The sequence below is a fragment of the Mercenaria mercenaria genome, chromosome 19, assembly GCF_021730395.1.
Source record: "Mercenaria mercenaria strain notata chromosome 19, MADL_Memer_1, whole genome shotgun sequence".
NCBI classification, from domain to species: domain Eukaryota; kingdom Metazoa; phylum Mollusca; class Bivalvia; order Venerida; family Veneridae; genus Mercenaria; species Mercenaria mercenaria.
Genome location: NC_069379.1, coordinates 20473096 through 20617274, shown reverse-complemented (window position 1 = coordinate 20617274; position 144179 = coordinate 20473096). Strand labels below are relative to the sequence as shown.

The 144179-nt window shown below is 35.8% G+C and overlaps 4 protein-coding genes across 8 annotated transcripts; 2 read left to right on the top strand and 2 right to left on the bottom strand.

The window, feature by feature from the left end:
* Positions 1 to 1689: 1689 nt before the first annotated feature.
* Positions 1690 to 13807, bottom strand: LOC128551228 (carotenoid isomerooxygenase-like). Of its 2 annotated transcripts, none has more exons than XM_053531916.1 (13): positions 13729 to 13807; positions 13324 to 13506; positions 12709 to 12856; positions 11620 to 11713; positions 10649 to 10772; positions 6136 to 6328; positions 5751 to 5956; positions 5289 to 5431; positions 4773 to 4877; positions 4169 to 4369; positions 3091 to 3238; positions 2165 to 2252; positions 1690 to 1821 (listed from the first exon to the last, which is right to left on the bottom strand). In XM_053531916.1, the coding sequence occupies exons 2-13, from the start codon at positions 13493 to 13495 to the stop codon at positions 1761 to 1763; spliced, it is 1683 nt and encodes a 560-aa protein (XP_053387891.1). In that variant the 5' UTR covers positions 13496 to 13506; positions 13729 to 13807; the 3' UTR covers positions 1690 to 1760. The 2 variants fall into 2 exon arrangements, with proteins under 2 accessions (XP_053387891.1, XP_053387890.1); XM_053531915.1 differs by having other exon boundaries at positions 13699 to 13775.
* Positions 13808 to 20341: 6534 nt separating this feature from the next.
* Positions 20342 to 37722, bottom strand: LOC128551105 (neurotrophin receptor-interacting factor homolog). The gene is made up of 5 exons (XM_053531497.1): positions 37611 to 37722; positions 35127 to 35280; positions 34663 to 34819; positions 32528 to 33154; positions 20342 to 30706 (listed from the first exon to the last, which is right to left on the bottom strand). The coding sequence occupies exons 2-5, from the start codon at positions 35208 to 35210 to the stop codon at positions 30144 to 30146; spliced, it is 1431 nt and encodes a 476-aa protein (XP_053387472.1). The 5' UTR covers positions 35211 to 35280; positions 37611 to 37722; the 3' UTR covers positions 20342 to 30143.
* A 7790-nt stretch (positions 37723 to 45512) lies between these two features.
* Positions 45513 to 122703, top strand: LOC128551282 (adenomatous polyposis coli protein-like). Of its 4 annotated transcripts, none has more exons than XM_053532057.1 (13): positions 45513 to 45538; positions 58594 to 58646; positions 62392 to 62844; positions 66118 to 66227; positions 87418 to 87592; positions 89236 to 89344; positions 100738 to 100920; positions 101905 to 102115; positions 102848 to 103080; positions 103492 to 103609; positions 105191 to 105442; positions 105967 to 106068; positions 108968 to 122703. In XM_053532057.1, the coding sequence occupies exons 3-13, from the start codon at positions 62429 to 62431 to the stop codon at positions 119107 to 119109; spliced, it is 12051 nt and encodes a 4016-aa protein (XP_053388032.1). In that variant the 5' UTR covers positions 45513 to 45538; positions 58594 to 58646; positions 62392 to 62428; the 3' UTR covers positions 119110 to 122703. The 4 variants fall into 4 exon arrangements, with proteins under 4 accessions (XP_053388032.1, XP_053388033.1, XP_053388035.1 ...); XM_053532058.1 differs by lacking the exon at positions 45513 to 45538 and adding an exon at positions 45588 to 45676; XM_053532060.1 differs by lacking the exons at positions 45513 to 45538; positions 58594 to 58646; positions 62392 to 62844; positions 66118 to 66227 and adding an exon at positions 78846 to 78968.
* Positions 122704 to 131347: 8644 nt separating this feature from the next.
* LOC128551137 (zinc finger protein 816-like) lies at positions 131348 to 136840 on the top strand. Its single transcript, XM_053531592.1, has 2 exons — positions 131348 to 131550; positions 132688 to 136840. Exon 2 carries the CDS (start codon positions 133539 to 133541, stop codon positions 134550 to 134552), a length of 1014 nt encoding a protein of 337 aa, XP_053387567.1. The 5' UTR covers positions 131348 to 131550; positions 132688 to 133538; the 3' UTR covers positions 134553 to 136840.
* The last annotated feature ends 7339 nt before the right edge of the window (positions 136841 to 144179 follow it).

The following is a 144179-nucleotide window of genomic DNA, read 5'->3' as shown; positions in this document are numbered from 1 at the left end:
ATTGAAGATTTATCCGTGAAGTTAATATTCTGATCTACAATTTGAGGGGTTTCAGCGCCGATTCGGTTCATTGGTTCGGACATGGTGACGATATCAATTTGCGTAAAAATATTTGGGGGTAAATTGTAACAGCATATGACCCGAATGACGTATTGAGCTTAAAATGTAGTACAGTGCAATGTACAATAGTTAACGTTGTTAGAATCGAAACAATAAATATTTTTCAATAAGTTTTTTTAGTTAATAAAATATGGGCAGTTTAATGGTTGCAAATAATTAAGTCAATCACTATTGATTTCAAGATTAAGCATCCTAGCTCCCGCACATTTTTATAAACTGATAAAATATATAACAGATTTATCATTTATTAATTCAACTTAGCTATTCTATATACAACCTAACTTTATTCAACTCTCGCTAAAACGTTTTTTAATCGAGAACGGTACTAAAAAAACAAAGCTTTGATACAAAAATATTTAAATTCTAAACCGTTTCAAGAATATCCTGAAAAAGTTCTACGTAACCCTTTAATGCCTATATGCATATCTATTGGTAGAACATCTTACATAATGTACCCAACTAAAAAAAATCAACGGTCGTTACGAAAGAAAGACAAAATCCATTAAACTCCTTACCTGTTTCAATTCTTTTCCTGAATTAGACCAACGATAAATTGCATGTTAAGTTCAATATGCAATATATAATAACATTTTTATTTTTGAAACTTTGCAACTAGAAATTATGAAATAAATAACACAATTAATATGGAGGTACATTCCGTGCAAATACTTTCAACACAACTTTTATGTTGTGTTATTGGTTTAGTTTAGTTTCTCAGCATGAACATTTCGGACTGGGTGGTTACAATTCTCCGCTTTCTTAGCTTTGGGTATTCTATAATCACCCCTTGGATATGGTCCCTGTTTTTTAAATTTTTTTAAACAAACCGGCATCCCTTTCAAAAAAATGAAACTAATTTTCACAGAGTTGTTTCTAAAACTTGATCGTTCACTTGACGTTGTGTTTTGATTTTTAAATGAGCGTAAGGCGATTTGCTCGACGTTAACCCGGACGTTTTCTAATTAGTAGAGTTAATTTGATATGATAGATTTTCTCCAAAAATTATAATTTTATGGCAAAATTTAGAAATTTCAGAATCAGAAGTGGTAACGGCAACCTACTCATATACTGATACATGAAATGTCAGCCTCACGTAATACAGAATTTTCAAAACAAAATTCAAAGGTTTACGCCCTCTAGCCACGAGTCGAGCAGAACTTGATATTTGCACGTGTAAAACAATTTAAAGACATCCACAGATATGTTCGTACGGCAGGGCACGTGCAATTTCATGAACAACGACGAATGAACCTCCTTTAAAATAATTCATTTTACTTATCTTGATTAAGCTAGAAACATAACAAGAAACAGAACTAAACAAACTAGAACAAAGAAGGGGGTCCGAGTCTATGAAGCCTATATATATATGATAAACTGTCCAAAGACAAAGTTAAAAAACAGACAAGTGTGATTAAACTATATCCAACACAAAGCGAGAGACTTGGAACCACTTTTTTCTAGCAATAGTTCAACCTGAACATCAATAGCTCTATCAGGACGCCAAGGTCTATGAATGATTAACACTACAAACTCACCCTGCACCTAGACTGTAATATATTAACATAAAGCTTTCTATTTCATCTTTGCTATTTATTTTTTCAAAACATCAGTCTAACGTACATATACAACTGCTTCACATGTTATCCCACAATACCCCCAGGTGTATCGACGGTCGTCCTACCAACCTTCATGGGAAAGAACCTGAAAATTTACAGAATGTTATACGCACAGAGTGACATTATATATATGAATGATCTAGCCATGTAAAATTCATATTTCGTCGTTTCGGTGATCTTCTGTGCTGAATTTATCGCTTTTCCAGACACTAATTGCATAGCTATGTTTCCGTTCAACGCTCACGATTTACCTTTCTTCAAAGGACTTGTTTACTTTGAAAATTCTAGCTTTAATTTGAATGTATTTAAATGAGACTTTGGCACCAATTTATACCTCAATATTACTTGACAACCGTTTCTTCTACTCCTATTCCTGATCCCCTGAACCATTACAGTCGAAAGTATAATAAACATGATACTACAGTTACCTATTGTGTAAACCAAAAAGTGCTATATCTGGGGCTGTCACGTAACCAATCAACATCATTGTCCCTGCATCGACAATGACCATAAATGCTGTGAACATAATTACAACATGAGCTACTCTCAACTATTCAAAAGCGTTGTCGCATAAAAAGTAAAAATAATGAAAACATAGACAAGGCAGTTTCCCATTTACGACGCTTAATGAGATAACAAGTAACACCAACACTGTTGCTCAGTTGTTAAAGTGGCATAACTTTGTGAAAAAGCAAAATGTGTTATGGGACCTGTGCGTTGCGTGCCAGATCATCACAGTGAACAAGTGTGTGCAGTTTCAATCCATTCCCATAATACCAGCTAACATACAAAACTTATCTAAATCTTGCTTAGTCCAAAAAGGAGCATAACTTTGTAAATTGCAACATAGAATTATGGAACCTGTGCAGTGCATGTCAAACACGATGGCGTATGGGAGAGTGCATTAGCTCTACATATTATTCTTCGTAGAATCGATCTAACAATCAACTTCTGATTGACATTGTGCATGATACCACTAATCCAAATGAAGGAAACATATGTTAGTGAAAATAAAAAATTGGATCTTAAGAATATATGTCAGAGACTGAAATTTACTTTTGAATTGGTGTTTAGGTATTTTCTATACATAAGTAAAACCTACTGTAGCGGGCATATAATTCTAACTCTCTAAAGTTTCCTGCTTCAGTTTGAATTTACCAGAGGTAAAATTTTCATTGAGTACAATTTAACCAAATCAAATGTAGATACTATGAAAGCTAGGAATGTTGCCGCAACAAAGCAAAATAATAGCAGATACAGATTTATTTGCAACACCCATTCTGATTGAAAGTAGCCAAATTGAAATGCTTAAAATTATGTCCAGATTTCCGCGAGCGTGGAATTAAAGGATGACCTTTATGCTTCCGGCCATCCACACCTTGAGCCAATATGACACCATCGTCTTCAAACACTGCACCTGGTCTCGCTACAAACTGCGGCTCCTGTACGAACATACCCTCAGGCAGCACAAACTCTATCTCCACACCCGTGTCTACGTTCAACTGAATTTATGCCGTACGTAAAAGTATGTTAATATATACATGTAATTACAATATATTTATATTATCATTTTGCCCAATTTATCACTTGGAAAATGAAGGATTTAGAATCAAAAGTCTGCTAAATTTTCCGACAGTACCTGACAGAATAAGCCTTCAGGTGGTTTTAGAGTATCATCCTGTATAAGATGTTTACTTAGAGGCTGGTGTGCCTAAAGGCTAAAGGCATTATTGGCATACTAGAGAGGGCTAATGCCGGTCTAGTATGCCAGTATCGCCTTTAGGCACACCAGCCCTGTTCAGTAACTTTTTTATTTCATATCTTCCACTCCACAGTAAAGTGAAATGTATACGAGATCAAAATGATTTAATGTTAGACAGCGTCATTAAATTTTCATGTAATGCGTGGAAACGTCAACGTTGTCTGATGACGCTGACGTCATTTCTTTTCAACCATTTGTTATAAAGTCATACATTCTATGACCGTAGTTTTCTGTGTTAAGCTTATCCGACCGCGATAGAAGAGAAAGCTAGCGAAACCATGTTAATATACCATGCATTCTTTTGCAAAGTAGATATTAATTTGTACATAGTTGACATTACATCAGTGGAGGTAAAACTCTGGATGTTTTGCGCAGCCGAAAGTGTGCCTGATATCGCTGGGAGTGTGTCTAATATCGATATCGAACACTAATAGCGTCCACACACTACTTATATAGACGTTTAAATTGAGTGAAAATGTATATCTATATTTATTAACATAATTATGTAATATCTTTCCTTGAATGCCAATGCCGCCTTACGGCACACCATCCCTGTGTAAAAACCCTCTAATTATTATTTCATGACATGAATATAATGTATTTTACTGCATTAAAATACCATGCACTCTACCTTGACTTATGAAATGACATTAAAATAATAAGTACTTACTTTTGTAATGGCATTTTGATCTCTTCTGTCAAAGTTCTTTGCCAAGTACGCATATGTGTACTTCTTTCCGTAGTAGTCGTAGTTAATATTCGGCATCTCAAAAGCGGTCGGTGGTTTTCCGTTTGCACGTAGACTACGCATGCGCGCTGACATGCCAGACAAGCTAATTGTAATGCGTGAGATATCTGTTGTGTATTGATTCTAAGAACAAATAATAAAGTTCGCGTATCTATATACTATAAAGTGTTCTTTTTCCATTCCATATGAGAAACATAACGACATTCATCAAAGAAAAGGAAAACCTTTCGCAATATTAATGTTAACAAAATACGAAAAATGATCATTAATTCAAAAGAATATCACTAATATACCAGTACAGTTTTCATAATTTATTCAATGGTATCACAGTTAAGTTAGTACGCCCGAATAAAACATAATTAGGTCTGGAAGTAAGGTCTTGACAAAATATTTAAAATATATCAATGTCTGGATAAAATACATATTTGTCTGATTAAAATATAATTAGAAATAAGACAAGGACTAAATTCTTCATCTGACTGCTCTTTTGAGGAATCTTACAGATATTAGAAATGCAACTGTTTACCTCACTCAGCAGATTGTCTAAGAACATATGCCTGTCGTAAATACCGGAGTCATTGTATGTCAACATGTCCATGTGTATGAGGTTACCATCTTCATACGCACCAAGCTGCAAGTATATGGACTTGTACATGTATAGTGTACTTACAAGGACATTGTCAATAGTAACATTGTTACGATCGGAAAATGATTATTTCAAACACTTTCGTTTTTGTTAATCTGTATGTGAAGAGATAATACAAATTAAACAATCAGGTAGAGATAATGAATGCAATGGTACACTAACAAATACATTTTAACAAGATTTAATGGAAGTAAACATGGAACATCCGATCAAACACAAAGTATTCATAGCTTATCTTTTATCGAAGATAGCGTAAAAAAATGCTACGTGGACACTAAAATTGCGGTTCGTAAAGTCGCTTGACACTATTTAGAATGTGTTTCATATTTTGAAAATAAATAACATATTTTAAAGGACTATATCAAATTATAAATTTTATTGATGACTTAAGAGCACCTGGTGTGTAGCAAAGAATGGAGGCATGGTGATGTTGGCAATAAATACTCCGTCTGACTTTCTCATGACCAGAAGTCGTGAGTAACCGTTTGGTTCATATCGAAACCCTTGTGGAAAGAATGGTTTGTACTGGTCATACCGGGCTGAAAACAAAACAAATTTCAAACGAGTTAATCTATTCATATAGGAACCATATTTTTATGAATAAATGGTGTCAATTTCAGAGCTCTTACTGAGAACTATCATTAATAGCTTTCTCTAGTGTAAAGAAAACCAAGCAACTCGATGTAACGTTAGCCATTGCAAAAAAAAGGATGCTCAAGATGAAATAAGTGTGGTGTTCATAACAACCAGATTATATTACTTACAAACTTTGTGTTTCATACTAACAAAAATATACTTTTAAAGCAGCGAAATTAACTGAACATATATATGTAATTAATTTCTTTGAGTAAAACTTACTAAATACACACGGATCATCCATAAATGCTGTTTCGGGTAAAACGATGTAGTTCTTTGTCATTGCAAAAGAATGAAGGTATCCGAATCTAGCCCCAAAATCTGGGTAGGAGTTATCGCCCTTGCATCTCGTGATGTCCGAGTCCTCGTAGTGATATGTACCGACGACGTGACGCACTGTGTCGGCACCGATTTTGTAAACGATTCGCCTGAAGTGTAACGCATTATTCTTTTACTTTAGTCGCTATAAATGTGTTCTTGAAGACATTTGTTTACCGCTAAATGGTTTAACTATTGTGCTGTCTGAAAAAAACAAACTTTTTTTTCTATTATATAAAGCTAAGTTGCCATCTTTCATGTAATACAGCCTCCTAAATACACGACATACCGGATTTTGAGGTGAGAAGGGGTCTCAAACTTCACCACACTGACTGTACTCCAGAGTGTGCCGTCTGGCTCTGTTTGCTCGTGGGCTGGATTGTTGCTGAACAGGTACTGCTGTGTGTCCGGGACTCCAAGGTTGTCATCGTCGTATTGCATATACCCCTTCTGCACAACGTCATGTGGATCAATTATTACACCTTCGTATAAATAATTCATGTTCATGGCAAGAATGAGAGATTCGCAACCCTATATGAACAATTACAGTTATTTATGTTACATATTGTTTTGCAACATTATGTAATTTTCTGAGTTTAAATGTATTGGATAAAAAGTATTTAAGGTTAAGAAGCAGTGTACCTCTTAAGCAAAGAAATATTTAGTGAACGAACAGTTTTACCAAAACAAAAGTTTTACCGTATTTTTGCCAACGACTTGATATTTACGATATTCTCAAAAAGTTGTTACATTTAAAATGAGTTGCATTTGTAAGGAAATAAATTTAACAAGAGGGTCATGATGACCCCGAATCGCTCACCTGAGTAATATGAGCTGCATGTTTAAAATGGCAAACTGATGCTAAAATATTAGGAAGTAGGTCAGTAGATCACATTATTGTTCACTGTAAGTTAGTTTTAAGATCGTTGTGCATAACTCATGATACATGTTATCCACATTTCAAGGATGTATCTTAAACAAGAAAGTAGGTCAGTAGGTCAAGGTCACAGTCAAATGAACCCTAATCGCTTGGGGTCATCAGGTAATCATAAATAAACAGTCTAGGATATATGATCTGATAATTAAACTATTTTCCTATATAGCTCCTATGACAAGTGAACCCCAAAGCGGGGACTCTTTTCACCCCAGTGTCATAATTTGAACAATCTTGTTAGAGATCCACTAGGCAATAATACATACCAAATATCAAAGGCCAAGGCCTTTAACTTTCAGTCAAGAAGATTTTTTTTTCCTGTATAAGTCTATGTTAAATTTTGGACCCCAGGGCAGGGTCTCTTTTCACCCCAGGGGCATAATTTGAACAATTTAAGTAGAGAACCACAAGGCAATGCAACGTACCAAATATCAAAAACCTAGGCCTTGCAGTTTCAGGCAAAATGATTTTTAAACATTGTGTCCTACATAAGTCTATTATAAAACTTGAGACCCCGGGACAGGGCAGATTTTCACCCCAGGGTTATAATTTGAAAAATTTTGGTGGAGGACCACAAGACAATGCTATACACCAAATATCAAAGTCTTAGGTCTTGTCGTTTTAGATAAGAATTTTTTAAAGTTTTTTTCCTATATAAGTCTTTGTAAAACTTACGACCCCCGGGGCGAGGCCTCTTTTAACCCCATTGGGCATAATTGGAACATTCTTCATAGAAGACCACTAGATGATGTCACAAGCCAAATATCAAGGTTCTACGCCTTGTTGGTTTAGACAAGAAGATTTGTAAAGCTTTTCATTCCTGTTGAAACCAGAGTTCTGCATGGAATTCAATTCTTTGAATAACTTTGAAAGGAGACCACGCAAGGGTCATTCCTTGGTGTAATTTTGCCTTGTTGTTTTCAAGATTTTTTTAAGAAAATGTTGACGGACGGACGACGCACGACGGACGACGCGCGACGGACGACGGACATTGAGCGGTCACAAAAGGTCACCATGAGCCTTTGGCTTAGGCGAGCTAAAAACAATTGCGAAAAATGAAACCATGTTAAATCTAGTTATGTCCCGTTTCAGCACTGGGACGTTACTGCAATTGCATCAAAACAAGGATATGTAATAGTTCCTTGAAAATGGTGAGTTGGACTGTCCAAAAGTATGGTGCGTTTTGTACGAAAGACCCATGGTGACATTTCAACTTCACTATTTCATGATTTCTGCTTCATGATTTCACGATTTCCACTTCATGAATTCACGGTTTCGCGATTTCTGCTTCCTGATTTCACGATTTCCATTTCACGAATTCATGATTTCACGAAAAAACTTCACGATTTCACGATTTCACGATTCCACTTCACGAATTCACGATTTCACGATTTCCACTTCACGAATTCACGATTTCACCATTAAACTTCACGATATCATGATTTCTTGATTTCACTGTTTCCATTTGGTCAATCCATTCCGTTACTCTCCATTCAATGAAGTGTAAACGTAATTAATGGTCTGGGTTACCGAGGATGAGTTTATACTCCTGCATACGTCTGTGTGGAGGTCGGGGAGGGATATCGGTGCCTGTAACAACACAGTATTGGGTACTTTCAACACTAAAACATGTATGAACAAAATAAGATTCCCAAGTAGCTTTACTGTTTTAGACAATTCCAAAATATACAAGTATGTTTATTATGTCCCCGTCATTTATGGCGACGGAGCATTAAGCCCTGCAGTTGTCCGTCCGTCATTCCGATATTTTGGAATCCGTCTTTCCGTCCGTAGACACATTGGTTTCCGTTCATTTAAAAGAAAATGCTTGCATGGATTGAATTTATATTTTGCATGTATATCCTTTCAACGCCTGTAATGTAGTAAACCGTCTAAGTCGTTTTTTTACGTTTTAAACGTCCTTCGTGGTTAAGCCATTCTCTTGATCAACTCAGTTTGCATACCATTTACACAGCAGGTGGCAATAGTTTACATATGAATAATATGCATCGCTTTTCATTTAGTAGAAGAAAGATGGGAAGCTTACTAAAAACGAAAAAAGGGACTGGAAAATTTCACATCTAAAGCAATAATGCATTCTAAAAGTATTGTTTGTAAGTCTATTTCCTCATCAGTTGAGGCATTTTCGGCCAGTTTCCACTTTCAGTACCTAAACCTGGTTGTACAAATATATAACACTCCATCTTACATGTAGCGAATATCACCCGCGGTTTTCTACGTCATGCAAATCGTTAAATCAAGAAATCGTGAAGTTTAATGGTGAAATCGTTAATTCGTGAAGTGGAAATTGTGAAATCGTGAAATTGTAAAATCGTGAATTCGTGAAGTTGAAATCGTGAAATCGCGAAATCATGAAATCGTGAAGTTTTATCATGAAATCGTGAATTCATGATGTGGAAATCGTCATACAAATCGTTAAATCAAGAAATCGTGAAGTTTAATGGTGAAATCGTTAATTCGTGAAGTGGAAATTGTGAAATCGTGAAATTGTAAAATCGTGAATTCGTGAAGTTGAAATCGTGAAATCGTGAAGTTTTATCATGAAATCGTGAAGTTTTTTCGTGAAATCGTGAATTCGTGAATTCATGATGTGGAAATCGTGAAATCAGGAAGCAGAAATCGTGAATTGGTGAACTCATGAAGTGGAAATCGTGAAGTCATAAAGCAGAAAGCGTGAAATAATGAAGTTGAAATGTCACCACGGGTCTTTCGTAGTTTTGGCAGCACTTTTCCTAATTCAGTGCATATATTTGCATTTTGTAGAGTTAAAACATGTTTTGTAAGCTGCTTAATTTCTTATGCGAAACAACTCTTTCTATAATCTGAGTTTGCTTGATTATCTTTATTTCCAAAATAAATAGCTAGATATCATATGTTACGGAAGCACCCGCCACGTATAAGTCCGCCGTGGTCATGTGCACTGTTGAACAATCGGCGTTATTGCATTTTATTCATGGCATGAAATATGTTCAAGCTATTTCATAAAATTATATGTCATGCACATTAATAAATATCATTTTTTCTCAGTTTATAGTCTCGAATAATGTATTAAACATTGCTCATCTGCTTAAACCAACTCAGAACTGAATTGTCTTCCATGATACTTGTGATTTATCTCTTTTGTTAATGTAAAAAAGAGTTATTTGTAAGTAAACATGCAATGGTTACTTTATATCTACTAGTAGCATTCCTTTGTTTGGCTGATTTTGTCTAAATGCTTTCGATTTCGATTGAGGTGTTACATTAAGATATAAACATCCGGATTGTCCATCATTTTCGACAACTGTTCTAGGCTATTCCAATGGATATATAGAGTATGGGCCTATATGTACCTTACATTCGATGTATGTAAACACGTTCCGCTGTTCATACATATTTAAGGAAAAACCTAAACTATATGTAACCTCACTGAGTCAAAGTACGCGAAGAAAATGTTACGCCAGCCAAACAGAACATTAAAAAAAATCTGTGAAAAGATCCCATTGGAGGCAAATTGCACAACCAAGCTAAATAGTAACAAAATCGGTTTGATGCAATCTAGTTATTAGTATTAAAGAACTGTGCAACAACTTTCACTTCTCCATGAACGCACACAACTATGTTTTTGATATTTTGTTTGTTTGAAACTCCATCCCTCTACCTCCACATCCCATTAAACTGTCGGCTATGCATAATTTTTTATGTTGTTAAACAAGATGTTTATATACTGTTCAACAAGATGTTTTACATGCATATACCTAGAGATTTTGCAATAAACTGTTCATAATGCATACTTTTATCTTTTTCAACGAGATGTTTATAATGTATACCTTTTTATGTTGTTCAATAAGATGCTTGTCATGCATACCTATAGGCTGTTCCGTCATGGCAATGGCCTGGTTATCGACCAGCCACCAACTAACGTTCGGTATCTCACTCACTTTGCTATGCGACGACATGTTGCCATTCCACTTGTCAATCTGTTTTGCATTCTGAAAATAGATCATGTTATTGAATGTTAAAGTCAAAAATATCATAACTATTCGTGGGAGATTACTTTTCGTGCGTTTTGTGGTTAAGCTACGTCAAATCACGTGACTAAATCCATCACGGACAAATAAAACTAGTGTTATTTTGATCTTCAAATGTTGAAATCCCCATGGAACAGCCGTTTTGGTCAAAACCATGAAATTTGATGCACACGAATTTAGATGATTTAACAGTATGTAAGATTGAGAAAATCGAGCTATACAACGTAGTTCGAGGGCCTCTGTTCTACCAGAGTAAACACATTCCCGGAATAAAATGTAAATTTGTCATGCTTTGTTTGCTTTTAAGATTTATTTCAGTAAATTTACATTCGCCTTTTTCTTTTCAGTTGAAACTTTTGACGTTAATTTAGTATGAACAGCAAAAGGAAAGGCGCAAAAATTACGTTATCGCTACTTAGAGATAACCGGTCGTTGTTTCGACTACGTCCCCGTATAGTCAAGAAGAACGTTCCTTAGATGACGTCGCAGTTGTTCCGTCTGGCGAACAGAGTGGTCGTAAAGCTGATTTTAATGCTAAATGCTTCATGTTACGTGCAATTCATAATATTATATAGTTTACAAATGGAAAGGAAATATAATGTAAATATAAGAAATGAAATGATTTTTTTTTTATTGATGTTCATGCGAAATGAACGCCAGAATAGGATCGGCAAATTAAACATGAATCGCTATTGCGATTCATGGATTTGCCTATCCGATTCTGGCGTTCATTTCGCATGAACACCGAAAAAATCATTTTATTTCTTAAAAATTTTGTAGAGATGGCGTAATGATGTTAAATACTTACTACTTTCGAGAACACAGAGTGTACAAACATAGAAGACGCATTCATCTCACGACCATAAGAATTGTAAATGTCTTCAACAGTTGTATCATACCATCTGAAATATAAATGTTCTACAATGTTTGCAACCATTTTATCAAGTATAAATAAGTATGACACAATGGACTTCTAGGCCAACCATACCATTTGAAATACTAATACTCTACGTCATTTACAAAAAAATACATCATCTCCTGAAATTGGCATGGTGCACAAACCATGTAGTCTTTTTAAAATATTGAAATAAAGAACGTGTGAACATTTAGATAACTTAAGAGCTGTTGTATGGTCTGAAGAGGCATAATATGTGGTATCCAAAGATGTTCAATATGTTTTAACTATTTGTGACTGAATTTGTATGAGACTGACTGCAATGGTAGCAATGCCCTTATTGTTGTCTATTTAATAAGATAGTATACAGCTGTAATCTCGTGCATACCAGCCACTTGATACTTTGGACTAAACTTGTCTCCAGAAACAATGTTGCTGCCATACATTTCACTAGACGAGTCCATACATTTAGAATGTTACTGTTGGTGCATCTGTTTGTACATTTGTCTTCTATAACTCATGTAAAAGGTAGTGCTCTGGGTTTACAAGCGGAAAGCCGTGGTATCTAACCTCTTTACTGCACTTATTTCTTACTGTCTATATGTAAATGTCACCTGGCAATTTTTTAACTGTATTCACTTCCAATAAGCGGCCACCTACCTGTCTGTTAATGCCACCTGACCAAATTTGTACTGTATTTATTTTAGTTGTAGACCTACCGGTTTGTAAATGTCTATTGGCCACTTTTATACTACACTTACCTGTTTGTAACTGTCACCTGACCACTTTTGTACTGTACTATACTTCAATTGTCGACCTGCCTGTTTGTAAATGTCACCTGGCCAATGTCTGTACTAAACTATACTTCTATTATCGACCTACCTGTTTGTAAATGTCACCTGACCACTTTTGTACTGTACTGTACTTCAGTTGTCGACCTACCTGTTTGTAAATGTCACCTGACCACTTTTGTACTGTACTGTACTTCAGTTGTCGACCTACCTGTTTGTAAATGTCACCTGACCATTGTCTATACTGTACTTGCTTCCCATTACGAAACAGTCAAACAAATGTTCAATGTAGTTCGGTAAATCTTTGTTTCTATGACTTGTCTCACCAAACACACCACATGCATGTCTAATAAAGTTTCCTGAAATCATTTTATGTATAAGTTTGTTTTTGTCCTGAACAACATTTAAGCTTTGTTATCTAACATTCTTGGAAATACACACTCTAGAACAATAAGGCTTCATTACATGATTTTCAGTGAATTATCGAAATATTATAGAGAGAAATAGCTTGTTCAACGTGTTAGATAAAAATATCTTTCACTCATGAACACCATATCTTACATTTTCACTCGTGGCTATATCACTCGTAAAATATTGCATCTTGTGTTCAATCGTAAAAGATATTTCAATCTTATACTGTATATAAAAGTTACGATATGTTTATATTATCATAGAATATCGTAAATGATGTATAAGACTCAAACGCTGAGCGTATTATTTGACACCAACCATAGTTTCAGTAACTTTTACGAGAATCAACATTTTCTAAATACTAGTAATTGAGTTAAAATTCTAAACGATTAAAATATTTTGAATATGTAAAAACCTGAGAGCCATACTGGAATGGATCCTTTTTCTAACGTTACAACACCGTTAATTGTCTCCTTAACGACGTTACCCAGTCCATCCTTCAGCATCTCAGTCAATTCATTGCCGCTAAACGCATGCGCAGTGGAAAGTATCGCGATACTAAGAAGTACCAGCAAAATGTGCATCATATTGACTGCAACTAAGCAAACATTCATAGCATTATTTTTTGCATGAGGTGAGAGACGATCAAGTATCTTTAACCTACTGCTACTTACCACCTATAACGCCATTAACATCCCATTCTTTCTTGCTCAAAAATGTATGATGTTAAAATGCTTACAATAATTTATAATGATAGATATATAAATAAAATATTAACAAAAAAACTAACCGGTGCGAAAATGTTTTCTTTAAGTCTGACCTGGTTTATTCCAAATGATCCTGGATGTCACAGGGTCTTGAAATTCCGTCAACTATTTAAACCACAGTGCACAGATAAAGAGATACCGACCATTTCACTTTTTCTGTACACTCTAACGTGTATGTAACGACCACTGAATGGACTGTCTGAGAGTGAGCTACATAGACAGGTGACCAGTATATATCCAGGTTCTCGTTGCATGGCATCAAATATGTTTAAAACTTTACAATTTTATGTACATTAGACTTTTTGTTTCCAATAGTGTACGCAGTTTTATAGTGTTGCAAATAAAAACCTTAATAAACAGGAAAAATCAACAACAATACGTGCCTTTGTTCATAGGTTATTATCAACTTCCAACGTTTCGGAACTGAAAGATTCTTTTTTAATTATTCAGTTTACAATTTCTGAAATAATTATTGTTCATGGATATGTGTTGTCTCGTACAATTTCATGCTAGTAGTCAACTATCGTTTAATTTTGAACGATGGTTCTAATGCCGTCTATAGAGGGGAAAATATTTCGATTTTTTCTCTTTATGGGTAAATCAAACTTTAACATATATATTAGATAATCACATTACACATTTTTAGTCTTTTAGACTACTTTTATCACTTGGAGTCGTTACATTGGTACAGCAGGGAAACGCAGTCTGTGGATTTTATCACATAAAGTTTATAGTAACCGTTATTGCGCATTTTGATGAATTTTTGGCTGGCCGCTGACCGCTTTAGACAGAGAAACACTATATAAAGGTTAAAATGGAAATAGATTTCTGTTTAATGTGCTTTGTTGGCAAACAAAATCGTTTTATCGTGCAGATTCGTTGTAGTTAATCACTCAGGCCTTCGGTTTTCCTGATTAGATTACTACGCATCTGAACTCAAAACCGTTCCTTTTTCCCCAACAAAGTACGTAAAACTAAAATTCATTGCCAACAAAGTATGCAGAACTAAAATCTATTTCCCAACCAAACATTAGCTTTAAATGGGGATAAGCTTATCGGTCATTTATTGCTACGAAAAAGGGGTATTTCATCATCAAACTTAAAAAAAAAAGACGTAACAATGACAAGTTAATCTGACTAAAGTACTTGATCTTCTAAACGAAGATCTGAGAACGACCCATTCACATTCGTCTTCTGTATATTTTGGATTTCCAGTATTGCTATTTTTATTTCATCCAATCAGACGACATGTTCGAATGTCAAAGAGTAAGAAAAATGTGCAGTTATTCCAGGGCTCGAACCCAGGACCCCTCGCTTACAAAGCAAGTGGCCTACCGACTGAGCTAACCGGCTATCTGATACATTATGACATAAGAATTGTAAATATCAAAAGTCAAGGTTACAGGTAGATTTGCAAGATGTTGTAAGTTAGGCTCTGATTGGCTAGCGAAAGGGTCGTCAGAACGAGGCAATGAATAGGTCGTTCTCAGATCCTATGCGTAGCGTAATAGGATATGTACTTTAGTCAGATTGAATGACAAGTGATATTTACTACGAAAACTTGCTTCTGCCAGACAGTGTAATGAAAACTGGCAGAAGCAATCCTCATAAAATTTAGAGCAATATTGTCGAGAGAATGGCATCTGCATAGTATTCCATATTTCATTCTCGAACTTATTACTGTTACATTGTTTCGATAAATGGCATTTGCACCAAGATAAAAAAACAAGAAGGCCATGAAGGGCCTGTATCGCTCACCTGACCTATTTACCTAAAGATCATCAAGATTAACATTCTGACCAAGTTTCATTAAGATATGGCCATAAATGTGGCATCTACAGTGTTAACTAGCTTTTCTTTTGATTTGACCCGGCGACCTAGTTTTTGATCCCATACGACCCAGATTCCAACTTGACCTACAGATCATCAAGATTAACATTCAGATTAAGTTTCATGAAGATACAGTCATAAATGTGGCCTCTACAGTGTTAACAAGCTTTTCCTTTGGTTTGACATAGTGACCTAGTTTTTGAACCCACCTAACCCAGATTTGTATTTGACCTATAGAACATCAAGATTAACATTCTGACAAAGTTTCATTAAGATATGGCCTTAAATGTGGCCTCTACAGTGTTAACTAGCTTTTCCTTTGATTTGACCTGGTGACCTAGTTTTTAATTCTACATGACCTAGATTCACACTGAACCTTGAGACCATAAAGATTAACATTCTGACCAAGATTCATGAAGATAAGTCATAAATGTGGCCTCTACAGTGTTAACAAGCTTTTCCATTAATTTGACTTCGTGACCTAGATAATCCAATATCAAATTTGTCCAAGATTTTATTGAGGGTAACATTCAAGTTTCAAGACCAAGTTTCATTAAGATTGGGCCAAAATTGAGACCTCTAGAGTGTTAACAAGCTTTTCCTTTGATTTGACCTGGTAACCTAGTTTTTGAACCTAGATGATCCACTATCAATGTCGTCCAAGATTTTATTAAGAGTAACATTCTGACCAAGTTTCATTAAGATGGGGTCAAGATGACACAATATCAAACTCGTACAAGATTTTATTGAGGGTAACATTCTAACCAAGCTTCATTAAGATTGGGCAAAAAATTATGACCTCTAGAGTGTTAACAGTCAAACTGTTGACGACGGGCGACGGACGGACGACTGACGGACGACGGAGGACGACGGACACAGGCCGATCACAAAAGCTCACCTTTGAGCACTTTGTGCTCAGGTGAGCTAAAAAACACACACACACACATGTTATATATTTTAGTTTCGAACTTAACTGTATTTTTTGTATTTAAATGGCACTTGTATATTTAAGTCCTGAACTGGTTAACGTACCACTGCTACATGTGTATTTGCGCTTGGAGGAAAATTTACACATTCTGGCCTCGGACTGAATAAAGCAATATCGTAAGTAATGGTATATACAAATTAGACTGTTTAGTGAAGACAATTTGGTGGTATAAACAGGATTCCGAATGTTCTATTTTATCCTTACCTTCTGAAGTTCCTTTTAGGACTTCGGTGCACCTTTGAGATAAGATAGAAATAGATCAGTGATTCACGGGGACTTGTATTCAGACTTTATCTTTATTAAATGGGGGTTATTTCGTTCACAGGAAGGAGGGCCCTAGAAAATGTTGGAAAAGATTTTGTTCCAACCTCTTTTCATATATTTTTGAATGCTTATAAAAGTTGATGTATGCATAAGTGTATAAATACAATAAAATATCATTAAACTAAACTAAACAAAATATAGGAAATGTAAGTTTGACAAAAGTAGTTTTTGTGATAACATATTTTTACTGTCAATCCAGAGGTTCGGGGCTTGCAGGCACTGGAAATTTCTGATATGCTCTTGAATGTCTCCCACTCGGCTTAGAATCAAAGCAACAGCACTGTGCAAGATGAATGAAAAACGGTTAAAAAGCAAGAGGACCCTGAAGATCCTGAATCACTCACCTGAAGTAGTTCATTTCAAAGAAAACCTACTACTAGTATCTAATTTAGCCTATATTCCATAGACAGTTTGAGCACTGCCCAGCAATGCCTAGCTATGATCTGACCTAAAATATTCTTTTTTTATAAAGATCAAGTAGAAAATGTGGCCTCTAGGAGTGTTAATAAGGTATTTCCATGATCTGACCTAGTGACCTAATTTCTATTCACATGTATCCCCATTTTGAACTTAATCTAAACTTGACAAACAATCTGGGAAAGTAAAACTGTGGCTTCTATAGTATTAACAAGGTTTTACTATCACCTAACCTAGTGACCTACTTTATGACTTAATCCAGTTTTGATCTTGACCTAGATTTAATAGAGACAAGCATCCTGACAAAGCTTTATCACATTAAATGGAAAATGTTGCCGCAGGAGGGTTAACAAGGTTTTCCGGTTGACCCAGTGACCTATTACTTAGATTTGAACTTATTAGAGATCTCACAGAGACAAATGTTCTAACAAAGTTTCATGAAGATTAAGCAGAGTGATAATAAGGTTTTCTATGACTTGGCCTAGTGACCTAAAACTAGTCAACCAATCAGTCTTTCAAAATATTTGCCTGACGATGCAAACATGGTAACAGTATTCTCAGGTAATACAAGGATGGGATCAAAAGTAATGCCACTGGCTATTGATAACGCTATTTTAGCGCGAGTACAATTAAGCCTTGCAGTGTTTCCCCGCTTGTAAAAGCTTCATCGAGTATAAACTATCAGTAAGACACATATCTCAAATTCACATTTGCAAACCTACTCGTAGGCGTTAGCAAAATGGTTGTAAAAGTGTAAAAAGTCAAAAAAACGCGAACGAAATTAGGTCTTAATTAAGACTTGCGCTTCACTCAGAAAAGGTTCAAAGGACATTTATGACATAAATATGTGCTGTTTATGGTAGTAATGAAATGTCCTTTCCCACAGTTTGCAGATTGGTTAGGAAATTTTGTGCAGGCGTGGAGTCTGTCAAAAATGCCGACTTAAGTCTGCAAATAGTCCAAGGATTGTTGAAAAAATCCAACAAATAGTACTTTCTGATGCAAGACTTACTTCTCATTAGATTGCGGACATGGTTGGCATTTCAAAAGCATCTGTGTTGCGCATTCTGCGAGATATTTTGAAATTGAAGAAGAAAAGTGCTAGGTGGGTCACGTATTTGCTCACTGATGAGTAAAAACGCACGCGCGTTCAGATGGCGCTCAAGCTTTTGAAAAAGGTTTCCAAGATACGATCAAAAAAACATTTATGAATGTAGTAACAGGTGATGAGTCTTGGATACATTTCTTCGAACCGCATCGAAAAATTAGTAACCGAGTATGGCTCACCAAAAATGCCAGAAGGCCTTGCATTGCCTAAAGGATTGCAAGTGTGAAAAAGGTTATGTATGCCATATTTTTCACTACTAAAGGTCTCACCATCCAGGTTCCTGTACCTAAAGGCAAGTCAATGAATGCCAAGTTTTATAAGAAAAAAGTTCTTAAAAAGCTTCTCAAGTATTTCCAGAAACGTCGACCAAAGACGGGTATCCGAGGCATCCATTTGTTACATGACAACGTCTCGAGTCGCAAGGCTGGGATTGTGACGTCGTTTTTGAACACCCACCCTACTTTCCGGATCAAGCCCCCTGTGACATTTTCCTTTTCCCTCGTCTCAAGAAAAAGCTTGCAGGCAGAAAATATACATCCCGCAAAAATTGGGGGTCACCATATTTAACCTCCTTAGTGATATACCTGAAAAAGACTATCAGAAAGCTTGTAAGGATTGGATTAAAAGATTGAGACATTGTGTATCTGTCAAAGGAGATTGCTTTGCAGGTTTGAAATAAAGATTTTCTAAATCCATCCTTTAGTTGTCATTTAACACCATTGGTTGCATTACTTTTGATCCCATCCTCGTATTGTGAGTACAGTATAGCGTGATATAGACGACTATTCCGTGCAAGTAATTATATTTAAGGATAAATACCACCAAATAAACAAGGGGGCCAAAATGGCCCTAGGTCGCTCACCTGAGAAACACACCATAACAGTGTAAACATGTTTGACCTAGTGATTTCATGGAAACAAATAATCTGGCCAATATTCATTAGGATTGGACCAAAAATGTGGTCTCTTGAGTTTACACAAGTATTTTCTTTGATATAACTTAGTGACCTACCTTTTGACCCATATTCAAACTTGACCTAGATTTCATCAAGGCAATTATTCTGACCAAATTTTATGAAGATCAAATGAAAAATACAGCCTCCATTGCATACACAAGGTTTTTTCTTTGATTTGACCTGGTGACCTACTTTTTCATCCTAGATCACCCATATTCAAACTCAACCTAGATTTCATCAAGGCAATGATTCTGACCAAATTTTATGAAGGTCAATTGAAAAATACAGCCTCTATCGCATACACATTTTTTTTCTTTTACTTGACCTAAGGACCTACTTTTTGACCCAGATGACCCATTTTCAAAATCAATCTAGACTCCATCAAGGCAATCATTCGGACTTAATTTCAGGAAGGTCAATTGAAAAATACAGCCTCTATAGCATACACAAGGTTTTTCTTTGATTTGACCTAGTGACCTTTTTTTTTACCCTAGATGACCCATATTCGAACTTGATATAGATTTTATCAATGCAATCATTCTGACCAAATTTCATGAAGATCAATTCAAAAATTCATCCTCTATTGCATACACAATGTTTTTCTTTGATTTGACCTAGTGACCTACTTTTTAACCCCAGATGACTCGTATTTGAACTCGACCTAGATTTTATCAAGGCAATCATTCTGACTAAATTTCATGAAGATCAGACAGACGGATGCCGCACAACCAGCGATCACAATAACTCACCTGAGCATTGGTGAGCTAAAAAAGAAAAATGAGCTGTGCCATGAGAAAACCAAATTAGTGTGTTTGCTACAAGCATGGATCCAGACCAGCCTGTGCATCCACAGAGTCTGGTCAGGATCCATCCTGTTCACTTTCAAAGCCTACTGCAATTAGAGAAACTGTTAGTGAACAGCATGGATCCTGACTAGACTGTGCAGATGCGCAGGCTGGTCTGGATCCATGCTGGTGGCAAATGCACTGGTTTTCTCATGGTACGACTCAAATTAACAATTTAAAGAAAAAAAAAAGACAAGTACACATTTAAACACAATTTTATTCATATAAACTACACATTACTGTTTTATTGCTATTGGAATTTTTTAACAATACAAGAAAACATATTTTGATTTTAATCACAGGACAGAAAGTCCCTAATGACTGATTCACATCATTTTGTTCAATATCACTAACATCAATACTGTTTGGTCCACCTTGTCCATAACAAGTTTTTCTTCCTTTGTTTCTCTTGAAATGCAAGTCCACACTATTCATATTATACATCATCTTTATAAACTCCGAGGTGGTCAAAGGAAATTTGAACTGCAAAGACACTAAAACTTTTCTTAAAATTTAATTTTGACTATTTTGTATTAATTTGATTAATGGATGGCTATGAAACTTTCTAAATACTGGATAAAAGTCACATTTTTAGGTAAAATTTAAAAGAAATAATATTTCAAGTTTTGTCTTTGGCCAGAATTTTACACAGGGAACAACACATCTTTTGTTCTTTAAAAAGATCTAAAAAATTCAACATCACACTACCACATTTCTGGCCATGAAATTTATGTCCATAAAGATATCTCCAGAGGTCTGACGTATGATGTTTATAATATATCTTGATCTTTCAAAGCCTCGAGCCAACAAAAGAAAACCTGTTATGGATTTGGCAGAACAGACAAGAAGTTCAATATCACCCTATCTAACACAACAAATACTAGACTTTACATGTCAAAAAAAAAGTTTTCAATATGGTCTACTTTGATCACTTACCACAGATCTTTTTGAAAATCTAAATTTCTGTAAAGTTTCAAAAGAGCTTAAGTTAAAGCATTTTGAATCATATGCCCGATATTTTGTTTTGGGGATGTTATTTTTGTTTTTGTTGTGACTAACATCACACTGAAAAATTAAAGGTCAAACGGCAATTTTCCAGCATTTGGTGGTGGAGAAAGACCCGAAGTGCCTCTCCTGGCATTAGGTTCGGGTGGTCTGAACAATCAGAGAATGTTTACAGAAAAACTGTATAAAGCATTCCATTGCACTTTTCAGATCATAACATCCTAACCTGGCATACAAAGGAAGTTAGCAAAATAATTCAAGCACATGTTCTTAGAAAGAAATATTTCCTTTGTGTCTTATTTATACAAAGCAGAAAAAAAAAATTCTATAATAATTAAAAGGCTTTGTCTCCCTTTTAACGCACTGTAAGGTTGGTGGTCCATATGTAACAAATAACAGCCAATTGTTAATTTACAAACAAATGAAACTTATTTTAGTCACACAATAATATCTAAGTTCATCTAATCTCTAATGTTTAGAGTGTGAAATAGACTCAAAAAGTGTGTGAAATATGCTGAAAAAGTGTGAGAAATATGCTGTAAAAACATGAAATATGCCATCAATGTGAAATATGTTGTAAAAGAGTGTGAATATCTTGTAAACAAGAGCTGTCCGTAAGACAGCCAAGCTCGACTATTCGAAATATTGTCACAGAAGCAGGAAATTATTACCCAAAATGTGAAATATCAAAAGAGTTTTAAGTTAGAAAGGGGACATAATTTGACCAAAATACATATCAGAGTTATGGGACTTGATGTTATCAACTAGTTTTATAACCCTGAAGAAACATGTTAAGTTTCAATTCAATATCTGCATTAGTTTTGGGGATAGTAACTTGCATGTAAAACTTTAACCAGAATTTTCCAAGTCCAAAAGGGGGCATAATTTGCTCAAAATACATGTTAGAGTTATGGAACTTGATCCAGTGAGGTTGGTAATTGACCTAGAAAAAGAATAAATAGGTTTCAAAGCTATATGCCTTTTGGTAATAGCTGTATGTACTTGCACGCAAAACTTTAACCAGGATTTTCTAAGTCCAAAAGGGGGCATAATTTGCCCAAAATACATGTCAGAGTTATGGGACTTGGTACTATTAACTAGTTTTATAACCCCAAGACACATGTGAAGTTTCAATATAATTTCTGTAGTAGTTTTGGAGATAGTTACTTGCATGTAAAACTTTAACCAGGATTTTCTAAGTCCAAAAGGGGGCATAATTTGCCCAAAATACATGTCAGAGTTATGGGACTTGACCCAGTGAGGTAGGTAATTGATCTAGAAAAAGAAAAAGTAAGTTTCAAATCTATATGCCTTTTAGTAATAGCTGTATGTACTTGCACGCAAAACTTTAACCAGAATTTTCTAAGTCCAAAAGGGGACATAATTTGGCCAAAATACATGTCAGAGTTATGGGACTTGACCCAGTGAGGTAGGTAATTGATCTAGAAAAAGAAAAAATAAGTTTCAAATCTATATGCCTTTTAGTAATAGCTGTATGTACTTGCACGCAAAACTTTAACCAGAATTTTCTAAGTCCAAAAGGGGACATAATTTGGCCAAAATACATGTCAGAGTTATGGGACTTGACCCAGTGAGGTAGGTAATTGATCTAGAAAAAGAAATAATAAGTTTCAAATCTATATGCCTTTTAGTAATAGCTGTATGTACTTGCACGCAAAACTTTAACCAGAATTTTCTAAGTCCAAAAGGGGACATAATTTGGCCAAAATACATGTCAGAGTTATGGGACTTGACCCAGTGAGGTAGGTAATTGATCTAGAAAAAGAAAAAATAAGTTTCAAATCTATATGCCTTTTAGTAATAGCTGTATGTACTTGCACGCAAAACTTTAACCAGAATTTTCTAAGTCCAAAAGGGGACATAATTTGGCCAAAATACATGTCAGAGTTATGGGACTTGCTGCTATCAACTAGTTTTATAACCCCGAAGGCACATGTGAAGTTTCAATTCAATATCTACATTAGTTTTGGAGATAGTAACTTGCATGTAAAACTTTAACCAGAATTTTCTAAGTCCAAAAGGGGGCATAATTTGCTCAAAATACATGTTAGAGTTATGGAACTTGACCCAGTGAGGTTGGTAATTGACCTAGAAAAAGAATAAATAAGTTTCAAAGCTATATGCCTTTAAATGATAGCTGTATGTACTTGCTTGCAAAAACTTAACCAAGGTGTGACACTGACGCCGACGCCGATGCCAGGGTGAGTAGAATAGCTAGACTATTCTTCGAATAGTCGAGCTAAAAAACCAAAATCTACATAAATCTATGTGTAAATTACATTTTTTTCTTCAACAAACACTAAAGCAAATGCTTTTCTTTGGTTTCAATTTGAAATGCTTACATTTCATTGCACTTTACAAGCAATAATAAATATCTACACGGTGAATTTTGCAGCTTTCACTTAAGATTATTTTTATGAGCCGTGCTATGGGAAAACCAACATAGTGGCTTTGCGACCAGCATGGATCCAGACCAGACTGCGCATCCACACAGTCTGGTCAGGATCCATGCTGTTCGCTAACGGTTTCTCTAATTGCTATAGGCTTTGAAAGCGAACAGCATGGATCCTGACAAGACTGCGCATCCGACTGCGCGGATGCGCAGGCTGGTCTGGATCCATGCTGGTCATCCACGCAGTCTGGTCAGGATCCATGCTGGTCGCAAAGCCACTATGTTGGTTTTCCCATGGCACCGCTCAAATTTCAGTGTAAGCACAAAGACAGACCACCCTATAGGAACAGATGATTAAAATAATGGCCCTGTTACCACTCTTTGCGAGGTGTCACACATGTACCACTGAAATACTGTGATCTTGTTTGATGTAATACTTCAGTTTAAATCCAAAGCTGACTAGAACTCGGAGATTCTCATTTTTTTCTCAAATTTCAAAAAAAAATAACAGAACTTATTTATAGATTAAGCTGCTGCATTATTTTATAGAACTATGTCAAGAAAAATGTGTAAACAATACTAAAGTTAGAAACAAAACACTTAAAAAACCATTATGTATGGTATCAAAACTTTTAAAACACACAAACAGTTTAAGTTTCCATATTAACTAAACTCTATGTAATAAATCTAAATCTTTCGGTGAAAATTAATGTCCAATCATTGTCAATTTCAATCAGGAGCAAAAATTCTAAGGCTAATGCTGAAGCTGTCGTTTTCTGGCTAAAGTTGAGAAAGTTTAAAGCTAAAGTTTTTGCTTTAAAGCTAAAGATGAATGTTTAAAGCTTTACTTGAAGCTGGAGATTAAAGGTATCAGGGTAAAGTCAAAGTCCAACATTTAATTTGAAGCAAGTTAAAGCAAGCTGAAGACTGAATTTATCTGCTGAAAGCTTAAGTTATAGATTGAAAGCCCAGATAGCCAGTTTACAGTGAAAATTGTAAGCTGAAAGCTAAAGTTGGATACTTTATCTTAAGCTACCATCTTAAAAATTTTCTAGCTTAAACTCTATGTAGATGGTTCAAAGCTAAAGTAATCAGGATGTAGAAAAAAACATGTCCTCTGCATAAAAATACACACATTAAAGCAACAAAATGGTTATTATGTCATAACATATTCTAAATCATTATTATAAAATCGTATAAAACAACAAAACAAATATGTCTTGAATGTTAATTGTGCAAAACATTGAAAGTTAATCACACAAAAGCAGATCTTAATTGTAAAACAAAATCATTTACATTAAGTGCAAGCTTAGATCATGACATGTATCATCAAAAGCTACAAAACATCTCAAAACTATCAAAAACCAAAGATGTTCAGACCCTTAAACTATCACAAATTGGCATTTACTGGAATGTAATACAAAAAATACAGATTTTTCATATTTTTAAGTTGGTTGGTATATAAACTGGAATGTGAACATTTTCTACATAACATCAAATTAAATCATGCTGTTTTATAAGAACAGAACTAAAACAAACTTTAAAGACCACAAAATTAATTATATATATGAGCCGTGCCATGAGAAAACCAACATAGTGGGTTTGCGATCAGCATGGATCCAGACCAGCCTGCGCATCCGCGCAGTCTGGTCAGGATCCATGCTGTTCGCTAACAGTTTCTCCAATTCCAGTAGGCTTTAAAAGCGAACAGCATGGAGCCTGACCAGACTGCGTGGATGCGCAGGCTGGTCTGGATCCATGCTGGTCGCAAACCCACTATCTTGGTTTTCTCATGGCACGGCTCATATACACTAATAATAACATATTTCACTGTTTCACAGGTTTCGGTGGAATATCTAATATCACATTGTACAGTGCACTGATTTGATCAACTGTTTCTTAAAGGGGCATGATCAACTGTTTCTTAAAGGGGCATTTCTACCGAATGATCATGCCATGGAAGTATTTAAATTACTAAACAAATAACAATGTATATATATCAAATATCAAAATCATTAATCCATATACCGGTATTTTAAGATAATATCTATATGATGTTAAGAAATGCTAAATTCCTTGGATCTTATGTCAGATTTCCAATGCAAGTCTAGCATTTCTAAAGTTTTTTCTGCATAATTTACACACTACAGAATACTTTTATTTAAATAACACAAGCTTACATAAACTTGGAAACCATTAAATTTCAAGGGAATACCAAACTTCATGTTTTTGTTCATAGTAGCTACTTCATGGGAATAAGAATTCATGGATTTTGACCTTTGAACATAAAAAGAAAGAGAATATGTACATGTACATTGTGATTCAAATTTATGAACTAACACAAATAAGAAATCTGCAAAAGTAAGTCCCCTATGGATATTAGTAATTTTACAGTATTTTAGCCTTTCATTTTGAATGTTATGAATTTTGAAGAATTTGAAATAAATCTGACGACATGCCCTATTCAACATTTCAACCAATTTTTTCATTAAACTATCAATAACTCCATTTACTAATAATGATTAGGGTTCACATCCGATCTGTAAGGTTACATTTTTTAACTTAACATTTTTCAGTTCTACTAGTAAAGTTTAACATTCTAACTGAGACTCACCATGAGAAAACCAACATAGTACATTTGCGACCAGCATGGATCCAGACCAGCCTGCACATCTGCACAGTCTAGTCAGGATCCATACTGTTCTCTAACGGTTTCTCTAATTGCAATATGGTTTGGAAGTGAACAGTATGGATCCTAACCAGACTGCATGGATGTACAAGCTGGTCTGGATCCATGCTGGTCACAAAGCACTATGTTAGTTTTCTCATGGTGTGGCTCATTTCTTATCTATACTTATGCTGAATGTAAGCTTTAGCAATTTTCACGGCAGATCTTGCACATTTTATAAACAAGCTAAAACATATAGAAAAATAAATATTTGAACACTTACACAGTCTTAAAACAAATACAAAATATATTTTGGAATGTTAATGGCATTATCAAATATTCTGTTGTTAAATTTCAGTCAATATTACAAACAACAATCTACAAGACACAAAATACATAAAGTTTGTACATCAGCAGATGACCTAAAAAATTAAATTATAAGCAAAGTCAACAATATAGCTGTTTGTCATATAACATTTATATTTTAGATGAATAAAAAATTGATTCTAAAACAATTCCTAACACTACAGACTTGTATGTAAAATCATTGCTGTATCTATTTTCACTTTTCTGTGTTCAAAGTATAGTAATAACAATACAAGAGTAAAGTGTTCATCTTGTTTATAATACTATGATCAACTCGAGTTTCATTCAAACTTGACTGTAAGTTGAAGAGAATATAAACATACATATTTAACTTTTATTGGGGAGGAAGTTCTTACAATTCATGTGAACTAGGCTTGGTGATTTCTTTCTGTGTTTCTAGGTTGTATTTTTTTTTAATCCAAACTATCAATCATTTGCTATGACCATAACCAGCACTTGAACCCTAGTATACATTGTATAAGACAGTTACTATTTTTGGTAACACAGTTATAAGTTAGATCTATATACATGTATTTCAAGTATTACCTGAAGGTAAAAAATGTCGACTTCTGAATGAAAATTTACAAAATATGCACTAATTCACAACATTCCGATACTACAGTTCTATTTAAAGCTCTAACCATTGTACATAAATAAACATGTAAGCCTATACAGATACACTACTCTAAAATGTACACACATGTCAAACAAAACATTATTTTTGAAAAGTGTAAATGCAAAACAGCTTGTATCAAAATGTCAACAACAAAATACAACATTGAAACAACCTTAAGGTTTGTATCACACTAGTAGAAACAGATCTAAAGAGTTTGTAAATAAATGTATGTGAGCCCTATCAAAGTAAGTTCTGTTTATATTGGTAACAATGCACAGTTGGTGATTCTTCAAATGAAAAAAAAATCTTGAAAATTTTCTTTTTCATTTTCATGTTTTTGAAATAATGGTGCTGTTAATATTAATCACTAAGCGTAATGTATTGCTACCATAAATAAAGATTTAGTTGGCTACAGTGTTTGCTAACATAACCACATAGCACAATCTAAACTTCAAAGAAATTGTTTTGCTTTTGGATACAAAACTAGAATACACCTAAAGTACAGTGGACAATAAATATTTAATAATTTCATAAATTAATAATTGCTCAGCCTGGTTCAAGTACCACTAGTGTAGCAATCACCATCAGAACTTTTCTTACAGGCTTGAGGGTAAGTTAAACTACAGCTATCATTGAAGGTGATTAATACCCCAGCCTTGACCTCTGACCTTGTTGCCAGAGAGGTGCAAATCTTTAGGAAAACAATTGATGCTTGTTTTGCTCCAAAATAACCTACATATGGGTAAACTTTGTATCTGGGGATATAATAAGCTTAAAGTTTTCTTCACAATACGACTAAAATAACTGAACTAAACTCGACGCCATTTTGTTCACCAAAATTTACAAATACTACTTAGCACAGCAAAAATTATCTACAGTCCAGCAAAACAATTAGTAACAGCATACAGGTATATACAACGCAAAGACAAAACAATAAGAAAACCAATCTAGACAGCATTTACATGTGGGTACCGGTATATAAAAACAAATGTTAAACAACTTCAGACCTTAACAGTATAAGTAAATAATTCTAAGTCAACAAGGCTTTATATCAACAACTAATCTACTACTAAAATTTACACACCTTAAAAATATTATACACTGCTTGAGCAGGAACAACTATGCTGATATTTTATTACATAATTTATGTTTGAATGTACTAAGGTTATTATAATAGTAGCTAGATCTGGAATGCTGTTATTCCACTCCAGTGACTTTTTCAAGATCGGATCTCAGGAGCTACGCAAGCAAAATCCACCTGAGCCGAATACAAAATCCCAGATCTACATGTAGCTACTATTGTAATGACCCTTTTATTATATATCTCCATCTTTTTGTTTGTTGTTTTGTTATCAAACGAAATCTTCAATGTTTGTCCATGTTCAAATAGAAATGAGTGACGTTTTTGTGTGCGCTATTTATAAAACTGCGTCAGGTCATGCATATTAAATGAAAGTAGTCCGGCAGCATACATACAAAAGGGACAATAAGGAGTTATTTGTTTTCTGCCTGTTCACTTTTACTTGTGAAATACAAGCCATATTTTTGACAGAATTTATATAGGTATACATTGTGTAATAAAAAAAAAATATAAATATATAAAACAACTTCAGATCTTTACAACAGTGTAAGCACATTGGCCTATATTTTATTTGCAATATGATTGAGAATAGGTAAATTTTCATAAGAAAATTTTTCTGTGTGCTAAAATATCATTAAGAGGGCAAACTAGGAAATTTGACCAAGATTGTAATATTCAAACCCAACAAAAAATTAAGCATACTACCTCTTATATATATCATACCACATGTTTTTTTATTTGCTGAATCTTACGAAATTCTACATTTTAGAGCAATTTTTGTTTCAAACATGTAGAACTTTTTGATAACGTGTTAAAGAAGCATTGTTAAAAAAGCATGAGCCAGATAGATGCGTCTTTTCATACAACTGTCAGTTTAAAGTTGAGAAAAGTTTGTTCATCGCAATTTGTATAGCACATATTCAAATTTTATACTGAAAAATTATGATGACAGAATGTGAACGATGACACTGATGATTTGGAAACTTATGAACATAAGACGTTGAAATATACACACAGGTTCTGAATTTCATACTGGCCATTTTTAATATTTGTATGTTATATCTGGAAAGAAGTGCATACATACTTCTAAATACTTGCAAGAGCTTTAATTTTAGCAAATGAATATACAAATCTAAATACCTTAGAGACAAACAATCTAGAGCACAAATATGGTGACAAAAAGAAAAACATGAGACAAAAATGGTGGTCTTTAAAAGGGTGGGCCTTTCATTACAGGTAGTTCCAATGCATAGAATTTTTCAGCAGTTCATAACAAAAATATTAATACAAAAACAATCAATTATACGAGAATATTTTTCTAAATAAAACTGTATAATGATCTCATTAGTTAGATCAGTAATGCCTTTCATGGAAAAAATGTCTATAATGTATATCATAATTTCTTACAGCAAACCAATTTCACACAATCATTTATAAATGTCAAAATGTCACACAAGCAAATATATCAGATCTCCCACTAAATCATGATCTTTGTAGAAAAGTGTCATTCTTTGCAAACTCAACAGATCTTTCCTTCATTTTGTTATCAATGAGCTTCTCAAACACACAGATCTATCCTATAATGCAACACAGCATCCTGAATGACTTGCAAAAATACTTCATTTTGTTATCAATAAGCTTCTCAAACACACAGACCTATCCCAATATGCAACATGACACCCTGAATGACTTGCAGAAAATATATCATTCAAATTATAAGTAAATAAAAATATACATGTATATAAATCACAGAATCTATTCCATAATGCTACTACATTTTGTAAAAATAATAAACACAGATATGTACTGAATAATGCTGCTCAAATGACATATAAATTTACTTACACATATTTCAAATTTGAATATTATCACCTCCCAATGCTTTACACATATGATTCTGTAAGAGAGATATTTTCCTGAAAACCTGGCCACAGAACTCACAAGACATATCCTTGAGGTGTAACTTTTTATGTGTGTTGAGTGAACTCGACTGTGTAAACCCTTTATTGCATATACTGCATACATATGGTCTGTGTCCACTGTGTGTTCTCAGATGATAAACAAGATGGTGGCGCTCCTTGAACCGCTTTGGACATAAGTTACAAGGATACGGTCTGTCCGTGTTTTCAAGATTCAAGTAATTTTCCAGTTCAGCTTTTCGTTCTTTCAAACTCTTTTGCATGTCAGACACCTTGTTTTGATTGAACAGTTTCAATTTAGGTTTTCTAGATGCAGAGCCTTTCCTAGATACAGAGTCTTTCCTCAGAGATGTTACACTCTGAACATGTACCATTCCAATGTCACTCTCCATCTCTTCTTCTGCAAATGTCTGCTCATTCTCAGACTGACCTTGACCTTGTTCTGTCTGACCTTCACTTGTCCCTTCCAGGTATTCAGCAAGGGCTTCCTCATCAGCTGTTTATTGTTTTAAAATCATTTAAACTCATTAAGTTCTTACTTTTTCTTAATCTCTTGCTTTACTAAATTCTTTTCTTTTTTTCTTATTTTTTTTCTCCTATTCATTTGGTTTAAATATTACACATAAATTATGAACTATGAACTGAACATTTTGTTTTACTAAACTTTTTCAGGGAAGGGCCTTCAATAATGTTGGTAAAACTTTTGGTCCAACCCATTTGCTTCAAACAAATTCCATACCGGTATTTATTCTATTGTGTACTTATTATATGTTTTAACAAGAGTGCCAGAATGTCACAATATACGCCCGTCACAGCAAATTTCTTTTCTCTAGCACCTGTATTTGCAAATGGAATTTTAATTTTGTGGTTGTTTAGTAATCATTGTAAGTCATTTGTTTTTCTAAGTCCACAAAAAAAACTCCTTACCAGGTAGAGATACATTAAAATACACCTAAAATTTGAAAGTAACATCTATGTTGTACCACAGAAAAGTGGTCTTGTTTTTTCCCTACGGTCAATTATAAAAAAGTTACAATATAAGTTATTTATAGTAACAACTAAGGGAAGATAATCTTTAAAAAAAAAAAAAAAAAAAAAAAAAAAAAATCCAAAAAAAATTTGTAAGTCCACACAAAAATCTTTACCAGGTAGAGATTGGTCAAAATACACCTCATAATTGGATGTAGCATGCATGTTGTACTACAGAAAAGTGGTCTCCATTTTTCCCTACGACTAGTAATGAAAAAGTTACAATATAAGCTATTTATAGTAACAACAAAGGGAAGTAATTCTAAAGAAGGGAACTGCGCATGACATTTCATCTCGTGATGGTGTATAATTGTGCCAAGTTACATCAAAATCCCTTCATGCATGAAGAAGAAATGCTTCGGACAAAGTCATTCTTGTATCTGACCTTTGGCCTCTAAGTGTGACCTTGACCTTTGACCTAGGGACCTGGTTCTTGCGCATGACACTCCGCCTCGTGGTGGTGAACATTTGTGCAAAGTTATATCAAAATCCCTCTATGCATGAAGAAGAAATGCTCCGGACAAGGTTTTCATTCTTGTATCCGTTGACCTCTAAGTGTGACCTTGACCTTAGACCTAGGGACCTGGTTCTTGCGCATGACACTCCGCCTCATGGTGGTGAACATTTGTGCCAAGTTATATCAAAATCCCTCCATGCATGAAGAAGATATGCTCCGGACAAAGTTTTCTTTCTTGTATCCTTTGAACTCGTAAGTGTGACCTTGACCTTAGACCTAGGGACCTGGTTCTTGCGCATGACACTCCGTCTCATGATGATGAACAATTGTGCCAACTTTCATCAAAATCCCTCCATGCATGAAGAAGATATGCTCCGGACAAAGTCATTCTTGAATTTGACCTTTGACCTCTAAGTGTGACCTTGACCTTAAACCTAGGGACCTGGTTTTTGCGCATGACACTCCGTCTCATGATGGTGAACAACTGTGCCAAGTTTCATCAAAATCCCTTCATGCATGTAGAAGATATGCTCCGGACAAAGTCTGTGGACGCCGCCCGCCCGCCATCCCGCCCGCCCGCCAGGGGCGTTCCCATAATACGTCCCGTTTTTCAAACGGGCATATAAAAAGCAATAAAATATGATTAAATCAATCAGCTGTTTATAAAATGCAGCACTTACGTTATTTGAACAGTACTATTTAAGTAGATGAAAAGTTAAAAAAAAAAAAATAGTAAACTACATACATGTATTTAATTAAATAAATGTCTTAACTGAAATACAGACATATCCATCTAATGTGTACATTCCACTTCTTCATTCAAAATCTTACCTGAGATCTGCTCAAGTCCATTTTGTTTGAGATCTTCTGTCCCATCAACTTGCCCTGCCACTATCTCCTCTGTAATATCTGCCAGCTCTTCAGTGGCAACATCTGAAGTATCAGTCTCGCCACATACACCATCTGTAATGCTACTTTGTGTACTTTGATTTTCATTGTTATTCAACGAGTCGAAAGAATCCTCATTGTAAAGGGATCCAGCGCTGTCTTTTTTTACCATCAGATTGTTCACATAAACTGGTTCATTTTTTAAAGGTGGAACAGGTAAAACTTGAGATGGACTTTGATTTTCAGACACATGACCCTGACCTTGGGAGGGAAATGATGTCACCTGAAGATTGGTGGGTAAGTTGTTTGTTATGATATAATCTTCACTGGCTGATGTAGGATATGGGACTGTTGCCTCTGTTTTAACTGTCTTATTCTGTTTTCGGCGACAACGATCTGTTCCAGCTACTTTCTGTTTGGCTGACCTTGACATAGCTGTTGTCATGGAGACAGGATACGGTTGTGATCTCCTAGCAACAGTGGGAAGGGTCACCTGGGGTCTCCGGGCTGACCAACTCTTTCTTGGTTTTGATTCTTGAAACTCTTTCGTCTGTTTCTGGATCTGATTTCCTAAAACATATAGTAACAATCATAGATTACAATGTCACCTGGATATGATCTGACACAGTCCATGTACAAGCCGTTCAGACCATTTCACATTAACCTGCTTTTTTACTTTGGGTTAAATGCAGTATTTCAGTTACGTCAGATAAATCAACTAGACTTCCTGGATTTTTAGCAGTAATTAACTGTTCTGTGCGAATAACTGACAACTTCCTCATATGAATCTGGAGACGAAGGAATAATTGATTTCAAACTTATTATGCTATGTCACAACAAGACAGAAATTGTCCTATGTCACAGCATAACAGAGAACAAATGCCTCATCCAAGGACCTGTCCTATGTCACAGCGTAACAGAGAACAAATGCCTCATCCAAGGATCTGTCCTATGTCTCATCCAAGGATCTGTCCTATGTCACAGCATAACAGAGAACAAATGCCTCATCCAAGGATCTGTCCTATGTCACAGCATAACAGAGAACAAATGCCTCATCCAAGGATCTGTCCTATGTCACAGCATAACAGAGAACAAATGCCTCATCCAAGGACCTGTCCTATGTCACAGCATTACACAGAAAAAATGCCTCATCCAAGGATCTGTCCTATATCACAGCATAACAGAGAACAAATGCTTCATCCAAGGACCTGTCCTATGTCACAGCATTACACAGAACAAATGCTTCATCCAAGGACCTGTCCTATGTCACTACATAACAGAGAACAAATGCCTCATCCAAGGATCTGTCCTATGTCACAGCATAACAGAGAAACAAATGTCTCATCCAAGGATCTGTCCTGTGTCCTTGCATAACAGAGGACTAATGCCTCATCCAAGGATCTGTCCTATGTCACAGCATAACAGAGAACAAATGTCTCATCCAAGGATCTGTCCTGTGTCCTTGCATAACAGAGGACTAATGCCTCATCCAAGGATCTGTCCTATGTCACAGCATAACAGAGAACAAATGCCTCATCCAAGGATCTGTCCTATGTCACAGCATAACAGAGAACAAATGCCTCATCCAAGGATCTGTCCTATGTCACAGAATAACACAGAACAAATGCCTCATCCAAGGATCTGTCCTATGTCACTGCATAACAGAGAACTAATGCCTCATCCAAGGATCTGTCCTATGTCACTGCATAACAGAGAACAAATGCCTCATCCAAAGATCTGTCCTAAGTCACAGCATAACAGAGAACAAATGCCTCATCTAAGGTGCTGTCCTATGTCACTGCATAATTGAGAACAAACATATCTGAGGATCTGTGCTACTTCACAGTATGACAGAAAAGACACCTCTTCCTCGGATCTGTCCTATGTCACAGCATCACAGAGGGTATTCGCCTCATCCATGGATCAAACTTGCGACCTCTATTCATGCTCTTGTGTTCTTCTTACTGAGCTAACTGAGCAGGCCAATTCAAAGCCTTAGAAGCACACATGATAGAACCATCTAATTTTGAACACACAAAATAACACACACTCTTGATATATATATAAGCAAATATTACTTTTGAGACAAAATCCCAGGAACTGTGACTTGATTTCATCATGACCTTCGAGAAATGTCTTGCCAAATTCAGACCCAAGTTGAGACAAAGTCCCTTCTTCCAGTGAGGCTGTGATCAACACAGATTCCTCTCCTGTCTGCTGGGCTAACTGCAGCACCTGGTCAAATAAACAGTGTAAAATATAGAACATTTCATGATGGTGGAGTCAGACAAAATTCTATAATGGTTAATCATTTCAAAGTAAGACTAATCTATGAATAATAATAATTAAAATCAAATGAATCATCAATAGTTAAGGTAGTTCTGCACATTCGGGTCAAAATTTATACTACAATGTAGAATATTAATAATTAAACCCATTTTTTCTGTACTTAAAAATGCATTAAGAAGCTTGGCAAAAAAGATAGTATTGTGTGCATTATTTTTTTGCTAATATCTAAAGAACATTTGCATTAGATATATACCAGTGACTGGATCTGATTTTTGAGCACCGCCTTTAAAATGGCCTTGTATCCAGGAATCTGTTTAAACACCTCAAGATCCTGCATGGCCAAACCTCAGAATCTGGCAACTGTGTGTGTAAAACTGTTCCAACCAACTTCTTCCAGGAAACTGTCACTGTAAATAAATCAAAGTATGTATTTCTTTAGGTGTAATTAACCAAACTAAAGTCATACATGAAAGCCAAATTTGTTTTGTTCTGTTTTATGAGCAGAAAAAGACTTTGACAGTTCAACAGGTATTCATAATTTTAACATGTCCAAACATTGCGGAATGATACTTATTTCACTTATTGGGTAATGATAACATTTTTCTCGGACTTTATCATAGACTCCCTGTGTAAAATCACCAAACTTTTAACTAAAATAAATGTACTAAATCGATATAATATTTCAATGAAACTTCGAAGATTTGTAGTTTGTAGCATCATTTGGGGCATGTGCAGTAAAAAGTCCATTTGATATCTAAAATATAGTGAAATTTATTTCTTAAGTCACTGCATTTTCATTGTAACATTACATCATTTTACCCAAATGGAAACTGGCAGGTACTTGAAAATGCAGCTCTCTGATTGGTCAGTTAGAACCCCTGGCAATCTGACTAAAGTACATGTACATCTCCTATTACGCTACACATAGGATCTGGAGGCGAGCTATCGATAGCCTCGTTCTGACGACCCTTCCGCTAGCCAATCAGAGCCTTAATTACATCATTTTGTAAACCAGTATTTAGCCTGGGTTTTTCATATTTACAATTCTTATGATGAACACATCGCAACTATGCCCTAATGTTTTGAGAGATATCGTATGTCATGGTACGGACTTGGTCATGTAAAGTATCAGACAGAGGGTTAGCTCAGTTGGTAGGGCACTTGCCCTGTAAGCGAGGGGTCCTGGGTTCAAGCCCGGATTGATTGCACATTTTTCTTACTCTTTGACATTCGACGCTATTTTGATGGTTCAGCCAAATGCTTGTTGAAACAAGTCGTCTGATTGGTTCAAATAAAAACAGATTTGCAGAAATAAAATAGCAATATATAGGAAATCCAAAATATACAGAAGACGTATGTGAATAGGTCGTTCTCAGATCTTGGTTTAGAAGATCAAGTACTTAAGTCAGATTGAAACCCCTGATGTCGTGATAAAGATATGAATACATGAAAACCAAATTTGTTTTGTTCTGTTTTACTTTGACAGTTAAACAGGTTAAACCCATAAACAGTTACCAGTCAAGCTATGTGTACGGCCAAAAAAATTAATGTTTAGTTTCTGAGGCCACCTTTTGCAAAATTTAATGAGGCAGTGCGGATTTTTTTTTTGATTTTTATTTTCTTTATTAACGACATTGCCCGTTTTATATGGAATCCAGTGATGTACATGTATCCATATTTAACACACTTAAAGCCATCGATGAACAAAGAAACCATTCTTGACGATTCATTCATACGTACTCACATATTTTCCTTCTTTTGTCCGTATTTTTTTGTTAGATTTTCTCCTTTCGCAAATTTCGTCAATTTTCTTTGATAAAAATTATAGATGCGACGGGGCCTGAGAAACTAAACATTAATTTTTTTTGCCTAAGTAACATGTACATGTCCAGAAACTAGACCCCGATCTAGTCTCCTGGTCTAGTGGTCCAGGTTACCGGACCCCAAGCCACTGCCCTTAGCAGGTCCCAGAAAAGTCATAAATTAGCTATATAGCTAAATCTAGCTATATATAGCTAGAGGTAGCTATTAAACCAATACCAATAATGCAAAATATGTCAAAATAAGATGCAAAATGGTCATAATCACATCCAAAAGGTTTATAAGATGAAAGACAATAACACAAAACCAAGATCTTTGTAGTCACATTTTCAATTACTGCGGCAGTACTTTGCGGTAAATCATCACTGAATTTTTCACTTGTGATAATCATCATAGTATAAGACAAATTTATAAATAACTAATCGCAGAATTTCGCAACATGTATTGAAACGGTTGAAACTGAAACTGCATAGATCTCCATTTTTAGTGTTTGTCTTTTGTCTCATAAACCATTTGAATAGGATAATAACTATTTTATATTTGATATTCACATATTTTGAGCAATTGTTGTTGCATTTTTAGCTATTTCTAGCTATATATAGCTAGATTTAGCTATATAGCTAATTTGTGACTTTTCTGGGACCTGTTTAGGATTAGGATTGAAGCCAGTTGAAGCTCTTAATCCAACTTCAGGATTAAACTAAAATGACAGAATACTGAATTTTAAACATAAAATGACAACATTTTCTTGTCGAATTATTTGGACTAGCTGTTGCTGGTATGCAAACCTCATGAGTCGCAGGACAATGCAGGAGAAGCAAAATACGGCTAAAAATCAAAACATATTTTCGGACAGATTGTCTAGTGACCATTTCAAAGAACGTGTCAACTGATGCAGTTGATGGTTAACAATTACCTGGAGTCAAAGTGCCCCTGCGGAAGTTATCCCACCAACAGAAATACAAAGAAAACCAGACAAAAACAAGAATTTACTTGTTTTTAGTTCTTTACAATGAATCTTCTTTTTGAAGAGTACAGCAGTTAAGGGAGACAAGTCTAAATCTTAGGTTATAAACCACTAAACAATTTTTGTGTACACCCTTGGTTGAACACCACTAAGAAGGGGCTTGATCGAAGGGACAGTAAATTTGAAAAATCCACCAATCTGCGCTGATACCGGTGCGAAAAAAAAAATCATAAAAGAATCGATTTTTGAGAAATGTCAGTTATTATGCTTGATTGCTTTGTGATGCATGGAAATTTTCCTGTCTTGACTTGCTTTTTACCTAATCTTAAACACATGAAAGTGCTAGTTACTGAAAATTTATTCTTACAAAATTATTATTAATTTTTTTGATAAAGAAAAAGAAATAGAATCCTGAAGAAATAGAATTGCTTTGGATTCTGGCCCCAGGCCCTACTAAATTCCCATGTGGAGTCTGCCAACGACCAGTTGCAAAGATCCACGAGCTCTGTATTGTGAAGCTTATTTCAACTGGCAACACATCAAATGTGCAAATATAACACCAGCCATGTTTATATCACTGGGTGAAAGCGACGAACCGTGGATTTGCCAAAGTTGCAATTCTCCATTTATATTTACTGACTCCTTTTTCGAGGACGAACCCTCAATTGATTCCAATTATAGTATACAAGACTGTGATATTTCTTCAAGATCAGTTTTCTCATAACTTTATGATATTAGAAACAAACATATGAACAAATTTATTGTTGCACATCTCAACATAAACAGTTTGAATGCCAAATTCGACGAAATTCGTGATCTATTATGTGATAAAATCGTTGACCTTTTCTTCATTTCAGAGACTAAAATTGATTCATCCTTCCTTGATACTATTTTTACTGTGCCCGGGTATAAGCTGGAAAGGCGCTACAGAAATAAATATGGTGGAGGCGTTGCCTCATACATACGTTGTGACATTCCGACCAAAAGTCACAGGCATCTAGAAAATAATAAATTAGAAAATATAATATATATGAGGTAACTCTTAACAAAGTTAAATGGTGCTTTATTTGTGTTTATAGGCCACCCAGTTTGTCGGACAGCGAGTTGAGTTATCATTTTAGCAAAACTTTGGATAAATATATCGCCCATTTTGATTTTTATATCCCCATTGATGACCTAAACTATGATCTATTGACACAATCTAAAAGTAGAACACTGACTGATATTGTGGAATTATTTGATCTTACAAATATTGCAAAAAATGCAACTTGTTTTATGAAAAAATGCTAGCCTTGATGTTATTTTAACAAACTCAAAGAATGTATGTATGAAAACTTTTAATTTTGGTACTGGAGTAAGTGACTGTCACAACATCATAGACACAATCATAAACAGTAATACTACTAAGGATGAAAGGATAACAAGGGGGCCATGATGACCCTATATTTCTCACCTGAAAACCACTGCTCTTTATTACCATTGCTCTTTATGATAAGACCAAGTTTTGACATAGATTACATAGGCATACACATTAAATATCATCAAGATAAATATTTTCTTGTAACAGTCCCTTTTGACCTATGGGTCACGTACTAGTCAGGACCAATCTCCATACCAAGTTTGGGGGTCCTAGGCTAAAATGATGCATTTTTTATTTTTTTTACTAGCATGACTATTCCTTATCCTGGAAGACATAAATAACATTTAAAACCAATCTATTAAATGCTGCTGAGGTATATTCCTTTACATAAAATAAAGGGAGGTAATTTGTCATAAATTCAGTCAAACGTTATCTACCCTGATTGTCCGAGTCCATCTCATGGCGAGATACCCCCATTTTAATTTGAAACAAAGGGAGGTAATTTGACATAAAATCTGTCTATAATTAGCTATCCTGATTATCTCAGTCCAACTTCTGACAATAATGAAATTTCAAATGAGTCCTATAAATACTTACTGAGACAAATCATTTTTTTTTATCAAAATCAGGGGAGGTAATCATGTATTGGTATATGCATGTAGAGGTCATAATGCAGTAATTCGGTCAAAAATGTGCTTCCGTGGTGTAGTCGAAAGAAGTCCCTAATAAATAGATCCTAATTTTTCCATTTTTCGCTCATTTGCGCGTAAATCGGGGGCCAAATGGGCATTATTTCGCTCGTGGAATGAATTTTACATAAAATAGGACACTTTTCATGCTAATATTCGCGTGCTTTCGAGTTGTTTACTTGAAAACGAAAGTAGGGTGTTTATTCTGCGGACCGCTTTCTGAAATGCGGCAATATGAGGGTACCTGACTTCAGTTGACTTGCATTTCACTGCATACTATTCAACACCCCTTTTTCTTTTCGTTTTCTTGAAGCAAATGTATGGATATCTTGTGGAAAATAGGTCTACGACGGAGTGAAAATCTAGAAACTGTAACAAAATTGTTCTGTAGTAGCACCAAGTTTCATAAAGATAGGGTTATAAATGTGCAAGAGCGTTAACAAGCTTTTCCTTTGATTTGACTGGGTGATCTAATTTTTTACCCCATACGACCAAGTTTCGAATCTGGCATTGAAAGCATAAAGATAAACATTCTGACCAATTTTCTAGAAGATAGGTTCATAAATGTGGCCTCTGAGTTGTTAACAAGCTTTTCCTTTGATTTGACCTGATGACCTAGTTTTTGACAGATTTTGGCCTAATCAAAGCCTTGAGGTGACTGGTGGTTGCGGGTTTTTGCTTAGATCTAGATTTATTTTCATTTTAAATGCCAATTTCTAAATATACATGTATAAGAAACAAAAACTAATATGCCTCATATCTAAGATAAACTCTGCCTGACCTTACATGAACAGCTTGAAGTCAGTGATGTAACCATGGGCTGGCATACCTAATCATTGACAGGTCTTATATAATCTAAATGGCCAGTGCAGGATAGAGGATGAATAAGAAGTGCTTGATCACTGATAATTCATCCGCATTGTTCATGAATGGGAGTACTTTGGATGTGATTTGGAATCAAATAAAGATGCTACATGATTGTCAGAAATACACTTAACCTTGGTACCGGGATAAACCCGCAACCAAAAATCAGCAAGATAATCATTCTGTGCAAGTTTGTATCAAATCAAAGCAAAAATGAAACCTCTGTATGGCTGAAAGGGCCAAACTAGAAAGAGATATTATGTCAATACAAGTTGTGTGCAAGTTTGATTAAAATTAATTGCAAAATGTGGTCTCTATCGTGTTCACAAGCCAAAAATAGCAAAGTTTGGCCCTTTAAGGGGCCATAACTCTGGAACCTATAATGAGATCTGGCCAGTTTTCGAAAGCAATTGAGATATTATGCCAATACAAGTTGTGTGCAAGTTTGATTAAAATTGATTTCAAAATGTGGTCTCTATCGTGTTCAAATGTCAAAAATAGCAAAGTTTGGCCCTTTAAGGGAGACCATCAGGATTACCTTCGTAGTAGAGTCTCACAATCCCAGTTCGTCCCGGGGCGATGCCTACTATTGTAAAGCATTGTGTCTGAACATAGTTATCTTCGAAATTGGAACGGGGATGAGATATTTATACTGCCAATATAAACAAAATTTTGTGTCTAGTTTATCGTTTAAATTTTGTTGGATCAAAATGTGGTCTCTATCGTGTTCACAATAAATTGTGAACGGACGACGGGCAGGCGGACGAACGACGGACAAAATACGAGCACAAGACTTAACCTGTCACTACTGTCACTACGAGCTAAAAAAACATTAGAAACGTTTTAGAAATTCTAACTCAGAAATTTTTAATGAGAAACTATCCGATATAAATCTACAAATACCAGACAACTCAGACAGCATGAATGCTGAAAATATAGACTTGCTGTATGACGGCTGTGAATCAAACGTAAAAGAAATTATTGACAATGAAATTCCAACAAAGGTGGGCCGGTAGTCTAGTGGTAACACGCTTGACTGTCAATCCAGAGGTCCGGGGTTCGAATCCCAGTCCAAGCACTGGAAATTTCTGAGATGCTCTTGAGTGTCTCCCACTTAATTAAGAGGCCTGTACTGGTTCTTCGCAGGAAAGATGGCTTCGCAATTATCGGTGCTATACACCAGGCACGTTAAAGAACTAGACTGTCTATTCGCAAAGAGCTCGGCAAAGTTAGTCGGACAGGCCTGTATCTAAAACGGATTTCTCTCTATCTGTTCTATGGGCTTTATCTCACTCTGTCCCTCTGGTCAGCTCGCTCTGTATATGTACTAGTAGAGGATGAATTTCGCGCCCTGTGTGGCTGTGTTTGCACTATGTAAAGCGCCTTTGAATGTATTTACCGTGAAAAGGGCGCTGGTATAATAATAATAACTATACAGAAGTATTTGAAAAAGGCGCAAGTGCCATATATGAATAGGGATCGGCTAAAATCTATTTATAAAAAGAAAATGAACCAGAGAAAATATTTTAAAAAATTGCTAAATCATGGGAAGCATATAGAAAAAGTAGAAACTATGTTAATAAACTAAAAAAGATTTCAATAAATAAATACTTCCAAGAACGCTGTATTGGCGAATGTAAAAATACTGGCTTCTGGAAAACTATTTAAAACAATCTGTAAAAGCCTAAGCCCGATTTGTCAAACATGTCTAGTATCACAGACTCTAAAATTATACTTAGTGAAAATGATCAAATTGTCTCGACCGCAGGAATCATCATAAATAATTGAATATAAAGGCCTTTGAAATACATCTACTATTTAATATAAAAAACGAACCCAGGCCACAATATAAAACTGTCCCCTGCCACTTTTAGATTTTTCAATTTATGAACAAAAGCGGGTTTCACTGGTTCTGAACTATTATATATATATTTCTCAAATTAAACCAGATAAAATGGTTTTCAAAAGCATGAAAAGAAGTCTGTATGTGAGCGTCTAAGCTTGCCCATCCCTCACGCAAAAAAAGAAAAAAATGAGGCAAAATTTGCAATTTGCCACTACGAGACAAAGAATGTAAAATACATCCTAGACTCTCCCACGCGTTTATACTATATATTAACTGTATTTGCTAAGACATATCAGTGTAACAGACTAAAATGCATCCGTTTTCATATTTTTTGGTATAAGTTAACGTAGGAATGATATAAGGGCAATTCAGCATCATTTTGTGAAGATAAAATACCCCACCCCCTATTTGCCGATTTCAAGAGTTCCTCACCCTCCAAACATCACCTAGATTGACGAAATGCATGATGTTGATGCATATTCTAGTATGGGTCTGACCAATGTCTTGTATGACGGGGCCTTAATGTCTCCTGGGCAACAAGGCACCTAGTCAGATTCCCTCTGAGGAAGGTTAGGCTGTTGTTTGCTTTCTTCGCTGTTATATCAGCATGTGGCTTCCGTAAGAGATCATCACCCAAGTTTCTGTCAGACTTGACATATATTAGGTTTGGCCATGGATGGTGTAACTGGACTGTAAGGTAATTCTTTTGCAGGAGATATGTAGTACCTCGCACTTGGAAGGGTTTAACTCCATCTTGTGATCCCATTTTGTAGCTTTCTCAGTTCCTCAGTCGGCTATGATCTTTATTCTTCTATAGAGAAAACTGTCATCTGCGTCAGTTTTGTCCATGAGGAAAAGTAGGGAACCTAACACAGTACCTTGAGGGACACCTGATGTGAGTGGTGCCGACGAAGAATAGTGGTCTTGAACAATGACTTGTGGGCTTCTTGATCCAGGATAACGTGTTATCTCCGATTTCGTTATGGTCCAGCTTAATGGACTGATGGACAAACTCTCATGTTGAACCATGTCAAATGCCTTGCTGAAGTCAAGGAGGACAACATCAATCTGTTCACCATCATCCTGGCTGGCAGCGACAGGATGAATTGACTTTCGCATGATCTTCTCCTTTCTGAAACCATGCTGTTTGTCTCCAAGGCTATCGTTGGCATGAAGATGTTTCATAATCTGGCTATGGGTGATGTGTTCCAATAACCTTGCTGCAGATAGAAGTAAGGCAGATTGACCAATAGCTGACTCGTCTGCTGCGATCTTGCTGCAAAGACGTCTGGAATTAGAGTGCAAGCATGGGTGCTATTTCACTGGCAGACTCTTTAGGGAACTGTGTAGGAATGTCATCTTTGTGGTTTCAGATATCTAAGAAGCTTCTGGATACATTTCTTTCCAATGTTCAGTGACTGTATAACAGGATATGGGTCACCATCCATGGTTTGGAGGGGCACTCTATCACCCTGAGAGAAGACACTACAACACTGTTGATTAAGGATCGTAGCATTAATCTTTGTGTCGCTGTATGTGATCCTTTCTGGCCACGTGCTCACAAAACATTTTCAGTATCAGCTGGGTTTCATAATGAAAATTTATTTGTCATTTACATCTAAATAGCATCTTAAAGCTTGTAAGTTTTCTTTCTAGGTTCACAAGGGACAAGTTTGAGAAAAACATCTAGGCTTAAGAACACATAATAAGTGATAAGGACAAATAATCCACAAAAGAAGCCACACATTGATGTTGAAGTTATAAGTAAAAAATTCAACCTCCCTACTTGCCGAAAAAACTTCTTTCCACAGACACATATGGTACTGTTGTCTAGTTAGCTCAGTAGTTGATGCACTGTACTGCCGGTCCAAAGGTCACGGGTTTGATCCGGTTAGCGAAGAAATTCCTTCCATGGCCATTTGCAATCTACCTCAGTTCATACGAATGTAGAGCTGTCAGTTACTTATGAAAGTGTACTGGTAAGTCACTTAGGTTGCTAAGCTTGCCAGGGAGAGAGAACATTTGTTACCATTAGTGACTGTCAGTCATATATGGTAATAAGATTGTTGGAAATAGTGTTGAACCCAGGTGAACAACATCAAGAACTGGTACTTGGTCTTTTAAAAGTCAAACTAGCATTTAGCACATTTCATGGCTGTACTACGTACAAAGTTTGAAAAAAGCATATTGTTTGTTATGTGCTATTTGTGAGCATGGTGAATTCAGTTATGTAATTTTAAACAAAGACATTTTCATTCAAAAAAAAAAAACGAAAAGAATTTCATCAGCATGGGGGTAATAGAGACAGCAGAGTTGGACTTATTCATTTTCGTAACATATTGCTTCAATGGACATGGCTAAATGATATCAACGTCCCTGGCTAAATGTTGTGGATTCGATCACCTGTCAAGATACACAAAAAGTAGTTGAAAATGGTAAATGTATCAGCAACTGGTCCTGGCATTCAGCTCAAATGTGGAAAATGTATTTCCACACACCTGCGTGGCAATGGTTACAGTCCAGAGTGAGTATTATGCCCAGTGTTCTATAAATGGGTCTTGGCAAACAGTGCAGATTGAACACCGCAAAACAGATCATGTGATCAGGGTCTCCGCTGTTTCCATAAATGAATTTTAGTCACCACAATGAAAAAAAAAAAGAATAATTATACCAAACACCCTTTTCATTTGAAATGGTTCGGGGTAGTAGAGTCATGTGTAGACATAAGAGGATTAATATAAGTTGTATCTTGCTTCTGAAATAATTTAAAGTATAAATTAACAAAAAATAGAAATTTCTAGTCTGTTAAACATTATGGGCTGAACATTTATTCCAAGTGTTACTTGATACATATATAGGTAACGTTCTCCATCATTTTCAGATAAAGCGTTCAGACTACAATTGTTACTCGTGTCACTCAGGTGAACTCGGATGATCTAGCCAGAGTTACACGGGTTTGTATGCCGAATGCGCCCTGAGTAATACAGAATGATGGATGCGAGGTGTGCGTACCCGGCGTCTTCCGTGCGGATAGCTCATTTTCAAGTTAACAACCAATGAAATTTGACGATTTGTAATTACGTCACGTTATGCAAATGGCGGACATCACAAACAAAAGGTATTTGTATTGAATTAAATATTGTTGTCATTTGAAATTGAATGACTTAAAGAAAGAACTATCTTTACAGAATAAAACAGATTTATCGAAACGAACTTTGGAATATTGTTTAGTGTTTGATCATCAATGATACTAAAGGTAACTTACAGAAAACTTGCCTGCCTTTGTTTCAGTGAAGTGGGTGGAGTATACTATCAGTTTGCATATTTTTATTTGTAACTGCAGTAGGTTATTTGAGAAGAGTACTACAGCCAAAGTTCAGCTCTTCTCAGCTTATATAAGCAAGGAATCATTATGATGATGGACAAAACTCGAGTACAATTTGACAAAGAGTCCAAGAAAATTTATTTTCAGCAGTGCTAGAAAATTTGTAATTGCACAAGATACCACTTCATAGGATGAAACCGTTGATTAGTATATGATTAGTCAAACAGACCTGAAATGCTCAATGTTTTAACCTTTTAGTTTGCTTTATGACAAGAAGTCCAACTAATATGACGCCATCCTAGGAAATATTGAGACAGTTTTTTTCATAACGGCAGTATCCTCACTCGCGTCAAACACTCAAAAGACCAAAATAGTTGAAGCAATTTGTCAACGCTTTACATACTATAGATTTAACAGGGCTTCCCAGTGTTAGACACTGACTAGTAACTTCTAGTCTGACATTTGTAAGCTTGGAGTCCAGCTGAAATTCAATGAGTCCAAAATAATATAACAACTATTTTCGTAAATTCCGTCCACATGGGCATTTCTTAATAGCTTACATAAACGGTCAAAGATTGATTTATTTAGCTGCAACAGAGAAAGACCAGCAACTGACTCCTGTAATTTGGTATGCTTCTTGACCTGTTCTCTTTTTACATTATCTAAGTGCCCCTGGGAGGTGTTGTGCCTTTTGATTGCCTTAACTCTAAGATTGGAGCAGCCAGTGACAAAACTTCCAAATTTATCGTTCTTGGTACACACATTGCATTTCATTTCTTGTTTATTATTGTCAAATGTCAACCATGTATAATTTTTCTCCCATGATGACTGAAATGTCCGTTCCCTCTTACTTTCATACTCTTTTTGCTTTTCCTTTTCAGTGATTTTCTGCTTTTTTGGCTGGGGTGGCGTGTACCCGGTTAAAAAACACTCCATGGCTTGTAAAATGTAGTATTTGACAGCGTTATATTTATTGACACTTTGACCTCTGTTTACATTTGCAAGTTGTACGACGCGTACTATTTTACAATTACACCGGTAATGTGGACTGGTTATTTTTAGAATTGTTGGTTTTTAATAAGCGTCTGGGCGATTTCAAGTAGAAACTGTACGACAGTCATCTGTAAGTTTATTTGACCATCACTGAGGGAGATGCGCTCGACGATTACCATATAGATCGATATACATTTGACTATCTGTAGACACGCCTTCCACCGTTCACAGGGTGTCAAATAATACTTACCCGGGAGATGCGCGCGACAATTACCATATCGATCGATCTGTAGACACGCCTTCCACCGTTCGCGGAGTGTCAAATAATACTTATTTTATATCAGGAAACAATGTTTTTGGAATATATATTTTTGGCTACTCATAATTTTAAGGAGTCCGTCGGACTGCCAGATCTCAAAATCTTGGAGTCCGAGGCAGATTTAAGGAGTCTCGGACTCCCGTTAGTGTCGAACGCTGCTTCCATTAACCGACGTCCCGGCGTAAAATACGTCAGCAATTATGATCCGCACGCCAATACACAATGTCAGAGGTGTACATTTAGGACTTCCAGTATTTACAAAGGACAACAAAATCAATACACCGTGACGTAAGTTCAATGGAATGACATGATTAGCTCTGCCCCATAACTAATCAAAGTGATTTAACTCTTGATTGACAGCCTCGTAAAAACTGCCGGCATTGTTTGAAGTGTAAGACTAGTGTGAAAGCATCGTGTTTGATAGAGACCGTCTGTAAATGTAAACCGTTATCCAGATCAGTTGATTATGTTTAGAAGGTGCTAATTGCCAACAATAAAACATTACATGCATTTGGCTCGGATTAAGTTGATGAAACAAGCTCACAAGTAGGATGAATTTCGAAAGCAAAAGTAAGTTAAAAATGTCCGTTCACGGGTATAATTACACCCGATGTCATATGCATATTTCCAAAATTACTTAAAAAACTGACTTTCAGTGCAGTTTTTAATGATAGGTAGCATCATTATTTGAGGAACTATCACTGATTTTGCTTAGTTTGCCAAGTAAACTGAGCAAAAACTACTTTCCGATGACATTCTGAAAGTGTACCAGTATCCGGATAGTACATTTTGGATACATTTTTATAGAGTGTTATAGCACTGTTCTGTTACTAAAAATGAAATGAAATATTGAAGAAAAACTTAATCAAAATAACATGAATTTTAATAAATATTAGTTTACAATATGAGACTATATGACCTGAAACTGACATTTTTTTATGCTGTAACATGATCTTGGGTTTATTGTTTTAATTCTTAGGCAAAGGTCTACGTATTACTGAATAAAAAAAAAAGTCAATTATGTGTTGGGACAGGACTCCTGTATTTTGGAAAAGGACCCTTCAAAATTTGGGCCCAAGCCTTGAAGGGTTCTGGCAGGGGTTCCATTTGACCCGGGAGATTTTCAAAAGACGCTCTAAGGACCCGGCATGATAATTGCCTGTGCGTCACTCAGGACCTGGAGGCATTTTCCTTTGATAATCCTTCCTCTTATCATTCATTTCCTACAGTAAAGCTATGTCCACGATAAACACGTGTATTCAAAATAAACACTCGCCGTCATGCCCTCCAGCCTTTGATCTTCTGCTAATTCCCGCCCTTTATCCTGTGGACATGCCTGGCTGATATTTCTTTATCAGCAAGTTACGTCACGGCGAGTGCACATAGGTAATGAGAATCAATGAAGTGTTAAGATTAATTGATAAAGCGTATTGATTGTGTACTGTCAAAAAGGCGCCAATTATTAAATCATCTGTATTAAAGCGACCAGCTGATTACCGAGCATGTGAAAAGTGCCCTGCAAGATTTCTCCATGCAAACTTTTAATTAGACCATTGTTTAGTGATCGTACCTTAATTTCAACAAGAAAATCCACAAATTTTAATGAATTTTGAAAGCAAAAATAAGTTTAGAATGTCCGTTCACGATTCTAATTGCTTCCGATGACATACTGCAATTTTTCCAAAATTCACTAAAAAAACTGACTTTCAATGCAATTTTTAATGAAAAGTAGCATCATTATTTGAGTAACTATCTCTGGTTTACCGTAGTGGACCAAGTTAACTGAGCAAAATCAACATTTGAGACGACATTCCGAAAGTGTACCAGTATCCGGATAGTACGTTTTGGATACATTTTTACAGTGTTTTAGCACTTTTCTATTAAGAAATAAAAAATATTGAAAAAAAAAACTCATAAAATTAATACGAATTTTGATAAATATTAATTTACAATATGAGGTTATATGACCTGAAACAGACACTTATTATGCTGTAACATGTTCTTGGTTTTAGCTATTAATTACCTAGTATTACTATATAAGAAAATATAGTCAATTGTATTGAAGTATTGGGACAGGACTCTTGTATTTTGAAAAAGGACCCTTCAAAATTTGGACCCAAGGGTCCTGGGACTCTTGGGTTTTCAGGTCTAGTGGAACCCCTGGTTCTGGGACTCTTGGGTTTTTGGGTCTAGTGGAACCCCTGGATAATTAATTTACCAATGAATAATTAAAATTGCTTTCGCATACAAAATGGCAGATGGAGAACGCGTCACTTCCGGTAAACAAGATCTCATTCAGTTGTCATTTTTTTGGCGAGATTTGCTCCATAATTATGCCGTTCAAGTTGCCGATTTATTTATTTTTATAGCTCTTTATTTAAACCTATGAATGTACTGTACACGTTTAACGTTTACCTTGTATACACGACAATATGCGCAAGGAATAAAAGCAATAACTTTACGTGACTGTGTACAGTGATTCATCCTCCATTATTTTGCTCTTTCAAAGTTTTGATGTTTAGATTGCCAGTCACAAATATAAAACAAACTGAACGTCCAATTATTTTGACTATACGACAAGCTGTCATATTTTAACTACTGTTGCTTTCCGGGATGAGAATTTTCCGTGACTGGATTTCCGTGGTTTTTACGAGGCCCAGGACCATTTCTGAGATCAGTGTAAATCAGAGAAGAAAATTTGAGGGGGGTATCATTGGCCGCTGTGCGATAGCGAAGGGAAACAACTTGTCTGCGTTTCAACAATGTTTAATGTTATTTCTAGAGCTCAAAAAGGGCAGGGTGCTATCCGAAAGTGGCAGAGTGCTTTTTTAGACATTAAAGTTACTGTAGCAGTAGTTGCATTTCTAGATGTCTTTCGTTATGTATTCAATTTGTCTTTATTGTACACTAAAAATAAATGTCCCAGAATAAAGTGGTAAATAATATCTTCCCAAAACCAGTAACAGAGTTATCAAAGGGTTTTTACTAACGTACTTTATATTGTTGATTAAACCATTCAAACCTTTCTCTTAAAAAATGTCACCAAGAATGTCAACTTATTCATATGAATATGAAATAGTTGAGGGCCTTAGGTTAAGGCCCTTAATATAAGCTTAAGCTTGAAACCAAAATCATATTGAAAACAACATTGTAAAAAAGATCGGTTTCAGGTCACATTGTAAACTAATAATTATCAAAAGCCATGTTTTATTGATGAGGTCTTCATTAACAGAAAAGTGCTAGATCTATAACAGTCTGTAAAAAACATACATATCCAAAATATACTATCCTGATATCCTGAAAGTAGTTTTTACTCAGTTTACTTGACCCACTAGGGAAAACCAGAGACATTTCCTCAAATTTTGATCATGTTTCTTATCATAAAAAAGTTCACTGACAGTCAGATTTTTGAAGGAATTATGGAAATATTGCATACGACATTGTTTGTAATGATTAAGACTCATGAACGGACATTCTAAACTTACTTTTGCTTTCGATATTCATTAAAATTTGTGCATTTTCTAGTTGAAATTACAGAAGTATCAAACTGCATTGATATTATACTTATTATTATACTAATCAATGCTCTAATTAAAATTTTGCACATAGAAATCTTACAATGCACTTTTCACCTGCTCGGTAATCAGCTGGTTGCTTTTGAACGCCTTTTTGACATTACGCAGGATCTATTCCCTTGATCAGTTAGTGTTAACATTTCATTGATTCTCATTACCTGTGTGCACTTGCCGTGACGTAATTTGCTGATTAAAAAATCGGTGATGCATGTCAACAGGGAAAATGGCGGGATTTAGCAGAAGATCAAATGCATGAGGGCGCATTTTAAAGGCAGCGCAGCAGCAGTAAAAAAGGGCAGGATGGGGTCCCCCGTTGCATCTGTCTAGAAATAACAGTAATGTTGCAAACCAGTTAAACATTTTACAGAAGTGAAAATTACCACCATTTAATAGAATTCTGTATGTGGAGAAAAATAAATAAACAATCTGCCAAAATGTCGTACAAAACATTGATAAAGTGTGATGAAGTATGTTTGCGAGAATGGAAGCAAAGTTTGGCCTTCCAAATGCTTCAATTTCTTCTTCAGTATCATTTTGACACTTCGCGAAAATGGGTGATTTTTGCCTGGTAATCATTAACACCAGACGGTCTAAGGAGATAAAAGCGAAATTCAAGCGCCCAATAAACGTGATATGATCGGCAAATCCACATTGCAGCGAAAAGTCGCAATTCCGGCAAAAGATCCACAACAGCGTAGATGCAATTTTTAATCGCATTTGAGCAAAACTTAATAAGCTTTGCATAATATGCGATTTTCTCCAAAAACACACGAGAATATCGCAAAATCGCGACCAAGAGTGATCCCTGAAACGGTCAGTAAAACCTTCACTTGTGTACAGTGTTTTATCATGGGTATGATATGAGGATGTGTTTAATTTGTAATCAGCATTTGCTGATCTTACCCAATCCTGAGAGGTTATGGTGGTTGTCTGTTTCTCAGCACTTGTTTTATTGACAAAGCCGAAGCTAGACGCAGCTTTTGGTTGTCAGCAGCATACTTTTCAGTGAATTTCTTTGGATAATATTTACTTATAATCGCTTGGTATATTTTCATTTCTGGTGAAAATTGGCGAGCTTGATTAAATGAGATCTTGTACAGGCGCGGTTATTCAATTAACGCAGGAACAGCACTAACTCGATTAAATATAAGGAATAAGAATCAAAACGGAAACTTTTCGAGCTAGTATTGGAAACCTGAAAATTGAGACTACCACAAAGTTGTATTTTTTGTCAGATTTTTTAGGAAATTTAAACCTCAGAATTGGGAAAATAAGCAATTTGGGATAAGGCCCAAAGGGGTAAGTTCACTAACCGTACTATTTTGCCCTGTAATTCCAAATATTAAATACTTAAAAAATATCATTTAAGTCTTTTTTCAAATAGACTAACCTTAGAGCTTCTCAAAAACATCAATAGATCAGTTCTATCCTCAGTATGTGAATATTTACATCGCCTCAGTCCAACCCTAGTTTCGCAAAAAAACCTGAATTTTCGCTATTTTTCATTGTTCAGGCGAATAATTCAGTATCAGCACATCCGTGTACCAAAAAAATATTTGTATCCGTGAAAGGTTACTTAAATACCAACAAAATGGTGTATGTATAAGTTTGGTACACAAATGCACTGATGCTGACATTTGATAAAATACGTTTCCAGGTGGAGCAGAAAAATGAAATGTTCGTTTACCGGTGAAACAATCGTCATCACATGCCTGTTAGTGTAATATAACGTAAACATCCTTTCTTCTTAAAAGTTGAACACATAAATATAATATTAAGAACTCAAATGAAAAATATTGTAAGAGCCTGTCACGGACGTAGATCTACATACACGATATAAATATAAGCTTTTAAGCATGCATTGTCGTTTGGTTTTAGAGCATTTTGCTTACAATAACATGAAAGTTTTAACACAGTAATGTTTCTGGTGACGCGAAAATATAACGTTAATACTTAATTTTCTATAAGCACGTGGTCATTACCGAAGGAGCATCATTGAAGGCACATGCAGTTTTCCCGCCAAAATACAAAGAAGAAACGTCTGCTTCCAGTTCTATCAAGAAGGCCCGATATTTACGCATATTCATTCTTTTATTATTCACGTTTCCATCTTAACGTTCACATATATATGTAGATGTGTTCATCCAAACATTAGGAAAATCTTCCGAACAATGTACGAAAATGTATATATCGATCTAGCAGTTTCTACTGAAATATGGTTTCGGAAGAATCATGTCGAGTTATAAAACATACAGGTATCATGCCCCGACGCCGATAAGGCTTGTCATTTCTTTGGACATGATTTATGGAAATTTTGTCAACCGGTTTTAGAATAATGATTTCACACAGAACATGTTTTAGTAAACTTGTTTTAAAGGCACTGACCTCCAGATCGTATGACAACAAAAAAGAAAAAAATAGATATCAGAAAACTATTGCTATATTTCTTAAGGTTTTAAAACTTAGATACAACAGAATATGTTATAAAAAACACCTAAGAATTAGTTGATTTTGCGATTTTTTCCCGTTCAAAATATCGGTACACTGTAGGTAAACTGCCTTTATATTTATTTAACAACCGTTACGCGCATATTTCTCAGTGGTGTATTGATCAGGGACCACAGGAAAATTTTTATTGCCGCGGCGGCCCGGGTTTGATTCCCAACTCGAACATGTTTTTTTTTTCTCTCTCTCTCTCTCTTGATTTGCATTTTAAGACAGATTAGAAACAAATCTGGTGTACTAATGTTCAAAATATGACCAAACGTTAAGCGAAAATCTGGAGGTCAGTGCCTTTAAATGGCTAAACGCTCACACATCTGGAAACCTTGAAGGCTTGAGGTTTGCAAAATATTTTGAACCTTTCATATTTAACAGTAAGGTGAGAAATGAATTACATTACAGTCATTAGTTGGTATGGATTAGCTTAACCTTTAGCATGATGGCGGCACTGTTGGCTATTCAGTCAGTATCTTTTAGGTAAACACCCTTTTTAACAGTAACTGTTACTGGTACTGTCCAAGTTGAAAGATGGACAAGTTCATTATATAGAAATTTAGCAAATTATCAGCTGTAAATTTCTGAAGACATTTAAACTAACTCATTATGCGTGTTCCTCGGTTTGGGCATAATTATGTTCTCCGTGACTATTTGATAAATGACATTGAGTCTGAAATCATTAGTCCTCCACCTCTGATTCATGTGGGGAAGTTGACAGTCACTTGCGGAGAACAGGTTTGTACTGGTACAGAATCCAGGAACACTGGTTAGGTTAACTGCCTGCCGTTACATGACTGAAATACTGTTGAAAAATGGCGTTAAACCCAAAACAAACAAACAAACATTATGAGTGTCTTAATATACAAAATGACTGTTTTTTAGCAGGTAATATATTTTGTTCTTAACAACTCGGGGTTGAAATCTTTACATATGATCCCCGATTATGCATCCACTGAACCCCTAAAATTGAAGAGAGATGTAAAACTTTGACGTATAGATTCCATTTTAGTACATGTACCTTGGATATGCTACCTAGTTAAACCAAAACGGTATATACATACAATCATGTTGTACATCCCTTGCGAAAATGCAGTTGAAAATCCATGGAATTCTTTGAAAATTCATTGGAAATCATTGCAGTAAAGTTCAAGGAATTTCTAAGAATTCTTTGCAAAAGTTTGGAAAGGTCTGATGGAAAAACATTGGAAAACATTGCTGGTATTGGCACAAAATTCCAATGAATTCCTATGAATTCCAATGAAATTTGTTATGAAAATCCAAACAATTTCAAAGAATTGCAACCTAGAAAAAGATTGGAAATCTTTGGAATTTCAATAAGGCCTGGCACTGAGGAAAAGATTGCAATTCATTGAAATTTTTACTATTGATAATATTTACTATGGAAAACTTTAGAATACCTTGAAATTCTAAAGAAATTCCAAGAAATCCAAAGAAAAAAAAAGAAATAATATCGTTACAAAATTATTTTAATATAATATTGAGACAGATCTTGGCTTCACAAAACACAAAAAGCATAAAATTCAAAGGGGGAATAACACATATGTCAGCGGCTTTAACATCTGTGGTTAAGAATGATAAAAATTCACTTCGCTTAAACTTAAAAATTAAACTTAAAGATATATCAAATAAAAAAGTTATTTGATAGAAAGTTATGAATACAACACAATCATTTTTGGAGTATTGTAGGCCCAATATAAGGTGGCATCAGAATGTCTCTTTGCTTTTCCAAAACCATCACCAGGGTCAGGACCTTCATTCCAGCCATTTCTGAAAATGATATAACATAAACAAATTACATTAATAATTGCAATTCAAAGATAATATTAGACAATACAATATAACCTGGTATAGTAGTATGTGAAATGAAAACTCTAAAGCCAGTTTAATTTGTAGTTACCATTTAAACATTCTACATGTATCAAAACCATTTAATTAATTTATTTATTGGACACTGAAATGAAAATATTGAGAGCACCGCCTGTGGGTACTATCCCTCATCTGTGTAAGTGCTTGACCAGACAATATGCAAGTTTTTTTTAATCAAACACGCTTAAAATGAAATCTTAGAATTTAGTACTGACAAAAAATTAATGTCATAAAATGTTGGTGTAATGATCAACCTGTCAGTGTGATGTTAACCCCAACAAAATAAATAAATTATCAACCTTTGTAATTTGTATAGTATAAGTGTTTGCAAATTTTAACTTACAATTTAGTTGAAATATTCTGTAATATATGTTTGATGGGATTTCTGTCTGTGATCTCATATCATCCTGTAGCATAGTCACTGAAGCCATCTGATTTCTCTGACTACATCAGTTCATACATACATGTATGTGTTGAAGGCATTACTTCTAATAACTAAATATGTACACTCTTTCATCTGAAAATGTTTAGACTCTGTTGTAAGTCAGAGGTTCAAAGTGATTTTACTATCATTTTAGTACTTATTACAAGAAATAAATAATTGAAAACTGTAATAATAAAGTATTAAATAAACTGTTGCTTCAGAAGCATAATTATCTATCATTCACATATACCTGAAAAAGTTACCTGTAACCAGGTGAAATTTCAATCTACTGAGATGAACTAAGTTCCTGTTTCAGTCTATTTATTCTAGACAACATGTGATTAGCTTTAAAACTTACATTTTACATTAGAAAGTTTGATGTTCAAAATTGTTCTTACCTGATATATCCCTCTAAAAACATTTTAGAGTTTCAAGTTAGCTTTATTCCATTTGCCTCCAACAACATGAACAAAGAACTTCCTGTTTACATTCAAATTTTTGTATTCATGAGCGATTTTCTTTGGTACAATATAGTTATTGAAGGGAATATCTAGAATGTTCTTAAAATATATATGTATATAGTTCATGGGAGTATGTATCCATTTATTTGCTCACAGAATTTGCAAAGATCACAGAAAAAAAAAACAAGCAGAAATATTGGGATTATTTTTTGGGGTACAGGTGTAAAACGGCTTCAGAAGTCTGTATTTTCATTGGTCCTTATTTTGAACAGAATGTCCAGGTGTTATCAGCTATCTCTGTGTGTTAACACATCAGTATACATTGAACAGCAGCATATAAATGACTGTAAAAGCTAGATAATTAATCATTGCCAATCATCAAAGGAATAGACTTATTCAGTTATGATGATGTAACATTATAAGCATGATTTCATTAACAATTTGTTGGACTCATGAAATTCATAACTTTAACATGTCCAAAACATTGTGGAATGATACTTATTTCACTTGGGTATTGATTACATTTTACTCGGACTTTATCATAGACTCCCTGGATAAAATCTCGAAGTTTTAACTAAAATAAAGGTATCAAATCGAAATAATATTTCAATGAAACTTCAATGTTTTGTTGTTTGTAGCATCATTTGGAGCATGTGCAGTGAAAAATCTTGATTTGATTTCTTCAATTGTGTGATATTTATTTCTAAAGTCACTATATGTTCATTGTAAAAATACCTTGTTATACCCAAGTGGAAACTGGCAGGTACTCTAAAATGCAGCTCTCTGATTGGTCAGCTAGAACCCCTAATGTTCTGTGATGTCATGATAAAGTTATGAATAGACTTTTAATGCCTATTATCTGATGCTATTGTTTGAGGTGTTCAACAACCAAGAAACAAATAGCTTATATAATGGGACATAATTTTATTATTTTCAATGATATATCTTATACTGTTACATCAATTAATAAAATGATAGAATTCTAATTTACATCTTTTTAATACACAAAATGAAAACATTGACTTAAATCTTAATTAGTTAGATTGCTTGTTTCATTTCAATTAATTTGGATACCTATATGACCATTAAACTAAGAAAAGTAATTACAGTTGGAAATAAAACTTAAAATTGCTTGTGAAATAATTGCAAAAGTGTGGACTTTCCCTTTTTGAAAGAATTTATTAGCTAAAACTAAAGTCCAAGCTATTCCAATATTTTCCAAATGCTAGAAACTCAGAACACAAAAGTCCAAGGATTTCCAAAGACATTGAAATCTGATTTGAAGGAGCAAAATATAAGTCCAAAGTAATCCATAGTTTTCTGATTTGGAAAACTTTGGATTTGTTTGGATTATTTTTTTCAAAGTTTTCCATAGTATTCCAAAAGTATAATCCAAACAAATCTTAAGATTTTCAATGAATTCTTTGCTGCAATTTAAATTAAAAAATCTTACTAGGAAAACTTTGCATTATCTTAAGAAATCTAAGAAATTCTTTGGAATGAGAAAAACATTAGAATTGGTTTTGCAGGGGATGTGTAAAAAGAACCTTATATTATGCTGTTACTGGCCCCCAAATTTTGCGTTGATGCATACAATGCTGAAGTATTTTTTCTCTCAGCAGGCAGTTTGTAATAGTTCTTTCCCCTAATACAGTGTTAGCTTTTAATACAAAACTCAGTTGTATATGAAATGAAAATGGAGCAGAGAAAAAAGTGAGTAATATTGAGAGAAACATTGATTTTTCCATTTAATAGTAATTAAGAGTTGGTGTCCTTGACGATTTAGATCAATATAGAGGTATATGAGTCATCGGTGACATTACCTTAACGCTGCTAGCTACCATAGCTCTATTACTGGAGCAAGTCTTTGAGTGGTTTCCAATAATATTCTCCTAGCAAAGAAACCATAGAAGGACAGTATATTGCCATAGGGGAAACAAATAAAAAGAAAATGTGAGAGTTAAAATTAATGATTTGCTTGCAGAATTTGCTCAGAGGTCTATATAATACTTAATAGAGATTGAGTTATTCCCAGAAGCGCTCAATGTTTAAGCCATAAGCTAAAATTTTATTTTGTTTTCTCGGATCTTAAAGGTCCGATTGGTTACATTCAGTGAGTTCTACATGTTGGTTTGAGCCCTGGAAGCCATACAGCTGTCTTGCAGAAGGTTGGGATTGGTGGTTCTACCCAGGTTTGTGCTGGAAATATTGCACAGATGGGCATTTTGGGCTTTCAGCCAACATTTTACCTAGAGTCACCATGACCTGAACTTCGGAAGTTTGACATTAAACTCAGCAAAACAAACCTCAACATTTTTTTTTGGTCTAAAAATTCATGCTATGCAAGTAATAAGAATTCATTGGTTTGTCATCATTTACGGTAACCAAACATTAGTTCTGTCTATCAGGATCATTTCCTCACCCCTCCATGTATATATTTGAGAAGAAGTTGTTTTATAGGTACATACATGTATTTAGGAGGTAGATTTCCTATTTATGTAGAAATGCTTAATGTAGCGAATAAAAACCAAACATGCAGTCAATTTACTAATATTCCTTTTTTTGCTACAGTCATTGTATATGTCTGTCTAAGGGAATAATTATTTTGTAAAATGCTTGGGATTTTAACGTTTCGTAAAGAAAATTCTACATTCAAACACTGTCAGTAAATTTTTCGCCTGTCTTTTCAGGTGATGTAGTATTGAAGAACATTAACTGAGATTGCGGAGACATTTTGATACAGGTAAGAGTACACAATTATTTGTTGATACTGGTAAAGGAACACCAAATTATTGATACTGGTTAGGGAACACCAAATTATGTATGGTAGGCAACTGTACACCTCAGAATTTTGGCACACGTAAGCTCCTAACTGTTGATGCTAGTTAGGGAACATGATATTGCATATTGTTGATACTGGCAGGGGAACACCAAATAGTGCATGGCAGGCAGGCAAACATCAAATTGTTAACACAGGTGAGAACAAAAACAAACAAATATATTGCATTGGTAAGAGGTCATTAAATTGTAGAGAAGAGTATGAGCACACCAAATAGATGATGGTGGTACATGTAAAGGCATATTAAAATAAGCGCTTCAGGCAACCACACATCAAATTGTAGATTGGATTTAATAATGACACCTCAGATTGCTAATTCTGGTAACTTTGGTAACGGAACATTCAATTGTTGACTCTTCTCACAACACCTCTCATTGCTAATATTTGTAACTTTGGTAAGCCATATGAAGGGAATATCACATTGTTGACATGAGTGAGAACACATCAGATTGCTAATACTGGTACATTTTGTATTAACTTTGATGACGTAACGTCAAATTGTTGACTCGGCTCGGAACACGTTTTATTGCTAAATATTTGGAACTTTGGTAAGCCTTAAGGGAACATCAAATAGTTGACATAGGTGAGAACACTTCAGATTGCTAATACTGGTAACTTTGATAAGGTAACATCCCATTGAGCATATACATGAACTTGTAAATGATTAATACTGTTGTTAAAGTAATGTCAGTCAGGTGACTAATTGTATCATGGTTGTCACTGGCTGTACTATGTGCATGATAAAATTTGAAGTAAAATAAAATGACATAATAAAATTACAATCAAAGTAACAAAAAAAATATTTTTATAGAAAGAGGACATAGCGGATTTTGACAATATTATTGCATATGTGACAAACATTTTCTCTTGGGTTCTGCTGTTGGAAGAGCTTGCAGATATTGGATTATTCCCAGTACTGTGTGAGAGAGAAGACAATCTATGGAATGACTCATCAGTGCCTTTTCTTCCAATAAAGGTTTAGCGGAAGATCTACTGACTGCTTTTAGTAAAATGGCATTATAATCTGTCATTTGACAGACCACAGCCTTTTTACCTTCCCTGACAACATCTAGTGTTTAGTTGACTTTCAGATCTAAAATTTGAACATTAAATCCCAAAATGATGAGAAATAGGCCAGCATTATTTCTGTAATAGTGTTATGTAATTCTAAAAAATAAACAAATCAACTTTGCCACTGTAGTTAAAAATCCCTCTCTTGGAGTGTAGAATCCTTTCATGAAAAGAAGCCATTAAGCTGGCTAGAGGAAGGTCAAAGGTCAATGGTTCTGCCAAGGTACCCAGAAGCTTTGAATAAGTTTCTGCTTGAATTGGAAGGGCACTTGGGATCTTCCTCAGCCACTATATAAGAACTAAAACATGAACATAATTATTTATTATTATTATTATTACAGAGTTATGTCAGAATGATGTTTGTTCCAACAGGGAAAAAACAACATCAGCATATTTTACACAGTCAATTTGTGTCAACTAAAAAGTTTAAAGGTGAAGTTGATTTCAGTCATTGTCAGAAATATTACCTTTTCTTCCAAATTTTTTTAACTATAATCCAGATGAAGACCAGTTGTTATATAGATCACGTCATGAACAGCTGCATTGGAAGTATATTTTTGATTTTTTTAAATGAGCCGCGCCATGAGAAAACCAACATAGTGCATTTGCAACCAGCATGGATCCAGACCAGCCTGCGCATCTATGCAGTCTGGTCAGGATCCATGCTGTTCGCTTTCAAAGCCTATTGCAATTAGAGAAACTGTTAGCGAATAGCATCTATCCTGACCTGACTGTGCAGATGCGCAGGCTGGTCTGGATCCATGCTGGTCGCAAGTGCACTATGTTGGTTTTCTCATGGCATGGCTCAAATTATTCTTATGTTAGTCATTAACTAAGATTACTGTTACAGTAAGAGTTCGGATGGGTAATGAAGTTACAAAATAGATCATATGAGAAATGAGCTTTGTCCTGTTTGTGCAGCACTTCCGCAATATATTAGATGTCAAATCATGTTTCCTTTAATAATATGTACTATATTCAGCAGTAATCTTCAAGTACTTGGTAGTTATAATAGAATATTTCTGAGGTATTATAGTCTCAATTTGTGATGTTTGTTCTTAAGTATAACATTGTCATTATTTGACTCGTGCATAAACCAGATTTTAGATTTTGCACGTGAAATCCTTGCTGTAGTGTATGAAGCAACTTTTGGAACTTGGTTTTCAAACAACTGCCTTTGTTTCATTGAGATATCTACATTGTATGAAACACTGGAGAAAACAAAACTTTGAATGTAAGACATCAATTGTGGTTGAGTAATTTTCACATGGGAATGAAATGCATTGATTGCTTGAAAGCATTGTTAACACTTAAGATATTCTATGTTTCATTTGTGAATTGCCCTTGTACCTGCATTCTTTTCTTTGTTTGAATCTTTTATATTCAAGACCTGTTTCACTTATTAAATATTAATGAACGCCATTGTTATACCTGTCTTTGAGTGTGTTAATTTTCATGGATTTGAAGAAAAATACAGCCATGTTATTGGAATTGATCTGTAACACTGCCATTGATTATGAGTGTGTTTGCTTTTGTTTACCGGCTGCCAGTTCTCGGAGTGTTTCCAATTACTTGGATTAAATTTTAACGACTGTAGGTATATTCTTTACTGTAATGAAATTGTTTTGACGGATTGAAACTTAATTTTTATTTTGATTGAATTAATTACGTACCTATTAAAGAGGGGGTAGGTATGTTTTAATGAAAAATTGATGAAGGTTTGATAGTGTTCCAATTACCTTGAGGGGACTTACGAAATTTGTTGGCAGTTTAGTGAGTCGTTCAGTACGAGCTTTCTGTAGTGTCTGATTAACAAACTTTGTCAGGGGACATGGGAAGTGGTGGTGAGGGGGGTGCGTTAAATGGTGTGTTTGGGTGGGGAGCAATAAATCATATTAGTTGCAAGAGAGAATTATTTAATACAGTAAAAAGACAGTTTCAGTGACTTTATTACCTTATTTTCTAAAATAAATGCTGTTTTCATTCCATTGTCCCAATGAAAATCATAAAATTATTGGTGCCGAAAGTAACCTTTTATTATTGCTGCAGCAGATGATACTCGGGAGTATGCTTATGGCATTTTATGTCCTCATCTGCGGTACTAGAAATATAATATTTTGTTGTGTCTGTTTATATTGCAATTTTGTGGAAAACACATTTTTACTTTGTGTAGGAATTCTCTTTTCATAGCTTGTTATACTTCTGAAGATAATTTTATGCTGCTAATTAATCCTAATTATTACATGACTCATTTCTGGTCTATAATAATATTGTGCTTTATGACCAGTCTACATCCAAAACCATGTTTGCTGCCTTGAAAAATAAATCTGTGAAAATTTATTTCTGATGTCATGTTATAAAAGCACTTACTGAATGGATTATTGGTCTACAATACTAGTGCTTTCTAATTTGTTGTGCTTATTAATATAAATCAAACATTTTGAGTATTATGCAATCTACATTAAGCAAAAACCTTGACTTAAATGTTGAAATTGTTCTCACCTAATTTTTGTAACAAGAAATTTGAAGTAAAGCAGCTGCACTTTTAAAAAAATCATGGTGTTCACTCATTTTCCAGGATGCGATTGTGGTGGTTTCCATGGTAACTGGAAGACATGTCCTCGTATGATGACCTTCTTAGACAGGTAGAATCACTGCGCCAGGTCAACTCGAGTCTTCAGCGTGAAATCCAGGACAACAATGCCCAGTTGTCCAGACTGCAGGAAAACTCCGCCCACTTAGCCCAGTATGCTAGTGGCCCCACCTCTCAGATTCCACGATCTCAGGCAAATGCTGTCACAGTGAATAGACCAACAAATATCCACTCACCAAAAGTTTCACGAGCACAGCCAGGCTTGCCACTCTCAGACAGACAGATAGGAAGTCCACCGTTGCCACGCCCACAGCAAAGCTCCGCCCACAGTGTTCCAATACAATCAGATAGCAACTCCTTTCCAGCGAGACTTCAGGACAATGCTGTCAATCATTTATCAAGACTTCAAGACACTACCTCAGCCACCTGTAGTACAAGGTATACTTTTTGTCTCTTTTTAACCCTTAGCCTGCTGGTGGCAAGTGATTCTGCCTTTGCGACCAGTGCAGACCAAGATCAGCCTGCACATCGGTGCAGTCTGATCATGGTCAGCACTGTTCGCCATTCAGTCAGTATCGTTTTGGTATGCATCCCTTTTAACAGTTAATGGTACGATTCAATTTGAAAAATGGACAAGCTCATTATAGAAATTTAGCAGGGTAAGGGTTAATTATTTACACTAAACAGGTCTTAATGTGGGAGTTGTAATGTGTGCAATTAAAAATGACTGCATATGTTTGGTTTCAGGGCTTTTTAGGATGCCAGTTTTGAAGAATGGAAGGCATTTAGTATTTAAACTGTCCTTCCATCATACTTTCTTTTGTACTCAGCTCTGTCTACAGTTGTCTTCAAATTCAAATGAATCTTGGTATCTCTCATAACATGAAGTGGACATGTTCATATTTTCAGGAAGGACTTTCATATCGGATTATTTTCTCTTGAGTTATGTCCCTATTATGAACATATTAACAATGTAACAAGTACAAACACATTTAAAAAATTCTAGTGTACTGGCACCTCAAACACTACTTCATAGATGAAAAAATCTTGCATTACTTCCATTGAATTGCAGCAGTCTAAAGTAATTTATCATTAAATGTTTTTCTCATTGAATGCAGATTTATTTCAGTAGGTTTTTACAGTTCTAACATATTCACACATCAAAAGCCTTTGAATGTACACTACTGGTACTAATGCTGCGTTTACACTTAGCCACGATGTCCACAATGTTCACGATTTGAGAGAATCGTGGTGAGAGTGGGGGCTCCTGGGATTGAATCGTGATGATCTTTAGGGAACTTGGTGGAATCGTGATGATCGTAAGGATCGTGACAAAATTTTTGACAGTCAAAAAATTTGCCACGATTATCCCAATTTATCTTAAGTCTTGAGAGAGCGTGATAGAACGTGGAAATCGTTGTAGAGCGTAATGCAGCTTAACAGACCTTAACGTAGAGCATCAGACCTTGATGCGCCATCGTATGGCGATCTTGGTGAACTTGGAAACACAATTCTAAGTTCCATTAGATCTTCAGGCATCCTTACATAGTTGACGTTGGAACCAACATTTCGTCTGAGTTCTTTGTTGAAACGTTGAGGGTATTGTCCCAGTTGGTGCCTTCAGTTTCTACTTAACCATAGTCTCATCCAGCAGGTCTTAGGCCTTCTACAGGGTTCCCACGCTACCAGGAAAACTGGAAAAGTCCGTGAATTGACTCCCAGCCGTGAAAATACCGGGAATTTGGCGTAGGTAGCTATGCTTGAATTTTTAAACAGTTATTTTAGGCTTTCGGTCATTTTTGTGTCGATTTTTAAGAAGGCCTGTGAAATTCCGATCATTTTTCGAGAACAATTGTGAAAATCGTGATTAGTGACAAACTTGAATTCAGTGATCAAACAACAACTTGACTGAAAATAATTTAATTGCTAGAAGTGTATCAAAGATTATATAAATAGGTGTAGGTGGCACCAGAGGTGTAGTTTTTATGAAGGAGTTGATTAATTCTTCACAACATGCTAGACAAGTAAATGATTCATAGTTTCCTTGAGAAACAAAACTTCAGGACAGTAAGGAAACAAAATGAAAAAAAGAAAAAAAAAAAGAAAAAAGAAAATTTGCAGAGTGCAGAGCCTGTATTTATTTAATAAGTAGAAATTTTTAAGCAATATCAGGCCATCATGGCCCTCTTGTTCTTATATTTTTACACTGAATCTAGAAAAATTGACGGGAACGTACAACCTGATATGTCGTACAGAGGTCCTTGAAAATCGCAACAAGGTCCTGGAAAAGTCCTTAAATTTCATAGATGAAAAAGTGTGGGAACCCTGCTTCTATTTCTTCTTCTCCTTCCTCTCTTCTTTCATGTCCTGTTCCGTCCCTTGTTGCTGCTGCCGAAGAATTACTAATACAGGCATACACAAAAAATGCAAATTCAGCATTTTATTCAGCTCTTTGATGCATAGCTTGTTCCGCTTTGGAATCTGTGGAGAGAATGAGAGGATTACCCATGCCTCCTATTTATGCTCCGATCGTGCTCAAAATGTGACAATCTTGATCAAATCATAGCCATTAATCGTAGGAGAGCTTAACAAAACTTGATAACGTGAGGGATCTAAACAGAACGTGACAAACCGTGATAGCATATCATGGTAATTGTAAGAGAACTTAAGAGGACGTGATGAAAATCGTAGCAGATCTCAACCAGAATCATGTTTGTTCGTAATAAAACGTTGCAGGTAGTAACAAAACGTACTGAGGGCGTAAGAAAGCGTAGTAATACAAATTTCGTGCAATAAACCGTGGAGCTCTGAGCTTTTCTTTAAATCATGGACATCGTGGCTAAGTGTAAACGCAGCATTACCAGTAACCATTATCATGCTGAACATGATTGATTCTGCCTTTAAGACCAGTGCAGAGCGTGATCAGTCTGCACATTCGTGCAGTCTGATCTTGATCTGCACTGTTTGCCATTCAGTCAGTAACGTTTTGGTATATACCCCTTTTAACAGTTAATGGTATTGTCCAAACTGAAAGATGGACTTGTTCATTATAGAAATTTAGCAGGGTAAGGGTTAACTTCTATTTATATACATTATAATATTATACAAGTCCAACTTAAATGTTCATGTTTGCAAGTTTTTTCCTGGAATGTGCCAAATTAATATTTGGTGGACACTCCTAATTGTGCCCCCCAAAAAATATGCACCAGTAATTCCATTTAAAAAAAAAAGGTCTTAATTTTTGTGTCACAAGAATTGAGTGTTATACAGTAATAATAATCATGAGTATTATGAATACATTGTATCATTCTGTTGCCAATATAAGCAAAAATAAAAACCATAGAGAATATTATTCAATATACAGCAGACATTGGAATAATTCTGCAGTATTCCAGACATTATATTTACATTCATAGCACTTTCTTTCTGGATTTACTGTAAAATCATTTTATTTCATGGGCATGAAATTTCGTGGTTTTTTATCAAGACAGCAATTTCATGGGCATGAAATTTCGCGGTTTTTATCAAGACAGCAATTTCATGGGGATATGAATTTCGTGGATTTCAACTTTTGAACATAAAATGAATGACAGTTTTGCTTGTTCGTTGGGATTAAATTTCGTGGATTGACTCAACTACGAAATCTACAAAAATTAATCCCCCACGAATATTAATGATTTCACAGTTTTCATTGATGAATTTCTGTTACAGCACTGGTAGACCAGTGAATGAACCACAGAGAGATGGAATGGAAACAACTCAGGGTGAAGACTTCAGTTTCAATGAGGACCTTATGGAAGGTGAACACATGGCCACTCTTGGTGAGTAGTACTTAACTTTGTACACAAGCATTAAAAGCTCTCATTATAAGCACAGATTATAGTAATTTCAGGGTTTCAACCAGTGTTTTCCCCATAATAAATTTATGTTTCGTTTGCATGTATTATGGTACAATGTTATATGTTTATCAGCAACAGAAAAGGTCGAACTTCTTTTCATTTTCCAAACATTTCCCTTTGCCAACTCACCAAATACATATTGAAGGTAGTAAAAAATATCTTGTCAGTAAAGTCACTAGCAGTTTCTGCGAAAATGGGTTCTTTCCTGCATTTTTATGCCCCCACTTTTGGAGGGGGGCGGGTGGGTGGCATATAGATTTGCCCTTGTCCGTCCGTCCGTCTATCCTTCCGAGAATTTTGTGACGCGCCTAGCTCCAAAAGTTTTTGACGTAGAGTCACAAAACTTTACAGGAATGTTGGTCAGCATGTGTAGTTGTGCACCTAGGGTTTCATGTCTGGATTAATTCAGTCTTGTATGAGTTATGGCCTCTGACTTTGTAAAAATTGGTCATTTTAGTGTTGTGTCACGCCTAGCTCCAAAAGTATTTGACGTAGAGTCACAAAAATTTACAGGAATGTCAGTCAGCATGTGTAGTTTCGCGCCCGGATTCATTCAGTCATGTAGGAGTTATGGCCCCTGACTTAGTAAAGAATTCGTCATTTTAATGTTGTGTCACATGTAGCTCCAAAAGTATTTGACCTAGAGTCACCAAAATTTTCAGGAATGTTGGTCAGCATGTGCAGTTGTGCACCTGGGGTTTCGCGTCTGGATTCATTCAGTTGTGTAGGAGTTATGGCCCCTGACTTAGTAAAAAATTGGTCATTAGCTCATCTGATTTTTTGAAAAAAAAATGATGAGTTATTGTCATCACTTGAGTGGGCGTCGGCGTTGCCTGGTTAAGTTTTATGTTTAGGTCAGCTTTTCTCCTAAACTATCAAAGCTATTGCTTTGAAACTTGGAATACTTGTTCACCATCATAAGCTGACCCTGTATAGCAAGAAACATAACTCCATCTTGCTTTTTGCAAGATTTATGGCCCCTTTTGTACTTAGAAAATATCAGATTTCTTGGTTAAGTTTTATGTTTAGGTCAACTTTTCTCCTAAACAATCAAAGCTATTGCTTTGAAACTTGGAATACTTGTTCACCATCATAAGCTGACCCTGTACATCAAGAAACATAACTCCATCTTGCTTTTTGCAAGATTTATTGCCCCTTTTGGACTTAGAAAATCAGTTTTCTTGGTTAAGTTTTATGTTTAGGTCAGCTTTTATCCTAAACTATCAAAGCTATTGCTTTAAAACTTGCAACACTTGTTCACCGTCATGAGTTGACCCTGTACAGCAAGAAACATAACTCCATCCTGCCTTTTGCAAGATTTATGGCCCCTTTTGGACTTAGAAAATATCAGATTTCTTGGTTAAGTTTTATAAAGGTCAACTTTTTCTCTTAAACTATCAAAGCTATTGCTTTGAAACTTGCAACACTTGTTCACCATCATAAGCTGACCCTGTACAGCAAGCAACATAACTCCATCCGGCTTTTTGCAATAATTATTGCCCCTTTTGGACTTAGAAAATCATTTTCTTGGTTGAGTATTATGTTTAAGTCAACTTTTCTCATAAACTATCAAAGCTATTGCTTTAAAACTTGCAACAGTTTTTCACCATCATAAGTGGACACTGAACATCAAGAAACATAACTCGGTCCTGCTTTTTGCAAGAATGATGGCCATTTTTAGACTTAGAAAATCATGGGTAGGACAATATTTCTATTACACAAAAAAAGTCAGATAAGCGTCAGCACCCGCAAGGCAGTGCTCTTGTTTTAATTTTGAGTCGCGCGTAGCTCCAAAAGTATTTGACCTAGAGTCACCAAAGTTTACAGGAATGTTGGTCAGCATGTGCAGGTGTCCTTTGTCATGTAGTGGGGGAATCTGTATCCCATGGACACATTTCTAGTTTTTTTCAGGTATAGTCCTTGTTTTTATAAAAAAAACATTAATTTTATATCTTTTTAGCTCAACTATTTAAAAATAGGTAAATATATTGGACTTGCCTGAACGTTGGCCTCTGGATTTGGTTGAGCTTTTGTATGTAAGCTGATAAACTGACTTACATTGCACAGATTCCATAACTATGTTTTGGTTTTTTAGCTCACCTGAAATTTGATCAAGTTGAGCTATTAGTGTAGGTGGATGGTCTGGCGTTCGTCGTTGTGCGTCTAACATCAACATTTTTACTTAATCATCTTCTGCTCTGAAACTACTGAACAGAATTACACTAAACTTGGTCAGTAGCATCTTTGCATAAACCTCAAGTGGTTCACCTTGGCAAAAGTCGCCAGAACTAAAAGTAGAAAAACTTTAAAAGAACTTATTGTTATGAACCACTTGATGGGGGGCGTCAAACTTTGTCTGTAGCATCATTATAAGGTCCACTCCCAATTTTATACTAATGGGGGTGCTTGGCTTCATGAAGGGGCCGCTACATCTAAAGATAATTTAAAAAATAGCTTTTTAGCCCACCATCATCAGATGGTGGGCTATTAAAATCACTCTGCGTCCATGGTCCGTCCGTCCGTCCATCCGTCCGTCCGTCCGTCCGTTAACAATTTCTCGTTATCGCATCTCCTCAGAAACTACTTGGTGGATTTTGACCAAACTTTGTCAGAATGATGTATTGGTACCCTAGTTGTGTCCCCCAGAAAATCAGACTGGTTCAACAATTTATTAGTGAGTTATGGCCCTTTGTTTATTTCTATATTTTACATAGATTTATATAGGGAAAAACTTTGAAAACCTTCTTATCCAAAACCACAGAGCCTAGGGCTTTGATATTTGGTTTGAAGCATCATCTATTGGTCCTCTACCAAGATGATTCAAATTATTTCTCTGGGGTCAAATATGGCCCCGCCCTGGGGGTCACATAGTTTATAATGACTTATATAGGGAAAAACTTTGAATAACCCCTTGTCCAAAACCACAGGGCCTAGGGCTTTGATATTTTGTATGTGACATCATCTAGTGGTCTTCAACTAAGATTGTTCATATTATACCCCTAGGGTCAAATATGGCCCCACCTTGGGGGTCATATGGTTTACATAGACTTACATAAGGAAAAACTTTGAAAATCTTCTTGTCCAAACCACAAAGCCTAAGGCTTTGATACTTGTAATGTAGCATCATGTAGTGGTTCTCTACCAAGTTTGTTCAAATTATCGCCCTAGGGTCAAAAATGGCCCCGCCCCGGGGGTCACATGGTTCATAAAGACTTATATAGGGAAAAGCTTTTAAAATGTTCTTGTCAATAACTACAACATTCAGATTTGGACCACATGTATATTTTTGAGTGGCAAGATGAACCTTGACATGAGTTGACCTTGATTTTGACCTAGTGACCTACTTTCACATTTCTGTAGCTACAACCTTCAAATTTGGACCACATGTATATTTTTGAGTGGCAAGATGAACCTTGACATGAGTTGACCTTGATTTTGACCTAGTGACCTACTTTCACATTTCTGTAGCTACAGCCTTCAAATTTGGACCACATGCATAGTTTTGTGCACTGGAAAAAACTTTGACCTTGATTTTGACCTAGTGACCTACTTTCACATTTTTGAAGGTACAGGCGTCAAATTTGGACCATATGCATAGTTCCGTGTTTCAAAATGAAATTTGACATTGATTTTGACCTAGTGACCTACTTTCACATTTCTCAAGCTACAGCCTTCAAATTTGGACCACATGCATAGTTTTGTGTACCGAAAAAAACTTTGACCTTCACATTGACGTAGTGACCTACTTTCACATTTTTAAGGTACAGGCTTCAAATTTGGACCACATGCATAGTTTTGTATTCCAAAATAAAATTTGACCATGATTTTGACCTAGTGACCTACTTTTACATTTCTCAAGCTACAGGCTTCAAATTTGGACCACTTGCATAGTTTTGTGTACCGAAATGAACTTTGACCTTTACATTGACCTAGTGACCTACTTTCACAATTTTAAGGTACAGGCTTCAAATTTGGACCACATGCATAGTTTTATATTCCGAAATAAAATTTGACCTTGATTTTGACCTAGTGACCTACTTTTACATTTCTCAAGCTATAGCCTTCAAATTTGGACCACATGGATAGTTTTGTATACCGAAATGAACTTTGACCTTTACATTGACCTAGTGACCTACTTTCACATTTTTGAAGGTACTGGCTTCAAATTTGGACCACATGCATAGTTTTATATCTGAAATAGAATTTGACCTTGATTTTGACCTAGTGACCTACTTTCACATTTCTCAAGCCACAGCTTTCGAATTTGGACCACATGCACTGTGTTGTGTACGGAAATGAAATTTGACCTTGAGGTAGTCAGTAAGTCTTGAAATTTGGAACACTCAAAAATGGCACATTGGTGGGCGCCAAGATCACTCTGTGATCTCTTGTTACGATTTCTTCTTATGAACCACTGGATGGATCTTCATCAGACTTGTTCTGTAGCAGCATTATAAGGTCCTCTCCCAATTTTGTTCAAATGGGGATGATTGGCCCATTTAAAGGGCTACCAGAGCTAAAATTAGAAATGCCTTTGAATGACTGCTTCTTATGAACTACTTGATGGATCTTCATCAAACTTGATTTGTAGCATCATTAAAAGGTCCTTCACCAATATTTTTCAGTTGGGGGCACTTGGCCCCTTTGAGGGGCTTCTAAAGCAGAAATTAGTACAAAATGTACAACCTTTAAAAGACCTTGTCATGATCTGCTAGATCTGTGGATCTTCATCAAGCTTGGATTGTAGGATTATTATATAAAGTCCTGTTTTAATTTTATTCAAATTACTGTATACATTTGCTTACAAGACACACTCGCTGATAAGACGCACCTAAAAATTGGACAAGTAATATGGGGTTTCTTTTTCTTTTAATGTCCTTGTAGTACATGCTTATAAGATGCTCCCCAGTCTTGAACCAGAAATATGACTCCTAATAATGCGTCTTATAAGCGAAAATATACGATAGGACGGTTGGCTCCTTGTAGAGGCCGCTAGGGCTAAAAATAAAAATACCTTTTTACAACTACTTTCCATGAATTGCGCAATGGATCTTCGTCATCTCTCCAAAATATGTTCAGTTGTGGGGAGCTTGGCCCTTTTTATGGGCTGCTAGAGTTGAAAATATAAATGCCTTTAAATGACTTATTCTCATGAACTGCTTGATTGATCTTCATCGGACTTGGTATTCTTCTCACAAGTTGCAAAATAAAAAGTAATTTTTTATGCCCCCGAAGGGAGGCATATAGTTTTTGAACCGTCTGTCTGTCGTTCTGTCCGCAATTTTCGTGTCCGGTCCATATTTTTGTCACCGATGGATGGATTTTCAAATAACTTGGCATGAATGTGTACCACAGTAAGACGACGAGTCGCGCGCAAGACCCAGGTCTGTAGCTCAAAGGTCAAGGTCACACTTAGACATTAAAGGATAGTGCATTGATGGGCGTGTCCGGTCCATATCTTTGTCATCGATGGATGGATTTTCAAATAACTTGGCATAAATGTGTACCACAGTAAGACGACGTGTCGCGCGCAAGACCCAGGTCCATAGCTCAAAGGTCAAGGTCACACTTAGCCGTTAAAGGATAGTGCATTGATGGGCGTGTCCAGCCCATATCTTTGTCATCGATGGATGGATTTTCAAATAACTTGGCATGAATGTGTACCACAGTAAGACGACGTGTCCTGCGCAAGACCCAGGTTCGTAGCTCAAAGGTCAAGGTCACACTTAGACGTTAAAGGATAGTGCATTGATGGGCGTGTCCGGTCCATATCTTTGTCATCGATGGATGGATTTTCAAATAACTTGGCATGAATGTGTACCACAGTAAGATGACGTGTCACACGCAAGACCCAGGTCCGTAGCTCAAAGGTCAAGGTCACACTTAGATGTTAAGGTCATTTTTCATGATAGTGCATTGATCGGCATGTCCGGTCCATATCTTTGTCATTCATGCATGGATTTTAAAATAACTACAAATGTATGCATGAATGTGTGACACAGTAAGACGACGTGTCATGCGCAAGACCCAGCTCCGTAGGTCAAAGGTCCTAAACTCTAACATCGGCCATAACTATTCATTCAAAGTGCCATAGGGGGCATGTGTCATCCTATGGAGACAGCTCTAGTTTTTTATCTAGAGGCAAAATAATAAACTTGTTTGGAAAATTTTAAAACTGCTGGTTGTGCTGGACAGGTTTTAGACAGTGTTGAGCAAAACAAATACAAAGCACAGGCATGTTATAAATCATTGGTTTATAGAATAGGAAAAAAAACCCACTGGATTTTAAAAGCTCTTTCAGGTCTTTTATACTTTTGGAGAAGATCAATTCTTGGTATGATATTTCTGACAGAATCAATGGTTATTCTGACAGTTTAGCTGTTTCAGGAGAGTTTATTCCCACAAAAAAGCAAACTGCAATCAATTCAGCTCTGCCAGTGTATAAGAAAGCCTGATCTGTTCAATAGATAAATAACAATGTTATGCCAAATTGTCTGCAATTTTATGTCCAGTTGCCGAGATAGATTGTATTATCTGGCCTACAGAACTGTCTGATCTAATGCATCAGATCGGATTATAGAGATAATATTTCAGTTATTGGTAACACTGTTTCCAGTTTTCTCAATAAAAATGCCCTCATTGTTCAGTGTTATAAAGAATTTGAGTTTGAAGACCAGTCTCAGAATGCAACATTTTCATTAGTCAGGTTTTCATTTTCTGCTCAAAAACAACTAATCAAATGCTAGATATTTTAGACTGGTCTCCAAACTCATTAATATTTCTTTGGGCCAAGGGGGGCGGGGGGGGGGGGGGGGGGGGGAAGAGAAAGGTCAGCTGAGCACACATGTAGCAGAGTATTGGTATTTCCATGATTATTTTGACTCTTACTGTTTTGCTTGTCCAGACAATCAGAATCTTTTGAATATGGATGTCAAATATGATAGATTTATTTAGTGTGGAGGAACCTCTCTTGAGAGTCACATTCCACTTTACTTGAAGAAGAATGTGTATTTCTTAGCCTTTCAGGAACAGAGCATGTTGTGTGAATGTTGTGGAGAATGGTTTGATTGTCTTTAAAATATTCTTGATTTTACTATATCTACTTAAAGTGTCATATTTGAATAATCTCCCTTTACCTTTAAAGCATAGTCAATAGTGCAGCTACACTGAGTTAACATTGAGCAAACATCAACAGAATTGATGCTTTGGTAAAATTTCTGAGAATCAATAAAAGAGCTAAATCCAGTGACACATTTTGTGGAAGACTTGTCCCTTTTGTTTTTGGTTGTTCCTGATCTGAAATCTACATCAGCAAATTTTAATGGTACATGTGAAATTGCAAAGCAACATTTTTACCTGGATTACAACATGAAGATTATGCAAGGCAAAGGGATTTCTCTCCATACTTAACAAATTATAAGAGAATGCAAAAGATGCATGGCAAATTGTTAATAAAAATCCTGCTCACTTGGGTTGGCTGAAAATCATTTTTTGCAAAAGATGGTGTTCAAAAATGGTTTTATTAATGAAGTTTTGTAGCCCAATATACCTTTAATATATTCAATAAAACATAATTGCTTAAAGGCAGTGCTTTAATTAGAGGCAATATATGCAAGATGAATAAATACTTGAGTGAAAGTGAACTATTTGATTTCAAGATAGTAAGTGATTACAATTTTGCAACTGAGTTGTACAAGAATGGGTGAATTGTTATATATTGTTTAGAGATAGAATTTCAGAAATATATATGGGTGTTTCTGTTTTCATTGTATTTTGCCTTGCAATAGTTACAAGAGAATCTGTTGGGACATTATTTATAGACAGTATGGTATGAAAATCAGATTAATATAGAAATATAACACAGAATCAAATTAAATTCTCTTAAACTTACAACATGGTATTGAAAATCAATTAATAATGTATTAGTTACAGAGTCTGATATTCAAATTCAGTTGCTATAACAAAATAAGTAGATTTACATAAAGTACATGAGCAGAGGGAAAAGGAAAGATATTGGAAAAACCTTGACAATCATACAGAGAGAGAGGAGAGACTGGCTCTTTTGCTTATCATGAGTCACTCAGTTTCTGGCAAAATACTGGAGAATACTTTATGCCATCTATTACACAGTGTATGACTCTTAGGGTGTTGTGTATGTGGGAGTATATTGATGAATATTATCATGGAATTAACTATACATTAAGTCTTAGAGATTTGGTGAAACTGGATTTATTGGGGAAAAAAGTGTACAGAATGTGTAATTTACAGAATATTTGTGCTATGTTTTCATTGACTTGACTCTGTTTTAACAAAGTTAGTTATTAGTATATTTTCCTAGAAAAAAGTGTAAATGTTGTTCGAGGAGAAATATTATTGGTGAAAAATGATGTGGTCATAGTTCAAAAGTTGAAATGATAGGGAGATATTGACTATCCTCATTCTTTTAAGTTTTATGTGAAGGTTTAAATTTGGATATATGGTGTGTCTATAAGGCATAACAAAATTTACAAGAATGGTATAGTTGTGTATGTGGTGAGATGTTTTTTTTTCGAGGTGGCTGTAGTAACTGTTGTTCCTCTCTTGTTTTACATGTAAGGTAGTTGTCCATTATTAACAAATTATGAAACTGTGCCAGAATAGCATGCAAGAATACGTACATGTACATTGTAATTGCATAGAAAATGTATTTTGTCATTTAGTGTCCAGTACTGTGTTTCAGATTAATCATGGTTTCTGTAGATGGTCTTCAAACCATAACAAGATGAGAACTCACAGTGTATATAATAGTAAATCTTGGTTGAAAAATGGCAGAAAAAAGTTTTAAATCAAGAGTGATGAATTTTGTTTTATTCTGCACTGTAGTAAGGTAATTGGCTATTAGAGAAGACAAGATTGATTGACAGATGGACCATTTTGTTGCCCTAGCAGCTGCCAGCAGTACTCCCTGGAAAATCTTTTTTATTGCTTCTAATAAGCAGTTAGAAAAAAGTGTAAAAAAAACGACTGTTTTGATTGACATGATTGGTAGATATATAAGCTGGCTCTGTCACTTCTAAAGATAAATTTATAGAATTTTAAGTGAAAACAGTTAACAGCTTAACTCAATCAAGTGAAGAAATTTTCATTTTGTTTCAAGCACATTGAGTTTGACATAAATAGAATTTGACATAGAGTTTGAGTTGTTGAATATTCATTTGATAAGGAGTGAAAAGTTATGTTAACCTAATTTTCTGCAAGTTAGCGAGATACCAAGCACTGGATAATACCAGTCTGCCTAAAGCTGCAATGGGCAGACTTGACCAAAGGCATTGAAACAGAAATCAAACATAATATATTAATTATTTTATATCACCTAGAGCTACCTTTCTAAAGTTGTTACGAAAGTAAACAATCGTTGCTTGGTGAACTGATATTTCATTCTCTTTGTTTTTTTTTTTATTTGTTCATCTAGAAACTCGCCCTTCATTTAGTAAAATTAAACATTACTTATATAAATAACAAAACAAGGAGATCAACGTTAAAGTGTTGGTGAAATTGACGGAACATGCTCAGAGACTGTTTTACACCTGTACATGTAAGGACATGCATCATGCAGTCTGTGAGAGGCTGGCTGCCGTGTATTGTGTATATACTACAGGTGTAATTACCATGTTGTATTGTAAAAAAGTGAGTCTGCAGCCAGATGTTACAGTTATCATTGGTAGATTTTTATCTCCATAATGAATATCTCTTTCTTATACATAACATGATTGTATGATAACAGATGTAATATTGCTGTATTATTTAGATTTTCTGCAGTTTTAATTGGTTCTTCTCAGTTATGTTATTCTTTCCTGTATAAAGTGAATGTCAGCTTTCTGGAGGGAGGGGTGGGGGTGGGGGGAATCAAAATTATTTCTCTAGTTGCAAAGATCAGGGCTTCACCATCATTTTTTCAGATTTTCTCTTGATCCTTACCCTGCTAAATTTCTATAATGAACCTGTCCATCTTTCAATTTGGACAGTAGCATTAGCGGTTGGAAGGGGTGCTTACCAAAAAGATACTGACTGGATGGCGAACAGTGCAGATCATGATCTGCACTAATTGCAAAGGCAGAATCAGTTGGGTCCAGCATGATAAGAATTAATATCATGGCTCATTTTTGCAATTAGGTCAGATTTAAACATTTTACAGTTTAGCTTCTCTGTAAAACAGTAAAATGGCAAGATGATATTTTGTCAATTTTGACACAGATGTTGAGCAGTGTCTCATTGTAGTTTTAGAGTACTATTTACATAAAATACATGTAAATGTGTCATATGATATAATACATGTCTTTATATATATAAAAAAAAACAATACTGTTTCTGTATTTATCAAGAGGTTTGTTTTTCAGTGGATTGAGTTCTTTAAGGCTTAAGAGTGACCTTGCAAGATGATGAAGTAAAATGATTTTATTTTTTTGGCGTTACAAACCATGGGCAATACGCATTAAATGAATATAGAAAAGTTAGAAGTTAAAATCCTTTGATAATAGTAAACCTGAAGGTAAATTATGAAAGATGTTGATATTTTCTTAATACATTCCTTCCAGGCTCTTTTCTTGCATTTAAATTCCAATAAGGCTTTAAATTTTATGTTAAAAACAGATAAGGCAGCTGTCCAGATGTTATGCATGTTAACATGGTTAAAAAATCACAGCTTTCAATATTACACATGGACGGGGCGTATGTTCTCCATGACGATTTGATAAAAGACATTGTGTCTGAAATCATTCGTCCTCTAACGTCTGATATTCATGTGGGGAAGTTAGCAATTACTTGCGAAGAACAGGTTTGTACTGGTACAGAATCCAGGAACCAGTTAGGTTAAATGCCCACCGTTACCTGACGGAAATACTGTTGAAAAACAGCATTAAACCCAAAACAAACAAACAAACAATATTACACATAAACATGTTAGAGCCATAAAGAGAGGTAATCATAAACAATATGGATTCAATAATATTTTCTACGATGTTGATCAGTATTCAGACCTTTTGCAAATATTTGAGAAAACAATTATCGAAAATTGGATTTTACAAGAAAAAGACATTAAGTATTATTTGATGTTCAGAACCCAAGAAAAATGGTTACTAAGCCACATTATCATGATTATTAGCATAATGAGCATTTAACTTAAAGTCTGTTGAGTTAGGTCAGTAGGTAGAGCAAGACTTCATGTCAAGAGAACATTGGTTTGAATCCCAGACAGGGCATAATTGTTATCTTTATTGACTGATTTAGGGTCAGTGCGTTGAAAGGACTCGACCTGTGTCGTAAAGTTGACCGATTTGGTTAATACTAGAAGAAAATCCAGGACCACTATAGTCACTTTTTGTGATATTACTTGAAGTTTAAAACTCAACAAAGACACGTTAAACTTCATTTGCTTTACATTGGCCTAATTATTGGTAACATGATTATTGAGATTTAAAACACATCAAAGAAATTTTCATCCATTAAATAATAGAAAACACCTATATAAAAAAGATACTATAAAATGTTGACAAGTAAAGTAACACACTACACAAAGAAACAGAACTTCAAAGAGAGAAAAATGAGCCACCACAGGTTTCCTTTGATCTTTTACTTCTATTTTGGCTACTAAGGCCAAGTAATGTAACTAAGGTAACAGATCCAAGCAGATACATCATTTGTGCTTTCATCTGTGAAAGTTGATCACCTTAGATCTTTGCCACCTTTCTAAAGAGTAGAAAAAGATGCAAATCTGTATTATCTGAACATAACTGATATTAAACATAGCCTGTCTGTGCATTTATTCATTTAACATAAATCAGACACAAAGGGATGGACACACAGACTGTATGTTCTATTGTTGTTCAAAACTACCAGCTTCTTTTGGCAACTTAAATACTACCTTTTTAAAGGGGCATGTGTCTTCATTTATGGCAGATGTTTTTGAAATTTAGAAAGTCACACTGTTGATGAAATTTGTTATTTACTGTAAATAAAAGTAAAAACAAGGTGGTTTATTATAATAATCAATAAACTCAAGGTGGAATTTACATAGAAAAAAAACACTGTTTGTCTGTAAAGAATGTAAGTACGTAGAAAAAAATATCTTACGTAATACAGAAACAAATTGATGTAAATAAATGTAGGTGTAGTATAAAATGAACTTGAATGAATTTGAAATTTGGCACATTGTAATCTGGAGGCAGTGCCCTTTAAGTTGAAAGAGCACAGTATTCTGTATGTTTTTAGTAGTTCATAAGTCGTAAAAGGTAATAATTATGCTGTCCAGTGTTTTCAGGAAGAAATAATTGGTTGTATAACACTAATGTTAACATAAAACATTTGGCTACTCAAACATTGTCAACATGTATAAAATAAATCAAACAGGTTATAAATGCTAATTTATTTTTCAGTAGCTGACAGCTACCAATAGATTTATTTGTTCATTTTGTGTCCCGAGAAGGAATTAGCATGTAGAGTTTAACAGTGAAATTCATTCATTAGATAAGTCTAGTTTGACAGCATTGTAGATCTGTGTCTTAAAAGTTTAAAGTTTCAATTTGTGATTTATTGTTCAAACCACTGAGAAGCGTTTTATCTATGGGGGGAAATTGAAAGGCGTTTATATGATAATTATGAAATGGATATGATACCGCAGATTTTAAGGTAAGATTATAAGACTAATTATTTTCTTTGCCTGACAATAATCTGACAATAATCTGGCAAGTCTGTCAATGTTTCTGTCTCACTGGAAACTTCGATGGAGATAGAGCTAAAGTCTGTCAAAATGGTTGAAAGAAAAGTAAGATTTAATTAAGTGCTTTGATCTTTACTGATGAAAAATTGATATTAGAGATACAGTCAGTCTCACTTTCAACTTAATTTAAATGAAGTTTGCAGTAACTGGTGTCCCTAGTTGACAGTTGTATTTTCAGACATATTTCAAGTTCTGTGTAGTTCTCTGAAAACCCAGTGACATTTTGTCATTGTTCTTCCCCAGCCTGTTTATTTTGGTTCTACTTTAACCTCCTAAGCCTGCTAGCAGCAAGTGATTTTGCCTTTGCGACATTGCAGAGCATGATCAACCTGCACGGATGTGATCAGCCTGCACATGTCCGTGCAGGCTGATCATCATGGTCTGCAAGTGCAGGCTGATCATGGTCTACACTTCGCTATTCGAACAGTCAGTAAATTTGCAGTGAGCACCATTTTGAGTGATACATGATACTTCCCAGTCCATTTTAGAAAAAAATGCAGGGTAAAGGTTAAAGTAACCCACAGTGCTCCAACTAGCTATTTACAGCAGGGCGCATCGCCCGTTCCGAAATTCGTTCCGCCCTGTTGCCCCGCCAGGCACCCTGCCCGTTTTACAACCATTCATTTCTTTTTTTTAGCCAAACTTCCCTTTTTTGCCTCAGTGATTATAATACACTGCTTTATTGCCCCCTTTTTATCGAGTGATACACGCCGGGGGGCATTGACATAATTAGCAAACAATTAAACAATTACCTGCGTAATCGTGCCCGAGGCAGACCATGATATTTTAGACTGCTCCACTAGCATTAAAATCATTGAACCTTAGTGTTAAAACAGTTTGCAAACCAGTCTGAAATCATTACCATTTCGCGCCACCTGTCAAAGTGTACTTTCGTTTTCGGTAATGTAGTCGTAAATACCCCTTTATACACAACTGAAACTTAAGTCCAGACAACAGACATTTATATGTAATTAATAAAAATCGACCACAATCAAATTTAAATAGGAAAATATTTTGATTTTATCGTTTTACAAGTTTTTGAAATCGAAAGTAAGTTGTCGTCTGCTATGTGAAATTGCCGATTTTTCATGAAGATTTCTTTGAAATTAGTTTACTAAGATGTAATGACAGGGTACACTTTAATGTCAGATACTGTGAAATGCTGTTAAACTGTCTTTGCATCATAATATTTTTTCAAAAATATTGTTTAAACTGGACATTCGACGACTTTTAGAAAAAAGTGTAACCATATCCGGATATAAAATTTTGGATACCCGGAATATGTCTATTACAAGTGCTAAACTTGCTTTTAGACTGTTGTATGTTAAAAACTTTGCCCGATTTCATTTATTTAATTGGAAGTTTAAACTTTATTTTCTGTATATAATATGTTACAGGTATAAATTTATAAATATCAAGTAGCCTACATGGAGAAGATGTGTACTGAAATTGTAACAAGTAAAATAGGCCTAAACACATAGATATTGTTATTCAGTATGCAATTACAAAGAAATGTTACCAGTTGAAAATCAATGCCAAATAAAATACAAACAGCAGAATTTTTAGTTAATAAATAGGTGCATTAGAGATGACAGACATAGCCTATTAAAAGACCATACCTAAAGTGTGCCAAAAAACATGCCTAAATTATGCCAAATTCCATGCCTAAAGTATGTTAAAATGCACTGTATGCATGGACCAGTTATATTTTTTTCCCGGGGGAGCACGGTCCCGGACCGACCACCACCCCAGAAGTGCCCTTTTCAGTGCCAGCACCCTGCCCTTTTTTAATCCTAGCTGGAGCACTGTCATATTATTTAGTTACTTGCAGAGAACAGGTTTGTACTGGTACAGAATCCAAGAACACTGGTTAGCTTAACTGCCCGCTGTTACATGACTGAAATACTTGAAAAATGGCGTTAAACCCAAAACAAACAAACAAACAAACATATTACTTATGAAGAGTGGAATATGAGAGCTAGGGTTACTAAATGCAGATCTTTGACAGGCAGAATAGAATCCCCTAATCCATTATGCTGATCATTATGTATTATTAAACAAGTGTGCCACTGATACAGAGATGCTATCTCACAATATGCCTGTAGGGATAGACAATTTACATAATTGTTGCCCTTTCATCAATCTATCATACTAACATTGATATGTCATTAAATCATAATCTGCATTGTCTAACATTTATACAATGGAAAATGTTGCAACTGATATAAATGCTTCATTATACTGCAGAGAGAGGGCAGTGGCTTCACTCTCCATCATTCTGTCATGATGTTTCCTAACTTCAAAGTTTGTTATTTCTTAGAACTTTAAATAGTGGGCGCTTTGGGTGATGTCATGATCCTATGTAATTGAAATAGTGGGCACTTTTGGTGACGTGATGGTCCTATGTAATTAAAATAGTGAGCACTTTGGGTGATGTGATAATTTTTTGTAATGCAATTGTTCTGTCATAGTGTCTTGATCTTCTGACTTCAAAGAGAGGGTACTGGACTTTCATCATCCTGTGACAGTACCTCACAAAAAACTGAGAGTGCCTTGGGCTTTATCCTGTTGTTGTTTTGTCATAATATCTCTTAGTTTGAAATTGAGGGTATTATCCTGTTTTCACAAAGATTTCACTTAGCTTCAGATTGACGGCACTGAGCTTGACCATTGATAATATAATCATTCTGTTAAAAAAAAAGAGACACACTTAAAATTCAAATTGAAGGAACTGTCCTTGACCCTTGATAATGCTATCATTGAGACATTCTGTCAAAGAATCACTTAAGTTCGAACTGAGGGCACTGACACTGATTAGCTTTGATATGATCAATCCATCTTTACCCAAATTTCTTCATTGAAATATATGTACCGTAGATACCCATGTATAATGCGCAGTTTTTTGACCCCCGGGACCACCCCCGAATCGTGGGTGCGCATAATACACAGGTATAGACAATTTTCCAACTTCAAAACAAGTTTGTTACCGATGTTCGCCATTTTGGTAAAGGGAAACTACTCCCCGCGCGTACTGTCTCCGCTAAAATCTAAGATTGCCGTTACCTTCCGTAAAAGGTCGAATTGTTTATTTTTCTTTCAAACAAAATTAATTTCATATAAATTTAAAAGTATTTTGACGAAAGAAATGTTTATAAATCACAAAAATTATGTTACTAATTAAAGATCAAGAATTATCTTTAACCGAGATCAAACTGTGAACAACATAATTGACACGAGGTGACACGTTGATTGCCGGTAATTACTGGCTTTATGATCGTGACAAAAAGTCTATCACACCTTTTGTTATCAGTTTAAATTGAGAAGCTCATGTCATTTTGAAAGATACCATTCCGAAATATTGAATCAGCTGCTATTTATTTATTCAAAATAGTGAATTAAAAAAGGTAAAACAACAAATATAACAATAATTTACTGGTTTTATTTTCGAGAAAACAAAAATCGATAGTACCGTGAGACCGATGCTGCTCTCCGCCGTGGAGATAAAATTTATTACCGGTGTCGATGTAAACTCTACTTTCGTTTTCCATCCACCTCAAAATTGACCAAAATTTTTTTTTTTTTTTTTTTTTTTCCCCAGGATTTTGGACTAAGATCGGGGGTGCGCATTATACACGGGTGCACATTATACACGGGTATCTACAATATGTTACGAATTTACATATATGATAAAAAGGAAGATTCAGTTAATTTGATCAGTAAAAAAAAATTCCAAAAATAACATTTCAGATTATGCTTTCCTAGAAACTTTCTTGGGACTAATGATGTGGTTTTTGTGTTAACTGACACCACAGTGTTCTTAGCAGTAACAACTGTCACTCAACACCAGAATCTGAAATGGGAGTGTGTCTATATTGTCTTGTGGCCATGTCTGACGCAAGTTAATGTTTTAGTTATTACGTAGGAAATAGATTAGAGTTACAAAAACTACATTATTGTGAATGGTACAAAGATTACTGATTGGCTGCCAATCACATCTGAAATAACCATTCATGAAATAAGGAAAAAACACTGAAGCAAATTGTTCAGGAAGTAAGGGGTAAGAAATAATGTCACCTTTGCCAAGTTAAAGGTATGGCTGATGTACTTCATTTCTGATTATTATCTGTGAAATCCTTTAACTTGTTGGGCACAAAATGTTGTGATTTTTAGCTCACCTGAGTACTAAGTGCTCAAGGTGAGCTTTTGTGATCGCCCAGTGTCTGTCGTCGTCCATCCATCGTCAACAATTTGACTGTTAACACTCTAGAGGTCACAATTTTGACCCAATCTTAATGAAACTTGGTCAGAATGTTATCCTCAATAAAATCTAAGATAAATTCGATATTGGGTCATCTGGGTTCAGAAACTAGGTAACCAGGTCAAATCAAAGGAAAAGCTTGTTAACACTGTAGAAGCCACATTTATGACTGTATCTCCATGAAACTTGGTCAGAATGTTAATCTTGATGATCTGAATATCCAGTTTGAATCTGGATCATGTATAAACAAAAACTAGGTCACCAGGTCAAATCGAAGGAAAAGCTAGTTAACATAATGAAACTTGGTCAGAATGTTAATCTTGATGATGTATAGGTCAAGTTCAAATCTGGGTCAGATGGGGACAAAAAGTAGGTCACTAGGTCAAATCAAAGGAAAAGCTTGTTAACACTCTGGAGGCCACATTTATGACTATATCTTCATGAAACTTAGTCAGAATGTTAATCTTGATGATCTTTAGGTCAAGTTCGAATCTGGGTCATGTGTGGTCAAAAACTAGGTCACTGGGTTAAATCAAAGGAAAAGCTAGTTAACACTTTAGAGGCCACATGACCATATCATAATGAAACTTGCTCAGGATGTTAATCTTGATGATCTTTAGGTCAATAGGTCAGGTGAGCGATACAGGGTCTTCATGGTCCTCTTGTTTTATTGTTAATATAGCTATTTTGTGTTTAATGTATTAAATTGTGTTTAATTTAACTTCAAAAATATATTAATCTGTCATGAATATTGATCTGCCATGAATATTGAACTGCCATGAATATTAATGATTTCACAGAGTTCTGTCAATATAGAGAGCTTTGCCAGACTAATTTCCTCATTATTCTGATTCTGACTTCAAATCACTTGCTCCTTGAGTCTCACTTGGGGCGTTGAATTCTTCATGTGAGGAAGCCATCCAGCTGGCTTACGAAAGATCGTCGGTTCTACCTAGGTGCCTGCCCGTGATGGAATAATGCACAATGTTAAACCCAATGAAAACAAACAAAAAAATAAAAAATTGAAAGCTGAAAGTTAATAATTTCGCAAAGGGAAGTAATAGGTGGATGTACATATAGAATTCACTTTTCATGGTTTAGATAAGAAAAAATTGAATGTTATAGTAATTCCTTTGCCATATGTGCACTATTTGCGAAATTGAAATGTGTGGGATGTATTTCATTATAGAAATTTGTTGTCTAAATTTAGAATTCCACCAGGATATTCAATTCCTAAGTCAGTAAGTGCAGTGCATACAGATTCTACAATATTCAATATCAGCTTGGCTGCTCTGTTATTGACTGTCTATATTGAATTTTTCCCTGCATTTTGGTTGAAATTATGTGCATCCATCTTTCCAGATATTCTGAGGGTGATTTGGATATTAGCTGGAAGATTTTACATTTAGATTTTCTCTCTCAAGTTTGTTGAGTGGATTCGTCTGTTTTCTGTTGTTGACACAACCTGGGATTGATTGGAATTAATTTTCTGCTCATTTTCAGCTGAATCATGATTTTATTGATGAATAGAGAGGAGGCAGATTTTTATCTTAATTAAACTTGTTGAACATATTGAAAACATTCAGAAAAGATGTTATGAGTGTTCAGGAAAATATGTTTGTGGCATGTGCCTACAGGATTTATTTCATTATTCTGTTAATTTAAGTTGAAGCATTTTTTTGTTTTGTTTTCAAGAATCAGATTGGGAATTTTGTTGAACATATTGGAAACAAATTTGAACATAAAATTCAAGTTTGACCAATGGACGCTTTATATTGTTTAAGTTTGGCTTCCAAGAACCTGGTTCCATTTTCTCGTACAACATTTTTTTCTGAGTCGGCCTCATCCAGTGAATATGTGAGAGTGAAAATATATTGACTAAGGACCTGTTTGGTGCTTACTCAGACTAGGTCCTGCTTGTGAGTTTGATGTGAAGATGAATATTGTGGATTTTACTGGAACTATTTTACCCTTCCACATTGATGTTTTGTCAAATCACATTTTGGATGACAGTTAAGCCATCACATTTGGGAAGAGATGACCTTAGTCATTTATCATTTCATATGTAGTTAGCCATTTTTGACAATATATTTTGGAAACAGTCATATTTTTGAAAATGTTCTTGCTATATAGGTGATCTCTCATGCCATTATGGTGATGTTGTTGTCAGTTATGTTTTTAATACGTTCTTGGGTCAACGGTAAGTGTAGTCCTTAATGGGGATTGTTGTCAGTTGTACTTTGGAAAACGATCAAAGGTCATCTCTCATCCAATATGGGGTTTGTTGACAGTGGTACTGTAACACAAGAAAACGTTCAAAAGCCACCGCTCTTCCCATATGGTCTCTGTTGTAAGTCATATTTATTCCATATGTGGGATATTGTTAGTCAAGTTTTGGAAAACGTTCAAGGTCATAGAGCTCTCATCTCATATGGGGTCTGTTGTCAGTCATATTTATTCCATAATTATGGGGATAGTGTTAGCCAAGTTTTGGAAAATGTTCAAGGCCATCTCTCATCCCATAGTTGGGGTCTGTTGTCAGTCATGTTTATTTCAGATGGGGATGGTGTCAATCAAGTTTTGGAAAACTTTCAAGGTCACAGAGCCTTCAACCCATATGGTGTATGTTGTCAGTCATATTTATTCCATACGGGGATACTAGTGTCAGTCAAGTTTTGGAAAACGTTCTGTTATCTCTCATATATGGGGGTTGGTGACATTTTCAGTTATAGTAGAAAATATGCTTGAATCATACCAAATTCTCATAAGGAGGTTGTTGTTCGATATGTTTTGGAAAACATGGTTTCATTGATTTGTAACATACATTAATTGTTTTCATTATCATTAAGAATTAGAGGAAAGAATTTGTCATGATTTTTCTTCAGAACCTAAATGTCTTTTTAAGTGCCACATACATGTATGTACCTTATATACCGGATGCTTTAAAAAGTTTTGTTAGCAGCTTGTATACGTCTTATTTTCTCTGTATTTTATAGTTTTCAAATTTATGATAATACATGGCAGAGGAAAATTTGGACAAAATAATGATGGAGTGTGTTTGAAATTCAGCTGTAGACAAAAAATGGTTAAGTGTTCTGGAAATTGTAGACAAAATAATGATTGAGTGTCTCCAAGAAAGTACTAAATATTGTAAAACAGGATTATATGGAACAAAAAATAGAGCTTAACTAAGCATGCTAAGTGTACACAATTCTTGGACTGTTACAGAAATTAGAAGTATTTTTACACACTGAGGTGATTATGTTCATAATGTGATTTGTGAAAACATAGCTGCAATGGAAACTAGAAGTTACACTGAAATTCAGCAGCAAAGTGTGTAGATTTAAAACTGGAAACAGGATTGTGATTGAGATTTAACTGAAACTTTGTACATAGTGGAAGTGAAATTAAATATGTCCGACAATGAGTTTATAGAACTTGATGATGACGATGATGATGGTGATATCGTAATCGGTGACACATCATCAGAAACTAGTACAACTAGCGAAGGTAATTATCGGTGCTGTGAAGAAGTAGAGATTTGAAACATCAGTTTTGTTAACTATGTAAAAGCATTAATATTTGTTAGGGGTGGGGTGGGGCAGGCTTATTGTTGCTGGTTGTGTGATTCTGTCCATCCACGAAATGAAATCCTGACTTACAGACAGATTTCAGATTAGTAAAGTCTTTGAATTTTGGAGTTAGTTAACTCTTGTCCCCGCAAATAAACTGTTTTATACAAAACAACTGAATTATATGTCATTGAAAGAAAATAATTTATCCGTTTAAGTTTTATTGCAAAGAAAGTTTGAAATTTATGGAGGCAGGTAAGTTACTACAATCCTTGGTCAATGCCATTGAGCCTGTACATTACTGGAGGAGTTATGGCCCTTAATTTGTGGCATATTACAATGTCTAAGTGGTCGGAGACATACGTTTTTCATGAAATTAACAATCCCTAGTTATATGTAATTTTTTGAACTTCAGTTCTTGCCTAATGCTTAAACTAATGAGATAAATGGTAAATTACAGAGCCCTCTTATAAATAGATAGAAATATTAAAAATGAAATCTAATGACTTGATAAATATCTCTTTTCAGATGAGGGGACAGACCTGTCAGATTGCCAGGCTACACAAATAGAATCTGTTACCAATGATGACGACGTAGGTCAAGGTCAGTCAGGTCAAGGTGAGAGTTCACAGAGTGTAGAAGCTGATTACAGAGAGAGTGACCAGAACATACTGCACAGGCTTCAACAGCTTGACCATGAAAGGTAACAATTGTAAAAGAAAATTTCTTCAGGAATTTTAGTGTTTCATTTAACCTTTACCCTGCTAAATTTCTAAAATGGACTGGTCCATCATTCAATTTTGGCAGTACCACTTATTATTCAAAGGGGTGTCCATTGAAAATTTACTGACTGAATAGCGAACAGTGCAGACCATGATCAGACTGCACGGATGTGCAGGCTGATCTTGGCCTGCACTAGTCGCAAAGGCAGAATCACTTGCCGCCAGCAAGCTAAAGGTTAATATTCAGAAATATTTATATTCTACGAACATGATTTTATGGGGCCTCCATGGCGGAGTGGTTAAGGTCGCTGACTTCAAATCACTTGCCCCTCATCGATGTGGGTTCGAGCCTCACTCGGGATTCTTCATGTGAGGAAGCCATCCAGCTGGCTTAAGGAAGGTCAGTGGTTCTACCTGGGTGCCCGCTCGTGATGAAATAATGCATGGAGGGGCACCTGGGGTCTTCCTCCACCATTAAAGCTGGAAAGTCGCCATATGACCTATCATGTGTTGGTGCGACGTTAAATCCAACCAAAAAAAAAAAAAAATGAACATGGTTTTGTTGCTCATCTGCCAGCACTGCAAAACTTTAAACAAAAAAATTTTGTAAGAAATAATTATTGTCAAACTGCACATAGAAAAGTACAGACATGATTTTTAGCTCGACTTTTCGAAGAAAAAGTAGAACTATTGTACTCTCCCCGGCGTCGGCGTCGCGGTTGGTTAAAGTTTTTGATAAAGTCAAATATCTCTGTTACTATCAAAGCTATTGACTTGAAACTTCAAATAGTTATTTACTATCAAAGTCTACACCAGGAGAAACAATCTCCATAACTCTGATTTGAATTTTGACAGAATTATGCCCCTTTTTAACTTAGAATTTTTGTTAAAATTTTTGATAAAGTCAAATACCTCTGTAACTATTAAAGCTTTTAACTTGAAACTTAAAGTAGTTATTTACTATCAAAATCTACACCAGGAGACACAATTCCCATAACTCTGATTTGAAATTTGACAGAATTATGCCCCTTTTTAACTTAGAATTTTCGGTTAAAGTTTTTGATAAAATCAAATATCCATGTTACTATAAAAGCTTTTGACTTGAAACTTAAAATACTTGTTTACCGTCAAAGTCTGCACCAGGAGACACAATTCCCATAACTCTGGTTTGAATTTTGACAGAGTTATGTCCCTTTTTAACTTGGATTTTTTTTACTGGCAAAGCTCTAATTCAGAGTCAAGCACTGAGAAAAGTCGAGCAATCTGTCTTACGGACAGCTCTTGTGTTATCAGTTCAGAACATTTTGCCTTTCATTAGGGATAGCAAATGAGATTAGTTATTAATAACATGCTTTGATTACAGTATCTGCCTTTGGTTGACTCTGCTAAGATGATCACTTTCTAGATTTTCCGAAAGTATAATTATATAAGTGAATGAAACTACAGTTTGTGAGATATCTGCACATAACTAAATTGTTTAGCATTAATTCTCTTTGAAAGAGCTTGTTCCTATGCAAAAAAAATGCGGAAAGCATCAAGAAATGACCTTACTTTATCAGATTTGCAATTGGGATCAAAAATGCCTAATTTCATACATATTTGAATTTCTTCTATGATGTTACAGGACCAGTCTAGTACAGCAGATAGAATCTGAGGAAAAGAACAGGAAGTGGTACTACGATCAGATTGAGATGATTTCCCGTAAAATACGCTCACTTCCTGTCACTGATGGGGTATGTATCCTCCTAGATATTGACCTGTCTTGTTGTATCCACCTAAATATCAGCCTCTTGAAGAGAGTTATAAATAGGCTTGATATAGCAGAAGTTTTGAGTTTGATGTGCAAGACAAACTTTTTCTGACAGTTAGTAGGTGGCATCTACCGTAAGCTGGAATTTATTACGTAAGTACTACATGTAATTGGAATGGATTGAAACTTAACACACTTGTCCACTGCAATGAGCTGACATGCATTGTACAGGTTTCTTAACTTTACTTCACATTTTACAAAATTATGCCCCTTTTTCTTCTAAACAATTTTTTTTATTAAGTTTTTGTTTGTCAGCTGGTATTTATTTACCTACTATTTAGAATGGGTTGAAACTTCACACACTTGTCCACTGAGACGAGCTGATACATATTGCCTTTTTCGACTTTTGTATTTATTTAACTGTCTTTAGTGACAAGGCCGTTGAAAAATAAGCATTGCTGTCCGCAGACAACTCTTGTCTGGTATCGAAAATGTTTATGGCCAAAAAACAGTTACTGTCTTTTTCCAAGTGGGAAAATTGGAGAAAAAAGGTGTTTTTTTTTGTTTTTTTAATTTTTAATTTTATTTCATGTCCCAATAGTTGGCAGTTACTTGCGGAGAACAGGTTAGTAGTGGTACAGAATCCCAGAAAACTGGTTAGGTTTGCTCGCCGTTTACACAACCAAAATACTGTTGAAAAAGTTACAGCACTTAACTCAAAGCAAACAAACAAAAGATCTTTCGTGAAAATCTAATTGATATATATTGAGCTACTCAACTTCCAATGTTAGATAATTAGGAAGATAGCATTTTTTGCTGGAAATTTACATGGAAGAAAAGCAGCATGTAAGACACTGATGTACCGCAAGCATTATCCAAATTACACCCCAGAAATAAATGCCATTTCTTGTTTCTAATTTGGACTCTGAGAAGATATATACCAGAGTTCTTGCATCCTGGGCAAAAAAAAACTGCTTAACTAGAAAATTACAGATATATCTATGTCTACATTGCTGCTTGTAAGCATTTAGTTAGGCAGTTCAAAACTCCTACGGATTAGTTTGGTCTAACTAAACCTTGGGGGAAATTGAACTGTCTAGATCTAGTCAACTTTTCCATGTAAAAACTGACTTTTTGAAGTGTAGTTGATGTATTTCTTATTCATTGAGGTTTTAGATGAATAGAAATTAAGACCTTCTGGTTAGTGCAGTAGGTAAAGTAAAGAACTTTGAATAGAGAGGATTTGAGTTTGATACCCGGCCGGTACTGTATGCAGTACTGTACAAAACTGTGAACTGAGAGGTTGTGAGTTAAATGCCCAGCCCATCTTATCAGCGCAGTAGGTAAAGCACAGAACTATGAATAGAGAGGATTTGGGTTTGATACCCGGCCTGTCAGGTAGAGTACAAAACTATGAACTGAGAGGTTGTGAGTTAAATGCCCAGCCCATCTTATCAGTGCAGTAGGTAAAGCACAGAACTGTGAATAGAGAGGCTTTGAGTTTGATACTCAGCCTGTCAGGTAGAGTACAAAACTATGAACTGAGAGGTTGTGAGTTAAATGTCCAGTCCATCTGGTTAGTGCAGTAGGTAAAAGACAGAACTATGTATCAAGAAGTTGTGAGTTTTGATGTTCAGCATATCTGGTAAGCACAGTAAGTAAAAAGAGAATTTGGAAGACTACGAGATTGATGCCCAGCCTGTCTAATTAACAAAGTAGGTAAAATACGGAACTGTGAATCCAGAGGTTGTAAGTTTGATGCTTGAGCCTGATGAATAAATCTTCATGATGTTAGGAGTGGAGACAGTATGACACAATGTGTCTTCCACTGCTTATTCATGTGAGGAAGTTGTGAGTTGCTTGTGTGGGTTAACTATTCTGTACAGGTACAGAATCTAGGAACACTTGATTGTTAACTGTTGAAAGTAAACTACCATTGAAAATGGTGGGAAAACCCACATCTAACAAACAAATGATTAAAGAATTAACAGTTGATAATCAAAAGTTCTTTAAATTCATGAAAAAAATCATTTCCTCAGTTTAAGAAATGAATGAGAAAAAATGAACCTTGAATGAAAGCAAACGAGGAGATGTGTTTCAGATTTTTGGAGAAGCTTCAATAAAATATTGGAACATCTTTAGGAAAAAAAGTATAATAAAACATACAGTTTACAGTTTTCCTTTGCATAACAAAGAGCAAGATGTAATTAATGGTTTCTGGGGTATTATAAGTTAAAAGCAACAAAAGATAATGCTTTCAAAGTGGTAATAATTTTCTATTTTGAGTTGTTACAGCAGCATTAACTTCTCACAAGCAAAACCTGGGTAATATGTTTGTTTTCTCTGAACTACTGCCAACAGTTCTCCCCGTTGATGAAAGTGAAAATGCAAAATTTTACACATGTGGGAGACTGAGTGCTCAATTGTCGTAACTTTTCTTGAAATGTAGGCTGAGATAGGACTGTTTCGCACTCGGCTGCTGGCATGTTGATTTTTTGAGAAATGAAGGTATTATCTGTGCATATCAAACCTGTAGTGCAATATTACAGTTTATAGATGAGTTTCCAAACCATGTTTGGTAATAGAAAAGAAGAGATTGAGAAAAAGCAGAACAGAACAGGTTTTCTTTTGCACAAAACTTGAACATACCTGACATGAACATACCTGTTTGTTGTCATTTTAACATGCATGACTTTGTGCATTATCAGTTTTAACTAGTGCAAATTGTTGCAACATTAATATTTGTACATATATACCAGCAGAGAGGCAGAGAAAGAGCAAAATGCAGTGCATTCGGACATTCGAGTATGCATGTGACTGTGACTTAAAAACCTGGAAAATATGTTTAACCAGTGAAAAAATCAAATAAGATAAAATAAGTTTTGAAAATTACATTCTAATACATCAAGAAATGATTTGGTGAAAAAAAACTTTCTGGTACTGGTATTAAATTATAAACTAGTAACACAATGTAAGGAATGACTTATAAATTATTTGATGAATGTTGATGTGGAAGAAAATGCACAGATGCTCTGTAATAAGTCAGTCAGAGTTGACTGACCCTCATTGAAGCACATTAATTTCCTGGTGAAATTTCTTTTAAGAGAAGAGATTATTTACTTGGGGTGATTAATGTTTATTTATTTTGCAGTTCTGTTCAATTCCAAGGGGGAAAAAAATGAACACATTTCCTGGCAAGAAAGATTGTTGTGTGTGGAGTTAGAGAAGCACACTAGTTTAGCAAAATATCTCTGAATTTTGTCACTATGAAAGTTTCTGTTTGGCTGTCTTAAAAGAAAAAAATTCTGTTTCATGATCATGTTGTTAGCCTTCATTTAGGCAACATTTTGTCTTAACAGTCAGTATTGTGGTGAGAAGTTGTCACTCAGTTGGTTTGGAACCATTTATTTTTTGGTTAGAATTTCATTAATACAGAATGACTGGCTTGCCATTATGTAACTGAGATGCTGTAAAACAGAAAATATTCTGGCGCCATGCCTATTGAGCTGCGTGTTTCTCCAGAGCTTTTGTGCCAAAAATATATTGACACATTTCGCTCTTACAAAATTTCTCTATTGATGTAATTCTTAATGAGTTTTGCAGAATATAATTTTTGGTAATGTATTTCTGTTTTTGCTCTTCCAGAATTTGATGATGATTAAAACATTTTTCATAGTGATGTGAATTTAAGAAAAAAGAGAAGAATATTGAAGCCTTGATATATTTCTGTAAAAGTCCAGAAAAGATTGTCTCCTGAATTTATTTCTTAATCATCCAGATATATTTTAGTAAAAGTTCAGAGAAAATCAGAAGTGTCCAAAACATAATCTCAATAGGAAAAGGACATTTTAAGCTTTAGTTGAATCCCAGACCTGCTTATATAAGTGATATTTACAGTGGCCAGCAATGATGCCTCAGAGTTTGTCTCAAAATCAATAAAAAAAAGGCTATATAAAAATGTTCCTACCCCTATTTAAAGATTCAGCCTTAAGTGTTTTTCATGCCTAGCTATGTTCCTAATATAAATCTGTAGCAGTATCACTTACAAGTACCTAGCCAATAATTGCTGATATATGATATACTGGTACGGGAAAACATCATTTAAACCCAGACAGTCTTTCCATTTTTCCAGATTTTTGAATAAATATGGAGAAGAGAGAAGAGACCATTTTTATGGGGTTTTAGAATAAAAACAATCTATTTTAGCTGAACTGATTTTCTCTTGCAAAATTTTAATAGTCTAGATGAATTTTACAGTACAATGGGAAATAATTCTAAAGCAGTTTCAAATCTGCAAGGTTTTTGTCGAGACGGCATACGGAAACAAAGACATAGTCGTCCAAATGACTGTTCTGTGTATGTGCGTAAGTCCCTCCTTTTGTCCCTCCGGATTGGTTGTTGGGACCATAACTTTGACATACATGGAGCAATTTTGTTTATATTTGGCGTGAATGTTAACCTCATTGACATGGAGTGTCATGTGCAAACCTCAAAGGTCAAGGTCACAGTTTGAGGTGAAAGGTCCTATCAGATCTTGACAGCTGGCGGGCTCGACATGTTGCCCGTGGGCATTTTGATTTTGTTTTGTTTGACATAGACTAACAAGCATTTAGATACAGTATTCAGTTATGTAATGGCATGAAATATTGTCCAAAGTACATATTATCAAATCATGTGGCAGTGGTAAAACCATGTTATAGTTAAGTGGTAACAGGCTTTGCAGTGACTGGTAAATCAAACACTTGCCATAATTTACAGGAAAATTGTCTTTCATGCCAAAGTCTTTACAAACGTTTTTGGAAGTATTCAGTCTATTGACTGTTCTCAAAATACTTTCAAATAATTTCATTGTTTACAGTTTTAACAGGACTGGTGCAATTCACATTCCTAGAAAAAAGAAATAGACTTAGTATTAATGTAGTATAAATTTATTTTTTTACTATTATTACAAACAAAATATACAATATTCAACTATATAAACTTTGTACAACAAAATTCAAAATGAAAAAATATAACTCTGCTGAAATTCAGTCCAATGTAATTATGATGGCAGTGCCTACTGTAACAATAAGGGGAAGTAACTCCATGTTGGAGTTTGGTAAAAGAGAACAAATTATTGTCTGCTGTCGAATTTTGATGGAGAACATTACACACAATGATTTGGGACCCAACTTGAAACTTCTCTAACCATTGTTTTATTCTCTACCTGACAAGCAAACTGGCTGGGCCATTGATTGAAAATGGAAATTATATACAAGTTACAGCTAGAATTATGAATACTGCATCTTGCTTCTTTGAGATAATGGTAGTTACCATTTTGTTATCTTACTGCTGATATATAAATAAAGAAGCTAATAGTCTTTTGTACAGAGACATTGATTTATTATTACTTGAGTAATGTTGGGCTAATGAGGTAAGATCTCGCAGGCAATTACAGAAAGAGAGTAACTCTGAGACAGAATAGTTTCTGTTATTATTGGTGTAACAATATTGTGGTAATGAGATGGAAATATCCCCCTGATGTTTCTGATTTATTGTAGTCTCTCAGCAAGTTACTGGCTAAATGTTGTTTATTGTTGTATTCTATTGACGCTGGTTCTTTGGTATTTACTACCCTTATGAGTTCCACATCATTTTGTAAGAAGAGGCTAAATATGTACATGTATAAATATAATTTCTTTCCTATGAAACAAATTTCAAATTTCTTGAAAGTCAGCCTCACTTTATCAACAGCCTCTTTACAACAAACAAATTTCAGTTTTTAGCTCATCTGATTTTTTGAAAAAAAATGATGAGTTATTGTCATCACTTGAGCGGTTGTCGGCGTCGGCGTCGGCGTCTGCGTCGGCGTTGCCTGGTTAAGTTTTATGTTTAGGTCAGCTTTTCTCCTAAACTATCAAAGCTATTGCTTTGAAACTTGGAATACTTGTTCACCATCATAAGCTGACCCTGTATAGCAAGAAACATAACTCCATCTTGCTTTTTGCAAGATTTATGGCCCCTTTTGTACTTAGAAAATATCAGATTTCTTGGTTAAGTTTTATGTTTAGGTCAACTTTTCTCCTAAACTATCAAAGCTTTTGCTTTGAAACTTGGAATACTTGTTCACCATCATAAGCAGACCCTGTACATCAAGAAACATAACTCCATCTTGCTTTTTGCAAGAATTATTGCCCTTTTGGACTTAGAAAATCAGTTTTCTTGGTTAAGTTTTATGTTTAGGTCAGCTTTTATCCTAAACTATCAAAGCTATTCCTTTAAAACTTGCAACACTTGTTCACCATCATAAGCTGACCCTGTACAGCAAGAAACATAACTCCATCCTGCTTTTTGCAAGATTTATGGCCCCTTTTGGACTTAGAAATATCAGATTTCTTGGTTAAGTTTTATGTTTAGGTCAACTTTTTCTCTTAAACTATCAAAGCTATTGCTTTAAAACTTGCAACTCTTGTTCACCATCATAAGCTGACCCTGTACAGCAAGCAACATAACTCCATCCTGCTTTTTGCAATAATTATTGCCCCTTTTGGACTTAGAAAAATCATTTTCTTGGTTGAATATTATGTTTAAGTCAACTTTTCTCATAAACTATCAAAGCTATTGCTTTAAAACTTGCAACAGTTTTTCCCCATCATAAGTGGACACTGTACATCAAGAAACATAACTCTATCCTGCTTTTTGCAAGAGTGATGGCCCTTTTTAGACTTAGAAAATCATGGGTAGGACAATATTTCTATTATACAAAAAAAATCAGATGAGCGTCAGCACCCGCAAGGCGGTGCTCTTGTTCAAATGATGATCACTCTGTAGAGCTTGCTGTGTACAAAATCTGTTTCCATATGAAGCACCATAAAAGAGGCTAATATTGTCTAGTATGTGTTCAGACCCTGTGTTTTGTTCACAGGAGATGACTCCTGAGGCTATTCAAATTTTATATAATTATGTCCTTTTTCTTCTCAGAACAATAGATAATCAGAGTCAAGACTGATGAAGTCAAGAATATATAACAATTATTTTTTCTAAAAACAAAAGATTATCTAGTCGGTAGCCAGATTACATATTGTCCTGAGTTTAAGCATTATCACAAATTTATGCAATCTCAGTTGTATTTGAAATTCTGCCTTACACTAATTGTAAATACATTAAATCATCTCTCACTTGAGCATTGATTGCTTGACTGTGCATCCTGGTTCACTCGAGGAGTTAATGTGAACCCCAGTCATTTTCCTTAATATTTATTACAATTTGCAACACTTGATAACTCTAGGATCTTGGTCATTCCCTTACAGGCTCGACCGATCTGTATTTTAATGGAATACACATATATTCTGTCAATGAAAAACAAGTTGATACCAAAGACAGAACTCGCCTTGTGAAATATATAATGTTCTTGAATTCTGTAGAATGACATTATACTTTCAAAAAATAGTGCACGACAATTTGTGGGAATATGGGCCGCCGTGAGAAAAATATTGAGAAATATAGAGACCTATACCACATTGTAGATTGAAGTGAGTTATCGTAATTTCCCATGTATCTCTTTCCAGACACGCGACTGGAAAAAGTTATGACGTCATAAATATGGCGGCTTATGAGAAAATAAAAAAAAACGTAGGCTGCTGAATAATTACAGGTGACAACGTCTTTGAAAACTATGTTATGATTGCAAAATTGATATATTTAGTGAAGGTAATGTTTATTCTAGCAGATAAAAACACTTTTATGGAAAAGGATGGAATTCATTATGCTTAAAATGAAAAAAAAAGATATCCATAAATATCAAAAAATGACGAAAACGACTGAATAACGATATTAAGTGAGCAAATGTCTATTTAATGGCGCAGTATGTTCGATTTAAAATAGGAATAGTCTGATAATGTATCACTACAGTAGTCAATTATCATAATTATATGTATCTATATACCCTTGTTATCTGTATGAGTGTGTCAGATCAGCTTAATGCCCCGACACTGTGGTCAGAACTCAAAATCAATAGAAAAATATCTGTTTCAATTTTAAGAATTTTTTTTCTAATGCATTTACAGCTTGTTGTAGACTATTTTGTAGTGCAGATTCTCCTATTGAAATTGATAAATCCAATCAATTAATACATACTTCCAAGTAAAACTAAGTTAAAGACATCTACGAAAGGTATCATCAAAAGATTTCTCTAAGAATGTTTTTGTCCAGCATACTAGTGGTCTATGATGTCATCGTCGTTTAGCGCTACAGTATATTTACCTTTTACAGAAGAAAATTTATAATACTAAAAACTACACCTTGAGTCCTTTCAATGAACATGATCACATCCCTTCATTTTGTATTTTCAAGCAAAGCTCGCATATATGATCATCAATATTATTTTCGATTCCTTAATTGCATATACAATTAGATTATGCTCATTTCATAGATAATTTAACCTCTAATACATGTACCACTTCTAATTTATTAAATGGTATAACTTCATGTCGAACTGATATTTACCTCATGTAAAAAAAATATTGCGACAAAGTATATGCAGATTCTGAAAAAAACATTCCCAGAAAAATTAAAATCCAGCAATTACAGGGTGTGCTGTTCCATCGTTTCATATGATTCCTTTACTCTTTATACATACTTACCAAATAATCCAATGAATTACAAAGGAACTGCCTTAATTAAATGCATTTTCTTGTGTATTCAATTTCAGTTAAGCCTTTTTCTGCTTGTAACATTGCTAAAAATAATTTCAATGTGAACCTGTGAGGCAGTTTGTCAAAAAATCTCCTTATTAAACGATGTCCGGTAAGAGAGAGATAATAAGTAATCCATGAGAACTACTTTTGCCTAGATTGTCGTATGACTTAGAAAACGTTAAACACAGTTATGTGTGGCTACTATATGAAAAATAATTCATGCATTCTTGATGAAGTTTTCAAATACAATCAGTTGTTGCTCGAATAGTTGGCATTTTTTATGTCAGGGAGGTGTAGTTATTAAATGAAACTAACAATTCAAAGACTACAATACTGCATCGCTTGGGATTGATATATCTTTTTCTCTATTTAGATGGGGATGTTCCCCATACATTCTTCTGCAATATATCAGCTTAGATAGCTACCTATTACTAGATACGTAGTTTGTCACAATCAGCTGTAGGTCATGTTTGTCTGTTATATGCGAAGTTTAAAAAGTACACTTTCCTTAATTTATATATAATCTTCATATATTTGCAAGAGCCTCTTTCAAGAATTCAATGAACGTTATCAATATGTCCTTTTGCGGATATACTGCTATTATCAAGTGCAAAAATATTCTACTAAATTTCACGACTGTAATTCAGTCTTGTGTGGGTTATTTTTTTTAAAGTTTAATAACAATTTAAAAAAAACTTCTGTTACTAAGTGTATCAAAACAGTAGTTATTTATCAATTTCAAAATTTAAACAAATGATGAAATGTTTTATTATATGTGGTTCTGACCCTCTTATTTGGAGATATGTTGCATATTCGGTGTTCATTCTTTTGTCAGCTGGATGCTACATTTTCCTCTTTGATCATGGCCAAGGAAAGAAGTGGACCACGCCATGACTTGACTGGTGGTTCTTAGAGGCCATTTGGACTGAGCTGCTTTGATATATTTCTACTTTCCTGATTTGTCGGATCCTTAATAATGTTCTGCTGGTATTCTGCTTTCTGTAACGGCATGGAGAACATGCGCAATTGATTTGTTAAAAACTTTAAGAAGATCCATTGAAAGTATTAATGCAAATAATCAAGATAATAGAAGACTTGGTTTGACTAAGTTTGTTCCTGAGAGGTTTAGAAAGGTGAAAAAAATCTCATGCTCTTTAGCACCAGCTTAAGCTGAATTATAATATAATGATATTTAACGAACTTCCTAATACTAAAAGACCAGAGGCTATTTACATATTTAATGTAGATATTTACTCGATCATTTTTGTTTCAATTAATAGCGTGCCCTCAGTTTCCCTTGCGTGAATAAGACACTCAGCAGTCTGGGGATTAAGTTTACGTATAATATTCTATAACATTGGAATATGGTAGAGATCAAGAGTGTGAGCATTATTGCCAAACTACTGTTTAAGCACACCAGTATTGTTTTGCAACTGACTGTTCCAAGGCTTTGCCGTATTACGTTCTTTTATTTTACGTTTTATGCTTTCTGTCTATTGGCTTTACTTAGTTCATGTATTTATCATGTTCTAACCTATACACGCATTGCTGCAGAGTTTTACGGTTCAAAGATGCGTTGCATTAACATGAATCAGAGTTTATCACAAATCGGATCTGTTGACAAATATTTTCAGTTTCAGAGAAAGAATGATTAAAGAAAGAAAATGAAATGATTATCCCCTGCCCCTGACGCCCGTCCTCCCGCAATTAGCTAAACATATTTACGGAAAGCCAATAATAAACGCTTAAATGCAGGTTTGATAAATAATATTGTTTATAGATACTTTTGTTATCGCGGAGCTGAAGACGAATCAAGTAAAACGCTTTCAGTGTTGATGTCAAGTTTGAATGCATATGATTAACCAGTAATTCTGAGTAATTAAGTCGACTATTATGGATCTAACTTTAAGAAAATATCTGTTAAATTTCCACCGGCATACTCGTCTTGATCGTACGTAGATATTGTTTAAATAAAATTGCAAACAATGCATGTTATATGCACATGTTCTAATAATAACAGTATTGACAATTTCTTGTGCCGACATTGATTTGTATTGAATTTTCGACACAATTCTCTCCTTCCAGGTACTGATTAAAACCAGATATTAATAACGTATTTTCCCTTATTGTATTTTATATTTCTTGTAACGTTTGGAAATAATCTTATTTCAGATTCAACGCCGTAAGAATTTTATTTCAAGAGGTAGAAGCGACATGTAAAAATGCATTGCAAATTAGGTGGGTGGGGTACAAAATAAACAATTAAAATAACTTAAATCTACTTTCTACTGAGAAAGTGCAAATATGATATATTTGATATTTCCAATTGGCTTCTTTAATAACATCATATCCGGTGTTATAAGCAATTTTACAATTATTTTCAATCATTATTCAGCAGTATTATTTTCGTAAACGGTCGCCATATTGATGATGTCATTTCCGGATCCAGTCGCGGTCACCAGAAGAGATACATACATATTATTTTTGTCTTGGACCAAGGAATAATTTGGTATATGTGGCTATATTTCTCAACTACTTTCGAGGGGGATTACGAATGGCTGTGGACTAAAAGAGAAAAGAAGACATTATGTGCTAGAAATAGGGAATTAATGAGGATGCTGTAAAATGACAGAAGTTAAAACTGACTGAAACTTTGAAGAAACTAATTTATTCATTTTGGTTATTTTTGTCTGAATTTCAGCATCCAGGCCGGCAGCCGGGGTTCACAAGGAAACATTTGGAGCTTGAGATAGCTCGGTTACGGGAAACAATGCATGAGAGCTTTGGCACCAACGAGCAGATTGTTCACCGACGGGACAGTAGAGTACATCGAATACGACAAGTTGAGGCGGAGATGATCGCCATGCAGCAACAGCGACAACAGGTGTGTATGGAACTACTTTACTTTGAAGTCCTTAGTTTCATGTTTTTCACATACTATTATTTCTCAGATACATGATTTTGTGGATATTAAATGGTATTGATAACATAATGAGAATTTTATTTTGTTTGATGGGATATTGATATTTTGTTGATCAGTGCAGTCTCAAAACCATGAAAATTTAATGCCTCCAAAAGAAACAGTTAATTATATGTACAAACATTCTGTACTGAAACACTTTAATGGCAAAGCTAAATCAAGATAACTAGATGAAGCAGTAGTGGAAATTGGCATATTACATGTATATATTTTTGCACATTTTTATGGTCTACCGACAGCGAATAAAGATAGCAAGTTATCTGTTGTTTACTGACCAGCAACATTGCAAAATATTCCTTACAGGTCAAAATAACAATACCTCAGACAGATTGAGTTTAGTGACAAGTATTTGCATCTCATTTCTGCTGATTGCAGACAGTAGGCTGGTATATAGACAATGATTGAACATTGGATATTCAATCAAGAGTCAGACGTGACAGTTTAGAAATTAAGTCTGTTCTTTGTTAGACGTGGCTGGCATTTTCACGGAATATAGCCTGAACATGTTCCATTGGTGGAGACGTTAGCATTTGATTAATACACTGAAAATATAGTTGTCCACTGTTGTTAGTTTCTGGAGGTTTCTGTATTCAGCAATATAAATGACATAGAGGTTGGCAGCCAGTTTTAGAATGCATCTTTGCCATTGGTCAGTTCCAAGACTGATATCAGAATCAACTAATCAGATGCAAGATTGATCTCAAAATGAACCAGTCAGATATAAGAGTTTCTAGTTTGAACCCTGAGGATATTGTCAGCAGAGGATTGTCCTACACTTGTCAAATAATAATCATGTCTGTATCTCTGAATGTAGAGAAATGATAAAAATACTAGCATTGAATTTCAGTATTTGTTAGCATTTATTAAAGTTTTATTCCCCACCCACAGATGTTACAGGGAGGTGATGGTCAAGGTAGATTAAGACATCAGTCATCATCCGACTCCGCCAACTCTAGTTCCCCTGTTGACCTTGACTCAGACCAGGTTACTATGGCAACACAGACAGATGACAGTCCAGTAGAGCCACAGCAGGACAAGATGGGATTTGGACACGGTATTCCAGGATCTATATACCACGGTACCTGGCCTATAGGAAAAGGTAATTGTCATTGGTAATTCTGTACTCTTCATGTATTACCCAGAATTACCACCAGTAAGCCTATAGAAGGTAGAGAACAAGACTGGCAGTCAGGAAGGTGTATGATCAGATCCATGGCAGGCTGTATGTTCTCTGTCTCTGACTGATGTAGGCTAATGTCTAAGATCGTTCGGACTTTATAACACATCCATGTGGGGAAGTTGCAGGTTATTTTTAGAAAACAGGTTGATACTTGCAGCAACCTAGAAACACTAATAAGGTTAACTGATCACTGTACATAACTGTAAAACTGTTTTAGAACTGGAAAAAACAAACATATAATTATGACAGTCGGTTATCTTTGGACTAGCTCCTTGGTTGTGATATACTGTATAGTTAATTCTTATCTTTGTGATTGTAGCAGGTCTGTAATCTATTCCCAATAAAATGTTAGTCAGTTTTCTGAGAAAATCCTAAGATGGACCAGAATATGTCACTATAACATCAGCTAAAAAGAAAAATGATAAAATCTGTTGTTTTGTGACAAATTCTCAATTATCTGTCTTGGGACTAGTCTTAAGTTTTCTTAATGACACAACAAACATGTTATGGAGTGGAAATAAAGAGCAGATTCAAACCTATAAAGAGACGATGCACAAATGTTTGATTTAAGAATACTGAGGAATGCAATCCCTATTGTCTGCAGTATTTTATAGACCACATGTACAATTCTTGTGTGTTCTTTGCCAACAGATGACAACATACAAGCTTCTATCGGTCACCATGGTGATCTGTCTAGTGTGATGAGCTTTAACTCTACTAATACCAGTAGCTCTCATGGATCTGGGTCAGGAGCCAAAGGTCAAGGTCACCCAGCATCAGTAGCTCAAGGTCAGCAAAGGTCATTACAAGGACAACCTCAGCAGCAGCAGCCCCAGCCAATACCGCTGACACCTCAGATACCACCACAACAACTTGGTACCAAGGTAGATCTACTTTTAGACAAATTTTGTGTGCTAGGCTGTGACAATTTTATGGTAGTAATATTTTTCAACATCTTGTTTCATGTGATGGAGATGCATAGCAACTGTTGAAATTTAGGACTGGTGGTTCAAATCATGAAATTTTACTTTCTTTAGAATTACTTTAAATGAATTCAAAGTAATTGTCCATAATTCAGGATACATGTGCCTAGTTTAAATAGCTGGAAGGATTTAGCCTTATATACATACACAACCAGTACTGATTCATAAACTTCATGATATATAAAATAGAGGGAAAACATACAGTCAAAATTAAGGAGTTGCTGTTACATCTTAAAGTGCAGTAAAGAAAGGGACAGATAATTTTCAGACTTGATTCATAAGCATTCGTATTGTTATCAATAAACTTTTCAGGTTGAGATGGTATATGGTCTGTTATCCATGTTAGGAACCCATGACAAAGATGATATGTCTCGTACATTACTGGCAATGTCTAGTTCACAGGACAGTTGTATAGCTATGAGGCAATCAGGTAGGTGTCATTTCCATTGGTCTAAATATAGTCACATGTTTAGTAATAACAAGTCATATTGACCTAAGGATGGAGCTGAATACACAGATTGACCTGTGAAAAAATCCTCACTTGCGACCTTGCAATTTGTTGTCGCGCACAGGTGAATAAATTACAAGGAATGAATTACCAACCTCTGCTACATTCAGGTTTTATAACTTATCACTTAGTGTTACAAATAACTAGCAAGTGGTGAGATGTAATGATAGAACAATTTTGACTTTTTGGTTAGGTCAGTATGAGGAGTTACTGACTTCTGTAAAGTGATATCAAACGTGGACAAACCCTTAAACAGTATCCCTTCTTTGGTTGATATATCCTCATACAGGCTTCACTAAGATGTAATAATTCTACAGAATATGTCAGATTGTAAGCAAAACAAAATTGCTCAGATTTATAGTGTCTCCTTCCAAAGACCTTTTTATTGCTTTATTGTCTCATGTACAAGATATTGAATTTGAGTTTCACAAGGTTGCACAGGCCTTGAAAAGTCCTTGAATTCGATGGTAGTCCTTGAAAACTCCTTGAAAATGACAAAAACCCTAAAAAACCTGGAAAAGTACTTGAATTTCGAAAAAAAAACTTGAATTTGACCTTTCACTCCTTGAAAATATTCTTTCCGTAACTTTGCTTTGCAAAAAGAATTTAAGGCTTAAAATAAATCTGAGAAAATGAAAATAAATTCGTGAAATTGCAGGATCGGGTCACTCGTATGCTATTATAGTGGTCTTCGGCCACACTTTATCGATATTTACAGAGTGCTATTTCTACTGTATCACCGTTTGCATGTTTCCGTTTCCATTTAAAAAAAATACGGGGAATAATAACTCGCAACTTTTAGCTATTTGCGAGTGTTTCCAGTGAATTAAAATGAGTAAGAAAAATAAACATGTTTACTCAAGTAAGTGGGAAACAAAAGACGAATATAAACAGTGGCTGAAGCCCTATAGAACAGACAGAACGAAGTGTATTTGTACGTCGTGTGACAAAATTTTGAGGTATCAGTAGTGGGAGTGTGCTAAAAAACCACAAGAAAAGCGTTAAACCTCAGCAAAATAGTGAATCACATCAATCTAATAATCGAATTACGTCATTTTCAAAGGTGTGACAAGTGATGGTTGTTTTATTTTTGCATTTACATAATAAAAGTTGTTCAGATTAGGTTGTGGTTTTGAAAAAAAATAGTGCTTGAAAAATTGTAAAAAGTCCTTGAAAAGTACTTGAATTTTGTCTCTGATATTCTGTATGAACCATGGTTTCAATACACTTAATGTGTTATTCTGTCCAACATTGCTCATCAGTGTTACCGATAAACACAAAAGGGCTGTTTGCAAGAGAGAAGTTATATCGTTAGCATAGAAACCAGGGTCTATGTTTATGAAACCAGTCTCAGTTCCTAATAATGCTACTGGTTGGTTGCTAAATTATGAAACTGACAAATTGCAATGATGTACTCTTGTATTGTACAGATCTCCAAATCAGTGTTTCCAAATCTCATAGCTGGCATAAACACACCATAAATTTATATCACCTGAATTGCAGGTTGTCTGCCCCTGCTGATACAGTTACTACATGGCTCTGACAAAGATTCTGCGTTGCTTGGTAACACACGTGGCAGTAAAGCTGCCAGGGCACGTGCATCAGCTGCGTTACATAACATAGTACACTCCCATCCTGACGACAAACGGGGTCGGCGTGAGGCACGGGTACTAAGACTGCTAGAACAGATTCGCGCTCACTGTGACCAGCTGAGAGAAAATTCCTCAGATGAAGAGGATGAGGATGGAAAGCATGGTGGGTATTTGTTGTTTGTACAGTCAAACCTCTGTAGACTAGGAAGACTTAATTGTGTCTGCAGTAGAAGGGATCCCAGTGGAGAGACTTAATTACTAAGAAATTGAAGAAATGGTTAATTTTGCAACATGAAAGTGTATGTTTTTTTTGCCAATGGAAATTATTTGCAGAGTGAAGTAAGTTTACAACAGACACAATCTTTGGAAAATATTTTGGTTTCTCACACTTGGTTTCTCACACTTAAGTAAGAGAGGTTGCTTCATTTATCGGTAATAGTAATATGTGAAAACAAAAGAAGCATTCACTTCAAGAATATTAAGAATGTGTAAAATGTGTAATTTCAGCCGATCATTTTTTGAATTTTCAGTTTTCTTACATTTTATTTATCACATTAAAAAAATAATTGCAAACATTTACACACATCAAACCTCAACTTTCTATGTTTTGCAAAAAAAACTTATGACTTAAATATAAGCATTTCCAGTATGAGGCCTTCAAATATTAAATGTTGATATATATTTCAGTACATCAAGGTTTATCCATGGATCACCACCCTGGGCCAGCAATAGCAACATTGATGAAACTGTCATTTGATGAGGAACACAGGCATGCTATATGTACACTTGGTAAGAACTTTCTTATACAGCTATTCATAAGATTATTACTATTCCCAGATCTGGGAAAATCAGTGAACACAATTCCCTTCTTGGAAATATTACTGAATTTGAGAAGGGCTAGTTTTATCAAGCGAAATTCAGGGAAATTCTCAAAAAGAGTTTGAAATTCCTCCCTGAAACTTTAAGTAGATGACAAAAGATTAAAAAAAAAAAGCAGTATTTTGAACTTTCACCTTTAAAAAGAAGCTTGTTAAACTGTCAGTAATGTAACAAATTACAATTCTGTGTTTATGAATTTTTATCCTGGACAATTTTTAAGGATGATATTTTAAAGAGGCAAGTAATAGGAAGTGTGTGATGTTTAGCTCACCTGAGCCAAAGGCTTATGGTGAGCTTTTGTGACCACTCAATGTCCGTCGTCGGTCGTGCATCGTGTGTCGGTCAACATTTTCTAAAAAAAATCTTCTTCTTGAAAACCACTGGGCAGAATTACACCAAACTTCACAGGAATGATCCTTGGGTGGTCCCCTTTCAAAATTATTCAAAAGATGAATTCCATACAGAATGGTTGCCATGGCAACTGAAAGGAAAAACTTTAAAAATCTTCTTGTCCAAAACTGGAAGGCATAGAGCCTTGATATTTGGTGTGTGACATCATCTAATGGTCCTCTGTGAAGATTGTTCAAATTTTGTGTCGATTCACCGCGAAAACCCAACTCACTGTGCCCCTGGGATGAAAAGAGGCCCCTCCCCGGGGGTGCCAAGTTTTACATAGACTTATATAGGAAAAAACTTTAAAAGTCTTATTGTCCAAAACCACAAGACCTAGGCATTTGATATTTGGTATGTAGCATTGCCCTGTGGTCCTCTACCAAAAATTTTCAAATTATTACCCTGGGGTGAAAAGAGGCCCTGCCCCGGGGGCTTCAAGTTTTACATAGTCTTATATAGGAAAAATATTTTGAAAATCCTTTTGTCTGAAACTACAAGACCTAGGCCTTTGATATTTTGGATGTAGCATTGCCTTGTGGTCCTCTATGAAGATTATTTAAATTGTGCCCCTGGGGTGAAAAGAGGCCCTGGGGGTCCCAAGTTTTACATAGACATTTATAGGAGAAAACTTTAAAAATCTTCTTGTCTGAAACTGTAAGGCCTAGGCTTTTGATATTTGGTGTGTTGCATTGCCTTGTGGTCCACTACCAAAATTGTTCAAATTATTACCCTGGGGTGAAATGAGGCCTTGCCTCGGGGGTCCCAAGTTTAACATAGACTTGTATAGGGAAAAGACTAAAAATCTTCTTGTCTGAAAGTTCAGGGCCTAGGCCTTTGATATTTGGTATGTAGCATTGCTTAGTGGACCTCTAACAGGATTGTTCAAATTATGCCTGTGGGGTGAAAAGAGGCCCTGCCCTGGGAGTCACTTGTTATATGAGTTATATAGGAAAAAATACTTAAAAAATTATCAGATTATATTTCCTACACTGTTTAATTATATTTACCTGATGTACCCAAGTGATTACGGGTCACCTTACTGTGACCTTGACCTACTTTCTTGTGTTTTTTTTTAGCTCACCTGAGCCAAAGGCTCATGGTGAGCTTTTGTGACCGCTCAATGTCCGTCGTGTGCTGTGTGTCTGTCAACAATTCCTAAAAAAATCTTCTTCTTGAAAACCACTGGGCAAAATTACACCAAACTTCACAGGATTGATCCTTGGGTGGCCCCCTTTCAAAATTGTTCAAAGAATTTAATTCCAAGCAGAACTCTGGTTGCCATGTCAACCGAAAGAAAAAACTTAAAAATTCTTCTTGTCAAAAACCACAGGGCCTAGGTCTTTGATATTTGGTATGTAGCAACATATAGTGGTTCTCTACCAAGATTATTCAAATTATTCCCCTAGGGTCAAATATGGCCCCACCCCGGGGGTCACATGGTTTATAAAGACTTCTATAGGAAAAAACTTTAAAAATATTCTTGTCTGAAACTACAAGACCTAGACCTTTGATATTTGGTATGTAGCATTGCCTTATGGTTGTCTACTAAAATTGTTCAAATTATGCCCCTAGGATGAAAAGAGGCCCTGCCCCGGGGGTACCAAGTTTTACATAGACTTATATAGGAAAAACTTTAAAAATCTTTTTGTTTGAAACTGCAAGGCCTAGGCTTTTGATATTTGATATGTAGCATTGCCCAGTGGTCCTTTACCAAGTTTTTTCAAATTATGCCCCTTAGGTGAATAGGGGCGCCACCCAGGAGGTCCCAAGTTTTACATAGACTTATATAGGAAAAAAACTTTAAAAATCTTCTTGCCTAAAACTGAAAGGCCAAGGCATTTGATATTTGGTATGTTGCATTACCTAGTGGTCTTCTACCATAATTATTCAAACTATGCCCCTTTTGATAAGGATTTCAATACTAATCTTTAATGTTCTTAGCCCTGACCTACTGACCTACTTTCTTGTTTTTGAAACTACAGCAAAAAGATTTGGACCACATGTTGTATAGTGTTTGATACAGATTTCAATACTCATCTTAAATAGGCTTAATCAGGTGAGCAATATAGGACAACATGGCCCTCTTGTTTAAGATACAGGCTTGAAATTTGGATGACATGTACAGTTTTGCATACTGATCTTAAAACTGACTTTCAGTGACCATGAATGTGACCTACTGACCTACTTTCTTAATATTTTAGCATCAGTTTGATGTTTGAAACATGTAGCTCATATTACTCAGGTGAGTGGACCATGGTCATCATGACCCTCTTGTTTTATTTTTTAGCATAAAATGTCCTAGAAAACTGAAAAATATTTATGAAAACTCATGCAACTTAGTCAGCTTCGGTCTATACAAAATCCTGTATTTGTTGATACGAATTACATTAATCATAACCTTGTATATATTTTTCAGGAGGACTACATGCGATAGCTGAGCTTCTGCAGGTTGATAATGATGTAAATCATGACACGGACGAACAGTACAATATCACAATGAGGAGATACGCTTGTATGGCGCTAACCAATCTGACGTTCGGCGACGGAACAAACAAATCACTCTTGTGTTCCCTGAAAGACAGCATGGAAGCTCTTGTGATGCAGCTGTACAGTTCTAATGAGGAATTGTGTCAGGTAGCAGCAAGTGTACTGAGGAATTTATCATGGAAAGCCGATCTGGCAAGTAAAAAGACATTGAGAGAAGTGGGTGCTGTGACCACTTTGATGCAAGCCTCAATGAGAGTGCAAAAAGAAACAACATTAAAGAGCATTCTAAGTGCTTTGTGGAATTTATCTGCTCATTGTAGTGAAAATAAAGCAGATATTTGTGCTGTGGACAGGGCTTTAGAATTTCTGATTAGTTCACTAACTTATAAAAGTCCGTCAAAAACTACTTCTATTATTGAGAACGGAGGAGGAATTCTACGTAATGTGTCTAGTCATATAGCTGTAAGAGAAGATTACCGGCAAATTTTGCGAGTTCATGGATGTTTGCAAATTCTTCTCAAACATTTACGTTCACCTAGTTTGACTATAGTGAGTAACGCTTGTGGCACTTTGTGGAATTTATCAGCGCGCTGTGCAGAGGATCAGCAAGCATTATGGGAAATGGGAGCTGTTGGCATGCTGAGAAACCTTGTACATTCAAAACATAAAATGATCTCTATGGGTAGCAGCGCAGCACTAAAAAATCTTCTTGCTGCACGTCCAGCAATGAAAAATATTGAACTAAATAAGCAAGCTAATGGGAATCGACCCACTTTACATGTGAGAAAACAGCGCGCACTTGAATCAGAAATTGATCAGAATTTGTCAGAGACTTGTGAAAATGTTGAAAGTCCAAGAGACAGTCCGGTTGAGTCTAAGAAACAAGAGACTGGCCATTTTGTGTATCCTGTATATCCTCTTCTAGATGGAGAGCAACGTCGACAAATTTTACGGGGGCCAGTTATTCCAAGGAGCCAAAGTGGGGACCATGCTCTGTATGAAAATCAGTTGAAAGTTCAGCCTGGTGTGGCAAGGTCTGGTAGCCAAGATAGTGTTGGGAGTACACACTCAGATATTTCTCATGATAGGTCTCGACATGCATCTGGAGGAAAAGCTGGTACTCGGGCTCATTCAAACATGGGTGGTAGCCTTGACAGACATAAAGAAGGCTTACAACTAGGTCAGAGAGGTCTTTTTGAAGGTAGGACTGAACGAAATCCTCTTGGTGCTCCAAATAGCAGAATTTTACAGGTCATGCAGGAAGTTGCATTGAATGCTGGTATTGAAGACCAGTCACATGATAGTGACTCAGCAGTTTTCAAAACTCCACTTCCTGTATCCAGTCTACGGTTCCAAAATCATGCAGCATTACAGCAACAACAGCAAGCACACCATCAACAGCAGCAACAGCAACATCACTTCCAGACACAGCAACATACATCATACCCAGCTCATGTCCTTAATGCTCAACATGCGTCAGCCTACCAGAGATACTTGATGAACAACTTACCTCAGAATCAAACCGGCCAGTTTGGTATACAAAACACCATGTACCAAAACCAAAGACTACAACATCAGGAGGGTCGGAATAGAGACGATGATGATGAAAAGCCGCTAGATTATAGTATGAAATATCACGAAGGAGGTCCTGCTAACCAAAGAGATCCTAGACTTGGCCAGCCTCCTCACCAGCCAATGATGGGCAATTATGTAGGAAGTCAACAGTTACCACCTAATAGTGTTCAGAACCAGTTCAATAATTCAGGTAAAAATATGTTCTATGCTGGTCAAGAGGGGAATAAACAGTATAATTACAACAGTGCTTATGCTGAAACAGATCTCGACGATCCGGATCAGCCAACAGACTATAGTGCTAGATATGGTGCTGAATATAACGCAGAACAGTATGGTGATGAAAGAATAAATTACGCAAATCAGTACGAAGAGTCTGATCCCCACTGTGCTGATTGTAAACTGGAGGAGGCTCGACGGTACAATGATAGACTGGACCAAGCAATTGACGATGATCAGATAAAAACCTTTTGTACAGAAGATACTCCATACCTTAGTACAGCAACTTCTTTGACCGATTTGAGTACAGCTGTTAAAATCCTGGAAGAAGCTGAACAGCATTGTCCGCCTGAAGATAACGATGACGAAACTCAAAATTTCAGTTCAAAGTATGGTGAAAATGCTGCTGCAGCAGAACAAGGTCAAAGTTCAAAGTCAGATGAGAAGAGTCAAAGGCCAAGGTCAGATCATGGCCAGAGGTTTGAAGCTGACAAAAGTAGTAGGTCAGGAAGTAATATCACAGATATTCAGACAGGAACAACTGTTATAGCCAATTATCACCTGAAATTTGATCGTAGGTCACAGGAGTCAAACAGTCGAGAAAGTGAGGAACCACAGGAGAGAAGTTTTCATGACAACCGGAATGACGATGCTCCCTATGATCAGACAAAAACATACTGTGAGGAGGGTACACCAGTCTGTTTCTCTCGTGTCAGCTCCCTGAGCAGTCTGCACAGCAGTGAGGCTGGAGACAGACAAGATCCCAGTAAACGGCCTGCAGGTCCCTTAGAGAGCATAGACGAGCATACAGATATCAATAACAGTATGGTTAAAATGCCGCCACCTCCTATGACACCCAACACATTCAGACAGAAACATGATGAACAGCGAGATGGTAACAGCGACAGTACTGAGAAAGAACACAAAACTGTAACATTTGATGATAAAGAACAGGTACAGGAAACACCAATGATGTTCAGTAGGTGTACCTCACTTGGTTCACTGAGCAGCTTTGATGCACAGTCCGTACACAGTTCAGTTTTCAGCGAATACAGTAGAAGAGCGAGTGAAGTTGTCTCACCAAGTGAACTACCAGACTCTCCAAGTGAAACCATGCCACCTAGTCCCAGAAGAACCAAATCACCAGAAAGGAACCCAAACAGAAAACCAGTCAATCAGGAATTGTTCCCGCCAAATAAAGTAGACGGTCAGGAAATGTACGCTGGAGGAAACCAGTCTTCTCTACCTCAGCAGTTTACATCTAAGATCAATGATTCTGCCCATAGAGTGAATCCACTTGGTCGATATTTGGCCATGAACTCAGTCGATAAAATGATGGATTATGAAACTTGTTCGTCTAAGTCAGAAGCTCCTGTTGTTTATGCAGAAGAAGGCACACCTCCAGTTTTCCATGATAACCTGAGTGAACTGAGCTGTATTACTAGTGATAACTATAACATAAATGACAAAACATTAGTAGAAACTCCTAAAAGTAGAAGTAGTCAGGAAAACAGTTCCCATAGCAACCAGAATGATGAAACTTTAAATAGCCAATCAGGAAACAATAGTTCTGTACCAACAAATATGACAGAAGCAGAATTCAGACCTGAAAGGATTCAGAATGATGTAGAAAATGGGAGAAGAGATAACTTTCAGCCAAAATCAGATGCAAATCCTTCAACTTACAGTTCAAAAGAAGATGGTGCTAAAACTACTGCAGATGCAAAGCAAGACAAAACAGAAGATAAGGGAATGTCTTCAAATTCTGATGTGTCTGAAGGAGAAGATGACTTGCTAGCAAACATTATCAGCTCAGCCATGCCAATAAGTTCCAAGAAAATGAGGAAAAGTTCTTCAGATAATGTAATCAAAAGAAAGTCTAGCAGTTCTAGTAAACCTGATAGTGGATCAAGCTCAAGGTCATCCAAAACCCCTGCCAAATCAGGTCAGCATTCCGAGAGTGGTAGTAAATCCTCCAGTGGTCAAAGTTCTGCAAAGAAAAGTTTAAAACTTGGTAACAAGAGCCAGGAAGTATCACCGGATTCTAAAACAAAGTCCAGCAGCCAGAGTTCAAGCAGAAGTCAAGGTCATGGGTCACAGGGGTCATCACCAGGGAAACAGAAGTCACAGATACCTAGACCACTACAGCATAAGCAAGTTCAGCAGATATCACAGCTAGATTCCAGCATGGATTCAACAGGTTCACAAGGAACTGAGGAATCTCCTTTTAACACATCAAATGCTCAGTCTGTTATAACAAAGTCGGCTCAGAAGCCCAAACCACAGCAGAATCCCGCAAATATCAGCAATCCCATGATCCTTCAGAAAGCAAGAAATCTGTCAAATTACGAACATGAAGAAGAAGGCTGTAGAACATATGCCACAGAAGACACACCATTTTCTGGATCAATGCAAACCTCACCTCAGACAGCTAGGAAATTTAGCGAACCTCGAATAGCAGATAGCAATCAAGACACCATTAGATCTTTTGCAACAGAAGATACTCCATTTAGTGGGTCTGCACCTGGCTCACCTAAGATGCCAAGACAGAAACATTTTCCTGATGATTTTGACACTGAGACAGATAGTATCAAATGTTTTAACACAGAAGATACACCATTTAGTGGGTCAGCTTACGCGTCCCCAAAGGTTGGTTCTCCAAAACTGAACAGGAAGGCTCAAATGCAAAATCCTACACAAAGACCTGGTTCCCAAAATCAAAGCACTGGCTTCAGAAAGCCTGTTCCTGTGCCACAGAACCAGCCTGTTGCCAAGCAACAGTCTCTACCTCAAAATGTTGTCCCTAGTCAGCAACAGAATTCCAGACATCAGACTCATCCTGCTTTAAATCAACCACCTGGTAACCAAGGGCTTCCAGCGATCCATCCACAGTTTAATCCACATCTCTTTGGCTATATTCATAATGACTTTGATAATGGAGATGATGCAATAAAGACATACGCAACGGAAGGGACGCCACAGAATTACTCTAGAACTGGTTCATTCAGTGACTTGAGTAGCCTTAATGCAAACTTTGATGAAAAGGTTAAGATAAGTGAGAAGTCATCTGCTGCTGTAGAAGAGAAAGCGCAACTTACTATCCCACCTCCTGTTGATGACTGCCAGTCAGACCACAGCTCTTCGCTAGAGGAAAGTGAAGATTTACTTTCAGAACTGATACAGTCTGCGATGCCATCACCTAAGCCAGGAAAACATCGTCGATCTATCGACAGAAATCCAGAGGGTGCTGAAGGTAGAAGCAGTTTGAGTCAAGACAGATCAGTACAGAAAAACAAAAAATCGAGTGAGTCAAACATACCTACACATTTTCAGCCTAAAAGAACATCAAGTTTAACTCACGATACAAGAAGTGTACAAAACATGCCAAATTTCCCAAATTATTCTGATAGTTTAGATCAAGTGAAAACATATGCTATGGAAGGAACCCCAAGTAACATGTCTCAAGCTACTTCTCTAAGTGATCTGACAACAGACTCTTCCTATCCTGCTGATCTTCAGGGAGGTAAACCCAAAGGTAGAAAGTCTCTACCCTCCAGTGTTACTAATGACACAAGTCTTGGCACCAGTGCAAATACTAATTATAGTCACACAGCAACGTACGGTACATCAAATGATTCCGTTTTCCTTCAATCTGATGGAGGAGGGGATTCGTTTAAAGTTTATAAAACTGAAGGCACACCTCAGTCATTTTCCTGCAATGAGTCTTTGAGTTCCTTGAGTATAATGACAGATGACAGTAAGAATGAGATGGCCCAGCAGATTAAAGTGCTAGCCAATCAGCTTGTCAAGGGTGATGGTGCTCCTGCCCAGCAGTTGCCTGGTAGAGCATCGGAAAATCTTAAACATGAGGATAACAGTGTGGGTAATAGACCTGAATCACGTGGTTCCAATTTTAGTAACAACTCGATGCATTCTGGGAAAGAGTTGGAACGTCATGTGGTTGGTCAGTCTAGCGAGGATCAATCAGTTACAGAAGAACCAATACCAAGGTCGCAGTCAGATGAAACCAAAAATTATGGTGTTGAAGATACTCCATTATGCTTCTCAAGAAATTCTTCATTAAGCTCCATCCATGACTTAGAACATGATAAAATTGCTGAAGATACTAACAATCCAAAACAAGAACAGAAAAAACAGAGTGTTGAAACGCATTCCAAACACGCTGCTAGGGATGAAAAAGCAGGATTTAAGGTAGAGCACACCCCAATCTGTTTTTCTAGGAATAGCTCGCTAAGTTCCCTTAGCGTCCACTCCGATGAGGACGATGACCCAGACGACATGGCCCTATTGGAGGATTGCATCAGTTCTGCCCTGCCACCACGGACAAGGCCATCACGTGAAGAACTTAGACGTAATTCGCAGCCATCTAGAGGAGACCATAGAATAAGAAACCGTGGTGGCAGCAGTGCGACGGGAAAGCATAGTTACAAGAGAAATGCATCATCCGGCGATGAGTTAGAACGTTCTGGCGAACATGATTCCCGCTACTCCAACTGGCGTCAGCAGCCTCACAAATCTAGTGATGAGATCTTTCGAAAACCAACAATGGATGCTAAGGGTCGACCTTGCAGGAGGTCAAGGTCACAAGATAGTGAGAAACATTACAAAGACGTGTCTAACCAGCAGCTAGCTCAGTATGGTATGAATGTACACAGGGGTTCATGGGATTCTGTTGCAATGTATCCTGGAAATGCATTTAATAATTTAGAGACTGCTGAAAAACAGCGACAGCAATTGATTTCTGAAACTCAGAATATTGTACACCAGGTACAGAAAATGACAAGAAGTGTTGAAAAGGGAGATGATCATGAAAGTGAGAAGACAGATTCCCCAGCATCAGATTACAATTTCTTTATGACTTGCAGCGGAAACACGGAGATCAGCGTAGAGAGTATCAGCAAACAATCATTCCCGAGTAGTATGGCTCCAGATACTGATGACGATATATTGGAGGGGTCGCTGGTCGGTAGTTACCGTTTTGGTGCAGATGGTGATGAGACTGGAGGACAGACAAGTCATGATGTAACACTGACTGAAAGAAATGTGGCAAAAGCCATGAATGGAATTGATAATGGATACACTGGAAACAGAGGACATAAAGTACCAGGAATGGAAGCTAGTATAACATCTGAAGATGAGCGCGCTTTAGCTGAGAATGCAAACATTGTGATGTCGGAAATGATGAGTCGTATGGTACTTTCTGGTACATCAACTGTCGATGAGGACAGTTTTATTGAGAATGAGACACTTTCACTTGTATCCAATGGTTACATGTCCGATACTGCATCAGAAGCATCCAATACATGGTCTGCTGGATCAGACTTCCCAATTGAAGGGTCTGGAAATAGGGCAGATGGTAATGGACAAGGAAGCAGACGCCCAAGAATTCTGAAACCAGGAGATGTTACACAGACGCAGAAAAATATGGAAACAGAAATGAAAGGTGTACGAGGGAAAAGGAAACCATTGTATAGCAGCAAGTCAGTGCCCTCACCAACTCCTTCAACCTCTTCAATATCCAAAACAAATAAGGGTAAAACACAGTCTGGTTCTAATATTGGTAAAGTTTCACCTAGAACTGTTCCTGGTGCTTCCTCTCCATCAGCTGTAAACCAATCTACAACTGGGAAGAAATCTTTGAGAACCATGCCACAAGCATCTAGTACACCAGTTAAAGCCAGTCAAGCTCCCCAGAAATCTAGATCAAGTAAACCTGGAACTCCGCAAAGATCTTCCTCTCTCGATCAGAGATCACAACAGAATGCAAGACAAACTCTTGGTAATCGCAGTGCTTCGACCAACAGAAGTGACTCAGTGAACCGTAATGACTCCAGTAACAGAAGTGGATCATCAAATCGTAGTGGTTCAGCTAACAGGAGTAGTAGCTCTACCAACAGAAGTCAATCATCCAATCAGTCACCATCAAAAATTCCTTCCAAATCAAATACAAGGGTAACAAAGGACACAGTTGATACGGTAGACAAAACCAGGCAATTGTCCAAACAGGGAACATTTATAAAGGAATCTACAAACAGAAATGCTCCAGTTATTTCCCCAGATGAGAAGAACAAGGAGAATATTGCTGGAGTGAGAATGAGGCAGAAGAAAGCCAGTGAATCATCAAGCATAAATCGCAATTCCAGTGGCTCATCCAAATCTAATTATAGTAACACATCTAATAATAGCAACAGTTTTTCAACAACTTCAAGTGACAGTCCACCAGATTCTTGGAGCAAAGCATTAAGTAGTTACAGCTTTGCTTCAGAACAGACACCTAATAGGAAAAAAGATTCCAAACTGAAGAAAACTGCAACTTCTGAAGTAAAGAATTCTCCAAAAAGTACTAAAATTCCTAGTCCATGTAAACCAGCATTGAATAAGTCAGGAAGCGGGCAAAGTCTTAGAAGCTCTTCAAGCAGGGACAGAGTGACCAAATCCAGCAGCGGTGTTTCACTTACAAGTGTCTCTGGTGGGCTGATTAAAGCTGGTTCAAGCAATAGTTTAAAGCAGACAAACTCACGCCCATCAACTCCAGTCAATATGAGTAGAAAAGGATCCATGTCAAGTGAAACAGCCAAAAGTGACAAGAAGCAGAATGGCAAAAAGGGGGTGACTAGCAAAATCTCTGGTCTTTGGAAGTCAGAAGATAAGGGAAAGAGCAAAGACAAAAAGTCCAATGTGTCAAAATTGCCTGTTGCTAAAGCTAAAGGAAAGACGAAAGACAACAAAAAGAAAGATGAAAAAGCAGTGAAACGTGAAACATCACCAAAACCGAATGTAAACAGAAATACATACATTCTTGATGAATCTACTGTTGAAGGGATAAATAGAAGTTCAACTTATGACAAGTTAGATGCAACCAATGACAAAAGTCAAATTCCATCACATGACAGTACACAAGTAGCTGTTTACATGAACAAGAGTGTTTGTTTATCGAGCAATGAGAGCAAGACAGCAAAACAAGTTAAATCAATTTTCGATGATAATGAGTTAAATAAAACTTGTAGAGACTTTTCTGCCTTTGAAATTGGTGTGGAATATAATCTGGATGACGCTTGGGCATCAAATGTTGAAAAGTCGATTGAAGTGATGTCTAGAAGTATAGAAGATAATAAGAACAGAATTGATAGTTTCTATGATGATACCGTTGACACAAGTAAAATGGACTTGACTGGTTCACCCGCTAAAAGACTCAGTAAAAGTGGCTCAATGAGTGAGATTGAACTAGAGTTTGGTAGAATACACTCTGGAACGTGGACAAAAAAGAAGTCACAGAACGATTATGCAACACTTCCCCATGCAGAAGACACAAGTCGTACACTGCCATTGGTTAAACGATCGGAAAGTTTGAATTTTTCAGCAAATATGACGGTGTCACACTATGACTATGATGAAAATCAAGAAGTGTGGATTCGTAGAGATGATAAGTTAAGAGCTTCAGATATTTCTGGAATGTCCACTAAGAAAAAGAAAGGGTTCCGTGGCTCATCTGGTTTTCTAAATGCAGTTAGCAAAATGTTTGGAGGTGGTGCTAAAAAGTCTAGTGATAAACAAAGTAAGTCTGTAATTGTTACTGATAAAGACAGTAAAAAAGGGGGAGAAAGTGCTAAACAAAACAAGAAGGAGAAAGATGGTAAACTAAACAAATCTGAAATTAAGTTAAGTAAAGCTGAACAGAAACAGTTAAAAGCTGAACTTAAAGCTCAATCAAAATTGAACAAAAGTGAATCAAAAATGAGCAAAAAGGAAGCAAAGCTTAACAAAAGTATGAAAAGTGAGAAGAGATTTGAAGCTGATGACACTTCTAGTCAAGTTCTAGGATCATCAACATCTAGTTTAAAGAGAAGTGCAGAATATCTTATAGACATTGATAAATCAGACGATGAAGATATGAATGCACAAAGTTTTACCATTCCCATGGCTGTTTCTTTAACTGATACATCAAAAAATGGTCCAAAAAGTCCGGAATTGAGCAAGTCTCAAATGAAAGATCAAAATAGTGTTGGTAATATCGGCATGCCGGTGCCATTTTCAAACAATGTGAAACAGATTCCTTCCAATAATGTTACTCTAGATCATAGTTCAGATAATGATAGACCTCAGTTAAATAAATCGGCAAAAAGCTCACCCACGCAACATTTAACAAAAACCGAAATGCTACTGGCGAGACGCCAAGCACAGCTGAACACATCATCTGAACGTAGCGAGTCTGAAGATGAGACTACAGGGAGAAAAAGGAGCATCATTACAACTGTATAAATGACTATTGTTGCGTGTTGCTGGAAGTTTTTTTTTGTACTGTTTAATAGCATTGCTTTATGTTTGAGAATTACCTTTGACCTTGTATTTATTTCTGCCTGTGGGAAAGGTCTTAGAATACACATGTTTTCATTCAGTTTAACATTTGTAAATTTATGTTTTCATAATAACCTCATCTATAAAGTTTTACTTAAAGTTCTCATTATTTCTTTGTAAATATTTCATAAATAAGATGTATAAAACCACTTTTATAACATTTATACTTGAAAGCATTTTTGTATTGCTCTAGTGTTTTAGCAGACAGGCTTTTGAAGCTGTTTCTAATGTTTTTTAGGATTTTTTCCAAGCTGTTGTCAGATCAGAGATCAAATTGTTTGTGTTACCTTAATATATTCTTTTTCCAAGCCCTTTATGTGAACATGATGATTAAGACAGAAAACACCACTAAAGCATTTATATGTAATACTTATCAGAGTTTGATGCATTGAGTTCTGTTGTGTGCATTAGTACTAACAGTGGTTGTCTAATTAATATTAACTGTTTGCTTTACTGGCCATATAGTGTTACATATAAAATATTAAATTCAGATTATACATAATTTTATATTTCAATAGTTCAGTTTTTATGTATGATGGTCTGATATATTGAGCCAAGTATATACTGAAATACTTAAAAAAATAGCAGGTGACCAAACAGACATTTTGTTATGTGTACTATAAAATGGTTGTGACATATTTCAGTTTCTGGTTGTAGGTAACTATATGATTTAATACATTGTGATAATAAAATAAGCAAGCTTAGGAAGACTAGTTTGGCAAGAGATTTATTTTTGGGAAAAATATGTGATGTAGTGTAAAATTATCACATTTAGCATTTACACGATTTCCTATCACATAATGTGTTTCTACAAATTGTTAGATAATTAAAGAAGGTCTTCTTGTAATTTTTTTCATGTTAAAACATAGGTTTTATATATGTGCTACATACATGCTGTACATAAAGACATTTAATTTTTAACAAGATGGTATATTTGAACTAATAAAATAATATCATTTGAAAATTGTTTGAATTGTATTATTAAAGTGGTATTTTCCAGATTTAAGAATGAATTGATATGATATGTAAAGATTAAGATCATAAAATTGAAAAGAAAAAACAACAAAACAACATTACTGTTAATTTATGCATTATACTTACAGGTAAGGCTTTTTCTTGGCCCATAAAATTATAAAGATAATGGCCTTACCCTGCTAAATTTCTATAATAAACTTTTCCATCTTTCAGTTTGGACTGTACCATTAACTTTTAAATGGGGTGCTTACCAATAAGATACTGACTGAATGGCGAACAGTGCAGATCATGTTCAGACTGCATGGATGTGCAGGGCTGATCATGATCTATACTGGCCACAAAGGCAGAATCAGTCGTGTCCAGCATGATAAAAGTTAATTTATTTAGTATTTGTTTTTGACACCAGTTTGTCATATCATAGCCAAAATTTGACTGCTTTTGCTACCTCTACTACAATATTTTTCAACAGATGTTGCTTTGTACATTAGAAATTGACTGCTTTTTCATTTAGTTAAATTTTTAGAATACCCACTGCTTACTGGCAATACTGCATTACAGAAATGGCCTATATTATGTATGGAACAATGTTTTGTTGTGTTGATATTTGCATGGTCAGCATTTTGCTTTTTCCATATTTTGAACATGGTGTAAATTTACTGTTTCTTGACTGTTTTAATTCATAATGAATTAATGAATGATATATGTGCAATATTTATTATAGTGTAAATAGAAGTGTAGAAAAAAAGTTATTTTTTGAAACAATAGTTGCTGCAAATGGAGTTGTTTGAAGCACAGAAAATTAAATTATTTACTGATAACTGGTGTATGCAAGATTCAAATATGTATCAGGCTATTTGATTGGCTGCATTGCAAGCACCAAATCATTTGATTGGCTTAGTTTTTGCAAAATACAAAGTCAAATTCATTTCATATATATGCAGTTTATGAGAGTTTTATAATACAGCAGAAAAATTCAATGATACATGTAGCTCTTCGGTAGAAACAGATTTACATGTTTTGCACTTATGAACACATGGTTGATGTGTAAATTTTAGTATTTTTGATAGACAAGCAAATACACATATAGAGAAATGCAGAAGAATAGATATACTTCTCCTTTTGATAATTTTTGTACTTATATATTAACGGTGTAGTGGAAAGTAGAAAATGTTGAAACAGTTGAAAGTTTGTAACAAAAATAAGGATTTATACCTTTTTTTAGCTTGACTATACGAAGTATGGAGAGCTATCCTACTCGACCTGGCATCAGCGTCCTTCCTCGTCCGTACTTTTGATGCACTTTCTCATTATCTTTGTTATTACTTGATGGATTTGCTTCAAACTTGAAATAGTTGTTCCTTAACATCGCCCACATCATATGGCTCAAGGGTCATAACTCTTGCATCAATATTTCATGAATTATCCCCCCCCCCCTTTTTACTTAGAGTTTCAGGTTAAAATTTTGGTGCACTTTCACTTTATCTCGGTTATTACTTAATGGATTTGATTTAAACTTAAAATAGTTGTTCCACATAATCACCCACATCATATAACACAAGGTGCATAACTCTGGCACCAATTTTTCATGAATCAAGGTGAGCTTTTGTGATCACCCTGTGTCCGTCGTCAGTCGTCTGTCGTCAACTATTAGACTGTTAACACTCTAGAGGTCACAATTTTGGCCCAATCTTAATGAAACATGGTCAGAATTATCCCCCTTACTACTTAGAATTTCAGGTTAATTTGGTGCACTTTTCACAAAATATCCGACTTATTACGAAATGGATTTGATTCAAACTTAAAATAGTTGTTCTACCTCACCACCCACATCATATGACACAAGGTGCATAACTCTGTACTAATTTTTCTTGAATTATGCTCCCTTTTTACTCAGAATCTTATGTTAATTTTGATGCATTTTCACAATATCTCAGTTATTAGGAAATGGATTTAATTCAGACTTGAAGTAGTTGTTCCACCTCATCACCCACATTATATGACACAAGGTGCATAACTCTTGCACAAATATTATATGAATTATGCACCCTTTTTGCTTAGAATTACACTTACATGGTATTTTGATACCCCTCTTTTTACTTAATATTTTTGACACAGACTGCAGCTATTGTGCAATATCTTCATCTACCATTGGAGTCATTAAATACTCCAGTTACAGCTCCAGTTTCCTCAGATGTTCCTAGTTTCACTATCCAGCATCGAAATAGTCGAGCGCAATGTCTCCTGTGACAGCTCTTGTTAAACAAGAAATTCATGACAATAAAACAAAAGTTTGTTTCATCTGTAATTAGACATCCATGCAGCCAAAATACATATTCCATACATATATGCTTTTAATACCCATTATCAAGGACATTATTTGATGACATTTTTGTGTCCTGTTCATTGGATGTAAATACTTATCAGTCATGTTGACTTTTCTAAGATTTGATACCATGTTTATGTCTGACTTATATTGGACAAAATGTTCAATAAATCAATAAAAAATTCTAATGCTACAACAAATGTGTTATTGTTATTTCCCAATATTTAATCCTTACAGTTTAATACAATCTTTTAGTGTTGGAAAAAAGCAGATTCATATCTCTTTTATCTATTAAAACAAATTGGTCTCATATAATTAAAATTTACTTTTTGTTGGATTTTTGAAGCAACCTTCTTCTATATTAAATTTTGTGTCCCTGGCACTCGGTGCAAGGGGCATACAGATTTGGTATTGTCAGTGCATCGGAAAAAAAATTTGATGCGCCTAGCTCAAAAAAGTATTTTATGTAGATTAATGAAACCTTGCATGAGTCTTTAGCATGATATAAACTTGTGAATTTTTCATCTTGGTCAGCCCTTATTTCCAGAGTTATGGCCCCTGAAATAGAAATGCACATTTTCACCTTGTGACATATATAGCTCAAAAAGTATTTCATATAAATTGATGAAGCATTGCAGAAGTCTTGATCATGATATGAACTTGCACATCTCCTATTTTTCATCTGGCTCCTCCTTTAATTTCCAGTTATGGCCCCTGAAATTGTCAAAATTGTGGATTTTTAGCTTGATTATACAAAGTTTGGAGAGCTGTCCTACTCAATCCGTTGTCGGCGTCCTCCCAGTCTTGAAAACCACTGAGCAGAATTACACCAAACTTCACAGGAATGATCCTTGGGTGGCCCTCTTTCAAAATTGTTCAAAGAATTGAATTCCATGCAGAACTCTGGTTGCCATGGCAACCGAAAGGAAAAACTTAAAAAAATCTCCTTGTCCAAAACTGCAAGGCGTAGAGCCATGATATTTGCCATGTGACATTATCTGATGGTCCTCTATGAAGATTGTTCAAATTATGCCCCTTGGGTGAAAAGAGGACCCTCCCCAGGGGTCACAAGTTTTACGTAGACTTGTATAGGAAAAAGCTTTAAAAATCTTGTCTAAAACCACAAGACCTATGCTTTTGATATTTGGTATGTAGTGTTACCTTTTGGTCCTCTACCAAAATTGTTCAAATTATGCCCCTGGGGTGAAAAGAGGCCCAGCCCCGGTCTCAAATTTTACATAGACTTACAGAGGAAAAAAGTTTAAAAGTCTTCTTGCCTTAAACTGCAAGGCCTAGGCTTTTGATATTTGGTATGTTGCATTTCCTTGTGGTCCCCTACCAAAATTATTCAAATTATGTCCCTGGGATGAAAAGAGGCCCTGCCATGGGGGTCCCAAATTTAACATAGACTTATATAGGGAAAAAAATCTTCTTGTCTGAAAGTTCAAGGCGTAGGCCTTTGATATTTGGTATGTAGCATTGCCTAGTGGATCTCTAACAAGATTGTTCAAATTATGCCCCTGGGGTGAAAAGAGGCCCCACCCTGGGGGTTACTTGTTATACGAGTTATATCGGAATAAATACTTAAAAAATTATCAGATCATATTTCCTAGAATGTTTAATTATAATTACCTGATGACCCCAAGGGATTAGGGATAACTCGACTGTTACCTTAACCTACTGACCTACTTTCTTGTTTTTAGCTCACATGTCACAAAGTGACAGTGTGAGCTTTTGTGATCGCGCAGCGTCCGTCGTCCGTCCGTCCGTCCGTCCGTCCGTGCGTAAACTTTTGCTTGTGACCTCTCTAGAGGTCACATTTTTCTTGGGATCTTTATGAAAGTTGGTCAGAATGTTCATCCTGATGATATCTAGGTCAAGTTCGAAACTGGGTCACGTGCAGTCAAAAACTAGGTCAGTAGGTCTAAAAATAGAAAAACCTTGTGACCTCTCTAGAGGCCATATTTTTCACAAGATCTTCATGAAAATTGGTCAGAATGTTCATCTTGATGATATCTAGGTCAAGTTCGAAACTGGGTCACGTGCCGTCAAAAACTAGGTCAGTAGGTCAAATAATAGAAAAACCTTGTGACCGCTCTAGAGGCCATATTTTTCATGGGATCTGTATGAAAGTTGGTCTGAATGTTCATCTTGATGATATCTAGGTCAAGTTCGAAACTGGGTCAGCTGCGGTCAAAAACTAGGTCATTAGGTCTAAAAATAGAAAAACCTTGTGACCTCTCTAGAGGTCATACTTATAAATGGATCTTCATGAAAATTGGTCAGAATGTTTACCTTGATGATATCTAGGTCAAGTTTGAAACTGGGTCACGTGCCATCAATAACTAGGTCAGTAGGTCAAATAATAAAAAAACCTTGTGACCTCTCTAGAGGCCATATTTTTCATGGGAACTGTATGAAGATTGGTCTGAATGTTCATCTTGATGATATCTAGGCCAAGTTCGAAACTGGGTCAACTGTGGTTAAAAACTAGGTCAGTAGGTCTAAAAATAGAAAAACCTTGTGACCTCTCTAGAGGCCATATTTTTCACAAGATCTTCATGAAAATTGGTCTGAATGTTCACCTTGATGATATCTAGGTCAAGTTCGAAACTGGGTCATGTGCCTTCAAAAATTAGGTCAGTAGGTCAAATAATAGAAAAACCTTGTGACCTCTCTAGAGGCCATATTTTTCATGGGATCTGTATGAAAGTTGGTCTGAATGTTCATCTTGATGATGTCTAGATCTATTTTGAAACTTGGTCAGCTGCGGTCAAAAACTAGGTCATTAGGTCTAAAAATAGAAAAAGCTTGTGACCTCTCTAGAGGCCATACTTTTGAATGGATCTTCATGAAAATTGGTCAGAATGTTCATCTTGATGATATCTAGGTCAAGTTTGAAACTGGGTCACGTGCCTTTAATAACTAGGTCAGTAAGTCAAATAATAAAAAAAAACCTTGTGACCTCTCTAGAGGCCATATTTTTCATGGAATCTGTATGAAAGTTGGTCTGAATGTTCATCTTGATGATATCTAGGTCAAGTTTGAAACTGGGTCAACTCAGTTTAAAAACTAGGTCAGTAGGTCTAAAAATAGAAAAACCTATTGACCTCTCTAGAGGCCACATTTTTCAATGGATCTTCATGAAAATTAGTCTGAATGTTCACCTTAATGATATCTAGGAAAATTTTGAAACTGGGTCACGTGCAGTCAAAAACTAGGTCAGTAGGTATAAAAATAGAAAAACCTTGTGACCTCTCAGGAGGCCATATTTTTCATGAGATCTCATGAAAATTGTTGAGAATGTTCATCTTGATGATATCTAGGTCAGGTTCAAAACTGGGTCACGTGCCTTCAAAAACTAGGTCATTAGGTCAAATAATAGAAAAACCTTGTGACCTCTCTGGAGGCCATATTTTTCAACGGACCTTCATGAAAATTGGTCAGAAGTTTTATCTTGATGATATCTAGGTCAAGTTCAAAACTGGGTCAAATGAGCTCAAAAACTAGGTCACTATGTCAGATAATGGAAAAAACGACGTCATACTCGGTTCAAAACTGGGTCATGTGGGGACAGGTGAGAGATTCAGGACCATCATGGTCCTCTTGTTACTAAATGGATTTGATTCAAACTTAAAATAGTTGTTCCACCTTGTCACTATATAACAACATATGACACAAGTTCCATAACTCTGGTACCAATATTTTATGAATTATGTCCCCCCCCCCCCCCCCCCCCCCCCCCCCCCACTTTTACTTAGATTTTCAGGTAAGTTTTGATGCATTTTCACAACTAGTATATCTCAGTTATTACTAAATGGATTTGGTTCAAACTTGATGTTGTTATTCCACATCATCACCCACATCATACGACACAAGGTGCAAAAATCACTCATGCACCAATATTTCATGAATTATCCCCCTTTTTGCTTAAAATTACATGTATACTTATTAATGTTATTTATCTCTCTTATCACTTAATACTTTTGACACAGACTCAAGCTAGTGTCCAATACTAGTATCTTCATTCTTATTGGAGTCATTAAACACTATAGTGACAGCTCCAGCTTTCTCAGATGTGCCCAGTTTCACTATCCAGCATCGAAATAGTCTAGCGCGCAGTCTCGTGTGACAGCTCTTGTTTGTTTATGATGCTCATGATGCTCATAACTCAAAAAGAATATGGCCTAGAAAAATGAATCCCTAATATTAATGTTTGTTAAGGCTATATCTCTTTAAGACTGCGAACATTTGGATTATTGCCCCTTGTTTGTAACAGATACACCAGTAGGGGCACACCGTGTCCTACAGACACATTTTAGATTTCTGTTGCAGTTTCTTTTTGTTGTGGGCCTACTTTGTGATGCATGGCTCTATGGCTGTGTTTAGAGTGCTCTATGTCTCCCAGAAATATACCCTTACTTTTTATTATACGCCCAAAGGGACGTATTATGTTATCACGCTGGTGTCCGTCCGTCCGTCCGTTAGCAATTTCGTGTCCGCTCTGCCGTAACTCTTGAACCTCTTAAAGGATTTCAAAGAAACTTGACACAAATGTTCACCACACCGAGACGACGTGCAGAGCGCATGTTTTGGATGTCTCGCTTCAAGGTCAAGGTCACACTTGGGAGTCAAATGTCATATCAGTTTGTTTCGTATCCGCTCTGTAACTCTTGAACTGCTTGAAGGATTTCAAAGAAACTTTACACAAATGTTTACCACACCGAGACGACGTGCAGAGCGCGTGTTCCGGATGACTCGCTTCAAGGTCAAGGTCACACTTAGGAGTCAAATGTCATATCAGTTTGTTTCGTGTCCGCTCTGTAATTCTTGAACTGCTTGAAGGATTTCAAAGAAACTTTACACAAATGTTTACCACACCGAGACGACGTGCAGAGCGCGTGTTCCGGATGACTCGCTTCAAGGTCAAGGTTACACTTAGGGGTCAAATGTCATATTTGACTTTGCTTTGTGTTTATTGCTCTGCATTACAGTGCTCTTATTTTTATTTGGCAGATCCCTCTTTTGATCACTTACAATAAAAAATTTGAATTTCTTCCCGTTTATGTTACTATAAATAGCTTATTTTGAAACCTTTTTATTATTGGCCGTAGGGAAAAACCGAGACCAGACCACTTTTCAGTGGTAAAACATGGATGGTACCTCCAATTTTTAGGTGTATTTTGACAAACCTTTACCTGGTAAGGATTTTTTGTGGACTTAGAATTTTTTTAGGAATTTCTTCCCTTTATTGTTCCTGTCCTTTGGGCTTCACACCCCAAGTTCTTTAAATTTTGCTCCCGTCCTCTGATGTAAGCCTTTTCGGGCGTATAATGCCCCGCTTGGCGGTGCTCTTATCTTTGGCAGTATTACATATTGGAGGAAGCTCCGTATTATTCCAGAAAACACTTCTGATGGTATAATACTTTTCATGTTTCCCAGTACATTCAAAGGAAATGTCAAAATAAAAAGTTTGAACTCTTGTAACCAAGAACAAGTCTAGTTGTGTTGCATCTTATTTAACTTGGAGGAAAGCTCAGATCAAACTAAATGGTTATAAATGAGATAATTGCACAGAGGCCACCTTGGCAAAAAAAGAAAAGAAAAGAAACTTATTAACCTGTTGACTGTTTGGTAAATTTTCATCAAATGAAGACATCACTTTTACTTTTTTGTGCTTTAAGGGGTTGAGTTTACACCAGGACAAGGATTGCACGATCCCGTCCATGCACATTTTATGTCTGCTTTATGATATAAGGCCGATTTTAAAGTAATTGGTACAATTGATGAACACATAAAGACGAGACATGTGCAAGACCGAAGCCTCAGGGGTCAGGATCACACGTGGAGGTCAAAGATTAACTGGATTATTTGTGTCTGCCCATTATTCTCGTCATCCATCAAATGACTTAAATATAACTTGGCACAAATGTTCCCCTTAACAAGATATGTCTTTCGAAAGATCCATACCTTTAATGTCAATGTCACACCTAGAGGTAAACAAGAAATATCTTTAAAAAAGATGGTTGGCGTGATGTAACTGAAGCACAAGTTATATATGGGCAGAACCTGTATTTTAAATCTTTTGGCAATGTTGAAAGGGGCCTCTGTGAAGTTTTGTATAAATGAGGACAGTAGTTCTGAAAAAGACTGTTTAGAATTGTGGAGGGACACCAAACATTCACAAAAGCTCACGTTGAGCCTTTGGTGCTTAAAAGATGGTAACAGTAAGCAAACAATATTGAAATACGTTCTATACTTTATTTCTGGAACTGTTGAAAGCAACATGAATCCTTACCCAACTTCATCTTATTATCAGATTTGTCTATCATTCAGAATATGTACAGTACTGTTTTCACCGGAAAGATTAATTTAAAATTTAGAGTCTAAAATTTAACAGTATCGGACATGTTGTTGCAGGTTAGTAATGATTTGCACTGGTTAGAAATTGTTGCTGTAATGCAGGGTAAGAGTTAATGACTGTATAAAACAAATGACCTCTTTGTAAAAACAAAACTTAAGAAAAGGAAACTTAACAAAACAGAAATAACTTAACAAGAAAACTTAACAAAACAGAAATATGTCCGGATGTGCAGATGAATATTTGGTTACGCACACCTGTTCAAGTGGTACGCATACAACCCAATGGTGCTGTACCTAGGGCGTCTTCGGGCGGGATGTTCTTGACACGAGAACATGTTCGTGGCGTATTTGCGCCTGTTCCGTAGTAAAGAATCACGCTTGAACACCAAGAACATGACCCGAGAACACTGTTCGCGGGTCAAACTTTTACACCACCTTTTACGGGGAGCAACAGGAACACGGTTCGAGAACACTCAACAAAATGGCGGCGAAATGGCACTTTTGTCCTTCCTTCTTTGTTTACAGAAGTCAAAATACAAGTTAGCAACAATGAATCAACGGGGCAGTCCGCAGTTTCAGTGTCACAGATATCCTGTAGAATTTGATGTATTGTTATTGTTTCTTTTGGCAAAATGATGGGCGCAGCCATCTTGAATGTTCTTGATTGCACTTTCTTGGCGTTTTTGCGGCTCAAATTAAGGACACGGTTCTCCAATATCTCGCACCGACACTCGAGTTATCAAGAACTTCCGCCCGAAGACGCCCATCGATGACGAACGCGTTGTCATTTCACTCAGTGTCACACATGACTCAGAGTGAAGCATTTTCAGCCTTTCCTCCAATCAGCGCCACTCTTACAAAATCTCTTATTATGGCTAAAAATACCGAGAATACCTTACCAAGCAATCCGACTGGTACATTATTCAGGCGGCATAAGGTCATACGAGGTCATAAAATCGTGCTTAATACGACACGCCGAAAAATGTTAGGTCATTATTTTCTCTTTGGTAAATAACTTTTCATCCATGGAGTGATATTTTTAAAAAAACTCGCAGTGTGTCATGTGTAACAACCATACCCTAGCTCGAATGTATGCTGTCCTACAGTCGTCAGTCCTCATAGAATGATTGTCTGTGGTCAGAAAATGACCCTATTATTTTATGGATCAGTAGGCCAAAGGTCAAGACCACAGGAAGCTTATGACTGAAAATGGGTTCCACTCAATAATTTGAGACTGCTTTGCCCTACAGTTGTCAGATGTCAAAGGTCAAGGTCATGGTGACCCCGAGACGGAAAATAGTTTTCGCTCAGTAACTAAAGAATGCTTCAGGTTACAGTCGTGAGACTGCATAAAATGATTGCCTATGGTTAAAATACGGCCCATAATGTTTTGCGGGTCAGTAGGTCAAAATTCAAGGTTACAGTGACAGAAATTGGTTTCCTCTTGATAAGTAAAGAACGATTTGCCTTACAGACGTCATACTAGGATGGTTGCCTATAGTAAATAGATGATCTATATTGTAACACAGTTATGGGGTCAGCAGATCAAAAGCCAATGTCACAGTGACCTTTAGACTGAAAACGGTTTCCGCACTATCGTCAAAAAACGCTTTGGCTGTCAATTACATGCAGATCTAGTCAGTAGATGATCCCTGTTGCTTGGTCAAGATCACAGCATACAAAATGACATACCCACTTGCCTTCCACATACCATACATCAAGCCGATGCGACAAATGAGGTACGATAGATAAGGTATTGTTTTGTTCTGGGGGCGACTGTGACGTCAACACACCAGGGCCCAGTTGTTCGAAACTTTAACCGGCCGTTAAACTAACCGCTGGATTAATTATGATTCAAAACACCAGTCTTGATGGGAGAATCTAGTATGATGTTTTGATTTTATTGTAAAGATTTTTCAAAGCTCACAATTCTTAACTCATACATTTGTTTTTCAAAGTATTCTAAAATGTCGAAAAGTAACCCTAAAAGTTAATCAACCGTTAGTTTAATCGCCTGTTAAAGTTTCGAACAACTGGGTCTAGAATGACAATTCTTGACTAGGCATTGCGGGGGCAATTGTCACGGCAATTGTCTTATTTGTCGTATTGGTACGCTTAAAAGTCATTTTGACGTGTCGGCATGTTGACACTCTTCAAACGTATGCCTAAACGAGCGACAATACACGTAACAGTCACATAATATACTTTAAACAAACGTAGACTTTATAAAAATGATTTACTTGAAAGAAATAAACATAAACAGTTGAGAGAAAAGTTTAAGGTACAGTATAACCCTCTCATTTTGAAGTCTTATTTATTTCTCGGTTATTTGAGAATTCTTTATCCTCGTGTCACCGAATAGCTTAAAACATTGATGAAGGATATTAAACGATGATGTAAATAGAACATAAAATTATCTTGTAATTTGAAAGCTTATCGTCAGGCCACCGGCTATATCGGGGTTTAATACTCTATCATTCACGGTATTTAAATATTTTACACTTCGTTATCGATTTTTGTTGCATTCTGAACGTTAGTGACACTGATGTCAAAAGAATTATTTTGCGTATAAAAGACTAAAAAAAGTGTGTGTGTGTTTTTATAGATCTTTAAATGTTGAAATGTGTTTCATACTGAAGGACCGGGACGTATACATTGGATAAAACATTTTCCAATTTACGAAGGTAAAATTGTTTTCTGTCATGTACACTTCGGAGCGATTTAAACAAAAGCAAATTCTATTGATCTTATAGACACCCTTTATTTATAAACGACTTCCTGTTGTCTGTGTTGAATGTTTGTACTATGTAAATAATTGTATATGTGTTATGCTCTTCACAACTGGAGGAATAAAAGTATCTATCTATCTATCTATCTATTTAACTTTTACGGTAAGTTAGCATATGTGTTGATATGACTGGTGAAACAGACAAGTAATGTTTAGGCCTACAAGACTGATCAACCTCGTGGCATGGAAATTTACTCGACCAGAGAAGTATACATTTTTATAGCCTTATACTCATTTGGCTTATCGGGATGACTTATTTTATGATCTGATATTTTATAGTTGTCATCCCTCTAACGGAGACAGGCGGAGACAGTGACAGTCAAAAGTTATCACGCTGTCCCGAAACGTTCTATTATTTGGACTAACATTCTTATAGCTCTTTCACTCGACCAAGTATAACATGTGTTGTTTTCTGAAATGAGCATGTATACTATACACCATAAATATATGTAAAAAGATGTTGCATAGCTGTTGCTTTTTGTTTTTTTTTGTTTTTGTTTTTTTTTTGTAAGAAATTACTTTTTATCTAGACGGTAAAAAACATTCATTGTATGTCGACTTGCCGATTTTGATAATCAAAAGTTGGGATAATCTCCGTATGACATTAAATTATATCTGTGTGACTCAAAACCAATTTAACATCAATAAATACTAGCTCAACATCAACACATAAGTGCCATGTGGCGCCGCGGCTGTAAAAAGTCTCCACGTACATGAACACAGTTATATTTTTCTGGTATTTTGGGCTCATGGAATCTATTTAACGTGTATATAGGAATGAATTCTGCTTAAGCCTTTCATACCAAAGGCCTACCTTGGTTCATTGTTCTCTGGTTGAATATCTTGGGATTATGATAAACTTCAGATACTAAAAACGTAAATGAAAATGTTGCTAGGTGACTTGATGGGCGTTGCGCGTTTGATTTTCTCTCTAACCTAGTGTGCTGTTATTTTGCTTAGCTGTAATCTATTGTTCAAGTTTCTTCTGTCGTAGTTTATACAGTTGTGAATGGATTTTTATTTATCATTTCAGATATCAAAGCCTCTTGGTAATAGGAGACATTCAGCAACGATATATCATCTGTATTCGATGATATCCGAAAAAAAAGCCGTAACGTTGCTATATATATAACTGGGCATGAACAGGTTTAATATACTAACTACGGTGCAGGTTGCACATTAAATCGTACAGACGGGTGAACATTTTGTATATAACACAGAACTTACGAAAAACAGAGTGTTTGAAAGAGTCTTAAAACTTTTATCATGCCGTATTTATACTACCAAGGATTTTCAAAGAAACTGGAGAGTTTTTTGAATAATAACGAACGGGAATTTTGTTGCAGATAAAAATTTAATCGTTGTTATCATATACAACTGAGAAAAAATACTATATAAATACATTACTGATTAGTTACCAAACAACTGAAAAGTATATAGAGGTATAACAAACGAGAAATGTTGTGTATGAACGTCGAGGAACTTCGATAAACTGTATCAAATCCAAGCTTACTGAAGAAAGGTGAAAAGGCTGACATATATACAACCAAGGATTTCTGAAGAAAAAGAAACCCTAAAAAAATAAATGTCTGTGCTGTATAGTCGATGCTTGAAAAAGACGTAAATGTTACTGTGTACATTCGAGATTTAGTGCGACATGTAAAATGTTACTGTGTACATTCGAGAACTGGTGCGACATGTAAAATGTTACCATTTATAACTGAGGATCTATGAAAACAAAATAAAAAACACAACCATGAATACCGTGAAAGTCGAAAATCTGACCATTGCATAGTATATGTATAAAACCGAGGTTTGCTACGAACAAGTGAAAGCTCCCCGCCGCCAGTATAAGCTAAACGACTTTTGCGAGAGAAAATAATAATGGGGACAAACAACGAAAATTTTAAATGCGATATTTGCCAAAAAGTGTTTAAAATGTTCTACAAGCTTACCATACATATTGCAATACATTACAATACATGTAATATATGCCAAACGACAATCAGCGGATCGTCTGTTGGTTTGTTGGAGCACATGCGAGGTCACAGGGGAGAGAGACGTCATTTTTGTAAAGTATGTAATAAAGGGTTTAGATATTTATCCGGGTTAAACTACCACCAGCGTGCTCACACGGGGGAAAAGCTGTACGAATGTGACATATGTAACAAGAGCTATATGTCGGGGTATCAGCTCAAAGTACACTCACACATTCACACCAACGAAAAATATTATAAATGCCATTTATGCCAGAAGAAATTTACCCAGCCTAGAAGCTTGCAACGGCATATTTGGATACACGAAGGGAAAAAGCCCTACCAGTGCGATATATGTAAACAATGGTTTCGTTCAGATTTGAAAAAACACATGCGAACCCATAGTGATGTAAAACCATACAAGTGTCCAATTTGCAAAAAGGCTTACACACAATCGAGTTCTGTCTCCAGACATATGATAACTCATAATGCAGACCGGCCTTATAAATGTCATTTATGTGACGGCGCGTTTAAATATGCCGATTACTTGAAACGACATTTAGAAACGCATTCCACGGAATCAAAACACAAATGCACAGTTTGTAGCAAGGCATTTACTCAATCGAGTAACTTTTTAAGACATATGAAACTGCATTCTGAAACTCGACCATATAAATGTACAATCTGTGACAAAACCTTTACTGGACTTTCAGAATTCAATAATCACACTCGCAAGCATAAAGTAATTGCTAAGGAATATAGCTGCGATGTTTGTCAAAAGTCTTTCAGCACGAAAGCACACGTGGAACAACACAGTTTGAAACATACTGATAAACGTGCATACAAATGTGTAGTTTGTTCCAAGACATTTCGCACAAATAGTACATTAGAGAAACATAGACGCCGCCATACAAATATGTAGTTTGTTCCAAAATATTTTGCTCAAAAAGTGAATTAGCGAAATTATAGACGCCGCCATACAAATATGTAGTTTGTTCCAAGACATTTCGCTCAGATAGTATATTAGAGAAACATAGACGCCGCCATACAAATATGTAGTTTGTTCCAAAATATTTTGCTCAAAAAGTGAATTAGCGAAAATATAGACGCCGCCATACAAATATGTAGTTTGTTCCAAGACATTTCGCTCGGATAGTATATTAGAGAAACATTGCCGTTGTCTAACAAATGTGTAATTATTTTAAAGGCATTACGCCCGAATTGAGCAACATGGAAACGTAGGGGCTGCAAAACAAATTTGTTGTTTATACCAAGGCATTTGCATTAGAGAAAAATTACCTTTGTCATACAAATGTGTAATGTGTTTAAGAACATTCCGCCCAAACCGTGCATTAGAAAATGACATGGAAAGGCACTATTAAATTCGTGTGACGTTCGTAGTAAAAAGGTTGCAACTAAATTCAGATTAAAACATGACTGTGACACAGTAGATCTGTAAATGTCCTTTCCTAAAATAATGAAAAGTTAAATAAAGGACTGTCTTAAAGCCCTGCTCCGCGGCTATTCAAGTTCTATTGTTTGTATGCAACCCATGATTACAATACTACCAGTTAACGGCGACGCGCCACACTTAAGCACGCAAAACCACAGGTATTTTATATAGAATTTTATATAAAATAGACTATTTTGACAGGCGTCACTGTTCATAGTCAGAATTTTCATGCTTTTTCAGTGACAATTTAAGGTTAAAAGGTAGGACTGTAGCAGGTCTTTAAGGTTGTAGGTAACGGACAGATGATGCATAAACCCATAGATTTAAAGTCTCCGTAAATAAGTAATAATATCCTAGATTATAACAGGCTCGTTTTTGTTCCCCGTTACATATCGGGTGCTTGAAGTAATAAAATGTGTGTGGTTGTTTTAATTCTTTTATTTAGTTTAGTATTGTCAGTTTTATTCAGGCTATTGGACAAATTCATAATATTTACCTTACATTTATACGTGTAGATACGTATGTAGTGAAAAAGGTTATTATCTTTGCCTTGAGGCATATGCACTCGTTTTTTAACGGAAGAATATTGCGCTCCTTAATTCTCGCAATATCTGCTCTTCAGAACCTGTGCATGTAAGCTGATAACCTATGAATATTATCGAACCTTGCAAAGTTAAGTAGAGTTTAAAGAGACTAAAGATAATTATATTTATATTTCTTTAACAACTTTGGACATAGTATACTCGATTCAGTCAACCATAAAAGCCAGGGCAAACTGTTCTATGACGTCATCGCTCGTACATTTGATCATTTTTCAGCAACGGATAAAATCTAATCACCCTTTATAAATAAAACTTCTGATAAGTTAATAACAAAGCACTAAAGAGTATTTAGAGTTATGCAAACTTACTTTATTGCAGGAAATATGAGATGAAATATTGTCTTGCGAATAATAAGAATATATAAAGAGAGAAATACTTCAAAAAGAATGGCATTTAGGCAAAATACAAAAAATAGTCTAAATATGTATTTTTCAAATTAATGAATATTGACGGTTTGAAATGATTTGCTGAAAACATCCATGATATTGGTTGTCTACCCCTTACAAGATGAGGTGTGAAAATAGTTGTTCCGTATTTGATATAACCTTCAGTGATTTCAGTCAAGAAATGTAATTTTGTAAAATTGTTATTATCTCCATTTGCCTGTCTTGGTTCCACAACCGAATTGCTTTAGGAAGCTACACGCGGTTTTGTAAATTGACATTCGATTTATATTGTGAAAATACCCTAATATTTACCAGACACAAATGTACACTTGGAATGAAAAGGACACCCGGGGCTTTTAATTGTTTCATATTAAAGCGAGGTAATTCCAATTTTTACCAAAATAATAGTAGACATATTTCTGATAGGGATCTAACTCAATGTCATGGGTCTGTTTGCTTCTATAATATATTATATCTAACAGAATATTCAAAGCGGAAAATGACATTACATGTTTCTTAAATGTGACTGACACCCTTTTACAGGATACCTATACGCCCCTATTCATAACCTGTACATATAAATCTGGTTGAACTTCCAGTGTACATATACATATATGCTATATAACTTGCACATACTTGTACTCGTAGAAATAGGCAATCTTACCTCCCATTAACTTTCTAAGAAATGTATATCGTTGATATCTATTTCGTGATGTTAATATTACATATTGTAAACAATAGATGTTTTTAAATTTTGTATTATACTTGTTGCTGGATTCTTATGAATTTTTTAGAATTTGTCTCTGTTTTTTGTGGTGTCACTCCACCGAAATTTTTCATGTTTGTTCTTCCGATTCATCGAAAATATGGCAGCTACTTGGTGGGCTCGACATTCGCTATGTGTGTATAGTGGAATTTTGAAAATGTTCTTGGTCACCCACTGCCACGATTAATTAAGTCATTTTAATTCGTTAAAAAACATATCTGCCAGAGGTCGTGGTCACTTTTCCTTTATGTATATATTTGAAACGTTTTGTCAGAAACGGCTAGGTCAACATTTTACGATGAAAATCGAAAAGCGTTTGTTTCGCTTTACTCCAGGTAAACTGTCTCGATTATAAATATCTATATTTTGAAGCCATAACTCACTACTATTGGTTACGACGACGGGAAAATGTCATGGACAGACTCGATCAAACGAGTCTGCTGTCATTCTGCTAGGTTGCATTCTTTGCTTCCAAAGAATCTTTTTACATGTTTTATTTATTGCCGCAGTGGTCCGGTGTTTGATTCTCCACGCGGTCATTTTTTTTTCTTGATTTGGATTTTTAGCTCATCTGATTTTTTGAAAAAAAATGATGAGTTATTGTCATCACTTGAGCGGTTGTCGGCGTCGGCGTCGGCGTCGGCGTCTGCGTTGCCTGGTTAAGTTTTATGTTTAGGTCAGCTTTTCTCCTAAACTATCAAAGCTATTGCTTTGAAACTTGGAATACTTGTTCACCATCATAAGCTGACCCTGTATAGCAAGAAACATAACTCCATCTTGCTTTTTGCAAGATTTTTGGCCCCTTTTGTACTTAGAAAATATCAGATTTCTTGGTTAAGTTTTATGTTTAGGTCAACTTTTCTCCTAAACTATCAAAGCTATTGCTTTGAAACTTGGAATACTTGTTCACCATCATAAGCAGACCCTGTACATCAAAAAACATAACTCCATCTTGCTTTTTGCAAGATTTATTGCCCCTTTTGGACTTAGAAAATCAGTTTTCTTGGTTAAGTTTTATGTTTAGGTCAGCTTTTATCCTAAACTATCAAAGCTATTGCTTTAAAACTTGCAACACTTGTTCACCATCATAATTTGACCCTGTACAGCAAGAAACATAACTCCATCCTGCTTTTTGCAAGATTTATGGCCCCTTTTGGACTTAGAAAATATCAGATTTCTTGGTTAAGTTTTATGTTTAGGTCAACTTTTTCTCTTAAACTATCAAAGCTATTGCTTTGAAACTTGCAACACTTGTTCACCATCATAAGCTGACCCTGTACAGCAAGCAACATAACTCCATCCTGCTTTTTGCAATAATTATTGCCCCTTTTGGACTTAGAAAATCATTTTCTTGGTTGAGTATTATGTTTAAGTCAACTTTTCTCATAAACTATCAAAGCTATTGCTTTAAAACTTGCAACAGTTTTTCACCATCATAAGTGGACACTGTACATCAAGAAACATAATTCTATCCTGCTTTTTGCAAGAATGATGGCCCTTTTTAGACTTAGAAAATCATGGGTAGGACAATATTTCTATTGCACAAAAAAAATCAGATGAGCGTCAGCACCCGCAAGGCGGTGCTCTTGTTTAAAATATTTTAGAAACAGAAAACTCATATTCTAATGTTCATAATATGACCAAACTTCAATTTGAAAGCCAAATCTGGTGGTGAGCCTTTAACACAGTAGAGGCCATATCTTTTATCTCGTCTTCGTAATTTTATACAACAAATGTTGGGTTACAGTTTAGATAGCATACCTACTAAAACGTAGTAGAAACGTATAAGATACGTACAAAAACGCACTAAGCCAAACCTGGCTGGCATATACGTACTACTATGTATTATGTCTTTAAGTTCATCTTGCTACGTCTTATTCTACGTTTTCTTTTTAATTTACACCTATAATTCCCTAGTATGAACCACTGTATCAAAGAAAAAACGTAGCGAATCGTGGCAGGCATAAAGTAAAACGTACCAGTTCGTTGTAAAAGCATGACAATGTGCCACTTTGTTAATGCTGCGTTTACACTTAGCCACGATAACCACGATGTCCACGAATAAGAAAAGCTCGGAGCTCCACGATTTATTGCACGAATTTTGTATTACTACGCTTTCCTACGCTTTCTTACGCTCTCAGTACGTTTTGTTACTACCTGCAGTGTTTTATTACGAAACCAACACGATTCTGGTCGAGATCTGCCACGATTTTCATCACGTTCTCTCAAGTTCTCTTACGATTACCACGATATGCTATCACGCTTTGTCACGTTCTGTTTAGATCCCTCACGTTATCAAGTTTTGTTAAGCTCTCCTACGATTTATGGCCACGATTTGATCAAGATTGTCACGTTTTGAGCACGATTGGAGTATAAATAGGAGTTACGGGTCATCCTCTCATTCTCTCCAGAAATTCCAAAGAGGAACGAGCTATGCATCAAAGAGCTGAACAAGATGCTGAATTTGCATTTTTCGTGTATGCCTATAATAGTTACTCGTCGGCAGCAGCAACAAGGAAAGGAATAGGGCAGGATATAAAAGAGAGAAATGAGAAGAAGAAATAGAAAGCCCAAGACCTGGTGGGTGAGACCATGGTTAAGTTGAAACCGAAGGCACCGACTGGGACAATACTCTCAACTTTTCAACATAGAACTCAGGCGTGAAGATGTTGGCTCCAACGTCAATATTAGGATGCCTCCAGATCTAGTCGAACTTAGAATCGTGTTTCCAAGTTCACCAAGATCTCCATACGATGGAGCATCAAAGTCTGATGCGCTACGTTAAGGTCTGTTAAGCTGCATTACGCTGTACAACGATTTCCACGTTCCATCACGCTCTCTCAAGATTTAAGATAAATCGGGATAATCGTGGCAAAAATTTTTGACTGTCAAAAACTTTGTCACGATCCTTACGATCATCCCGATTCCACCAAGTTCCCTCAAGATCACCACGATTCGATCCCACGAGCCCCCACGCTCACCACGCTTCTCTCAAATCTTGGACATCGTGGCAAAGTGTAACCGCAGCATAACCGGTCTGTCGCATATCAAACCGCTCAATGCGTAGTAAATTGTAGTGGAAACAACCTTGGTAAAGCCTAATATCCCAAATACCGGACAAAAGTGTGCAGTCCTTAGGTGTGCTAAAACGTAGTAATTCCTGACAGTGTGACAGGGGCCTAAGTGATCAAATGTAAGAGATAGACCCAGGAGTTAGGTTGTACTAAGCGATACGCAGGACCTGGAATGAACAAAGGTCAATTACAAGTTCCTCAAAGAACTAGAAAAGTTTGACATGGATTTTCTTGTTCTTCTGCCATTGAACTCTAGTTTTGTAAGTTCAATAAAAGTAGCCGCATCCCTTTTCAGTATTTGCACAAACAGAGTTGAAGGCTGCTATCACTGGCCCTGCCATTTTATATTGTTTATGCCAACCTTCAGCGTCATTGTTAGTTCTCACTGCTTCCAAAGGAATGGAACAGATCTCTGGGGACAAGACGGAGCCGTTGGTTAACACCACAAACACACATTGGACCAACAGGCTTGTTAAAACAAGAAAATGGAATAACTTTAGTCCGAATGGAGTATTTGACTCCAGTATATAAGATAGAGTTATTAGTGCTTTATTTATAATTGAGTAGTATCCTAAGTCCGGACATTCGATGCGTGAATATATTGCGCACAGTGAGAGGGTCGCAATAGGGTTTGTTTTCACATATTGACCATGCATTCGAAGGTAATGACGTATGTTAACATTTGTGACAAATAAGATGTTTGGCATGTTTCAACAACGCCACTTTTCTTGGACTAAAAATAAAAATACCTTTTTAATGACTTCTTCTCATGAACCGCTTGATGTATCTTCATCAAACTTGGTCCGTAGTGTTAATGTAAGGTTCATTCTCAATTTTGGCGGTCCACTAGGAATAGACATAAAAGATCATTTTAACGACTTCTTCTCATAAATAGCTAAATGGACCTTCATTATTATTGGTCTGTAGCATTATAATAAGGTCGTCTCCCAAATTTATTAAAGGCAGTCGCTGCAGTTTCTTGTATGAGGGAAGGGGCAAAAATTTCCCTAAAATAGAATTTTATTGAATTAATGTAGCAATCTGTACATAAATCAGTGTATGTAGGTAAATTTCAATCACATTTTGTTTCTAAAGTGTAAGATAGCTATTCATCTATATTCTTAAAACTATTCTGAAAAGAGATTGACTAAATAAGTTTGCCTAAATTGTCCACCCGAAAACTTGTAGTATAGCTGTATATTACCTGTATTATAAGAATGATTTTCAGGAAGTTTTTGTGAGTTACATAAATGTTGAATTCCCTTTGTAAACATCACGTTATCTTTGGATCTATTTATAAATTATACCCTCGTTTCGGAGCATTCTTCCGAAAAAATCCGAAGATGTGCGACGGGTTGTAAGCAGTCGGAAAACATATTTTCGGTTTGAAACAGGCAAAAAGTTTTTGTTTATTTGTTAATTATTCTTGAACATATCCACGACTGTTTGGTCAGATCCGATACAGTGGGTCATATTTTCAGTAACTATGAAGTCTCAGGTACAAACTCTGGTTTTCATATAATACTCGTTCGGGCTTTAGTAGTGGACCTTTAAAATGATTTAATTCATTACACTTACGCGCAGTGATTATTAAAACTATTGTTCTAAACATGCTGGACACATGTCCATGTTTTAATGTTCATCAAAGAACTCAAAGAAACTTCTTAACTTCTTAACATTCGTAACAAAATATCAACCCTATCGAGTTAAGTCAAATCTCGTATTGTCCCTTATTACAATGTCCCGTAAATGACTACATAAATTTGGAGGTCTCGTCACTCACAGCAAACACTCTGCGTGATTTTCTTCTTGCGTTCAGCCCATCGACCACCTTAATTCAAAACATTGCTGTTAGCCGCCCGGATTCTACCTTCTTTTGCTGGCCATCTAAACTGCCCCATTACTTTACTGCATTTCTCCATGTATTTTGTCTTTCTTATCTGTATCTTCGATTTTGCCAATGTAGCAATTCTATTACAAAATATTCGAATTTCTTCTGATCTTGCCCCTCATCTATATTAATTTTGCACTGTTTCTATATTCTCCAATTTTGCAGAATGTATCTTATTTTTCTCTCTTCTTCTTTCCGTTTGTTTTTCCATTCATCGCCCAATAAAGCTTTTTTCTTGCCTTGTACTCTTTCATTCTCTGTGCTTTTGTCTTGGCCATTCTGTGAAAAAAAAAATAAGAGGAAAACTAAGACTTTTTAGTCTTATATACATTGGAAATCTGAAACATTACCTTCCAAAGTTGGTATAAAAATACTTTTATTGTTTCGTTCAAAAATAATTCCATTCCGTATGAAGGGTTTACATCCATATAGGGTAGTGTTTGTATAAAAAAATACCTATAATTCATAGTGTATATTTCTCATAAAACGATCATAACGCTTTAATAATGATGAATTTTCATCATTAGCGTGTACTGGATGTCTTTAAATAATATGTTTTTTTCCCATAGTCCGGCTTGGAAAAATTTGGTCATTTACGGGACGCATTTTATCTGCAGTACCATCTCATTCAAACCATAACATAGGCATGAATTATAACATATTTTTTAAAGTAATGACAAGGGAGGCTTTATGATATTTTATAATACATGTAATTAATTCAAGTGAGTGATAAGCAGAAGATCGCGCTTCGCTTTAAGATCATTGCAAAACAACTTTTTTTTGTTGGAATGTGTCGGTGAAAGAATCAACATCATTTTACTTTGTATTTAAACATCAAATGTGCTGATACTTATATACACACAAATGAGTTAACATGTCTGAAAGCAAAATGAATTAATCTGTCCTTTTTAGACTTCATTTTATCTAGGTAAAGAATTTCTGTCATTTTCGAGTCCATTCAATCATTTACGGGACGGTACTTAAACAAGGTTTTACTAATTCTGTGCAGTTTATTCTCAACTTTGTTTCCAATAACATTAAAGTATAGCCAAAATCTGTTGTGCACAATAGACTTATTGTTACCCGTTATTGTAATATCCTGATAGAATAACTCACCAGAAATATCACCCAAATGCCTTCTATTGTCCATCCATAAATCTTTCAAAAATATAGCGGCTTGCAAACTTCATTATGATTTCCAGCTGACGTCGAGAATGAGTCCAAAGATGCATAAAAAGGAACAAAAAACCTAAGCTACGGTAAGAATTGCCGGTAGTGGAAGTGCAAGCCCTATAGCCCCAAGTTGAGCAGAACTAAACATTTACACATGTTATAAGTACCAGAAAGTAATTTAGAAACCTAGGATATACATATGTGCATATTGCCTTTTGTCTGAATAAACTGTCTATCTATCTATCTATCTATCTATCTATCAAACTCAAAACCAGCAACTATTTAATTACTAATATCGTCTGGACAATTTTTTTATTATTGTTACGTGATATAGATTTTATATTTCAGCCTAAACACCTGTCACAAGATTTTTATCTCTGTATCATTATTTACTTGATGGCTTCCAATAAGCAGTGATACATTTCACGGATAATGGAAGTTTTGAAAGGAAGACGATTGTGTCAAAAACACGCAACAGATGGCAAACACTAATTTGGTCTAGAAATCAATATAATGCTTACAACATTTTCCTGTAACTGCAATATTTAAAAGAGAATTTACCGTAAATTTAGTTGCAGAATGAAGTAAGAATCTGTTGAAATAGCTTCATCATTTTGTCTGTTTTGAAATTGTCAAAGTTTGTCCTCAGCAGTCTGATCAGTTCATAGGCATTTCAGAGTATTTACTGCAAGGTAATTTGCATATATTCTGTTGTAACACGTATGAACACATGTGTACTTTATTTAAGAATTGAATGCTATTTTATGTGCGTTTATACGGGTATAAAGCACATTGGGACTTCCTGCAAATTCATGAATCGCGCAAGCGATTCTTGGCCTTCCAGTGTGGTTCATACCCATATGAACGCACAAAAAATAGCATTCAATTCTTATATTTACATTTTACGATAGCTTGCTACAAAAATAACTGATTTGCTTTCTAGGAGTATCAGAAAATCAAAATAAATGTCAAGATATTGATCTTTCAGCCATCCTATAACAGAACAGTCAAAAACGCCCGTCCACGTTCAACTATAATTCGCCTTCCGATAAAAATACAGTTCCTGGTTTTTGTTTGAAATATTTTAACTCCAGTGAAAATTCATACAGTAGTGTTCTGTGATCTGTGGCACCAGAAAAATTAGCTAAAGCTATAATTAAATAGACATAGTCACCTAAGCGATAGGACCCATTTCATTGTTCAA

Bases quoted from the DNA above. Each gene is read 5' to 3' on its own strand.
- LOC128551228 (XM_053531916.1), bottom strand. From the start codon at position 13,495: ATGATGCACATTTTGCTGGTACTTCTTAGTATCGCGATACTTTCCACT. The intron at 5,432-5,750 runs GTAAGTTTTACT...TTTTGTTTTCAG, and splicing joins GGATGATCCGTGTGTATTTA to CCCGGTATGACCAGTACAAA. The intron at 2,253-3,090 runs GTCATCCTTTAA...TTATGTTCACAG, and splicing joins GGATGGCCGGAAGCATAAAG to CATTTATGGTCATTGTCGAT.
- LOC128551105 (XM_053531497.1), bottom strand. From the start codon at position 35,210: ATGCAGGATCTTGAGGTGTTTAAACAGATTCCTGGATACAAGGCCATT. The intron at 34,820-35,126 runs GTATATATCTAA...TTATTTGACCAG, and splicing joins AAAATCAGATCCAGTCACTG to GTGCTGCAGTTAGCCCAGCA. The intron at 33,155-34,662 runs GTAATATTTGCT...TATATGTTTTAG, and splicing joins CCTGGGATTTTGTCTCAAAA to GAAATCAGATCCAGAAACAG.
- LOC128551282 (XM_053532057.1), top strand. From the start codon at position 62,429: ATGTCCTCGTATGATGACCTTCTTAGACAGGTAGAATCACTGCGCCAG. The intron at 62,845-66,117 runs GTATACTTTTTG...TTTCTGTTACAG, and splicing joins TCAGCCACCTGTAGTACAAG to CACTGGTAGACCAGTGAATG. The intron at 106,069-108,967 runs GTAAGAACTTTC...TATATTTTTCAG, and splicing joins GCATGCTATATGTACACTTG to GAGGACTACATGCGATAGCT.
- LOC128551137 (XM_053531592.1), top strand. From the start codon at position 133,539: ATGGGGACAAACAACGAAAATTTTAAATGCGATATTTGCCAAAAAGTG.